This window comes from Periplaneta americana, chromosome 13 (genome assembly GCF_040183065.1).
Source record: "Periplaneta americana isolate PAMFEO1 chromosome 13, P.americana_PAMFEO1_priV1, whole genome shotgun sequence".
NCBI classification, from domain to species: domain Eukaryota; kingdom Metazoa; phylum Arthropoda; class Insecta; order Blattodea; family Blattidae; genus Periplaneta; species Periplaneta americana.
In genome coordinates this window covers 155393042-155527109 of record NC_091129.1, presented here as the reverse complement: position 1 = coordinate 155527109, position 134068 = coordinate 155393042, and the positions used below count along the sequence as shown (strand labels likewise).

General features: G+C 35.0%; 2 protein-coding genes and 3 non-coding genes across 20 annotated transcripts; 4 read left to right on the top strand and 1 right to left on the bottom strand.

The window, feature by feature from the left end:
* Nucleotides 1-19657: 19657 nt before the first annotated feature.
* Nucleotides 19658-19731, top strand: TRNAS-GCU (transfer RNA serine (anticodon GCU)). The gene has a single exon. It is a non-coding gene; the product is annotated as a tRNA-Ser (tRNA).
* A 217-nt stretch (nucleotides 19732-19948) lies between these two features.
* On the top strand, nucleotides 19949-20022 carry TRNAS-GCU (transfer RNA serine (anticodon GCU)). Its single transcript has one exon. It is a non-coding gene; the product is annotated as a tRNA-Ser (tRNA).
* Nucleotides 20023-20239: 217 nt separating this feature from the next.
* Nucleotides 20240-20313, top strand: TRNAS-GCU (transfer RNA serine (anticodon GCU)). The gene has a single exon. It is a non-coding gene; the product is annotated as a tRNA-Ser (tRNA).
* Nucleotides 20314-25674: 5361 nt separating this feature from the next.
* LOC138712569 (uncharacterized) lies at nucleotides 25675-70518 on the bottom strand. Its single transcript, XM_069844499.1, has 14 exons — nucleotides 69795-70518; nucleotides 68852-68989; nucleotides 65162-65280; nucleotides 63484-63628; nucleotides 60891-61020; nucleotides 58297-58462; nucleotides 53510-53690; nucleotides 49818-49935; nucleotides 46618-46858; nucleotides 43070-43226; nucleotides 40817-40948; nucleotides 38905-39022; nucleotides 36809-36963; nucleotides 25675-34759 (listed from the first exon to the last, which is right to left on the bottom strand). The coding sequence occupies exons 1-14, from the start codon at nucleotides 70295-70297 to the stop codon at nucleotides 34657-34659; spliced, it is 2406 nt and encodes an 801-aa protein (XP_069700600.1). The 5' UTR covers nucleotides 70298-70518; the 3' UTR covers nucleotides 25675-34656.
* A 958-nt stretch (nucleotides 70519-71476) lies between these two features.
* Nucleotides 71477-123979, top strand: Syp (synaptotagmin binding cytoplasmic RNA interacting protein). 16 transcript variants are annotated; one of them, XM_069844501.1, is made up of 14 exons: nucleotides 71576-71633; nucleotides 76298-77373; nucleotides 79634-79795; nucleotides 82417-82649; nucleotides 82760-82867; nucleotides 83407-83583; nucleotides 84531-84666; nucleotides 85869-86074; nucleotides 86368-86517; nucleotides 99170-99440; nucleotides 113038-113186; nucleotides 114878-114943; nucleotides 115395-115557; nucleotides 121931-123979. In XM_069844501.1, exons 3-14 carry the CDS (start codon nucleotides 79636-79638, stop codon nucleotides 122125-122127), a joined length of 2016 nt encoding a protein of 671 aa, XP_069700602.1. In that variant the 5' UTR covers nucleotides 71576-71633; nucleotides 76298-77373; nucleotides 79634-79635; the 3' UTR covers nucleotides 122128-123979. The 16 variants fall into 16 exon arrangements, with proteins under 16 accessions (XP_069700604.1, XP_069700608.1, XP_069700607.1 ...); XM_069844503.1 differs by lacking the exons at nucleotides 76298-77373; nucleotides 84531-84666 and adding an exon at nucleotides 85138-85273 and having other exon boundaries at nucleotides 71477-71633; XM_069844507.1 differs by lacking the exon at nucleotides 76298-77373 and having other exon boundaries at nucleotides 71477-71633; nucleotides 115395-115548; nucleotides 121934-123979.
* The last annotated feature ends 10089 nt before the right edge of the window (nucleotides 123980-134068 follow it).

Genomic DNA, 134068 nt, shown 5'->3' with positions numbered 1-134068 from the left:
TGCATATAGAGTGTTAGTTGGGAGACCGGAGCTAAAAAGACCTTTGGGGAGGCCGAGACATAGATGGGAAGATAATATTAAAATGGATTTGATGGGTTATGATGATAGAGACTGGATTAATCTTGCACAGGATAGGGACTGCTGGCGGGCTTATGTGAGGGCGGCAATGAACCTTCGGGTTCCTTAAAAGCCATTTGTAAGTAAGTAAGTAAGTAAGTAACGTATACTTGCACCGGGCATAAAGATGAATGGTTTAATGAGGAAATACACGGAATTGAAAATTTTATTGTAACACATAGCTGTGAGCAGAGGTCAACGTCCGCCCCAGGCTCGACACAAGGAAGGCCAGCTGTGCAGTAACCTACTCCCCAACGAATTTACCTGCGCTGTTGCCCCATCCTATTCAGCCATTTCCTCCTGCAACCCAATGTGCACTTACTCCACGTAATATTCACTGCCGGTCCAACACGTGCAGCGAGGTTAATTCTAAACAAAAGACTGTCTTGTCGTATCCAACGGTTAGCGACACTGTGTGTTCCAAGGTCGTGGGTTCGAGTTAATGACAATATTTGCGGATATCGGATTAATAGCGCAACAAAATAACATTAAACTGGATTTATTTTGTACAGTTACATATTATTTCTATTTAAATTATTTTTTGCACCATTCATACTTATTACTGAAAGTGGTTCACAAACAAAAATTTTTGTCTTCCACCATGTTAATAATGTCAAAACAAGTGCTTGTACAAATTATGGCCACTCGAGCGCAATAATAATAATAATAATAATAATAATAATAATAATAATAATAGTAATAATAATAATAATAATAATAATAATAATAATAATAATAATAATTTATTTTAGCTGGCAGAGTTAAGGCCGTAAGGCCTTCTCTTCCACTCAACCAGCAAAAAGTATACATACATATGTATGAACTTACAAAGAATTCAACAGTTTGATTTAGATAAGAGCTACATGTATACAAGAGTTATATACGAATTAAACAACAAAATACTATGAACTATTAATTAAAAACTGAAATACAAACTATGTAGCAGAATTAAGCTAAAATACATAGAATGTTAATATATTTCAAATAATGTTAGATAATAGAAAAAGATTATTATGAGACAATTTTGAAAATACAGCACTATCAGGATGATGTCTAAAGGAAGGAGTAACAATGTAGTCAGTGATAGTTTAAGTCAGTATGTTTGGAGTGAAATGCTAAGAAGGTTATCTTTTAAGCTGTTTTTAAAAGTGTTTATTGTCTTGTAGCCCCTAATACTTTGTGACAGGGAATTCCATTGTCGCGAGGTGGATACTGTAAAAGATGATGAATAACGAGATGTTCTATGAAGAGGTATACTTAACGCGCCACAGATGTGATCTGGTATTTACGTCGTGGTTAGAGTATAGGTAAGAGAAACGAGACGAAAGGTAATTTGGTGTTGAAGTGTGCAGAATTCGAAAGAGTAATGACAAAGAGTGTAAAGTTCTACGTTCTTTAAGTCGGAGCCACGAAAGACTTGCGAAGGACGATGATATGTGATCATATCGTCGGAGGGCCGAAAAATGTTTCCCTGTGGCCGTTTACAGAAAGAAAACACAATGTCATTGGAAAAATTGATTGGAACAGATACAACTGTTGAGCCATTTTTCAACGTATTCCCCACCGGAATTGAGACATTTGTCATACCATGGAATCGACAGAGAGGTGCAGACGGCTGTCACATACTGGTTCCGATTTCATGCGGAGACTTCTACGACACAGGGATACAAAAGTTGATCTCACGGTATGACAAATGTCTCAATTTCGGTGGGGAAAGATGTTGAAAAATAGCTCAACAATTGATGTATCTGCTCCAATAAATATTTCCATGAAATTGTGTTTTCTTTCCGCAAACGGTGCAATGAAAACTTGTTTTTACGGCCCTCGTAATTGCGTTCAAGTGGCCAAAATTTGTATAAGCACTTGTTTTGACATTAATAACATGATGGAAGAAAATAATATTTTTTTATCTGCCACCATGACAATGTTTGATTGTCAGTTACATTATTGTTTACCTGGATATAACGCCAGTATATAAAGGATGTTTTCAGTAATGAATAACGAATAGACTGATGAAAGAAAGACGTTTAAAGTGACCTCTGTAAAATCAATTTTAATGTTACAATATAATTTTAAAGACATGAAATATGTTGCATTTTATGATTACCTCATGAATAAAGATGTCCTGTTTAAAAAAAAATTGCTATCTGCTAAGCACAGAGTGAACATTGTACAAAGATGAATGACCAGGACTGTCTAGGAATAGGTTAGATCAAATCTAAGAACTACGTTTTTAAAGGACTGTAATGGTATTGAGGGAGGTTGGATATGATGATAGAGACTGGATTAATCTTGTTCAGGATAGGGACCGATGGCGGGCTTATGTGAGGGCGGCAATGAACCTCCGGGTTCCTTAAAAGTCATAAGTAAGTAAGTAAGTATGTAACGAAGCTAGTCGAAAAAGTTCCAGCTTGGAATGACATAGAAGTAGGAGTGAAGTATTTGCTGGAAAGGGGTGCAAAGTGGGTGGCTCTGTGACGTTCACGCGAATTTGTCTCTCAATAAATGGAGCGAAATGTCAGCTTCAGTTCTACTTATCCTCCGATAGGTGGGTTAAATTTTTAAAACTTATAAGAATTCTGAGCAATAGGGCCTATGGTATAAAATTCAGGAGGTAAATAAATATGACAGAAATGAGGGGTAGACTTACAAGAATTTACTTCTGCACATTAGTGGATGTTACCGACCAATTAATAATATAGATTTGCTTAATCAAAAGATATAGACAATTTACTCAGAAGGAAGACAAATTAATAATTCCACGTATTTTCTCACATTTCTTCTTACATAATTCAACGGAAATGCACTTCTAAATTAAAATTTTCATTAAAATAAATTAATTTCTTTGACTTCAGCTCTTCAATAAAACAAGAACCAGCCCTGGACAACAGCTGACCTTGGTTTGGTTTCCGCATGAACAACAAATTTCATTTATTTAACGATGTTTTCAAGTGTAGAAGTTATTCAGAGCCGAAATTTAATGCGTCAATTTATGTATTATACAATAAATGCCGCTTGCGTTGTTCCCACTCTTACCTATTATACAGAGTGTTAACTAATATATGGAAAACTTGAGAAATAGATGCAGGACCTAAAAAGAGCAAAAAAAAAGTTAACGTAAATACAGTAGAACATCGATTATCCGAATACCAATCAACCGAAACATCGGTTAACCGAAAGCGTTCCAGTCAGAAAATTCAAATTTGCGAGCGCGCCATGAAAAAGTTTCGCTAGCGCTGTTTGCGAGATTTAACGGCAAAAAATGAGTCTCAACTCTGAACCAAAAAAAAAAAAAAAATAAAAAAAAATAAAAAAAAAATGGACTTCTTTTCCTAAATTGTAGGCCTACTTTAATGACCATTTTGAACTTGTCAAAAGAGGCTAGTCAGTTCTCTGTGTTATTTGTAAGACGTGTGATACAAAATTGTATACCGTATGTACAGTTTTATGTTTAATATCAGTGTTTTTTTTTGTTTCATATTGCTCCTATGACACCAATACAATTTGTTTTCGTAAATGATCTGTTATCCGAAAAAACAGTTATCCGAATACTCTAATTGTTTCGGATAATCGATAGTCTATTGTATACGGTTTTTTTTAAATTACAGGTATTTTTAAATTCATGTGGTTTAGTTCCTACATTAATGGGTCATGTTTATTAAATCAGTAGACCTTGCAATAAAAGGATCAACTTATTATTTTCATCTGGAAATTGACAACAAGAGATAATAGGGACAATTAAAAGCAATTCTGTACTATTCAAAAACCTACTGATCTGTGAGTACATTGAAATTCTTTGCTAACGTGTTAAAGAAAAATGCCAGCGGATACAACAGACCTGGAATATGGGGAAAGAATAAAACAGTTCATGATGCGATGCTTAGAAGTCTGAACCATTTGTAAGTAAGGTTGTCTTTAATTTATTTAAACAAGATATTATAAAACAATACAACCTACGCTGAGTAAAAGAGAAGGATCGGGCATACTTAATGAATATCCTAATTTTCACGCCCAAGCAATAATTCTTACTGCCAATGGCGTAGCTCGGGTGTAATGAGTTGGACTCATGGAGTTAGGTGGTGGATTCGAATCCCAATAATTGGACTTATTGCTTGGTTTCTTTTTCTGAAAGTCTTCCCCAAATTTGTAAGGTGAATATCAGATAATTTAATGACGATTCCTCGGTTCCATTATAAAGCATCTCGCTTTTCGGGTGACCCAGTTATCACTTTATTTACACAACAATTTGCAATATATATTTGAATGTGGGATTGGTAGGCAATTTTGAATTTTGAAAAATATTCATTGCAAAATCTTTGTTAATGTATGTAATTTTTGCTTGCAATAATAAACTTAAGGGGAGAGGATGGTATTTTTTTTTTACTTTTTTCCTATTTGGTGTAAAATATTAATTTTTTGTATGTAGAGAGAGCTCATAGCTGTGGCAACTCAACCAAATAAAAATTTTGAAAAAAATATATATATATTTGGGGGCCCAAGTTTGAAAAAAAATATACCCAATGCAGGATTGTACTAAACCCGATATATCTAAACCGTTTTTAAAGATAGATTCTAAGAGTTTTTTGCAACGTATTTGCAAAAGCATGTTCTACAAACTGTCTGTAACAGAATTTTGATATTAGACCCTACGTTTGTAAAATTAACAATTAAAATTTATTAACAATTTTCTGATTTCCTTTCTTGCAAACAAACGAACGTATTTTTAAAATGAAATCAATTAACAAAATTTTGTTACAGAGAAAAGTTTCCTAATAGTCTAAAGAATGTGTGTTCTAAATTCCATGCATCTATCTTTAATAGTTCAGAAATTATATCCATTTTTGTCTGGCAATTTAGAAAAAAAAAATGAAGTTACTGGAAACCGATAAAAGCGGGCGTATGATTTAAAAATCCATAACGCAGGAAGTTTAAAAATGGCGTCTCAACATCCGATAAGGGCACAAATACCCACAAAATGTTATGCTATGCATTCCACACATACCAAAGAGTATTTTAAAGATTTTTTTTTTAATTTACTCATTTTTCACCAAAAAATACCATCCTCTCCCCTTACTTACTTACTTACAAATGGCTTTTAAGGAACCCGAAGGTTCATTGCCGCCCTCACATAAGCCCGCCAGCGGTCCCTATCCTGTGCAAGATTAATCCAGTCTCTATCATCATACCCCACCTCCCTCAAATCCATTTTAATATTATCTTCCCATCTACGTCTCGGCCTCCCTAAAGGTCTTTTTCCCTCCGGTCTCCCAACTAACACTCTATATGCATTTCTGGATTCGCCCATACGTGCTACATGCCCTGCCCATCTCAAACGTCTGGATTTAATGTTCCTAATTATGTCAGGTGAAGAATACAATGCGTGCAGTTCTGTGTTGTGTAACTTTCTCCATTCTCCTGTAACTTCATCCCGCTTAGCCCCAAATATTTTCCTAAGCACCTTATTCTCAAACACCCTTAACCTATGTTCCTCTCTCAGAGTGAGAGTCCAAGTTTCACAACCATACAGAAGAACCGGTAATATAACTGTTTTATAAATTCTAACTTTCAGATTTTTGGACAGCAGACTGGATGATAAGAGCTTCTCAACCGAATAATAACACGCATTTCCCATATTTATTCTGCGTTTAATTTCCTCCCGAGTGTCATTTATATTTGTTACTGTTGCTCCAAGATATTTGAATTTTTCCACCTCTTCGAAGGATAAATCTCCAATTTTTATATTTCCTCTCCCCTTAACCAACTAAAAAAAAAAAAAAAAAAAAACTAACTTAACAAATTACACCGAAACAAGCAAACCCAGCAGTTGGTGCAGCGTCGTTAAATAACAACAGAAGGTTAAAGTTTAACGGAGAACCATTGATAAAAATAATTTTGCATGTGATTCGACGCGGATCTCTGGTTTAGAAGATATGGACATGTGTCCAGTCTTTGCAACATTATGACGACAGTTGTCAAAACGCCGTTAAATAAACTGAGAATCTGAGCATCAATTTTATAATCGCACTGCAAACGGGTAGCGTCCGCGGGATGTAATCCCACGCCTTTATTATGGCAAACGGGTTCTCCCCTGCTACTGGAGCAGACCGGAAACTGCAACCCTTCATTCGCGTCCACACAACTCGGTGAAGAATGTCTATTGTGTTGCTTCGCGTTCATAACTTGTTTGCAACTGCATGCGAAAATGTATTACGAGGCGTTATGCATAGCCATCATGGCGCCGCTGCGCTCCGATCATTGGCTACAAAATTGCTTATGGGCTATTCCATATTTATTTATTTATTATTTTGCTAATAATTATAACATAATACAGTAGAACTCCGATTATCCGTCACCCTATTAACCGATTGTTGGATTATCCGTCTGTCATTCTCTCCTTTTTCTGTTGCAGAAAAAATATTGAGTACTGCACAATACATTAGCACTATTTTTGTATAGAGAATGATATTACAAGCCTTTGCCCTTACACATTATGATCTATGCCCGTGTGCACCATTCTCGATTAAAATTTGACCATGGTTAAGTCGGCACTCGACCATATTCAACTTCAATTTGCGGAGTATCAATCTCGATCAAAGTTAAACAAGCGAGTTGATGATGATCAAATTTGATCACGGGTGTGGGACCGATTATCTTGAATTGAACATGGTCAAGTCGAGAAAACCAAAATGGCGGCACGATTTGACGTGCTTGATGAAATTGAAGATGAAATGATGTATCTTGAACACGCAAATCACTGCGGAAATAACAGAATTGGTGTTATTGTAGAAAGAGTAAGTTTGTAGATGAATAATAAAAATGTTTTTTTCTCTCAAAATAGACTAATGTTTTATATATGTTTCTGCTTTGGAAGATCGGGACTTTACTTGAGGACAAAATATTATTTAGGCCTAATTGTCCAATTTTGTTAACATAGTAATAAAGCAGTTATTCTATGACGGTAATAATATAGTAAAACTAAATTACCATTTTGTAGAATGCGAGATTATCACTTACTAGCTATAGATTTGCCGTTTGAAACTATTATGACTTACATGACGTTTTGGACAATTAGGCTTTTTACGCTTGAATTAAGAGAAATTACACGGATATCTTCCTTTCCCTCTTGCTCCAAAATTCCAACCTTGTGAACACAAAATAAATGGATAAAATTCAGAACAAGGATACTTTCCTTTCCCTCTTACTCTAAAATTCCAACCTTGTGCACACAAAATAAATGGATAAAATTCAGAACAAGGATACTTTCCTTTCCCTCTTACTCTAAAATTCCAACCTTGTGCACACAAAATAAATGGATAAAATTCAGAACAAGGATACTTTCCTTTCCCTCTTACTCTAAAATTCCAACCTTGTGCACACAAAATAAATGGATAAAATTCAGAACAAGGATACTTTCCTTTCCCTCTTACTCTAAAATTCCAACCTTGTGCACACAAAATAAATTGGCACTAAAAACTTCCTTTTCGTATGCATGATGATGCGTATTCGACATACACAGACGAATTGCTTTTTTTTTTTTTTTTTTTTTTTTTTTTTAAATAATTGTTAGCGAGGTATCCGTATACTGAAATTTTCCCAAATAAATTATTGGCACTGAAATATGTCTTTTCGTAAGCAAGATGATGAGCATTCGACAAACACATATAAATCTGCTCTTTTTAGTAGCCTATTTCAAGATAATTGTCAGTGAGGTATCCGTATACTGAAATTTTCCCAAATAAATTGACACTGAAATGTGTCCTTTCGTAAGCAAGATGATGAATATTCGACAAACACATACAAATCTGCTCTTTATAGTAGCCTATTTCAAGATAATTGTCAGTGAGGTATCCGTATACTGAAATTTTCCAAATTATTATCAATAATATGAAATAACCACTGTATAAATTACGTTACAAATTATGTGGAATTATGTAAACACGTATAACTCATGTGAATTATGAGGTTAAATCCAACCAGGTAGCCTGCTTTTCTCTTAGAGAACTTCCGTCAGTACTTTTATTCTGTAATATGGATGCATAATTGCTGACGAGTTCTAAAGGAATTCCCACTTCGAACTGTGACAAGTTCGGTGCTCTTTTCTTTTTTTCTTCCATTATTATTGAAACGTTATTTGAAAACTGCGAGGATGTTTGAAAGCAGTCCGACAAACAAAAACGAAGCGATAATTGACAGAGTGCGTTCGTTCGCTGTTTTATACGCGGTTACCTAGCGCTCAGATGATTCTTCTCAAGCGAGCGTACCGTCAGCTGACGGTACTGAGTTGATCGAGGGAAAATGTCGGTGCACCGCATCTGTAACTTGATGGTTGTCAAGAATTGACCATGTTTCCGTGATTGCTGATAAACGGGCTAGATCAGTGACCGGCATGTTCCGTGCTCTGTGACGTCATACGACGTAGCCGCCTTTCTCTTTTTGCCCGGCAATCTCTGCATACTGAGCACAGCGTGGAGAGAAGACTTAACTGAACAGTGGTGGTGCGGCGCCTATGCACTGACAGAGCGCGATCCATTCTTCTGAGATAGTATGGAAACAGCACAATTACAATACATTTGTACGAAAACAAAACTGTACAACCTTGATAAATCAATGTAACAAAATATTTTGGTTTGTAATCAAATTCAATGTACTTACAATAATATGAAACTCATAATACAGCCACTTGCAGAAGCGTTTGCATATATAAATGAAATTCCGAAACTGCTATAAACATACAAACATATAAATAAATACTTTAAGCAGTACTGCAACACTTTATCTACTCGGAAACTTGAAAACAGTTCAAGTGTTTTTAACGCACGTTTTTCTACATAATATACAGATTAAACTATATTGGCCCTATCTTGGTGAGTAGTATGCAAAGTATATTTCAACTTTTGAAACACACCATCACTTCGTGTCACTACCGTGCCCAAGCTAAACGCTTTGTCGAGATTTTTTTCCTCTTTTCTCGCGTACTAATTTTGCAATATTTGGAGTCATAGCCTGGCTAACACACAAGCGAAGAATATGTTTCAAGTTCAGATCAGACAGGTGGTTTCTATGTTGTGGTTTGCAGATCTTCATACAGAAAAGAACTGTTCACATACATACGTAGATCCGAATATGCTCAACATCCTAGCAGCAAATCTATGCAATCGAGGGAATCTTGCCTGGGGAAATCTTCTATAAAATGTAGATAGATCCTTTTTGTTTTCAACAGTCTACTGCTGCACTGACGCCACTGCGCTGGTGTGTGCTAACATTAATACGACTCAACTGCTCGCTCTCCCAAGCTCTTGCGATCTGACTGGCTCTTACGTCACAACTGCAGCATCTGCCGGCCACTGGGCTAGATGATCGAGAATGGTGCACACGGCCACTACTGTTCGAGTGACCTGTTTAATTTCTCTGTAAAACGTCTTCCAGAAGTCTCAAAAGAATACATGTTGTGCTAAGTATCTAAGAGAAGTGCATATAATTGAGTAGTTTTGGAAAAGAGGAACTGTGGTTCATCTCACATCGGAATACGAGATTGGAGTTACAACTGTGCGGATTTAATAAAAAAACAAGGATAAAGTTTATAAATTACTTAAATCTATAACATGAGACCTATACTTTTCCTATCTTTCCACAGAAATCCATCATAGGAAGTTTCCTTGACCCTTGGAAACCCGTCGTTGGCATTAATTCATACATTCGTTTGTTCGTTCCTTCATTCATTCGTTCGTTCGGTCATTCATAATTTTCTATCACTGCAAACCCAGCATTTTCCAGTCTTTCCTATTTTCTGCCTTCCTCTTAGTCTCCGCATACGATCCATTTATCTTAATGTCATCTATTATTTGATATCTTCTTCTGCCCCGAAATCTTCTCCCGTTCACCATTCCTTCCAGTGCATCCTTCAGTAGGCAGTTTCTTCTCAGTCAGTGACCCAACCAATTCCTTTTTCTCTTCCTGATCAGTTTCAGCATCATTCTTTCTTCACCCACTCTTTCCAACAGAACTGTTATACTTAAAACTTCTGATCCACTACGTAATATGTTAAAACACATGACCACAGAGAAAATTACGAAACTGCATTATGTAACACTTAATTTATGAAAGTTTTCTATGATACGGATTATCCGATTTTTTCGATTAACCGTTCAGCCCACCCCCTTCATTACCACGGATAATAGAGGTTCTACTGTATATAAAATATACAGAGAAACTTTAGCTCGCCCCTGAAAGAGTAGAACTCGTGCTCAGGGGCGGATTCCTGAATTGAAATTAATAATCATACAATACAATTATAATTAATAAAATAAATAAAATAATATGAAATCGATCAGTAAAAAACTTCGCATTTTTTTAATACTCTTAATTTTTTCCCTATACAAGGTGCTGAGGAGAGTGCATTTTAAAAAATATACTATCGAAAGTCAAACGGTTTTCGTATTATTGAGCGATAAATTTAGCGTATTTTATAAAAACAAGCCTCTTTCAGCGCTCAGAACTCTGGAACCATTTACTGCAGAACATTGAACGGGAGCTCATTTTGAAGCTGACATTTGGTAGGTTATGTTAAGAAGTAATCCTTATTTTTATTGTATACAGAGAGACAGATAATCTGATTTTACTTACTTTTAGGCTTTTTGCCAATTTGTAAAAATGTAAAAAATATTGAGAAAAAAACCTCGCATTATTAAGAGGGATTCGGCATTGTTTGCTTAGTGGCTCGGCAATAAGTTTCGAGGGTATTAAATAAATTATTTTCACACGCCTAGACTTGAACGGCGCAGTACCGCACGCACTGGCCGAGAGCTGAAGATAAGCGGGCATTGGACGTCATTTTACTCCTGTGTTTATGAAAACTTGTGATAAAGCTAGCCCAGCTATGCGCTACTAGACGATACATCACGTGTTTATGTCTCCTGACCTTGCTTGTCTCGGCTAGCTCCCGCCTCACAGTCAGCTGGTTACTTCAAGCGCGTACTATTTATTTTCTTTATTTGATATTTTCAATACTTTCTTATCAACATACCATCAGTAAAAAATATGTGTTTATTTGTACTTTCAATGCGGAATCTAACCATATATTTTTAAAATATTTTTTTTCGTGGGCAAAGGCGTCTTAATGAAGAAAAATCTAAATTTCTCCATTTCCATAAGAAGTAAGAAAAACTGTTTACATGTCAATATAAACTTTAATTTCTCAGCATCAAAATAAACCATGATTTTGATCATTGGGTGGAAGGATTTCGGAGCCACAACAGTTTAAAGTTGCTAATTTTATGAAAATACGATAAATTTAAATATTTTTAATTTAAACACTTATGAAGTTTTGATGCCTCAAACTTTGCACAAAGCATTGTATCACAGTTGTCAACGGACAGAAAAAGTTTCAATGTATTAGAAATTGCAAGGTCAATTGTCTCTATATTTCGGTCGGTTTGAGGTGGAATAGCCCTTATCTATACTAATAATAAATCTGTAGCCGAAATTTTTCTGGTAATTTTCGATTTTCCAAAAATAATTGGTCCTAACAGATATAATTAATCACCCTGAAACCGAAAATCGCTTTTTTGAAATTTTTGTTTGTATGTCTGTCTGTCTCTCTGTCTGTATGTTTGTTACCTTTTCACGCGATAATGGGTGAACCGATTTCGATGAAAATTGGAATATAAATTAAGTTCGTTGTAACTTAGATTTTAGGCTATATGGCATTCAAAATACATTATTTAAAAGGGGGGTTACAAGAGGGCCTGAATTAAGTAAATCGAAATATCTCGCTTATTATTGATTTGTGTGAAAAATGTTACATAACAAAAGTTTCTTTAAACATAATTTTCGATAAGTTTTATTCTTTGAAAAATTTTGATAGGACTGATATTTAATGAGATAAATGAGTTTTAAAATTAAAATAACTGCCATCTAAGGCCGTATAATGAATTAAAAAACAAATGACTTCGTCTATAAGGGGCCTTGGACAGTAACAATCGAAAGCTATGAAAGATAGCCTACAGATAATGTTTCTGTGTTTGTATGAAGTAATATCGGAAGCTAAATTAACCGATTTGTATAATTAATTATTAATACACCATTGGAAAGTGTAGTTTCTCTAGATGGACATAATGCTATAATGTTATTACAGTAACTTCTGCGTGAATCGAGGACAGGTAAGATTAAAAATAGCTTCGTATGCACAGAAAACTTGATAGGCTATTCTGTACATTCATTTCCTGTATTTTCTAAAATAATTTTCATGACCAAATGAGTGTCTCTGGATCAAAATGATCGCATTTTAATTATGCAAATATAATTTAAATTAAGTAACATAATAAACGATTTATCCTTATATCAAACACGAATGTTCCCTGGATCAAATGTTCTATTTTAATTATGTAATTACTTTATATTTATTTCTAACGGGTGCAGCGGAGCGCACGGGTACGGCTAGTATATAAATGTACGCATCATTAAAAACACTCATGGAATTTCTGACTGTTTTACGGGGACTCGTAAGGAAACAAAATACAGACAGTAACAGAAGAAATTAATATGTGTTTATTTATTAAAATAAAAGAAAAGTCTTATGAATTTCGGTGTTTTTAAAAATACAGACTAATAATGGTCTAAACATTAATTATTTATTTTACTCGTAACTCTCGGAAATTATTCTCAATTCCAGTCCGCAACAATAGGAAATATTGATCACTGCCCCCTCGAATGTCAAAGAGATGACTAATTATAGGTATGTAGAGTCATAGAAAAATTTTTTGCCGCACAGACCTACTTTAGAATTCTGAGAAATGAGATACTGCGCATAATCCGAGCCATCTATATACAAAGCCGGAGCACTGAGTCGGCAACACTGTAATTAACTGTCAAGCGGATGCCTACGGTACAAAAGCACGTGTTTGTGTTAATGTCGATTTTCAAAATATTAATGTTATAAGAAGTGTGTGTCGATGAAATATGTTCACGATCGTACCAAACATTTATTATTTATATGTTATAAACTAAATGCTTATTGGCGATAAAAGCAAGACAACAAATGAAAATAAAATGGTTGCAGTCTCTGACAATTTTTACGGTTAATGATGACAAAGTTTTTTATTTTCATAATTTATATTCTAAATTTTAAATATTGTATAAACTACATTTTTATAGTCTTACTGTGGTTTGTGGTGTATCAGAATTCTAGCCAAATTGTTGGGTCTCGCCTGCTATATCAATAAAGTTACGCCGTTGGTTTTCAAAGTCATTGTAAACAGCTGTTTCGTGATCCCATAAATGTTGCAGTTTTGTTGAAGATTCGGAATGCCTGCTATACGTCAGAACTATCTATAATTTGTAGATGGATACACTCGCTTTGTTGGTTTTCAAGGTTTGTTTATTAATATAATTTTTGTGATAAATTAGTTATAAACAATGTTTCTTTTCACTTAGTATTTACAGGATTTAAAATTCACTGATTTTACGCTAATTGCCACATACGTAATAGATCATGTGTTTTGTTACGTATTATGTTAAAGATATGTTTCTGTAGTTTTTCATAGATCTTTATACTTGGCCTAACTGTATTTACATCCTCATACTTTATTATCCATAGTTTCCTCTGTTTATATTTTTATTTTATTTTCATAATTTACGTTCTTAGCTCGTTTTCTGTAGTTATATTTATTTAAAATTATATTTTAAAAAGTTTATAACAAATAATTCAGGATAACAATATTGTTATCGTGACTGGTCAGTTTCAAACTAAAACTGGCTTCATAGGCATCTGAAATAGAAAAGCACGACAGAAAATCGCATGAGATTAAAATGTATATGATATCCTAGATCTTTCACGTCAGAGGTGAAACAACATAAAGCGACAAAACATTGTCAATTTACTAGCCACGTAATGGTTAATTGATTGGAAAGTACGTCGTTATTTTATTTGTTTTTGGTACAAGTAACATTTCTTTAAATATTTATTTATTTTCCCTTGTATCATTAATAAAAAATACGTATGCTTTTATTTTTTTAAGTTACAAATGGCTGTATGCAAGTACTTATTCGGTATTCTGTAACTCAAATAAAATGCCATTTCGGATTCCGTAATAAATGAGGCGCTGACATGGGAAAGGTAGTAACTGCGAAAAACAAAATTTTTCAGTGGAAGCAAAAAACAAATTTATGAACATTTTCTCACTTACATTATTACAGAAACTGCTTTAAATGAAAGGCATACACTCACGTTTGTGTTACATATGAAATTTGAAAAGTTTGGCACAGATTTATCTGTGAAATCCTATTTTATGAAAGTGCAACATTGAAATCACTCCTTAGCAAAACTGAGAATTGACGTTATTTATACATTATGCACAAATGTTTCGGTAAAATGCATGATACTTTTCATCGAGGAAGTCTAACATAGATAACAAGTCTCTCTTTTTGGCATCAGGGACGACTGGTCTTCTTTCAAGGCGTTGCAAGCACTGCAAGTTAGTGATTGACGTTAATGACTGTCCTTTCTTAAAAATCCTGTGCTCTGTCCACATTTCAAGGTCATTAAATGACTGTCTTGTTTTTATTAGAGGAAAATCAGCTCTTGAGAGTCTAATCCAGTTGAGGGTGCTGATTTTGATAGGAGTTGTATTCAAAAACTTGTCACATTCTGCAGAAAAGTCGAAGAAATCCTCATCCTTCATCATTATTACATTATTAGGCCTTACCTCTTCTGGAACCATGGTCTTGCATCTTTTTTTTTCTTTTCTCTATGATGCCAAATTCCCTATCACATGGCATATAGGAATGTTCTGAAACCAGGAATTTCAAGTCCACTGAATCAAAATGTTTCTTCGCAATAATGTAAATCAGGACCATTAGAATCATTCGATTCTTATTCTGCCCTGCACAGTTATCAGCCCATATTTGTCTAGACACACTCTGATGTTGTGAAAGGAGTCACTACCTTCTCCGCGCCAACAGCTGTGCACATACAACTTACAACATCTAGTGACTACACAACACAGAACTGCACGCATTGTATTCTTCACCTGACATAATTAGGAACATTAAATCCAGACGTTTGAGATGGGCAGGGCATGTAGCACGTATGGGCGAATCCAGAAATGTATATAGAGTGTTAGTTGGGAGACCGGAGGGAAAAAGACCTTTAGGGAGGCCGAGACGTAGATGGGAGGATAATATTAAAATGGATTTGAGGGAGGTGGGGTATGATGATAGAGACTGGATTAAACTTGCACATGATAGGGACCGCTGGCGGGCTTATGTGAGGGCGGCAATGAACCTTCGGTTTCCTTAAAAGCCATTTGTAAGTAAGTAAGTGACTACGTTTCCAACTTCGTTTCATTACATACGGACATACTACCTTCTCTGTGCCATTGGCATGGCCATTTACTACCTTCTCAATGAAAAACCTAAAAATTCGAATTTTTGGCAGTTACGACCTTTCCCGTGTCAATGCCTCAAATTACTAACATCAATACACTGAATCTTGATCATATGCACTTACTTTTGTATAAATTAATGTCGAAAATGTACACGTAACAACGAAACCAAAGCTCTAAAAGTCATGCTTATTTTGCCTCCACCCGCTTCCATTCAGCGTTGCCAAACCTACCCATGCTCCGGCTTGTAACTGAAGATGGGTAACTTTCGGTGCTGGACCCCGGACTCATTTCACTGGCATTATCACTTTCATCTCATTCAGACGCTAAATAACCACTAAAATAAAATAAAACAATAAAAAAGATGGTTCTGGTATGAACAAAGGACATGCGACCTGGTTCACAAGAGGACTAGTTGAGGCAGGCCTAATAAAATTAGTTTTGTTTTGTTTTATGTCTGATCATGCGCACTGTCTCCTTTCTGGGACTTAAAAGTATCCGTGCAAGAAAGCTTTTTTCTAAGACTGTACATCTTTTATCAGGCAGTAGGAATACATCTCACTTGACGATGTGTCTGAAGAACAATTATATATACCTGAAGACAATCCTGAAGTCTGATTAGTGTAGGCCCTAATATGTTACTAGCCAGCGATATATGAAATGGAGAGGGAAAGGCACTATCCACCCTACCCAATTAATGGTGAAACAGCACATGAGGCAAAAAAATGTTTGAAATGCACCGAAACAAAATAACATTATTCACAAATAGAACTAACACACTTTTTGTAATTTTATTTGAAGTGTATGATAGAAATGTAAAATTTAATGACAAAAGAACTCCTACAGTACAATATTAGTGTAATGATATTATGCATGTTTTCTTAATTTATTTAGGAAATGAGAAAAAAATACAACATTATTACATGTTTTGCCGAGATATTTAATGTACGACATTTTTTTCATAAGGACAAGTAAAATACGATATTTTTAAGTTTGGTATGATATTCTAACTTTACTGATCTGGCAACTGCGCGATAGGCATTTTCTTCTCTGTCGCTCGCACCTGAATGTGCCGCATTTGCTGGAAGTTGACTCTTGTGGACTGACTTTCTTCACTACGCTTTTCACTTTTACTTGTCTAATTTTTTCTACGACAACCTTTACTACGTATTTTCATTTTCTCACGGCATAACGGTTGAAAATGGCTTGTATGTAAGTTACAGTTATCCTTGGACCTTGGAAAGGTGAAAACCTAGTACGAGGTGCGTATTATTATTATTATTATTATTATTATTATTATTATTATTATTATTATTATTATTATTATTATTATTATTGGAAGTGGTTGTATAATCGACTTATTTGCTCTGGTTGCTATTAAACTTTCAAACTGTTGTTGAAAAAGGCAATTTCAAATCGCATTAAGAACAAATCATCACGTACTTCACCTGCGAGATTCGGCAACGTTGACTTCTTCCATTAGTGTTCCCGCTCCAACCAAGCACATTACAACTGTCTGTGGTGAGTTTATTCAAATAATGAACGTTGGAAAGATTTTGTTTAATATAGATCCATAACGTTTTCAGAGCAAATTAAAAGCTACGGATGGTCAATAGCACATTCATCGGAATATAAAAATACTTCGTTGACTGTATACTGGAAAGGAAAGTAAAAAATAAAACTAATTACATAATGAAAAGAAAAGAAATTAGGATTGCTGACCTGTAGAAGTCGGTGTACGGTGACGAGTTTCTTCCCTCGATGGATGTGAAGAATTCAACGAAACTTCGAATTCACTCTCATCGCCTTAGTATTAATGTTCCTCTAAATGTTCTGTTATGTATATGAACCACTTACATACATTACAAACACAACTAATTTTGAACACTAATGTTATTTTCTTGAAATTATGTTCGTGACTGACACAATCGAAGGAATACTGTCCACTGTCGAGTTATTCGATAATTATCATTCGATTGTTGATTATAAATCCATTACGTCACATTGTTGACAAGTAACGCCATCTATGAGCTCAACCAGAAAGCACTAAGAGATGCTAGAGAGTTAACAATGAATTAAAAAAATAAAACAGAGCGTTTCCGGATCGGATTAAGTAATGGTTTTTTCACGCTAGAAACACACACTCAAATCCCACTGAGACCAACTGGAATGCGTGATGAAACAATACTTTTTTTTTAGAAACTCTTTATTTCCTCTATTTACAATTCTGCAGTGCTCGGGAAAAGTGACACAAGTCAGTTTCCACAAACCTTTTTTTGATAATTTATTGACAACTTACGGAACATCTGCTCGCTTGGAAAAAAAATACATAAGTATTTCCCCCATTACAGTAATTCATACAGAAAAAAATCAAATCGACATAAACCAGTGGAAGTTGTCAATAAATTATCAAAAAAGGTTTGTGGAAACTGACTTATGTCACTTTTCCCAAGCACTGCAGAATTGTCCTTTTAAATGCTGTAAACTGATGGATAGTAGACCTTAACCTCCTTTTTTTTTAGTAGGTTATTTTACGACGCTTTATCAACATCTTAGGTTCTTTAGCGTCTGAATGAGATGAAGTTGACAATGTCGGTGAAATGAGTTCGGGGCCCAACACCGAAAGTTACCCAGCATTTCCTCATATTGGGTTGAGGGAAAACCCCGGAAAAAACCTCAACCAGGCAACTTGCTCCGACCGGGAATCGAATCCGGGCCACCTGGTTTCGCAGCTAACCGTTACTCAATAGGTGTGCTTTACCTCTTAAAATGTATTTTAATCAAATGCATGTCATATATAATTTGAAATTTATAATTTCATGACAAGACTCTAAAACTTAAGAGAATGTAATTATACGATATGTAATAATATAACTTGTATTTTTTTAAATCCTTATTACTTTTCAACCGATATTCAATTCACGAAAAATAGCGTGTACCTAAAACCGTAACAGGTCAACAAGATTATTCAGTGACGTAATAAGGATGAACTTTACAAAATGAAATAAAGAATCGCAGACAGACACAACAATCAGTTTCGCCCTTGACCCTAAGAACATCTCACATAGGCTACACACTTAACCTTGATCTTTAGTCATGATATACTTCCAGGATTGAACCTTATCATCAGCTCCATATCCACATTTGTGAGTTTTGAACTTACGATATGTAGATATTCAAAATCGCAACTAGCTGGAGTCCCTGATCATATGTTAAAATAACACAAAACAATGGCTTGTGGCAACGCAAGACAAAGATCGAAATCCAAAGGGATAAATCTCTACTTACTCGCCGGGAATCGAACCAGGCTCTGCTGAATTTGAAGGCAGACATGCTATAAATTAAGCCGTACTGTAACTTTTAAGGTCCATTTAAGGAGAATAACTAACTAATCTTAAATTGTTCTCTATTTCATTTCCCCCCCTCAAAAAAAAAAAAAAAAAAAAAAAAAAGACAGAATTTTAGATTGAATAATTTCAAGGAAAAATTGTTCCGGAGCCGGATATCGATCCCGAGACCCTTCGCTTAGCGCGCGAACGCTCTACCGACTGAACTACCCCAGGACGGAGTCGTGTATAGTTCCTGGGGTAGCTCAGTCGGTAGAGCGTTCGGCACTAAGCGAAGGGTCCCGGGATCGATACCCGGCTCCGGAACAATTTTTCCTTGAAATTATTCAAACCTGCTTTACAGGGAGCTACTACCTGAAAGCCAGATTTGTATAATACATTCGTTACTGGAGGTACGTTAACAGAAAGCCACAATTTAAGTCACACAGTATTGTGTGCACTCATAGTTGAGTTCTGGCGTCTTATCAGCTCATTTGAGTTGTGTGGATATAAAAGGAAAAATTGTGACGGTGTCGTGTATAGTTCCTGGGGTAGCTCAGTCGATAGAGCGTTCGGCACTAAGCGAAGGGTCCCGGGATCGATACCCGGCTCCGGAACAATTGTTCCTTGAAATTATTCAAGCCTGCTTTACAGGGAGCTACTACCTGAAAGCCAGATTTGTATAATACATTCGTTACTGGAGGTACGTTAACAGAAAGCCACAATTTAAGTCACACAGTATTGTGTGCACTCATAGTTGAGTTCTGGCGTCTTATCAGCTCATTTGAGTTGTGTGGATATAAAAGGAAAAATTGTGACGGTGTCGTGTATAGTTCCTGGGGTAGCTCAGTCGGTAGAGCGTTCGCGCGCTAAGCGAAGGGTCCCGGGATCGATACCCGGCTCCGGAACAATTTTTCCTTGAAATTATTCAAACCTGCTTTACAGGGAGCTACTACCTGAAAGCCAGATTTGTATAATACATTCGTTACTGGAGGTACGTTAACAGAAAGCCACAATTTAAGTCACACAGTATTGTGTGCACTCATAGTTGAGTTCTGGCGTCCTATCAGCTCATTTGAGTTGTGTGGATATAAAAGGAAAAATTGTGACGGTGTCGTGTATAGTTCCTGGGGTAGCTCAGTCGGTAGAGCGTTCGCGCGCTAAGCGAAGGGTCCCGGGATCGATACCCGGCTCCGGAACAATTTTTCCTTGAAATTATTCAAACCTGCTCTACAGGGAGCTACTACCTGAAAGCCAGATTTGTATAATACATTCATTACTGGAGGTACGTTAACAGAAAGCCACAATTTAAGTCACACAGTATTGTGTGCACTCATAGTTGAGTTCTGGCGTCTTATCAGCTCATTTGAGTTGTGTGGATATAAAAGGAAAAATTGTGACTGGGTCGTGTATAGTTCCTGGGGTAGCTCAGTCGGTAGAGCGTTCGCGCGCTAAGCGAAGGGTCCCGGGATCGATACCCGGCTCCGGAACAATTTTTCCTTGAAATTATTCAAACCTGCTTTACAGGGAGCTACTACCTGAAAGCCAGATTTGTATAATACATTCGTTACTGGAGGTACGTTAACAGAAAGCCACAATTTAAGTCACACAGTTTTGTGTGCACTCATAGTTGAGTTCTGGCGTCCTATCAGCTCATTTGAGTTGTGTGGATATAAAAGGAAAAATTGTGACGGTGTCGTGTATAGTTCCTGGGGTAGCTCAGTCGGTAGAGCGTTCGCGCGCTAAGCGTAGAGTCCCGGGATCGATACCCGGCTCCGGAACAATTTTTCCTTGAAATTATTCAAACCTGCTTTACAGGGAGCTACTACCTGAAAGCCAGATTTGTAGAATTTTAAATTGTTTATAGTTGCTCTTGAAGTGATGAAAAGCTCGTAACAATTTTTTCTTGATTAAGTTCAACAATTGGCTCAATTTATCGTGAACTTTATTGTAATATCAAGTATATTTACATACATTAAGTTGAATATGAAAAACAGTACAAGAGGAGCAGAGAAAGGACAACGAATATAATGCAAATAATGATGTCATAAAATGCACTGCACCATTTTACCACGAAATAATAATGGTGTATTATATTCAAGAATGTTTTTCATATGCCCTCACATGGTGGCACATGTTCACAATACACAACAGATGAATGCGTACCTCTCCTGCGAGGCAAATACAAAGGAAGGGAAGCAGGTGGTTTAGAGGTCACCTAATTCAGCTGCGAACGTTTGGTCAAGCGGAATACCGGAAATGCATTTTAAAATATCGCCTGAGGAGGACCAACTTCGGTCTATGCTAAGACCTACAAAGGCAAAATTCTGGGAACAACGTGTTTCTAAATAAAATATAACATAATGGCATTGAAGAACCTATAGCACCTAACAAAAATTCCGATGTTCATTTTGTTTAATGTTGATATCAAACAGCACAAATGCGTCATTTTCACACGTCATGTTCCACAAAATTGTTACAATTTCTACAAGATTTTGTAACATCATTCATACAACATATAACTGACGTGTCGATTTAAGGGGAGAGGATGGTATTTTTTTTAACTTTTTTCCTATTTGGTGTAAAATATTAATTTTTTGTATGTAGAGAGCTCATAGCTGTAGCAACTCGACCAAATATAAATATTTTGGAAAAAAAAAAATTGGGGGCCCAGATTATAGCCAATGAAGGATTTTACTAAAACCGATACATCTGAACCATTTTTAAAGACAGATTCAAACAGTTTTTTGCAATGTACTTGCAAAAGCATGATCTACAAACTGCCTGTAACAGAATTTTGATATTAGTCCCTACATTTGTAAAATAAACAATTAAAATTTAGTAATACTTTTTTGATTTCCTTTTTCGCAAACAAACGGACATATCTTAAAAATGAAGTCAATTAACAAAATTCTGTTACAGAGGAAAGTTTCCTAATAGTCTAAAGAATGTGTGTTCTAAATTTCATGCATGTATCTTTAATAGTTCAGAAATTGTATCCATTTTTGTCTGGCAATGTAGAAAAAAAAAATGAAGTTACCGGAAACAACTATAAAAGGGGACTGTGATTTAAAAATCCATACCGCAGGAAGTTTAAAAATGGCGTCTCAAAATCCGCTAAGGACACAAATGCCCACAAAATGTTATGCAATGCATTCCACACATATCACAGAGTAAAGAAATTTTCGAAAATTTACTCATTTTTCACCAAAAAATATCGCCCTCTTCCCTTAAAGAATTTAATCGATGATAACTATGGTGTAAAAAACCTTCAGTTGCAGAGTAATTTCTTATATGGAAATTACTTTAACACATTCCATGTATTATTTTTTGTTTAGTTATTTATACAACCTTTAACATCTGTGGTCATATCGCGTGTCTAGGATATAGTAGGCCGTTTTCGCTATTGCCGAGTTTGTATTGTAGATGGCCTGTGTTCATAACTGATTTAGATTCCAATTAATGTATATGATACTGGTGATTTCGGCGGTGATGAATCGTGGCATGTAAATTTCCAATCCGGCATTTGTCTTTGTGACTGAGGAAAATCACGAAAAACTCAGATTGGTCGGCCACGGGGTTTGAACCTGGGACCTCCAGAAAGCGAGTTTCACGCGCTACCATCTGAGCCAACTCACTTGGTTATTCCATATATTATAATCTTGATATTATTAATATTTAAATGTATTATCTTTTTATATTATTCTGTGTTATGCAAACTCGTAACCGAGTTAAAAAAAACTACATTTGGTTTAAGAAACGAAACCATTCATTTCTTCTTCTCCCCTCTTCTCAAATACCGTATATCTTAAACTTTCGAATTACTAAATAAATAATTACAGTTTTATCTTTCTGAGAAATTATTATTCATTTACCGGTACTAAAATAAAAAAAAAAGTTACGAATTATTAAGACAATAGACTGCAAATATTGGTTGAGAAGGGCCATATTACAAGATAACTTTTCAATAAATATGATCCAATTACAGCTTTTAATTCAAGTATAATCCAGGAGGGATGGAAATTAGGAGTTATCTAAGAACAGAGAAGAAATATATCTAGACTATCCAAATATACATATATTTCATAAAAACGATAGGATACAAATTACTAGTGCAAGTACATAATTTTCTATATACGTACACGATTCAATAAAGCTTGACCAAAGTTCAAGTTGTACCAATATTCTTGCACTTTTCAATCATAGTTGCATAAATGGAAGAACTTAAAACTTTTTCATATTTCAGTGTCACCTGAAAGGCCAAGTAAGAGGCTATGAAGTATGTGATCTTTAAAAATGAACGAAATGTATAATTTTGTCTTGTCAATTATTTCGACAAAAAAAAAACTCCACTTAAAATGGTGCAATAATTTTTGTACCCTAAAACATAGGTTTCAAGAAAAGAAAAAACATACAAAAGTTTGTGAATGAAACCCACATCATTAAATCTAGTTACACAAAGATCCTTAATTAAGTTGTATTAAATGTTTATTTTGCTTGTTGTTTAGTCAACTGTCCGAAGACAGGTTTGAGCCTCATAAGTGACACCAATAAAGCATCACTCATAAGGCGGCTAAGCCAGGAGATAATGGGGTATTCCCAGTGATTTTTTCTGGCAGAATACGTCAGAACCTTTTTGTTGTATTTTTCATCATGGAACCGAAAATAATGTTAATAAATGTTTTTAACATAAATTTTCTTTGAATTGTCCTTACAACTTCCAAGTCTTAAAGTTGGACGAAAAGGAGATTAAAAACCACAAAATTTCATACACTGGACGGTAATCATCTTCCCATCTGTTATAATATACATACCACAGTTTTCTCCAAAAGAAAAGCACTGGGTATGCGGTACCTAGTAATTCTCCAGTATACAAAATTAAATCTGAATTTAAAATGTGCATCTTTTTTAACTGTATACAATTAGGGTGCTATTCATAGACATTTCGCTAGCCCGCGCTATGAGCGTGCTAAACTAGCCCCGGCTATCGACTGGTTACTTCTACAGGATTCATATCATATCATATATTGCTAACATTGGTTTATGAATACGAAAAACGTTAGTTCGCTGATCATCCACCGGAAACCTGAGCTAAGAATGTCTATGAATATGGCCCTTATTAAAGTTTACTACTAATTATTATAAAAATATCCCTATACATCCTGCAGCTCTGTAACGAAGCAAAATCAAATCTAAGTAATGTGTCAGCTGGAATCAGTGGCCAACAACACCCACAAATAAATTATAATAAACTACTGTCCAATACTAATTTTCATCATAGAACATTATATATTATTATTATTATTGTTATTATTATTATTATTATTATTACTACTACTACCAGTAGGCCTTATTTTCAAAAAGGTTGATACCACTGGTCTAAAGTAAAATGTCTGACTTGCATTATGAAATGGTTAGATTTTCTCACATTTTGGCCAATGTACAGGACTGATGCCCACACATCTTGATGAAGGGATCATTGTGCTAACCACATGTTACCTCCATACTGATTGGATGATTGTTCACATCTGCTGAGGCATGTGAACTTAGATCAGCAGCCAGCTGGTTGGTCTTTGCCTATCATGGGCTGAACACTCTATATTTGTATATATTATTTTAATATACCGAAGTATTATGGTGTTACCATGAAGATATTCTGCGTCACCGTGCGATGAAAGAGTAGTGGAACAGAGAAAAAATTCTCTTCTGCACCGTGATTTGAACCTGGATTTTCAGCTCTATGTGCTGATGCTTTATCCATTAAGCCGCACCAGATTCCCATCCTGGCCACTAGAGGGAACCAAAGAGGTAGAACTTAAACCGAGAGGATTTGATCTGATGGGAATCCGGTGTGACTTAGTGGATAAAGCATCAGCACGTAGAGCTGAAAACCTGGGTTCAAATCCCGGTGCCGGAGAGAATTTTTTTCTCCATTCCACTACTCTTTCATCGCACGCTGACGCAGAATATCTGCATGGAAACACCATATGTACTTCGGTACATTAAAATAATATATATGATATGCGTAAATCACTTTGCGATTTAAGACAGTGCTTATTCAGTGGATCCCGGCCAATGAGTGCACATCTGCACATATGTGGACATTAGTCCTATGTTCGTAGACATCTATGACGTAGTGCAGAGGGCGGCAGCAACTAGAGGGAACCCAAGAAGTGGAACTTAAACCTAGAGGATTCAATCAGACACCGGGATGGAGTCCGGTGTGGCTTAGTGGATAAAGCATCAGCATGTAGAGCTGAAAACCTGGGTTCAAATCCCGGTGCCGGAGAGAATTTTTTTCTCCATTCCACTACTCTTTCATCGCACGCTGACGCAGAATATCTGCATGGAAACACCATATGTACTTCGGTACATTAAAATAATATATATGATATGCGTAAATCACTTTGCGATTTAAGACAGTGCTTATTCAGTGGATCCCGGCCAATGAGTGCACATCTGCACATATGTGGACATTAGTCCTATGTTCGTAGACATCTATGACGTAGTGCAGAGGGCGGCAGCAACTAGAGGGAACCCAAGAAGTGGAACTTAAACCTAGAGGATTCAATCAGACACCGGGATGGAGTCCGGTGTGGCTTAGTGGATAAAGCATCAGCATGTAGAGCTGAAAACCTGGGTTCAAATCCCGGTGCCGGAGAGAATTTTTTTCTCCATTCCACTACTCTTTCATCACACTAGCCTATATTTGTATTAATGGCCCATGACATATGTAGTCTTGTATTTTGCATGCCTCACTGCAATTATGTGAATCTCCTCTTTAGAAACATTAGTTGTTTGATTAGGTAAGAATAGATTGTTGAGGAAAAGGTATAATATACTAATTACAATAAAAGTATATACTTCTATTTGATGACATTTCATTCAGATATACAAAATCATATTTTCATAAACTGTATAATACAATATTACGGAAATACATGGGATTACTTACTCATCCACAATGTGAAGTATCTAAATATTTTGTAAATTGCTACATTAATAACGTTACTACATAAACAAGTAACTAACACTAACTAAATCTTAAAGTAACTAAACTACAACAAAGTTAAATGTATCAAATTATTTAATATTCTAATGGAAACAAAGGACGGATAAAATGAGATTTCAACATTATTGCATTCTTAAAATCAAATCTTTAAAAAACGCCCATATTCATAAAGCAGAAATTGTATTTTTCAACTCTATACATGTCAATTAAAACGTAGAACTATTGTGTAATTCTTGAAATAGGATTTTCAGACAAAAAGACGAGGAAAAATACAAAATCTAAGGAAGCAATCAGTTGATGTATTCACTTACAGTGTTTAGAGAGGTATGTGTGTGTGTGTGTAAGAAAGTAATATATCACATACCAAATGAATCATTTTTCGACTTCAGCTCTTCAAGCATAAAATTGTGGCAAAGACAGAATGTTCTTATTGTGTACAGTTTTTATCTATGAACTAAAATAAGTTACAGAATAATATTCTCAAATATTATGAAAGCCTGCAGACATCCTAAGATTCGTGTTACATAAGAATGTTCCTGGTGCAAATATTTATTTATTTTATTGGGTTAATTTTACGACGCTGTATCAACATCTAGGTTATTTAGCGTCTGAATGATATGAAGGTGATAATGCCGGTGAAATGAGTCTGGGGTCCAGTACCGAAAGTTACCCACATTTGCTTGTATTGGGTTGAGGGAAAACCCCGGAGAAAACCTCAACCAGGTAACTTTCCCTGACCGGGATTCGAACCTGGGCCACCTGGTTTCGCGGCCAGACGCTCTAACCGCTACTCCACAGGTGTGGACTTTTTGGAAGTGTTTTATCAACCAATTGAGTGTGTGTTTAAATAGATTTTCATGAAAAGTAAGGTTGTAAGAATTAACTTAATGTCAAATATGTACTAATCTGCTGATTACTGCGAAACTGAAATGAGATTCTTATTTAATCGAATGATTACCAAGAGAACATTCTCACATCAATCAGTCTCTGAACTAGAGGACACTGCTATCCCTTCCATTTGTTTACAACAGGAACATTCACAAGTGACATGAATCTGGGCAGAATTCTCTTGATTAAGGTAAAAAAAAAAAAAACTTCACAATGGTTTCATCAATAAACATTTTAAAATGAATATTTGTACATGAATGAGATATAACAGACATAATACATTGTATACATGATTATAAAAAGTAAAGATTAAATATAAATATGATATAAAAAGGTAATCCTGCTGTAGACAAAATGTGTTGGACGGAAAATTAGTTTAATCACAATTGCATAAAAATTCAGTTCATAACATACCCATCGGTGAATTTAATATTACTGTTTACAGTATATTAAACTGTTATTTTGTGATGACTTATAAAAAATGTTCACAACACTGACAGCTGAATGTTCTATTACTGCTGCGTGACATCATTATATATCATCTTCAGTGAAAATGTGTGAAGCGAATGGTCAGTCATTGGGAATATTACATCATTAAATTTGAATAGAAATCAAAGTGAAAAAGAAACCTTGCTTTCATGAAAGAATGTCTCCTATGGTAAAAAAAAAAAAATGAAAAAGAAGAAGTCTATTTTCTTTACGATGTAGGGTATAAATTTCTGTATGTAAAATATACATTTCTAATGCCGTAACATAATACATTCCCCAAATGACATTCATTTTTAAGATTTTTAAGTACTCTCTAACTAATGCACACACTAGCTGGTATATATGGCAAAGTACAGGTGATGCAGCCATTTATTCTCACCCTAGTGGAGAATAATGTTTCATTTTCACATGTTCCTTTCTGATTTACAGAGTGTACATTTAAATACAAAAGTCAATGTACAGATCATTCTTTCCAAATGGTTATAACTACTTACTAAGCTTCTGAGATAGATGTATGGGGACAAAGCAATATACTTCCATTTCGCAATAGTACTTTCACTACACATTACAAAATATAAGCAAATAATGTAAATTCTGCGTGTGATTAATATTAGGCCCATGAGTTTTGTAGTATGCAGGCCATACTAATGACATTAAATAAAATTATGTTTGATTTTATTGCATTAAGAAAACACTGCTTTGTAACTATTTTGTTGTGTAAATAATACCATTCCATTAATTTTCCTTATCCTTGTCTCTTCTTCTGACTTCTGAAACTGACTACTGTTCTTTTTAATAACAAGAAAAAAAATTATCACAAAATCATTGCAATACCATATTTCCTCGTGTAATTCCCCCCCCCCCTTTTCTAAAAAATTCGGAGGGGGAAATTACAGGACTACGAAGTATCAAGAATAATCTGGTCATATATAACATCAAACAATTCATTTATAAAATCAATGTTTATAATAAATAGCTACAAATATCGTGGCCTTACTAAAAAAAAGTTGGTAACTACATAGGAAAGCAATGAGACCAACTTCTTCTTGCAAGCCCACGATATCTGTACTACAATATGAGTAATTATGAACAACTTCGCAGTTTTTCTTTGAATGGCCTTGACTAATCTCTAATCATGGTCTTAAACTTCGGACATAAAATACTCGACGTACATGTATCTTTCACTACTTTCAGCACACAACAAATTCAGATCATCTTCCGTAACAGAAGAAATATCACAAGACTTTTTCATTATAGAATGGATGACTAATGACAATGGGTTTCCTGTGCCTATTTTTTTAATACTTTGAATTTTCACGAAAGCGTTCTTAAAGGTGAAAAGAGTGCCCAGCTTTGTTTAATGTAAAGGTACGGTCACACGTCGCTACTTTTGCAGCACTGCAGTACAAAAACCCGCGCAACTCTAGTACTGCGACATGTAAACAACGGTGCAACCCGAAAAGTAGCGGCTGCCGAACCTGCTGCCCGCTACTTTTCTATGCTGCGGCAGCTTAAAAGTAGCGACGTGTGAACAGGGTTCTCAGGGTTGCAGCCGCAGCATTTTTGATATCGGTTTTGTTGAAACTTTTGCTGCGGTTGCGACCAGTGTTGCCACCCAAATGTGCCAATGATACTTTTATTGTTTGGATGTATTTTAATGTTAGATGTGATGAAAATAAATTATTTGTAACAATTATTAAATGCACGACACAGTCTGAGCATATTTGCTGACGATATAATTCACTTTTTTAATTTTCTGTAGCGTAGTTTCAAACAGGAGGGTTGCCAACATTGATTACGTGAATATGCTGTTGGTTATCATTTAAGTATATAGGGGTTTTTAAAAGCTTTATAATAAAAATAATGCCAATTTCTGAATACTAATTAAGGCAGAAAAGCAAATAATATATAAGTAAGCTTTTACACGAGTTTATTAATAATGCGAACATAATCACAAAATGTATACTGAGAAGTCAACACGGAGATGGAAACCTGCAGCATGACTGCGGCTGCAAAAGTAGCGCCTTGCGTGTGAATAGACTCGCAACCTCCAGTTTCAACTTTTGCAGCACTCGGGTTGTGCAGCACTCGGGTTGTGCAGCACGAAAAGTAGCATGCAGCACGCTACTTTTGGCTTACGTGTGAACACGACACGCAACTTTTGCAGCTGTAGTACAAAAGTTGCACAGCAAAAGTAGCGACGTGTGATCGTACCTTAAGAGTAGAGTGACCAGATGTCCTCTTTTATCCGGAAATGGCCTCCTTTTTAGGACTTTGTCCAGAGTCCGGGCGAATTTAAAAAAAAAAAAAAAATCAAGAAATGTCCTCCTTTTCGTAACTTGTATGCCTGATATTTTGAAACTTTCTGATTTGATGCTTTTTTTCAAGTAACCTAACTTGCCAGTAGGTGGCAGCAGAACCGACGAAATATACTCTTTGCCAATGTTCTTAACTCTCTTTCCTTCTCCTTTCGATAATATTGTAATTATAGTTCCCTTGGCTTTCACATGTAAAACCATTTTATATCATTAGGTTTTATCATAAGTATGCTATAATAAAATAGATAATGACATAATTTTGAATACAATATAGGCCTAAGCCTAAATATAAATAGATATTTTCTGTCCTCTTTAATAATTATAGTTCCCTTGACTTTCATATGTAGCTAACTGTAAAATCACTATTATTATTTTTATCATAATTATTTTGTAATAAAATAGATATTAACATACCGTACTTTTAAGTATGATATAGGCCTAAACCTGTACTGTATATTGACGTACTTTAAAGTATAATATAGGCATGAGCCTAAATCAAAGTACATATTTTCTGTTCTCTTTTTCGAAGCTTTGTGTCCTCTTTTCTATCGATGTGAATCTGGTCACCCTATGTAAGAGGAAAATAAAATTCTGAAAAACATGTCCTAAAAATCTGGTGGGGGAGGGGTAATTACACGAGTAAATACAATAATTTCAAGCTCAATGGAGCAAGGTCACAGATATATGAAATATCAGATGGTAAACATAACTAAAAGTAGTCAAATATTTAAACAAAATATAAGTTAAAAGAAGAAATTACGGTCAACCTAGGTAACATACCAAATCACTTTCTAAAAACAATCACTATGAAAGTCTGCAATCTTACATAACTTGAACTTTTGAGTGCATAATTATTATGTTTTTCTTCACATCATTAATCAGACAATTTTCATGAAGAAGACAATGTAAATCTTCACTCATCAACAATCTGAGTTACATGATATCAGCAGAAAATAAAATATCTGTATGAATGCAATTCATTAGATTACTCCAAATTGTAGATAAAAACGATATTTTTTTATAAAACTAATACAAATTTGTACTCATTAATTCAAAGCACGAACAACAAATTCAGAACTGATTAACACCGAGATGAACAATGTTTGTAATATATTTTCTTATAAAATCATTAAAAATTCATTATGAAGAAAGAGAAAAACAATGATAACAGCATTACGTAATTGGAATGTCTAAAGCACTACATTCCCCGAGCAGATCAATCCACCAAGTTGAATTCCAAGCGAGTGATGTGACATGATGTGGTATGACATCTGTGTGGCGGAAACAATAATACGGAAAGTAAAAGATCTAACAAGTGGATGCATTTTAGTTTTGAACTGTATTATTAATTTTACCCAATGGTTGGTTGTGCGGCTCTAAATTGTACAAATAGTCGGTAGCATAAGCATGGAGTCTACAAATTCTACTGTTTTCCTGCTGACAAAGAAAAAAGTGGCTCAAATTTGAGATGCAAGGATTGGAAGTTCAACAACAAATAATTACCTTTGTAATAGTTTTGGTGAAATATTCCAAAAAATGAAATATGATTCCAGTATTTGCATTCAGTAGTCAGTCATCAGGGAATTCTAAGTGCATTTGTTAACATTTAAGCAGACTGCACTATTTCATTACAGACAGTTTAATTCATTGTTGTCACTGATAGTCTAGGGTCAAAATGCTGGTTTTTGAATCGGAAGTTCGAGAGTTCGAGTCTCACCTGCACCTCGATCTTTTTTTTTTTTTCATTGGGGAAATTAATTGAAGTGAATTTGTTATGGCTGACAGAGTAACTATCTCATGCCCCCATGTTTTAAAATTGCCACCAGTGCACTTCATTAGAACCAGGTACCCAGCTTCGAAGCTGTTAGCCCTGTGAACTTACAGTATATTTATTTTCCCCTATTATCATATTATAGGATTATCTAAGAAATTAGCAAGTTCTTTGTGATAGTAGAAGAGAAAGAGTGGGGGAAGGGAAGTGGTCCGTGGCTAGTGGTTAGTTTTTAAATTAATTTATTAATTTCCATTGAAATATTAATTGACATAGTATTTACTTTACTTAAGGGGACACTCAACTATATTTTGGAACTTTTTTCCTATTTGACCAATCTTTTTCAAATTTGGAGAAAAAGTTTAATATACACATGGAAAGTAACATGCAATATCTCAGCTCATTAGATCCAATACTTTTCAAAATAAAAAATATTTCAATTTTTAATCAATCATTAATTGAAATATCACTTTTAATTATCATTTTTTGGCTTTGTGCATTTGACTGTGACTTCTCAATTAATAGGGGAAGAATTCTGCGTATTGATTTAGTTCTGTCACGCAAATTAGTGTAGAAATTTAATTTTTCATTTCTATGACACTTTTTCTCCAATTTTTAAGTTGAGTGTCCCCTTAATAATTTGTGATAAATTAATTTTCATCGAAACATTAATCCACATGGGGCTACTATACTTTATATTTTAAATTAGTTACCGAATTAATTAATTTTCATCTAAATATTAATGCAAATAGAGTCTACTTTACTTTACATTTTTAAATCAATTACCTCATTAATTTTCACTTAAATTAATACACATGTGATTTACTTTACTGCACCACTTCATTCATGGAGAGAAGCTTTAATCAGAATCTCCTAATCAAAGTAAATGAATCAAAAGTAAACTAATATCTGCTAATATGCAAGTTTACTGCCGTCCAACCTCGAACAAGCATTCATATTCTTGCCTTTGTACATGATCTCATGTTAAAATTGTTACGTCTCCTTGATGTGGAATTAAAAATGGTGGGTTGTTCTACTTGTAAAATAAAGTGCTGTAGGAATGTCTTTTTCTCTTTCAATGCAAAATTCCGACATACATTTTTTGTACGGAAATGTAAATCAGTGCCAAAAAATGTATCACAAAATGACATTCATAATCAAACAAGCACTCAACTGAAGCTATATTCACCTTACAATCATTGGAATGTACTTCATCTAGAACATTTATCATGTTATGCTCAAACTGTTCTGTTCTTACTTTAAGAGTTGGGAGCAAATTAAGAATGTGGGTGTGCATGGTCATAACGTATTACTATGTACCAGTGGTGTGGTGTGGTGTGCCCTTCACGGAATTGTAAGCTATCACCTAACTAACCCCAACAAATGCATCATCCAAAATTAAACTATCAGACTGCCCAGAAACAAATTACTGCAGGTAACAACAATCATTATATAATATAAAACTAACATGTAAATGGCATGTGACGTAAAATCAGTTGTGATCTCACATGGTTGTAATGTCACGTGCTGGTTACACAAAGTCATGTTATATATGTAGGCTACCATCAACATGCATGTCACAGTTCACTGATTCACGGTTTTATCATTACAGCTGGATTTTTTTTTTTTTTTAGAAATGTCTATATCATTAAATTAGTACTTATATGAGAGTTCTACTTTTCGAGACTTCAAGTTCATGTAGAAAACAAATCAAAGACTACTGTGAAAACTAGGTTTTTTTTTAACCATGAGAGCAGATTTTTTTTAACAGAGAGCAGTGACAAAGGAAATTTTCAGTCTGAAAATGAGCAAAATATGTATTTATTCTCTGTAAAATGGAAAACCCTCTTTAATTGAAGGCACTTGTAGCTGGAATTGTGACCATAAAACAAATAGTTAAATACACTTCTGGAAGAATGTCACAAAGATCTGCATATGTAGGACCTTCAGCAATTCGCACATACTGTCAGAGAACTGCGAGTTCGAATATAATACTGTAGTTCATTTCTCAGTATTGGGAATTCAAAATATTGACCGTAAGTTATCTTAAGAGATGCCAAATGTTCCGAAAATCTTGAAGAAAACTCTGTGATAGTCTTTTGCTGTGATGTTCTACGAACTTCCTCGTGTCATCACTTCTAACCAATACGAGGTATCAGAATCACTTGTCCTTTTATCTAAGTGTCTCTCAGAGTGTTGCAAAAAGTAATCTGTATGAGATATCTTTCGTTGCAAAATATAAAAAGTCGTAACATCTTTAGGGAGGACAAAACTAAACAATTTTAGAATGAAATTGAAGTCCAAGTCCTGAAGAGTAAATAAAAACATTCCACACTCAACTTCCAGCAAGTTTGATTCTGTATTTGAAAAATCTAACAAGTTTATCCTTCCATCACTGTGCAAACCAATCTGCTATTGTAATTCCAGCATGTTACTATTACTACTATGTGAGAATTTTTTTTTTCGTTCTGGACCAGAGCAACGCTGATGTTGAAGGCGATGTACAGAAGGCTTTGAATAATTTGAAATACATTTTTGATGAAAATTTCGTTCCCTCATTTTGTCAACAATTGAATGCAGTTGTGTATTAAAATCTATATGAATTGTAAAAACTGAAAATTGATGCTGAAAATACTGCATATATAACTGCTCTTACTGTGTTTGATATCTTAAACCAGGATTATAAAACTTGTGTGAATATAATTTTAAAATAACACTGCCAAATTGGCAATAACACTGAAGTCTTGAAATTCTAAAACAAATTTTTCATAAAAAAAATAAAACCCACTTTCACCGGACTCTAGCTGTGAATTTCACGAATTTGGATTTGGTCTACCTTGCAACTGTTGTTTTCCTACAAGCCCTTCAGAATTTATAAAGACAATTCATCTAGGCATTCAAGAAAAGACCAATAAAAAGTTATTTTTGTGATTACTTTCTACTGAGACGCTCCAAAAATAGTTGGAGTTCAAGAAGACTGTTACCAAACTGGTAACAGTTAGTGCATTTGGAACACACACATAGTATGTGGCACCATTGCGAATATAGAATTTTCCTTCTTTCTGCTCAGTCTGTTTCAAGTTACCCACATTTCAATCTGCTGCCGATTCTCTCAGCACATGGAATGCTTTTCCTTCTCATACAATACTGTTAAAACTCGGAGTATTATAAAAATGTTTATAAAAATAACTGTAAAATATCTTCACATACGAGTACAAACCTCCAAGAGTTCATTTCGACAAATAATCGAAAAAATGTCGAATACTTATAAACTTGACTAAATTACCTTGAGCAACGGTATAAAGTCTAAAATATTACTTTTGTTATAACGTGTAATACTTGCTCACATTCTGATTCACCGAATTAAAAACCTGACAAGAAAGAACATGCCCAGGAGTATGAGGATGCTGCCTTGGACACTTGCAGCACCTGCCAGCCTGCAACTGAACATATCGTATCTAAAACAGAAAGAGAAATTCAGTTATCCAAACACGAGTAATTTTGTGTTCATTCAAGCTGTAGGCAACATTTTGTGTCTATGGGCCGAATTCATAGCCAACACTTATCGTAAGGAAACACTTAAGCAGTTGCTTACAATAATTTCCAATTCATAAATCCCACTGAAGTGAACACTTATTCAAATAAGGTAGCTTGTCAGCTTACTCAAGTGTTTCCTCATATGCAGTGTGATCAGCTGATTCGATATACAATAGATGATGATTATGATTTAATTTAATTTATTGAGTTCTGTAATTAAAATGAAAATGAGCTTTCGGCAAGCAAAAGATATATCAGTGATATGGAAAATCCTTTAGAGATGTATAATGATCAACAATATAAGAGGAGATACCATTTCGACAAGAACACTGTTGTGAATATTCTGGTGTCTCTCGTTTCAATTCACAATACAACCATGAGGCTTGCAGATTTCGCCACTGCTGAAAGTACTGGTTGCTTTGAGATTTTATGATACAACAGCATTTCAGATAGGTTTGAGTGGTATTTTTTTTTCGAAAAGTACAGTATTCACGTCCCAACGAAGTGTCATTTGCATTTTTGTTTGTATTCTACCCAAGGAATAAGCTGTTAAAATTTGCGTAATTATATCATTTCCACTTTGTTTAGCATAAAAATAACTGAAAAATAAATTAAAATGATTAAACTTACAGGAATATTTCCGGAGTTTGCATTAAACTCAACTGCAATTTTATTCCATGTCAATTTCTTCTTTTGGAGAGAACAATTATCAATTAATTTTCCTTTCGACGATATCTCCATATTTCATAACTAGTTATCTTCACTCACTTCTTTCTTTTCTGTAAAATGCTTTCTTGTATAATTTTAGCTCTATAATATTTACTTCTGTATTTGTGTATGACAACAATACCGATTTAACAATTTGAAGGCGCTGGATAACAATTGAATGTAGGAAAGCGCTCACGTCTAGTCATGTTGCCATATTTCTTTCGATGTCAAGGGAATGCTCAGGGCATATGAATGAGTAGCGTCTCTGCAATACGATCTGAAATAAGTGCTAAGGGAACGCCCATTACTTAAGTGTTTCCTCATTTTATAAGTGACGACTATGAATTCGACCCTATGTCTGCATTTGTATGTTCAACATGCAACTTTAATATGTACACAAAGATGAAAATCAAAATTTCAATCTACCATTGGTCGTAATTTCAACAAGCATAATTAACAAACCATGTGCTTTATCTACAAGATTTGGCAACTCTGGTTGACACATCTCTAATCAATATTATTGCCTATCATCTATAACTGAGAATAATAAATTACACTCTACAGGTGCCTGTATCTCAGAAATTAAATTAAAACCTGAAAAACTAACAGAATTCTAGAAAGGTTTAAACTGAACATGGTTAGATATCTACAGGTATTTCGTGTTATGCCTACAACCATTGCCACTAGAAAAAATCCAATCTCTGCTACTAGTTCTTGTCAGAAGGCAAAAGAAAGAGCCAAAACATGGATTTTCAGGTTATGGTTGATTCATATATAGTAGGCCTATTTTATGCTTATTTTGATGTTGGTAGTCTCGAATTTCAGGAATAAATAGTTACTTATATATTTCAATATTCAAAGGAAGTAAGTCATAATGCTGTATGCAAAATGGAACATTCATCTCACCATATCTCAAAATGGATATTTTGGAGTATGAGATAACATAGTAAACTTTTTGGAACTAAGATGAGTTACAAGAGAGATAAATTGTTATGTTTTCACATGAAAGATTTAGGCTGGGACTAGGATCAATGTTCGTTTGTGTTATGTTTCAACGAAATTTGACAAATAAAAGCTCAATGTATTTGATTACAGTCAACGTTAAAATGAACAACTGTAAGATGGCGCTTTCAGTTTCTTATGTACTGATCTCTGGCAAATAAAGTATTATAAACGATAGAGTTTAAAAGTAATCTTTACAATGTAGAATGAAATGGATGCAAGAGCTTACAAAGGTAATTTAGTTGCAACAAAATTATTACCTTGTTGGTTTCTGATGAACAACATTACTGAATTCTGCTTCCACTAGCTGTCCATCAAAGTAGGTAATAAGATCTTCAAATGGATATTCATATCCTTGTAGACATTCGCATTTATAGCCTCCAGTTTCAAAACCGCGCCCCAGAATTGGAACACACTGCAACAAACAAATTGAATTTGTAATCGGCACTATCACGCGCGTGCACGCATGCACGCACACACACACAGTTATTTAACCCTGCAGGTTTAACGAAAGATTAAAGGTGGAACTTCCTAGTTTATACCTCTAGGGTCAGTCATATGAACCTTGAAGCCTGAAAATAGACAACTCTGTATTTTTTGGATGACTAAGGAATGTTAGCATCAATTGATATTAGACACTTTCTTCAAAATGTTAATGAAGAAAGCAACTATGATAGGTGGTTTGGTTGTGTTATACTGATAACTTATAATAATGTATTAGGTCTATATTCGTTTATTTATAGGAATGCAATTTTTTGGTATTAACAATATATATGCGAAATGCGTTAAAAACTTAATCTTATGCATGGAAAACGTAAATTCCTTAATGAAAGTGTAAAAGCAAGTGAAATATATCCATAATTTTAGAGAAATTTATATAAATCTACGAAAATTACTTAATTACCATGCTATTTTAAACAAAAAAAAAAATGAGGTTCTATGGAGAATTCGTATGAAAAATGACTCTTTCTTCCAAATAAAACGTGAACATTTTTTTATTTTAAAAAATATACATGAACATTTCTACATATCTGATCATTCAGCATTACATGCATCAAACATCTTGTATAGTTTCAGGGACTACTTCCAGGGAACAGTGCAAGCAGACAACAGTCATTTCTCTTTCCAGCAACAAATGCCTTCATGTGATCAAGAAGGCAGTGCCGTCATCTTTTTACAATCAAATGAAATTGAATTTATTTAATGATGAAAACAATTTTTAATAATGGTTAAAAAAAAGTTATTTATTATTATTTTTTTAAATTTCTTTAGTGCAAAATTGCTTGTTATCTTTTTTATGAATTATTCACCGAAATAAAATCTTTTTAAGCAACGAAATCAGGGTGAAATAATTACCATAAAATTACACCCCTATTTATTTGTAACAATTAGAAGAAGAATTAGATTGCAAAGAATTCCGAATTTTCTGAGAATTTTAATTTGCATTTTATACATAACTTAAAAAGTTGTGTATAAAGTGCAAATTAAAATTAAGGTGACATTTGGGATTTAATTTTTTAAGGTAACATGTATTTATTTAGCCTGACGAGTTACTTCCTTGGTTTGAATTGTAAATTATTTAAAAATAGCGTGTAAGAGGGCCTTAGACTAGAAACGTTTAGTTTAAATGTAGTTCTGTTTATAAGTATGCATAAGGATGTAATTATTTGACTTATTTGAACTGTTGTATCAGTGAAGCGAGGTGAGTCAGTGAAGTTATGGTTTTACAGTGCAGTGAATAGTTCCGATCAGTGATAATTTATAGCGTCAGTGAAATGTGTTCTATAGTGTCAGTGAAATGTGTTATAGAGTGTCAGTGAAATGTGTCCTAAAGTGTCAGTGAAATGCGTCATAGTGCCACTACGGTGAGTGAGATGAGAGTAAAGTGAAAGACTATTGAAATTTATGTAGGGCCTATATATAATTATGTAGGTTGTATTGTAAAATTAGGCATTTTATTTACGTTTTATTATTAATTATAATTATTGTGTTAAATTGTATTGTGTATTGTTTATATTGTGTATACCACTGCCATCGGGTGCTTGCCCACTTGCAGTGTAAATAAATACATACATCTAGTTTGATTATAAAGTATCACACAGCAAAGAATGAAGATTATCTACGCACCAAATTATTATGCGACAACACAAGACAGCCAGAAGTCAAAGAAGCCACATCCAGTCCCTAGATAATAGGATAAATTTCCACTATCTGGAACTAATCCTGAATGTATCATGTCTTCAACTACATCATCTCCTATGTGCTACAGCAAAGCATGGCAGTGATGAAGCATATGAGATGTTGAAATGTGAAGTAAATATTAAAATAAAACTGTGTATTACGGTATAGTACTTACATATGATGTTTTCTTATCACATTTGTGAGTATCTTTGAATGCATTAGGCACGTAGTATTTATCAGGACACTGGTTAATGTCCAACTGGAGTAAGCTCATTGTAACAGCTACAGCTCCCCTGGAAATAAGATTGTTTGTTTGCTTAGTCAACAGCCTAAAGACAGGTTGGAACGTCATAAATGACACCAATGAAGCATCACTCATGAGGAAACTAATCTAGGAGATAATGGGATAGTGTGGACAGTTCCCCTCCATTGCATACATCGCTGACTAGTAACATATTACATTAATCAGACTTCAGATGTATTTCTCTGACACATATCGACAAGTGAGATGTACTGCCTGATAAATGATAATAAAGAAACAAGACTAAATGAAAGAGAGAATATGTGTATCATGATTAAGAACATTAGATCTTATCTAAACTTATATGTGATAAATACAGTAAAAATTATTTTATGTAAGTATGTTTTGCAGTTAAGCATTTTTTCACTCTTTAGTTCTGTGGCCGGGAGGAAAAAGGTCTTAAGTAAAAATTTTATAATTTTCAGGAAAGCAGTAGAAAGATTGAAATTGGTGTCAATTATAGAGTTTTTTTAATTAAGAAGTTTTTCCTGGATATTATTTGTTTACATTTCTTCTAAAATAGGTAATGTTGCTCATTTAACAATTTTCTTGATTATTTCCAAAAATAGCCGCACTTAAGCCCTTTTAAGACTAGAAGCCAAACTGAGTAGAAGGGACTATTAAACATAAGACCTTTTTCATGTCAAAATGAATGAGAAATGTAAATTATTAGGAATGCAAAATGGGTCTTAAACAATTATAGGACTGTTTACCCTGGTGCTTAAAAGTTTTAAAAGGAAAGGGCATCAGTATATGATAAAATGGCTAAAATACAAGTTAGACCTTTTTGATAGGGGAGCATGGAAAGTAAACATGTGATGGTTTGTAAGGAAACATGTGATGGTTTGTAAGGAATAAAGTATTAAATATCCTAAAATGTGTGTGCTCGATTCAAAAAGTACTTAGGACATTTGGCAATGCTCTATAAATCCAGTCAGGAGTCTTATTTGACTTTAGCTGTTTTACCAGATTATAGAGAATTGTTTCCGCTTTCAGAATATATAAAAATCTCATTTTCACAAAAAATTGACTTAAGACCTTTTTCCTCCCGGCCATGGAGTTTTTCTCCGAAGTACCACCAAAATTCCTATAATTTCCATGTTAATTAATTTGGGTATACTTTTTTCGTTTTCTAAACCCTAGGCATATGAAATGTCGTTTATACATTCTAAATCTCTTTTGCTCGAAATTTGGTTTGCCATAAAAATGTCAGAACGCGAAAATACAGTATGTGTTCAGTGTTAAGATGTGACTCACTTTGAAATTTGTGGAAACTCGAAGCTCCCCATGCACATCCATTCAGAAATGGAAGAAAAGGAACACTTTAAATAATGAGAATCCAACACCAAAGCTGTAACCACACTGAACTACTGTAACCCTCTAAATTGACAATATTTTGATGTAACTGAACAAATTATGGAGAAGTTACACAGTTTGAGAGCAAGGTTTATTTCGTAGGAGCAAATAAAAACCAGCAATCCAAAATAACGGATTTTCTTGTAAAATAATCATGTTATTAAATGTTTTTTTTTTCAGATGTTACTAAATGCCATTTCAATTACGTATACATTTTTTTTTTTCAGACTCACATAAAATGTACAAATGCAGTTTTACTGTATTTCGTAGCATCCTTGTTAAGCCACATACTGAATCAAGCTTAAACAATTTTGTTGTGTGTACGCAAATAATATAAATTAAATTGAACATTCAAAAAACTGTTAGCATTTTTTAATGGCCCAAATTATTTTTAAACCATACATATGGACAGACTAACAAAGGTACTTACTTAAATTCCAGTTTCACTTTCAGGTTATCCCAACCAAAAAATGGAGCTGCGTAAGTAATAACCCACTGCTTTACTTTTCCATTACAGTCAAAATAAGGCGCCGTCCAATGACCATGGTCCATATTGCCGGCTCTGAAAATTTATTGAAGAATTATAAAAAGTTTTCCAAAAATCTTATATACAAATATCCATGTGTTAAAGGCTGATGCTATTGGATGATGAAAGTGGAAGTCTTTGAAAAATTTTTTACATTTCTGGAGACATTCCATTTTACTATAAACTTTTATAATAATTTTAGTAAAGAAACAAAGCTGATGTAACATCAAGTTGTTAGGAAAAACACCACTACTACACTGCATCAATTAATACCTTGTTAACCCTTTGCAGCATAGTGGTTATTCAGAAGAATCACAGTTTTCTTTCTTTCTAAATTTTATGGCACAGATATTCCACCAAGGAACCACCTCTTGAGTATACATAGAGGTGATATCTGTGTTTTGAAATTGTGTGCAGAGTTAAAATGTTGAAAAAAAATTAATCGAAGCTTTGTAATGATCCATGAAATGAAAAACATAAAAAATTAATTTGTGCTGCAAAGAGTTAAATAACATGTATGTACTTGGCATGTATCCGTCTGACGAATGTACGATATGCAGAGAAAAATAAATGCATGTTGGACAGATAGGCAACAAATGAACTCATCCTCCAACTGGCCATTAGAAGAATAAGAAGAGTAAGAAAACATGTTACACATTTTGAGTTCATAGTTAAGAGGCATGAAAATTCGTAATTGTGTAAGAGTGATAAAATTAAGCATGATTTTTGCTCCTCCTTTTCAGTGCTTTACATTTCATCACAACTGCAAATGTTTAAGGCCATTTTATTATTGAGAATTAATTATACTTACTTACTGGCTTTTAAGGAACCCGGAGGTTCATTGCCACCCTCACATAAGTCCGCCATTGGTCCCTATCCTGAGCAAGATTAATCCAGTCTCTACCATCATATCCCACCTCCCTCAAATCCATTTTAATATTATCTTCCCACCTACGTCTCGGCCTTCCTAAAGGTCTTTTTCCCTCAGGCCTCCCAACTAACGCTCTATATGCATTTCTGGATTTGCCCATACGTGCTACATGTCCTGCCCATCTCAAATGTCTGGATTTTATGTTCTTAATTATGTCAGGTGAAGTATACAATGTGTGCAGCTCTGCGTTGTGTAACTTTCTCCATTCTCCTGTAACTTCATCCCTCTTAGCCCCAAATATTTTCCTAAGAACCTTATTCTCAAACACCCTTAATCTCTGTTCCTCTCTCAAAGTGAGAGTCCAAGTTTCACAACCATACAGAACAACCAGTAATATAACTTACAAATTCTAACTTTCAGATTTTTTGACAGAAGACTAGATGACAAAAACTTCTCAACCGAATAATAACACGCATTTCCCATATTTATTAATTAATTATATAAATAGATATTACCATGATAAATTGTATTTTCAGCAAAATACGAACAGTTTCCAAGAATGTATAATCTTTTTTAATTTTGGTTTCAATACATTTTTCAGATTTTATTTCGTTCTTCAGAACACAGCCAGGAATTTCGTCTTTGTGGAGTTTGGCATAGGCCTACCACGAATGGTGCATGTAAAATACTCATTTTTACTTCTGTCTGCTACAGAGCACGTGGACCAGAATGTGTAACTGATATTCTCTAACATGGACATCGTTTCCAGGAAGATTGAAGGCAGGCACCAGCTGTTTGTAATATTGCACTTGTTGGTTTTTAAATTACAATAAATGTTGGTTGGCACTGAATTTAAACACAACCTTTTATTCAGTGCTATACTATTATAGCAAAATGTATTGTCAACACATAACTCTGCACTTTTTTTCTCCCACTTTCATGGTTTTTGTTTCTTTTTCTTTTTCACTGTAACACACTGATCACATGACCAATTATATCCATTACTATTTAGGCTATGTATCTTATTTTCATTTATCCCTGTCAAATATATGAAATATTAAAAAGGTTTTAGCGAACAAACACCATGTCTTGAAATAATTAATGCTATAAAGTGCTGTTTTTAAAAACATTTTTGCTATAAAAACAAAAAATTAATACTATAATTTCACACTTCTGTTCATAGTATTTACAGTAAAACAAGAAACCACACTGGAAATGATTGTTTATCATATTTCCATTTTGAACAAATGTCACATAATATAAAATTGTTAAACTGAATACACTACCTATAGAAATTAGGATAATGTTCGTATTTTTTTAAAGATTCTCCAGTTTCATTGAAGCGAATCTTTATTTTCATGTAGAATTTCTCAAGAGCATCAAAGTTTGTTGACCACCTCTGTTTCAAAAACTGAAACCATGGTTTATTGGTATATATTTGATCTGAAACACAAGAATAAATACTGCATTAAGTATTCTAACCCACAATGTGTCTTTGTAGATATGTAAATCCCATAGCTAATCAAATATTCTTACTATAATGCAGTACACTAAAGATATACAGGGAAGACAGAAGAGTTCGGCTTTCAGGCCCGTAACACGCTATGCTGATGACTATGAACTAAAATTAAAGACGAATTTTATTACGCAATATGGAAGGCAGTTTAATATGAACTGATAGAAATAAAGTTACAGCGGATCTTTTATTAATTGTTCAATTTTACTCACCTAATATAAATTTTACAGGCTACAATTCGGATAGGTTACCTGTGGAAGCAGGAAATACAGATGGTGGCGGTAGCTATGTTTTCAGAAAATCGCTAGCCGACCAATGTCAGCTATGCCATATTTTGAGCTAAAGGAGAGCATTTTCTGTAGCTCGACAAATGCATTACATATTTCTCGCTTTAGTGTGTTACGGACCTTATACTCAGCACTATATAAGGTTTGTTGGTACAGCAGTTTCCAACAGATTGCAAATGTCATGAGCATCCACACTTGGAATTTACGAGCAGAAAAATTGATGTGCGCATGCTCATAACATGAACTGCTGTACGAACAAACCTGTTATCATCCATTACAGCAGTTAACTTTTAAATCACATGCTGTTGAGCTGCATGAACAGAAGAGCATTTCCTCTTCCACCTCCACAATTGAATGATTGGTGCTTATGTGAGTGAAGCAAAGCAATTACACTACTGACAATTAAAATTTAATCACGTGGCTGATTATAGTTAAGAAATAACTGAATTCTTCCATCACAATGCCCTTTCTAAGGAAACTCTTCTTTAAATTCAATAATTATTCAAACATTGTTATGAAAGAAAATAAACCGAGTTACTTAATGTGGGTAGCAATCAACTCAGTAGGGTCTGTTTTATGAATGAAGACAATTTTGTTTCTATATCTGCCATGGTTCTGGAGAAAATTCTTTTGAGGTAAGGTAAAGCATAAAGCAATCTTTATATTAACTGGAACTGGAGCCATATTTATGTGAACTTTTTTTTTTACTGGAACTTTCATCAGATTTAGGGTCATTAAGAGCTGGTCGAACTTTGTACATCACCATGTGTGTGTATGGCTCAAGTGAAGATATATGGTGGTTCAACAGAACAATTTAATATTGATAATGGGGTGAAACAAGGGGATGCTCTAGCACCAATGCTCTTCAATCTTGCTTTACATTGGGTGATAACACAGACAGGTATAGATACTAACAGCACTTTATTTTACAAAAGTGTTCAAATAGTAGGATACGCAATGACTTGGATGTTATGGGATGGTCGTTGACAGCAATAGAAGAAGTGTATAAAGACCTGGAACAAGGAGCCGCTAAAATCGGGTTGCAGATTAATGCAAGTAAAACCAAACGGATGACACAAGTAAGAAATAAACAGAATATATACAACCCTCTTAATCTGACGATAAACATGTTTGAAGAAACTGAGAAGTTTAAATATCTTGGAACAGTAATGACAAGTAACAATAACGAATTAATTGAAGTACAGAGTCGAATCACTGCAGCCAATAAGGCCTATTTTGCATTAAGCGCAATACTGAAATCTAACTGTGTGCACAAGGAAACAAAACTTAAAATATACAAAACAATTATTAGAAGTATCCTCTGTTATGCAAGCGAAACTTGGACATTATCTAAGGAGACAGAAGCTAAACTAGGTATATTTGAACGCAAAATACTCAGAAGAATTTTTGGACCGGTGCAAGAAAATATGCAGTGGAGAATACGTTATAATAACGAGCTATATAAATTATATAAAAGTTTTGATATTGTTACTTTCATCAAATTAAGGAGGCTTGAATGGGCCGGACATGTCTATCGGATGGAAGGGAACAGAATACCAAAGAAGATCTTAGAAGGGAAAATACATGGTAAAAGACCAATTGGAAGACCCAAAAATAGATGGATAGATGCGGTAACGATCGATTGTCAGGACTATCTCGGAACAACTGCCTGGAGGAGATTAGCACAGGACAGGGACAGTTGGAGGAAGAAAATTGAGGAGGCTAAGGCTCGACTTTGGGCTGTGATGCCATCGTAGTAGTAGTATGTGTGTGTATGTACAGTAGTGGCAAAAAAAACCGGACTGACCCTTGTAGCTGATTTCAGAGCCTTGTTCACTCCAGAGCACGATAGACTGGTAACTAAGACTTTCGTGGTTCGAATCCTGCCTGGGAAGGAAGCTTTTTTTGATTCCTAATACTTTTCGATTGCTGGTAAAATTCATGTTCTGGAAATAATAATTTAATTAAGTAGTAAAATATCACTGCAATTGAAAAGTATTGGGAATAAATTTGAATAAGGAACAAAAAAAGTTTTCTTTCCAGGCAGGATTCGAACCACGAAAGTCTTAGTTACCAGTCTGTCGTGCTCTGGGTGAACAAGGCTCTGAAATCAGCTACAAGGGTAGGCCCGTTTTTTTTTGCCACTACTGTACGTGTATTTTGTCTCTCCATGAAAGATTAAAAGTCGGACAAATACACTCTAATATAATCTGGAAAACTAAAAGAAACAAAGGCTGAGAGCTCAAAAATGGAATTGCCAACTTTTTTTTAAAGAAAATATAGGAGATTAAGAAATCAACAAAATTTCAAATAGAAAATTGGCAAATTATTCAGTTCACTTACTAAAAAGAAACTTTATTACTAGACTTAAATTAAGAGTATTTTGAGACAGATTTTGTCTCTTGTAATAGTTGAAGTCAATTATAGTTTACAGCTCTGATTTGATCAGGTGTGTTGTATTCCTGTTTCGAATTATTGTTCATGAGATAAAACATCCTCTTTGTATGAGTAGTGCAACTTGGTAAACATAGGACAAAACTAGCCAGTTTTTACAAAATTATAATATTAATATTGCTTGACTTTAAACAAGTGAGCACTAAACCCATATCCGGCAGCATTACCTTCCGATAAGATGGCACATTTCAATGCATCTATTGAACAACAAAATTAATCATATAAACAGTCATCATTCACGGTAAAATCAAATGTTTAGAATAATGATTATTACATTGCAAAAATAAAGGAGAAAAATGCTCGAAAAGAAGAAAAATACAAGAGCCGGGAGATTGTCAAAAATTAGGAGCAAATATGGTAGGGTTGGCAACCCTACTCACAAATGAGTTGTCTCCTGTTTATTGAAATTAAATAATATGGAAAAACATACATTATGTGACAGAATCACAAGTCACCTAAAATTTCCATCCGTGCATGACAGGATTCTATTTGCAGGCACACAAGCAAGAATTTTTTTTTATCAGACACCTTAACATATATGTACACACACGTATTTTAAATAAATGTTGTAACTTACGTGTTTCATTTAATCTTGCAAGATCTTCTACTTTAAACTTTCTGGTATTAAGCTGCTTCTTGTAAGCAAACGGAGCAAAGAACGTTCTGTTGGTGAATTTGTTGCGTTCCCAATAAGTTCCCGCAGACCAAATTTTTGTGTCTCCCATTACAAGTGCAAGAGTTTCTCCTATCATCTGGTCTTCTGACAATGGCCTATCGGCCACACGTTTGCCAGAGTAAACTTCTTTTGGGTCTGAGATCTGAAACAGTAATCGAAATGTATTATTCAATGTTTCACTGCTCACGAAAAAAGAATGTTCCTTATTACAACTCTGTTCTAAAATTGTATGATGATTAACACAGAAATGTTACTTTACAAGTGTAATATTTAAAATTTGAAGTTAGGATTTCTTCATACTCAACAGATAATTATAAATCTGCATAAAATTGTCATTAGCAGCAGAATACCCCACAAACACAAGGAATGCAGATATATTACTTTTCTGCTGGAAACTGAACCTAGATATACTTGAGTATGGCAAGAATATCATGTCCCTTGAGTAATTTTAATTAATTATATTAAAAAACAAAAACTTCTATGAAACTATAGTACAGTGAAACCTGTTCAAGACGTAAGTGACATGGTCCTAATTTTTTTTCCATTGTGGACAGGTTTCCGTATTATTCAGGTGTGACATTAAAATGGAATATTTTGTCATTCATATACATGAAAAACAAAATGGCAAGTCCCAAACTGCAAGAAGTACAAAATATCCATTTAACACTCATCACATTAAATCAGCTTTCTGTCGCTCATTACGTTGGTGAATCATCTTGATTAAAATCTCATTTTCTGTATAAATATTATCGTAACTCACTCATTAGTCATTAAACATTACTAAAGTTTACTAATCTCATTCTATTTAATATCTAACACTATACTCTAATACTGTACTGCATATCACTGCACATTATTAATTAATTAGACTAGGAGCCATCTATTAGAAGCCTTGAATTCTGGTTTATTTAATTTCTTTCCCAGTTCAATAGTTTGCTTTGCAGAACAGATCCAGAAATTGGCTTGTTCTCTGAAAGGTCATGAAGATCCCACTCCCACAACAGTTCATTTATTTTCACATAAACAGTTGCTTTCTGGTTCCTTCTGTGTCACCAATATTGGCCACAAGCCACTCACTCATTATGATCTTTACTTTTTAAAGTGTCACACCTGAGTTTTCCACAACTGTACTTCAATATTATTTCACATAGACTTTGTTTCTAATTTTCCTTTATCTCGATAACTTTTACTTCATCACTTAATGTTAATATCACATTTTATGCAACTTTTTTTTTACCTGGAAATCACTACACTTGCGCTCTGTTTAGCTACGACAGTATACGGGTGAGAGGCATTGAAAATCTTTGAAGGGACTCGTCTGCCTAGTCAACAGGGTAATAAAATTTATGACCAACAGGCCAACACACCCTCGTACCCTCTAGAATTTTGCAAAGAAAACTTGTTTTTATCTCAGTGACCTACATATTTCGTATATTCCTTGAAATTACACGCTGTTTCAAAATATAGTGTGTCCAAAATATTGTTTCCATTTTGAACAGTAGCAGACAGTTTCCGTTTCCGCGTTGGACAGTTTCCGTTTTATTCAGGAAAAATTACACATAATACATACAAATTTCGCCGGGACCAATAAATTGTTCTGAAATAGACAGGATTCCGGATTATTCAGGTTCCGATTTGAACAGGTTTCACTGTACCTAAATATTATGTGCTTCTAATTTATAATAATAATAATAATAATAATAATAATAATAATAATAATAATAATAATAATAATAATAATAATAATAACAACAACAACAACAACAATGCCTGATCCACAATAAATTGGAAACTAAAACGAAAACAAGAACGAGAATGAAAAAAATGTGAGCATTATTAACGAGAAGCTTACTGGAGCCCAGGAACAGTAACGTGAATGTTGTTAAAGTTTTAACTTTGCCATTCTCATTTCAGATCACAGCCTTATACAGCTCGACCAAGTTAAGTCTGCGAGCCGAGAGGGGAAGTTGGAGGCGGTAACGAGAGGACACCAGTACAGTCTCATATGACAGCAAAGTTTTCCTACTGTGCTTCAGTTAATAGAGCGGTAACAATTTAAGACGCTTTGAAATAGACTGTACTTCTACTTCTGCTTGACAGTGAGGTTTGGCGTTCTGATTGGCAAGCGTGGGCGTAGGAGAGAAAGTTGCATGAGGGGGGAGGCAGCGTAACTGTTGCCTTTATCTGAAGACAAGGACAACAAATGCGTGCGCTCCGTAGTGTATTTTAAACGATGTGCACACGTTGAAATCTGAGCGTCAAGTGACCTATGTGGCAACTGTGTTTTGCCTCTACATTCCATCCCGATATCCCCACTCGCAGACTTGACTTGGACAAGCTATAGATTCTTTCCGTTATCATAAAGCTATTTTGTCGTCGTATATTTTGTAGTAAGGAGGCCATGACCTAATTTTTTCTTCATGCATCATGTCTAACTAGCTCATAAATTTAGTAGAATCACTATGTATATATGTGACCAGATTACCACGTGAACTGAATTCTCAACTATCCTGTGTGTCATAAATTTTGAAGTTGGTTAACCTGTGTTCATGTTGGCTGGCTTGTAGGGCTGCTCATGAAAGAATGCCATTGGTCAATTATACACAAATAACATCAGAATGCATAATATCGACTTTACATATTGTTATTGACATACATATTGATATGCATAGTCATTTCTGGTCTCAGTTTATTGCGAATAAAAAAATCTTCATGTTCACATCATCTGCGCAAATCCATATTATTTAATTCTATGTTATTTGTTTAAAAAAGTTTTTTTTTTTTTTTAAATCACTTTGTAAATAGTTTTCTGTAATTTCAGGATCCCTGTGGTCACTGATATTCTTCAAATGATGTAATTGTGATTACATATATTATAATATATGCAGAAAGAAACTGTTTTAAAGAGAGCAATCAATGTTGGGACTCCATTCAGGAGTCTTTCATGACAGTCAGTGCATTCCCATAAATACAATTCCTGATAAACATATTGCAACTGGACTAATCTTGCTTTTTCTGATAGATTTTCAACTAATAATACAAACCAGTCAACTCGCAACTCTCTCATGCAAAATGCTCTCAATTTTTGTAGTTCTACTCACCTGCAGAAATGCGCTAATAAAATTAGCAAGTCTGACTGCCATTTTGGCTTCATTAGCGAACTGTTCTTCAGCTCCATATGCAATATCACCATGCAAAACCAAATCCTCAGGATGATAACTGCAACATAAACATCACCAATGTATGTTTATAAATTCTTTTCTTTCCATAAATATCGCCACATTAATGCTGGATTGTAAGAATGTGCACTGATGTTGAAGGTTTGCTGAATAGTTTTCTAACTAGGTCTGAGATATCCGGGTTTGATCCCTGGCACCAGAGCAAATTTTTCTCCTCTGATATCAGTTGTTACCATGACAGATAAATTCTGTAAGACCAAAAAATTAATCTTTACGTTGATTCTTCGCCCAACAGTGTATATACTTTGAAATCCTGGCCACCAAGTCACTCAATTTTATTTATTTTTATTTATTTATTTATTTAATAATAACATATACATAAAAATGTTACATTAAAATACCCCGAAAGAGCAAAGCTCGTGTTCGGGGACAGTTCCGTTACATAGATACACATACTTTGTAGACAAAATACTTAAGAAAAAAGAGACGATGTTTAGATTGATGGATTAATATTAAATTATTATTAGTAGTATAATTAGTGCAGGTCATGTTGATATAGTAACCAAGATAAAATAGAAAAATACACTTAGGATAGAAATAAACTTGTTTTACAATACATGGTACATAATATATATACAAGGAAGTCTGTCATATAATTTTTTTAATTCTGGATCTGAAAATTTCATTGCTTAAAGTAGTCAATTCTGGATGAAATTTTATTATCGAATTATATAGACGTGGACCATAATTTGTACTGAGTAGTAAAGCAGCAGATGTGAAACATTTAGGTTCAACTAATTTAAGAATTTCATTTCGTCTTGTATTATGAGCATGTGGCTGAGCTACAAATTTCATTCTATTTTTATGATAGAATTTCATTAAAGAGTATTTATAAATTTGGACAATTCTAAAAACCAATTGAGTGCGCTCCTTGTATAATGGCAGTTGACTTAATATAACATGTCAACATACATGTCGAATATGGAGTAAGGCCACAAAGGAAAAACACTAGAGGAGGGGGATTCAATCCGGTGCTGTGGATTGAACTTCGGTGTAGCTCAGTGGTTAGAGCACTTGGTACATAGAACCAAGGACCCGGGTTCGATTCTGGCACTGGAGCAAATTGTTCTCCTCCAATATGAATTATAATATTTCAGTTTATACTAGATTTGCACTGTGAGTGGTAATAAGTTTCATAGACTGTGGTTAAGTTATGAAGATTTAAGGTTCATTCTTTTAATATTTATTGTCTATACTGTATTTAAAATTTGGAGCCTGTGATAAAGTGAATGCATGGGAAATGTTATACATTGCTATCGTAAACTTACAACAATACCTGCTAGTGACAGTGACAACGTGATTAATAACAAACCATTCATTGGAACACTGATTAAACAATCGCAGAGAATAATTTGCAGCGTTTTTCATTACAAACATCCAGTGTTAGGTAAGAAACCCATCATTGAAACTTCAAGTGCTGTAGGAATATAAAGTGAGTAAAAGTATGCACTATGGTCCTGAAACTTCTAAAAAAACATTGTAACAAAATGTTCCAATTCCAAAAAAATTGATAATTTCATATGCGACTTCGTTCAGAAAGTAGTGTATATCTATATATATATATATATATATATATATATATATATATATATATATATATATAATTTGAACTCATAATGGAAATTACGGGAAAACGGCTGAACATATTTTAATAAATTGTCCCTCATTTTGAAGCTTGGAACCCAAAGTTTTTCGGAAAAATAGTAGTTTTCAGTGAAATGTCAATTTTCCTACATAATTTTCCTATTTTCCAAAATCCATCTGTCGTCAGTTTCGAGAACTAGCTAATTGCATTCAGGAGAAGCGAAGCGAGCATCAAGTCGGCTGTGTTGCATTTCAGAATAAAACAAAAGACACACTACAGTAAACAATATTACACGAAGACCATGATCTACAAGAATGCTGACATATTTAGAGCTCAAATTAAATTGGTTATTAAAAACTTAACTTACTAAAAATAATTTATAGGTTCGATTCTGTGATGTGTAATTTTCTGGGTACAGCTGTGTATTGGATATTAAAAACTACAAACCTTGAGGTGGTTTGATGACATTATTACCATTAGAAATGAAATATTATTGTAGTTAACGCCGTGATGTGACTATTTTTCATTAATTATACATATTAATGCTATATTGATGATATGAAAGTGAAACGTTTTGGGGTTATATAAGTAGATGTAGAGAATAACTTAAATTAGATTTTGAGTTCTATATTTTACTGAGTGGCGGCTATATAGTATACCGTATTTGCTCGCGTAATTTGCGCACTTTTTAATTAACTTTGGCCACTGAAAAATTGGGGTGCGTAAAATATGCGGATTTTTCAAATAAGAGGTCCTGTTCTGAGTTTATCTCAATTAGTATATGTATAGGTAAGTATTTACGGTAGGGCTAATTTTCTATATCGGTAACTTGTCTCTACCAAGGACAAGCATTGTTAAAGTAGCGGGACTTTGGGGTTTCTTTCTGAAGCAGGTACTTCAGTTGCTGGTGAATGACCTACGATGGACTGTAGGGAAGGAAAATCCCTACTACACTGAAAAAAATATGTACGTAAAATGTGTGCGCAAAATACGCGGGGGAGCAAATTATGCGAGCAAATACGGTATATAGTATATGTTACTGAAAGCTATAAAACTTACGTAAGATAATATTATTAAAAATAAAATATTTTTAGTCATTAATCAAGTGGGGTTGGGTCTCTTTCATATATTTAATGGTGGTGTGGTGTAGATATTTATATGCGTGGTTCTCTTCAGTATTGGCTCGAGAGAGAGAATCTTTCATTATTACGGAAGCAAATAACTTTCAGAATGTCTGGTATTCTTCATTGAAAATAAATCTGAAAAATGTTTATTTGAACGTCTAATGAACTTAGTTTGCAGCATTTGCTGCACAAGCCACTAGTTTTTTATAAACAAGGAATTTCACCAACAGTGAACAAAATACTAAACTTCAAGGGATACGTGATTTTCACTATAAAAAAAAACATACTGTTGCTGAAATCTGGGCCTCGTTTTCATGCTCTGGATAAAAGCAATAAATTTTGGAGAATGTTAGAACAGTAGCATGAAGACACCAATATTCAGGGAGATTGAATGAACTCAGAATTTCAGCATACCAGATTGTTCACTTGGACAAAACATAGTATGATACATACGACATTGCCAGAAAGGTTTGGGATAGGAATTGAGGACCGTTTTTGCAAAACTTGCTAACTGAAAAAACTAAATTTTACAGGAGAGAAAAAAAAACCGAATGAAGACAAATAGGTTATAGATGCAACCATCACACTTTGACACACTATAATGAAGAGAAATAATTCAATTTTACTAAGATAACTTTAACATCGTGTAGAGGCCTGCTTCATGTTAACGAATCCACCAAAATCTCAATTTCGCAAATTTTGCAGTTAGCAAGTTTTGCAAAAACGATCCTCAATTGTTCATGTTGTCTTGGTGCAACTGCGTCATGTGGGAAGAGGGTAATAATATTATTGGATGCTGAGTAAAATGAAATTCCTGTTAAGTTGAGCTATTAAATGATACTTACTCTTTGCAAGTTTTGTAGTTTACACCAAGTATAAACTTGAGTGCCTGGTCAATATTCAGTTTGCTTGTCTGGAGAGAACGTGCGCCTATTGAGAAGTTACGGTATTCATAAAATTTCTCCAAATAATATTCCCTTAAATATTCAGTCGCATTCTCCCACTGCACAGGCATCTTATGAATCCCTGGAAATAAAACATTACAACCTTTTCATTTTATGGACTAATAGTTAAATCACAATTGTTTTGAGATCAATTTTTCTTATTAAATATAATTTACCACACTGAAATAATTTCTTAATGCAAGAAGGTGTAATGACAGAAATGAAACACTTAACGTGGAAGTAAAGTAGGCTGTCTCCACGTGGTGGAAACAAATTAAAATGAGAAAGTGGAAGAGGATAGGGCATACTTTGAGAAAAGAAGATGCATTTATCTAGAAGCAGGTAATGGATTGGAATCCACAAGGTGAACAGAAAGTAGGAAGATCTGAACAAACTTGGAGAAGGACAATAATAGGGGAAGCAAAGACATGCAACAGACATGGAATGAGGTTAAAATTTTGGCAAGGAACAGAGTCACATGCTCCTGATGAAGCAAGATGATACTACTACCATTATCACTACCATTACTATAGTCCGGATCAGCTTCCTTAATACCCTAAGGCCGAAATCTAACCATTTTTCCCGTATTACTATATATGCTAGTAGATTATAATGATTTTCTAGATTCAGGTTGAATTTTCTTTGACAAATACAACTGGTGAACAATACTTTGGCAAGTTCTGTTTTCTTATCCTGACTAAAACCTCTACAATTCCATTGTAGTAACTTCACGTTTTCATCGTTCTTCCCTCCCAAGGCAGTCCCCACCTGGAGATCCGACCAGGGGACTATTACTCCGGAATATTTTACTTTGGGATGCAACATTTTAATGAGCTGATTTGAACCATTTTCTTGATTTATTTTTTTATTTTATTAGGTTATTTTACGACGCTTTATCAACATCTTTGGTTATTTAGCCTCTGAATGAGATGAAGGTGATAATGCCGGTGAAGTTACCCAGCATTTGCTCATATTGGGTTGAGGGAAAACCCCGGAAAAAAACTCACCCAACATTTTCTTGAAGGACACCATGTTTTTAAGAGTTGGCGGTTGTAGTGTCCTTTCTCAACCCCCTATATGAAAGGAGGACCACACCTGTCTTTGGTCAGCGGGTCCTTCGGACCTAGCCAGGAGGGCTTACTTGAGTCCACCGACCGTTCCCACCTCTGCCTCCTGTGGGACGCAACTCTATGCCATGACAGGCTAGCATATAGATAATTACCTGTTGGTCCGCGGGAGATATTTCATTTCTCTCCTACCACTCATTTCTGAGAGGCATTCCCCGATCCGCCACCTAGGGATGCGCCCTCTAGGGGTTACAGGTTCCCCCGTATTGGAGTACTGAATTCACCTAAATGCTTACTGTGCACCAGAGAAGAGGACATGGAGATGGAGCACTTGGCTAATTGTGAAACTCTTACGACATTTGTGGACCTTCCATCAAAATATTGGGAAGCAAGAAGGATGATGACTTCATTGTTAAATCCAGAGCATTAGATACACACACACACAAATACAACTGGCAGTTATTTTCTGTTATGTTGGCAAAACAATAATTTTGGTTTGGAGTAAAAGAAATCCGATAACATGGAAGTACATAACTAAGCACTTGTGAAATTTCAATTTAATTAATAATACTAATACTTATGGCTTTTAGAGAACCCAGAGGTTCATTCCTGTCCTCACATAAGCCCGCCATCGGTCTCTATCCTGAGCAAGATTAATCCAGTCCCTACCATCATATCCCACCTCCTTCAAACTAATTACTAATACCGATATTAATATTAATATCAATACACAGTGTAATTCAGTTGTGTTGGGATTCCAATTCAACACTATATTCAGGTAAGTGTAATTAAATAACTTATAAACCTAAGCCTACTTCGAAAGAAATATGTACGTGGCTAATGGACAGGAATATATTTTTTAATGTTCAGATTTTTATTAAAATGTTCAAGAGAGGAAATAGCATGGTAGCAGCAATCGAGTATGTATTCTAAGTAAGATACACATTTCAAAGTGGTATTCTAGTTTCGGAATTTGTACTTATCATTTTACGTGATCAAACAAAATACATTTTTAGGTTAGGTCTCGTGAATCGTAAACTGTTTAGTCAAAGCAATGAATTTCATGTTGTCAGACAAAATACAGTTTAATATTAGAGCACATTAATCTATTAATTACCAATGTAACGTGTGAGAGGTCCAGGAGGAAAAATATACTCTTTCACAAATTATTGAACTATTTTGAAAACACTTCCCAACATGAAGATGAGATGTGGTAAATAAGCAAAACATTGTTATTGTTAATAGTATATTATTGTTATTATTATTTCAGTACATGGCATTATGATTTTACCCTCTTTGGTGATAATTGGTATTAGTTGGCAATACTGAAGAGATGGTCAAATTAGCCTTTTAGGAACTATTCTTACGTTATCCTCACTATACTATTAAATAAATTTAATTCAAAACATAAAGAAGGTCAAAATCAGATAGAAATGAAGGTTGCAAGCACTGTTTCGATCTTATATCTCACTAGGCTACTTACTTTGATGGTGAATTGCACTTAAAACAATTATTTCGTAAGACAACACTTCAACAAAGTTGTTATATTAAGGGATTCTGATGCTACTATCCAGTCAATAGCAAGTACAGACATCCCTTTTCAGTGAAAGAATTAAACAAATGCATTGGACACCTGATCATTGTGGATCTAGTGGAAATAAGCCTAAAGACATGATAGAAAAAAAATGTAAATTCACAAAATAATCATCAAGTACTTGCAATTGATTGGTTAGTTCATCTGGTATAACAAGAGATCAGTCTAAGTTGTGTGCTTATTTACATTATTCCTGTTTGCATTTATAACTTGAACACTTGTACACGATTTTAAGCAGCAGGCATATCCCATCCATCTTAATGTAGTGAAAAAAGTGAAATTTATATTAAAGTAATTTTTATCCATGACCATAACGAAAAACATGCCTTTACTAAATACTTTTGCGTTTGTGAAGTAGGCTTTTATTCTGAGAGGATAAAAAGAAAGGAGGGAGTACTTCAAGCCAAATATGCTTGAAATCGGTGCGACGGATATGACGTCAAACTATACCTTTTACGCCCCATAATCCACCGCGAAATACTGCCAATTGCTAAATATTAAATTGCTACTATCGGTTTTTGGTCATACGTAAATGGATTAGAATGGATCTGGAGGTAACAGGACTACTAGCAGATTATTATATCAATGTATGCTTCACTATATATTTATTAAAAGTCTTATGGTTGTGACATGGACTGAACACTTCATTTCCACATTCTTTCTCTTATCAAGAAGGATGTTGGCACTCTTCATATGTTAAAGCATAGGGGGACATATCAACGGACATATTCTACAGTTGAGCCGAGCAGAATATTAGCTTATTTATAAAAGATAACACCTGCTAACTTGACTACACTTTTGAAATATTCACAACATGAAATAATTTGTTATCGTAATAAAATGAACAAAACAGCTGATAAACACACTGGAAAAAGAGATGAACTATGGGTAATTTGACGGCCATATTAGTACACCTTTTTGGTTCCACCATTTCAAGCTTATGGCCCGGGGTTGCTTTTATTCAACATTACTTTATTTCACTAGTGAGATAAAGACTTTACCTCACAGTTTGAACTTTATCTCACAGTTCATTAGTATTTTCCTAGTACCCGGGTACACACGTATACTTTTCCATTCAACTATTACTTAAGAAGTTAATATATTAATTACTAGATGCCACTACCTCTACTTCTTTATTACCATTTCTTAAATATACATACACTCAATCTCCTTCTCGTTTTTCTATCTACTACGTCGTAATTTATGCATTACATCCATATCTAATATGTATTTTTTTTTAATTTGTAATAATTTACCTTTTGGGAAGCGAGGAGTCTTGAACCTGCGAAGTTGGGTTTATAGAATTTTATAATTTTATAACACCACGCGTTAGTCAACTGAGGTAAACAGACACAATGATTAATTATGTTTTAATATTCCTCTTAAGTTTACAGAAGTAAAATGTGAAATTATTTTAATCACATTAGTCCCGTGAACACTTCTAAATAATCCCTGAAACTTCAAAAAGATAAAAATACACGTTTAAAATGAAAAAAAAAAATAAATATTAAAATTATATAATTAATTATAATTTGTTATTTATCCAACCCCTTAGATATCATTCTTCACTAATCATGGCCTCCTACATCATGACCTACCTAGTACACGTATCAATTCTAAAATCCATGCCATGATATGTGATTATATGAGGAATTATTGTCAACATATTTTCTTTTATAAAACATAATTTTTCGTTATGGTCATGGATAAAATTACATATGGTACTTGTGAGCGTGATCTTTATTGCGCTCATGTAATTTAAGCACTCGGTTGACGCCTCGTGTTTAAATCTTTCCACTCGCGCAATAAAGATGCACTTACCTCACAAGTACCATAAATAACTATTATGAAATTTCTTAAATCAGAAATCAGATATATCAGAGTTCATTAAATCACGGGCTTACTATAGTTTGATTGCAATGGTGAGTTAAATCAGTCAAATATTTCATGTCATTTCGATTCCTAAATTATTTGCAATAGGCATGCAACATTTGTGTACAACACACATTAAAAGTGAAGTAACTTACAGCCTATCTTGTCACAGTCAAAGCCATTATAATACTGCTCTGCCGTTGCTCTTTCAATGATCTCTCCAAGATAAGGTCTTCGCACAATTGTTGGTAAACGGAACCCAGGCTGACAGCGACACTGGTATCCTCCTCTTCTAAATCCCCATCCGTGAATAGGTTCACACTGAACAGCATAGAAAACACTAACATTAATGGATGATTACAAAGTTAATATACGCAAAGGTTATAAAATCACAATACATATAATTTGCGTTACACACGGAAATGTTCAATATTCAATCTTTTAATAATCTTCTATTCAAGTTTTAATTTCTCAACTTTACCTTCTACTGTAGATATATAAATGTGCACAGTGTAAAGGGAGATTGCGAAATAAGTTCATTAACAGTTACTTTGTTAGTACTTCAAAAGACGGTTGTTGAAGATTTGCTGTCAGTACTTTAAAAGACCATGCTCCTGAGTTTGGTAATCTGGTAGTGTAAAGAATTTAATTTCTATATATGTTAAGGGAGGAGATGGGTGAAACTTCTTACTTCTGTAGTTTTTGAGCTAGTTGGTTCAATTTTGGCACACATATTCCACATATAATATATATACATGCTACAAATTTTCATGCATGTCACACAGATATTTTCTGAGTTATGCTCTTTTTCTAAAATAAATTGGGGCATATTTTCAAAATCTATCTCCTTGTACAAATTTTAAATATATGATCTAGAAAAAAAAATTACAGATCTTTGATGTACCTAGAAAAGCACTTAGTATCCAAATTTTAGAAATATATCCCTAGAACAGAGGAAAAAAAATTATTATTTTGTCAAAAGTTACTTTTTTTAATTTTCTAGTATCTATTGTTATACAAATTATTTTTTAATTTCAAAAGTAATTAACATATAAAAATATGATACTCTAATTTGTTAACCATACTGTATAGAACATGCAGTAAGAATTTCATGTTACTAGCATCAAAACAGTAAGAGCCTTTATACTTCGAATCTGACTAGATGTGCTGAAAAAAAAAAAGCGTGAGAAAAAAGTTTGTAAAATTTGCATGGAATTGAAGTTCAGCTATTTAAATTTAAATTATGGTTCATTTAACAACACTCGCAACTTCCAAGGGTATATCAGTGTCGTCGGTGTGCTGGAATTTTGTCCCGCAAGAGTTCTTTTACATGCCAGTAAATCTACTGACATAAGCATGCCGTCGACCTGGGCTGGGATTGAACCCGCAACCTCGAGCACAGAAAGCTAGCGCTACCCAGGCTAACTTCAGCTATTTATATTTTGTTTAATTTATATGCTTTCGAGCACTGTAGAGCATTGGAACTTGCTCAACATATAAATAAGAGTTTGTTGATTCATTTTTTATAAGAAAACGAAAATTTCACCCATCTTCCCCCTTCGGAAACAGGAATCTTTACATGCTATATCTTCCAACATCACTTCCTTCCAAATTTACAAATTTGTAAATGTTACTTGTAAAGCTAGAATGTTTTCTACAATTGAGCTGTTCAGAGCAGAAGTGGTGTAAGTCAGAAATGGGTAATGAGTAGAGATGAGCTTAAACGATATTTTCAAGTAACTGTGACAACTGTGACTGTGACAATTAAATATCTGTGACTTTTATCGGTGATTTTGTCACACCAATATTTTATATCGATATGTAGCATGAATTACACCGATAAAAATTAGCAGGAAATATTGAAGAGCAGTGAAATATGAATACGATTTCTCTATACACACCACTCATCAGTGATTTATGTGGTAAAATCCAACAAAGAAATTATGTACATGTACCATTAACAAATAAATACTTACCTAACTGAACAGTAATATGTCAAACGTTAACCTCATGTACCAAGAGGTTATATTATAGATATTGAACCAGTTGATCATTTTTAAATGTAGTTGGGTATGGAGAAATTGAGGTTATATGATTATCCTAATCGTTTTACAAATTGATCCTTTTTACTGTATATAATATAATGGATAAATTATTTTAAGTCGTGCATTAACATTATAATATTGAGTCATAGAATAAAAATTAATGAAACATAAGTATTCGGAAAAACACTGGAAAATAATTACAAAACAAAACAGTTGTTCAGACAGGATTTTACACAAGATTATAATAAGTACTGGTAACCAATGGTGTTATTATTTAAATCGTGTAATAACTACATCATTTATAATAAGACGGAGAAACTACCGCCCGATTGCTGTTATTGTATCATGCGCACGCGCAAACCTACGATGTAGAGGAGAAAATATCAGTCACAGAGTACTGAATACGGAGCAGATTTCGATAGCGATATTTTGTCACAGATATTTCGCGTCATCAGTCACAGGTTTATCTGTGACAAAATATCAGTTTGTGAAATATCGGCCATCTCTAGTAATGAAGGTTGAAGTAAACATTCTGTAAAATACAGCAAAAAGTAGCAATTAATATTCAATTTATTTAAACTATTAGTAGTCGGTGGGTAGCACGAAGGACATATTAACTGCTACTTTGCACTCAATTATTGTTCTTAGGTATGTGAAAATTAGAAAATGCATAAAAGTATGCATAAAGAAAAAGTAAATAATACCTCCGTTGTTTCCTTTTTACACCTGGCTGTGTCAGCGAAGTAATTTGGACCGCTATTTCCTTGTCCTTTAGGGCATTGGTTGATGTCTATTCGATCAAAATCCATTTCCAGAACAGCAATAGCAGTGTATCTGAAACAAAGAACAGAATCAATCAAGTCAGCTATTCCACTGAAATCAATGAAGTCAGACCATGTAAAAGAAAGGTACAATCTATCCTCTCACAATTATACTATCACAGAACCTCCTAAGCTCATATCGACCAACAGCACTGACATCAGTCTTGGGTAAAATCTAAGAGAGGATGATCCTATCAAAACTAAACTGGTATTTTCAGTTACCATCAAGTGGGGGTGAGATCGGATAGTTATGAGACACTTCTTTATATAGTTTGTAAATAAAAAATGCAATAATAAATATAAAAATTATATAAATTGTGGGGTATACATCTATATGGTTTCTTATTGATGTCTGAAGTCGTCCCACTGTGAGGTGAATTAGAACATAAAGTAGATCTCGAAAGTATATATTAAGTTGGACGTCCTTCTATGTTATTTGTCTGGGTTGTTATATACCATTTTGTCTCTCCCACATTTACTACTACTACGATGGCATCACAGCCCAAAGTCGAGCCTTAGCTCCTCAATTTTCTTCCTCCAACTGTCCCTGTCCTGTGCTAATCTCCTCCAGGCAGTTGTTCCGAGATAGTCCTGAGAATCGATTGTTACCGCAGCTATCCATCTATTTCTGGATCTTCCAATTGGTCTTTTACCACGTATTTTCTCTTCTAAGATCTTCTTTGGTATTCTGTTCCCTTCTATCCGATAGACATGTCCAGCCCATTCAAGCCTCCTTAATTTGATGAAAGTACATATATCGAAACTTCTATATAATTTATATTGCTCATTATTATAACGTATTCTCCACTGCATATTTTCTTGCACTGGTCCAAAAATTCTTCTGAGTATTTTGCGTTCAAATATACCTAGTGTAGCTTCTGTCTCCTTAGATAATGTCCAAGTTTCGCTTGCATAACAGAGAATACTTCTAATAATTGTTTTGTATATTTTAAGTTTTGTTTCCTTGTGCACACAGATTTCAATATTGCGCTTAATGCAAAATAGGCCTTATTGGCTGCAGTGATTCGACTCTGTACTTCAATTAATTCGTTATTGTTACTTGTCATTACTGTTCCAAGATATTTAAACTTCTCAGTTTCTTCAAACATGTTTATCGTCAGATTAGGAGGGCTGTATATATTCTGTTTATTTCTTATTTGTGTCATCCGTTTGGTTTTACTTGCATTAATCTGCAACCCGATTTTAGCGGCTCCTTGTTCCAGATTTTTATACACTTCTCTCCCACATTTAGCTTCTATAAATCCTTCTATTCTACTATACGTAAGGTTGCAATTCTGAGAGTTTGTTCACCAAATATATGCATTAGCATGGAAATAGTTCTTCTGTTGGCTATGCTTCTTTAATTGGAAAAATAAAAAAAAAAATATGGTCACTTGTCTTGCATGCATTAGACAGCCAATAAAATGAACGAAACAGTAGATCAAAAAGTTGGCTTCTATGTTAATTTAAACTACAGTAGAACCCTGATTATCCGTCACCCTATTAACCGATCGACGGATTATCCGACTGTCTTTCTATCACTTTTTTATTTCTTTCTTTTTTTACTGCCAAAAGAAACATGTAAGAAACTTAGTATTATACCTCATATTAGTACATATTTTCTCTGTTTTTTTATTACAAGCCTTTACCCTTATATAGTACTATTGCCAGCAATAGGAACAGTTACTTGAAGGTGTTTCCCAACTTGTAAAATAGTCACTGGCTGCTTTCAAAGAAATAGTCCCAAGAACTTCCTCACAATATATAGCAAACCTGTGCAGCTTTCAGTCCTTGTCCTACATTAGAATGCCAGTACTTTATAACTTCTATGCAAGATATTTTCCATGGGTGTTAAAAGTGTTTACTAAGTATCGAAATAAAAATGCAAATAATTGAGAGGTTTGGAAAAAGAGAAACCACGGCCGATTTCACATCAGAATACATGCTTAGCGTTACAACTGTGCGCGATTTAATGACAAATAAGGATAAAGTATAGAACGTAACTTATGTAGATCTACAACAGGAGACCTTTACCTATCCTTCCACAAAAAACCATCACAAGGAATTTCCTTGGTCCTTATAAACCCATCATTGACAACCAGAATTAAATTAGTGAACTTCTGGTCCACTATCTAGCATGTTAAACACAGCACCACGTAGGAAATTATGAGACTCTAGTATGCACTTATAAAAATATTTTATGGTACGGGTTATCCGATTTCTTCGATTAACTGTTCAGTCCACCCCCTTCATTACTACGGATAATAGAGGTTCTACTGTATGATGGTAGTTTACCTTAGTTTCAATTAACACAGGAAAGTTGTTTATACAGGATGAATAAAAAATAAGAATACAAACTTTGAGTGTGTAATAAATAGCATTGGAGGAGAAAATGTGAACTAAAACATGCTGGAATGAACTGTACAATACTCGAATCTTATAATATGAAGGTAAGTGAAATATATTAAATACTCACGTAGGATATTCAACGTGTCTGAAGCCCGTATGACGAGGATATATATCTGATATAGGTACAACAGCTGAAACTAACCACTTATTTGAGCGGCCACAATCAAAATATGGTCTTGTCCATTTGACTGGGCCAGGAAATTCATCGGCACCTGGTAAAATAAACAGTTCAATGTATAGTTATTGTATTTCACTGCTCATAATACAGTTTCACATTATTATAGTGGGAATGCCAGCAGAATGGCAGAGTTCATGTGCTTCTTGGCAAGCACTATGTGTAATAGTAAGAAATCTTATACCTAGAGCCAGGATTTATATGCACAAACCAAGTCTGAAATATACATAATAAAACAAGAAATATGCAAAAATATGTAAAATCCATTTTTTGCAGGGTTTACGATCTTTCTAAAAAACAAAATGTGAATAACAGGCCTATTATTAAGGCTCAATATGTGTGTGTGTGTATCTAATGCTCTGGATTTAACAATGAAGTCATCATCCTTCTTGCTTCCCAATATTTTGATGGAAGGTCCACAAATGTCCTAAGAGTTTCACAATTAGCCAAGTGCTCCATCTCCATGTCCTCATCTCTGGTGCACAGTAAGCATTTAGGTGAATTCAGTACTCCAATACGATGGAGGTGTTTACTGAGGCAATCATGACCAGTAATCAGTCTAAACATGGCCACGGCAGATTTTCGAGGTAGATCAGGAATTAGTTTTGGATCTTTGAATGATTCTTTCCATTTTGAATTTTGATGTTTTGCCTGTTCGCTGTAACTTATTCTTTTTATGACTCGTTTTATTGATTCATATGGGATCTTGAAATTTGTTTTTAAGTTGATATAAGTTCCTTTCTTTGCTAACATATCTGCTTTCTCGTTACCGTTCAGTCCGCAGTGGGTCGGGATCCATTGGAAGACCACTTTTTTATTTAGCATTTGAATTTGTTTTACCATGCAATGAATTTCTTTTACTTTTTCCATTTTAGGGGATGTAGTTGAGCTGATGGACTGGATTGCAGCTTTGGAGTCAGACAGGATGACTATGTTTTTGCACTGGTTTAGCCAAACAAATACATTTTGAAGCGATGTATAAATGGCTTCAACTTCGCCATCAACATTTTTATAAAGGGAAAAGTATTGGCAAGTAGCTCCTGCTCCAGCTCCTTCATTTTGATCCATGAGAGATCCATCAGTGTAAATGTACAACCAGTCCTTTTGTGGATATTTTCTATTAATTGTTTGTAGGGCAATGGCTTTTGCTATTTCTGGCTCAATATGAAGACTTCATTTATTTGCTTACCTTACTTTTTCTGCTTGCAAAACACAAGCAGCAACTTTCAAGTTCTCTGTTGTCATAGTTTATTATAAACAAGAATATTTTTGAAAGCTGAAAATGATCATTCAGCATCACATGATGTTAATGGACAAAATTTTAGTGTACAAATTGAGAGTTTGTAAGATCTAGTAAGTTCAAGTAAGCCACAATTTCTTCGCACAAAACTTTCATTACATCATGTGTTTAAAGGGTTTCCTTCAAGTTTACAAAAAATTTAAGTACATGCAAAATGCAACACACAAAGTACTTAACACTTCAATGTGGCCCAGCATGACAAGTAAGTCCGATTTAAGTAAAAGAAGTAAAACAAAGAAATTACAATACATTAAATGTGTATTTTCTTGCCTGGAGGTCCATGAAAAGTAAATGTTTCATTAGTATTGTTGGCATAACGAATCTCCACTTGATACGTTGTCTTTGTGTCATGCCTCCCCACCACATTGTCAGGCAGCCATTGCTTGTACCTGCAAAACATCAACATAATAACAATATTAAAGGAAATATTTGGTAAATTTGTTATATAAACAACTTGTCTATGTTATAATTTAAACAATGATGGTAATTTACCTTAGTTTCAATTAACACAGGAAAGTTGTTTATACAAGATGAATAAAAAATAAGGGTACAAACTTTGAATGCGAGTTCCTTACACCAAAACTAGTTATATAAACACATGTCCGGAAGTGCTTAGTTTACGAGTTATTCCAAAGATGACATTCAAAATGTTTCGAGGTGCAACCAAACAATTTAAATTTGTTAAAGTATAAATGATTAATTTCTGCAGACAAACAACTTATTGATATAAGTCTACCAACTGATGTACATTGTAACTGATTGGCCATGTGTTGCCAAGGAAACTTGTTTACAGTCCATTTGAGATGGATAGGAGGACCAATTCCATGACCTGCATGTTCGCCTGACCTCAATCATTTGGACTTTTATCTTTGGGGAAGCCTAAAAGCCCTAGTTTATGTAACAGACATTCAAAATACAGATATAGTTCATGCACGTATTATACCTCGAAATCGCCCTTGGCCAATGATCTGACGTGTCCATAAGTAGGTTATTATTAGGTTATTTTATGACGCTTTATCAACAGCTCATTTAGCATCTGAATGAGGTGAAGGTGATAATGCTGGTGAAATGAGTCCGAGGTCCAGCACCGAAAGTTACCCAACATTTGTTCATATTGGGTTGAGGGAAAATTCCGGAAAAAACCTTAACCAGGTAGGCCTAACTTGTCCCGACCGGGAATCGAACCCAGGCCATCTGGTTTCGCGGCCAGACGCGCTAACCGTTACTCCACAGGTGTGGACGTGTCTATGAGTGCACAGAAGTAAGTGGAGGATGTTTTGAACATTTTCTGTGAATAAAATTGTAAACTGAAAACAATTTGTACTGTGTCATTGTAAATGCAATCTGTTAGAATTGAAATATGGCTATGTGTCTTTATATTGAAATAATGTTTATGTGACTTTTTTTTCTTGTTTTGGTGTGATGTGCTCTCACTCAGTGTTCCCATATTTTTTGTTCACCCTGTATAACAACTTTATCAAATAATTAGTGACAAAAGTGTATAATGAAGATATATATTAAAGAAACATTTATGTAACATTCGAGTTCTGGATAACTTGAAAACTATTTGAAATTATATAAGTGACTGAAAAAATGAAGACACCTTCGAAACTATTTTTAAGAAACCATAAAAAAAATTCTCCAGAAGAACTCCAGATTATGCTGGAACTTATTACAGGCTGGATTATGTTTTCTGTTATAGCCCTTAAGCTTTTAATATCAATAAAAGATTCCATCACAAAATACTCGGAAGAATGGATAACTTGGAGAAGGCGTTATTTGTAAAGGGAAATGAAATAGACATCATGAAGCAATACTCGACCCTGAAATTAACGTGGACGATATGAGTGTGGAGCTCAATGTGTTCGAAACAAAATTCAACCTTTCAAGTGCTAATGAAGTCGTTAATGTCTTAGAAGGTTACAGGTCAGGTACATTTGCTTAAATAACAATCTGCGGCGCCATAGCCCTTGAAGGGCCCAGACTGACCAGCTGGCCTCATGTTCACATGTCGAAGCAGAGGTGAATGATCATCCAACTAGAATGAGGTATCGTGTGGTTAGCACGATGATGCGTCCAGCCAGTATAACTGGCTTTCGCAACCTACTGCAGCTCCTCAAGTGCATCGCGATACTGGGTGGGCACCAGTCCCAGACACTGGCCGAAATTTCACGAGAAAATTTCTTCCCCCATGAGGACTCGAACCAGCGTGCATTCTGCAACACGAGTCCTAGCAGGATGCCTTAGACCATGATGCCATGGCGTGGGACGTGTGTTTAAATACCTCAGTAAATAACTATATAATTTTCTAGTGTCTTAATATGGTTCGATTTCCATTTCAGTTAGTATACTACTTGAAGAATTTTCTCAATTCATGTGAGTTAACTCTGGAAACTTAACATATTCTTTATATTTCAGACTAATGTTCAGGAATGTGGAACGGTTGCATAGTTCATTCTGAATGTCCCAAGTTCCCCTTGAAAAATAGAAAGATATTTCAGTGCTCTTTAAAGATTGAAACCCTACCTGCAGAACAGCATGCCACAAGAAAAAGTAAATCATGTGGTAATATGTCGTGCACACAAAATCCTCATAAAAAGCATAACTACATTTAGCCTATGTGCAATTACCGGGAAATTTAAATTACAGTAGAACCTGTGGTAATGAAGGGGGTGGGCTGAACGGTTAATCGAAAAAATCGGATAATCCGTACCATAGAAAACTTTCATAAATTAAGTGTTGCATAATGCAGTTTCGTAATTTTCTCCGTGGTCATGTCTGTTAACACATTAGGTAGTGGATCAGAAGTTTTACGTATAATAGCTCTGTTGGAAAGCGTGGGTGAAGAAAGAAGAATGCTCAAGCTGATCAGGAAGAGAAAAAAGGAATTGGCTGGGCCATTGACTGGGAAGAAACTGCCTACTGAAGGATTCACTGGAAGAAATGGTGAATGGGAGAAGATTTCGGGGTAGAAGAAGATATCAAATAATAGACGGCATTAAGATAAATGGATCATATGCGGAGACTAAGAAGAAGGCAGAAAATAGGAAAGACTGGAGAATGCTGGGTTTGCACTGACAGAAAATTATCAATGATTGAATGAATGAATGAATGAATATCAATGACGAGGTTTCCAGGGGTCAAGGAAACTTCCTATGATGGATTTCTGTGGAAATATAGGAAAAGTATAGATCTCATGTTATAGATTTAAGTAATTTATACACTTTATCCTTGTTTTTTATTAAATCCCGCACAGTTGTAACTCCAATCTCGTATTCCGATGTCAGATGAACCACAGTTCCTCTTTTCCAAAACCACTCAATTATATGCACTTCTCTTCGATACTTAGCACAACATGTATTCTTTTGGCACTTCTGGAAGACGTTTTGCAGAGAAATTAAACAGGTCACTCGAACAGTAGATCATAATGTGTAAGGGCAAAGGCTTGTAATATCACTCTCTATAAAAAAAATACGTACTAATGTATTGTGCAGTACTCAATATTTTTTTGCAAGAAAAAAGAGAATGACAGACGGATAATCCAACAATCGGTTAATAGGGTGACGAATAATCGGGGTTCTACTGTAAATGAAAGATGAAAGTTTCTTATCCTAGTTGTCAAGACAATCCGATTGTATCAATTGATAATTTTATGAAGGAAAAAATAACGTAGGTAGGCTACAATAGGAACACAAAAAATAAAAATACTATAAAATAAAAGTAACATTAACAATTCAACAAATAACACGTTAGGCTATTTACACAAACTGTTGTTGAGCATTAGAATCTAAAATATTGTGTATTGGAGCCATTGTGCTACTGATGATTATTACACCAATGACTGGAAGGGTGGGGAGGTGATGGAGAATAACAAAAATCAAGATAACAAAAAAAAAGCGATTACGATTGTAATAGAAGTATAGGAGCTGTGTGAAAACATAAAATACTTTTATACTATACCATTCGTTGATTCTATAAAACTCTGATGTATAATCTGAACTGAGGCTGTCGTTACGAATTGCACCTAGATCTTGTACTGTGAATGTATTCAACGTTGAAATTCGTTCCAGATGAATCGGGTCATTGAAATCATCAGCTCTGAAAGAAAACGTCAAAAGGTAAAAAATATTTTAAATTCTATTAAATTAAAAATGCGGTACTTAAAAGTTTCTATCAAAACAAAGTTAAAAAAAATGTTGGCAGGAAATAATAAGTCTTTATTTTCTGAAGTGTTTGAAGAAATAGATCTTACTATCCTGTTTAAATTAAAGGTGGATTATGGGGGATAGTTAAGTACTGTAGTGGTGATCAATTCGTGCTCTTTGTGCAAGTGCACTCTTCGTTGCACACGAGCAGTATGTTTGCAATGCCAACGCTGCTTTCTCTCTCTCTCTCTCTCTCTCTCTCTCTCTCGTGAATGCACACACTGCTTCGTAAGAGCACCTGAGTTGGTCACCACTGAAGTTTTGGATGGGGAAAACCCACACATAACTTAGGCTAAACAAATAGACCGGATTCCGCCTGTAGTTCTCTCAGTTAGTAAAAGGATTCGTTTATGTGCCGTCAATCTGATTTTCATTTCAAAGTAAGCCATGCAAAGGATTTTAAAAAAAAATCCTCGCTCTCGGCCGGGTTTGAACCCGTGAACCTCTGATGCAATAATCACTAGAATACTAAGAGCGACTTTCGAGAATAAAAGAACTAAATATTGTGGGTAACCTCACTGGAAAGAAGAGTCATGATGTCGGCGAATAAGTTTTCATACTGTATGTATCTAGGCTGTTTGTAAGGTTAGGTGTACTTTAATGTCAAATGGATGCGTTATTACTGATCTCACATTTTATTACCAATGTCACTACAAATATATGCTGTGATTATAACATTCTTGCTATCCTCTACTTACCGAAAAGTTCTTGGTGCAAATCTCGGCATAGTCTTGTTAAAAAATCCCCGATAAGATGGTGTATACGAAGAGTTCGGGGCAAAGTAGATTGCGCTGGCATTTATATACGGATTTGCAGATACATCAGCTACCGTTGACAAGAAATAGTACATCATTCCTGGGTCGTACGTGTCATTTATTGCAGGTCTAATAAACCGTGCTTGTAATATATAGCTCCAAAAAAAGGATCGGCTCATAGCCATATTATGTAAATGTAAAAGAGCTGTTCTGTTCGGGAATACAGGGTTAATATTGATGTCTTTTATATCGGGCAAGTGCGACACTGCGTCCGAAGGCAAATAAAGATCGCCCAGATGTTGTATTGGACAATTATCTGCACTGACTTTATCCATCTTTAATCTAACTTCGTCAAAAGCGTCCCTGCTCTGCCACTCATATTGCCCGAACACGCCCATGCTCAACGCACACAAAGCACTCAATATACACAGCAATGATGAACCCATTGTTTACTCTATTTTTATTTCAAATTGGAAAGAAAGGCAAAATCGAAAAAACTGTCATACTTAGATGTCAAAGTTACTCGATTCATATGCTAGTTTATACCAAATACACAACAAACAAACACAAACATGGCCACCAACACCCACTAGCTATAATAACACACAAGTGTCGACAAGTGTCTAGTGGCAAGGAGTGGGAGTAGTGCTATGCTGCCGTGAGAGTTGAGATACCACGAGGTCAGGTACGAATAAAAATGTTAATGACCGATAAAGTCGCTATTTGTTATTTTGCGTTGCTCACCCTTTCATTCTCTAATAAAGTCGAAAGTTGTATTGTACGGCATCATTCCACTACAGTTATGTCTCGAAGTATGGTACTAGATTCATTATCATTATGCATTAAAAAAATTACATTAATAAAAGTGTTTCTTTAGCGACATTGTTAAGTGTGACTAATTACTGCAACATTGATTTTGTTACAGGTAACGAGAAGAATAAAGAACACTTGCAGTGCATTCAGTTTCATATTAACAATAGATTATGCAGTTTTAAGCAAGTGGTCATATAGGATACGTTTAACTACAAAGATCTTGTATGCAGCTGCACATCGAATTTCCCCTACTACATTCCCCGAACAGACGGTGCACAAACGAACTTGTTGCGGACGATTTAACCGCCTCCACAGGTTTTGAATAGAAATTTTTTCTCTCGTGCATAGGGCAAATCACTGAACTGCATCTCAGCCAGGGTGAGTAGCCTATAGAATTTTACCTTTGCGCGCCATTTTTCAATTTCATTTCCCGCGCCAAATATTTAATTTTATTGCCACGCCCAACTACTTACCGCCTAAATCGATGTTGGTTTAGAAATTCGTATTCTAAATTAAAATTAGAAACTTATAAATTTTCGTTGCTATGCAGTTAATTATTTAGTTTTATTATTCAATTTTGCATATATAATTTCATTTTATGTGTAATTTTTCTTACTGTATAGGTCGGATTGAAACATAGCTACAGTATATTGATGTTAATGAATAGTATTTTTGTACAAAATAAAGAAAATAAATAATTTATTTAGGAAATCATATGCGTATTCTTAATATTTTACTTTATATGTATATGTGCGGTAATGTTCGCTTTATATATCAAACGCCATTTTTTATGATCGTCCAATCAGTATTCGTTGAACTTCCAAGTGTGAAATACACGTCTGTTCATAGAGGCGCTGGGTTTGAGAATATCCGTGCGCGTCGTCGTGTAACCCCCTCACAAACGCGATCACGTTGACGTTGTCTGCCGCCATTTCACTCTTGGAGGTTCCTGTGTACTAAATTTTCAAGGTAAAGCTTTTGTCCATTTCTTTAGGAATTCTCCGGAATATAGTGAGAGTAGTATGTAATAAATAGTCTTGAATGATTTTGGAACATTGTGAGTTATAGTGATTTAAGTTTAAGTGTTTTAAAAGACTAAGAACGAGAATTATTCATCGAGTATCAAATTGTATGCTTGTTCGCTTTGCCGGCCGGTGAGTTACTAAGCTGAAGAGTTATTATCGCCTTATTTTGTTATGCGGGCCTGAAGATGTGTGTTTATAGTTGTAGTACAACGTCGTGTTACATACAACACAAAAGTGTTATAGCATTTATTGATTTGTGGGAATTTTAAGTATTATAGAATTGGCGTCATGATTTTCAACCAGTGTTGCTGTAGTAATGGAGGACTTGGCGCGTTTGCTATATTGTTTACATTGCGCCATCGAAGATAATAAATCTTACCGGCATTAGGTTTAATTAATATTTCCAGTGGTTTACAGTTGTTTGGAAATTTCGGAGAGTTCATTTATATTCGTTATAGCTTCTGGTTCACACAAAGGGTTTGTGGTGTGTATACATATATATACACATGAGCAGGCATGCAGGCTCTTGTAACTGAAATAAAATTTGCAGAAACCTTACCGGTACATGCACTGTTATAAGTCTGGTTCATAGTATTTCAGTTTAGCTTTAACATTATTTCACTTGTTCCTACGTTGGCCTACGTTATTTTTATGGCTAAATTAGGCCTAGTTTTATAGTTTTCCTCGTCAAAAAATTCGCTTTGTATCTGGCAGTGGTAACGTTGATTTCGTATCCCAAGTGTATTCTGTAATGTATTTAAAATACATGTGCATCAAAATATAATAGGCAAATTGGTGCAGAATTTTTGGGAACCCGAAATTTTTTCCATGCTTTACCGATATTCATAATTTGGCAAATAGGTAAGTGTTATTTTTTTTATTTTGTTTTATTTCATTTGTATGTAGGATAGGGCTATGTAGCTACGATATTTGTAGCCCTTATCTCATTAAAGTGGGAAGATTTTTTATTGTTGCAAGCTGGATTTTGAATTTCACCGTGTGAACTTAATCTGTAAACTGTCGGGCTTTTACTATCTTCCGTGTGTGTTGTTGCTAAACAGTTACCGTATGTACCGGTACTATGGAGTGTCTTGTTTATATTTCTGTATTTGTGAAGGTAGGCTATTTATTTGGATTATAGAGCAGTTTAGTTTGTCGGCAGTGGAAATAAGTTAGTGGTTTTGTTTCCGTTACAATTACCTTCATTTTAAATAAGGATAGTACATAACGTTGATTTTATGAAACCTCATATGTGACAGTACACTAAATAATTTTGAAGGAGAAATAAAAAAATTAAGCTACACTGATCCTCGATGTCATTTATGTTCATATTTACAAACTTTTTCTACCGAATTATTTCATATTCTTATGTAGGCTTATTGATTTTTACATATTTCTTTTTCTTCGTGAAAAATCATGTGTAGGCTACTGTCACATAGTTTCATAAATCAACGGCGATATATTGTTTTATTAAATACACAACCTCAGCTATTAAGCGTTATGAGATAGCGTCGCTAAACTATTAAAAATACTAGAGTTGATTTGCAGTAGCAACATTTTGAACAGTTGCAGTTTTGTTACAGTAAACTTCATACTAGTTTTCACACATTTCATGCAACTATTCTCTCTCATTGTAGTGACCTAGAACCTACAGCTGTCTTGTACGTGTATATTATTCTGAAGTAGGTTTTTGGATTTTGTGATCTAGGTTACAGAGAAGAAACAGTCTGTTGCATTGTTCATTATGAAACTAGAAAAAAAAACAAGTTTTGATGAACCGTATGGTTTTTTTGTTTTTGTTTTTTTTTTACCTAACCAACTTCCGATATTTCTCACTTAATATATCGGGAGGCAGATTTGCTGCTGGAAATGAAAGTTTCGCCGAAGTCGTTCAGTTTTCAGTTTATCTACTACATTTTTTCTTCTGTAGCGCTACATTAAAATAGTCCACACCTGTGGAGCAACGGTCAGCGCGTCTGGCTGCGAAACCAGGTGGTCCGGGTTCGAGTCCCGTTCGGGGCAAGTTACCTGGTCGAGGTTTTTTCCTGGGTTTTCCTTCAACCCAATACGAGCAAATGCTGGGTAACTTTCGGTGCTGGACCCCGAACTCATTTCACCGGCATTGTCACCTTCATATCATTCAGACGCTAAATAACCTAGATGTTGATACAGCGTCGTAAAATAACCCAATAATAATATTAAAATAAGTGTATAATTGAAAATTAATCTCTAAAATTCAAAGAACGTATAATGACTGTAAACACAACTGGAAAAGTGGCAAGAGAACATGAAATTTAGTGTAAAGAAATTTCAGGACCTTTTGCGCTTCTTAATTTTTCACTGTAGTGAATCAACGATGTCTTCCTGCCTGAATTCGCTTGTGTTAGAACTTGCAATATCTATTATTATTTTTCGGATTCCGGATAACTAAACTTCTGTCATTTATGAGGATTTTAGTGTTGAAAAACAAATTCTGAGGATTGTCTATGCAAGTTCCTACATTGTATGGAAACATTTTCATTTGGCAGGGACTTATACATACGAACAGCTTGAAAGTAATAGCATGGAAAGATTATTTTACGAAAATTATATTCTACGCAGAATTTTGTACATATGAAAGATTTCAGTGCCCGCAGACTAATCAACGTAAAACAGCATAAGGTTTGTGGTGGAAGAATTTAGAGGGAATGTTAGTGATTGCTAGAACATTGGTTAGTTTCCCTTGATATTTTAGTTAATGTAATTTGGTAAATATGCAGAAGTTTGGAAAGAAAAAAGTGTAACACTACTTCAATTCTTGTAACCTCTTCAGCAGGAAGAGAAAACACTTCTAAATTTCTTTCACTGCTTAGGTTTTATAACACTCCATCCCTCCCCCAATACTGAATCTCGATGTTTTTCCATTGGGAACCGTCTACAATTAAATTACCTCTTGACATGCAAGAATTTGTGTTGGAGCATGTGCTGTTATATAATATTTAACTCTAAAAATGTGAGATTTTGTTTACAAAGGTTATAGGTTAAGACTTTTACCCAAGGTCATGGATAATTTTAATCTCGAATGTAATCGTGTTAATTTGGCAGTGTTGACCAAAATTGAGCATATATTGTTAGAGATGAGAATTTTAGGAGAAATCCCACGTCTAACATTGTGATGCATTGTTAGAAACTATACAAAATTGCTATCAGGGGTCCTGTTTCATAAAAGTATAGTAACAAACTTCAGTGGTTACTATAAGTAGATTTAGATTTCTACCGAATTTCACTTTCATGTTTCAGAAGATTTTTGCTACTTTATTAAAAAAAGTTTTCTCTAGTAGACCATAGCCTACTTGACAATGCTCATAGACCATCTGACACGTAAATAGGAGGGCATTGTTATTGTTCATGTTGAACTTATGGACCAATGTCTTCTAGTACCGTAGGTACTAATTGCTGAAAACTTAATCTGCAACGTTTATTGAATTCGTGAGTACATTATTTTCAAGTATATCAAACTCTGTTCTTGGTCTAAATTTATCACTGTCATTTGATTCTGAAGACCTTTTTTGATTTAGTTTCTTTCATTTAAATATTGTGTACTAGTAATTAATTTTACCCAGCTATGCGGTTTAGTAAAAACTTTAACAATTAACTAAATTAAATTACTATAGGTGTAGTTAAAATATAAACACCTTGTTTACCATGGTAAAAAACTATAATAAATAAGAGTTTCTCTTAGTAACAGTAATAATTTTTACCCTGGTAGTTAAATGAAACAGATTAGTAAATACTCTAGTAGGATAAATTTTACTATAGTAATTATTTATTTGAATGTAATAGTTACGTTAAGTACAATCCAGAAAACTAGTCTAATAATCAGGATCTACTAGTACACACTATAGTAAACTTTTATGAAACAGGCTCCAGAAGGAAGTAAATTATACATTTTTGTGCAGAAACAACTTTATAGTGTTATTTTGACGTAGTTATCCAAAACTTATGTAAAATGAAGTGTTGAAAGTGCGTAATCAAAATATAAATTAAAGCAGCCATATTTACAGAGTAAAGCACAATGTGCATAGGGAGTATTTCTATGCGGAAAAAATTTCCTATTATATAAATTTCTATAGATATTCAGGAGAAGCGACCAAGAAAGATGAGAAATTTTATGGTTATGACCAATTTTTTTTTAAAGGCGAAATTTTGTTTAAGATGGGAGTGTTGGTTATTTGGCAAGTTTCAAAGTATTTCTTCTTTCCGGAGTGCTGCTAGACTATCAAAGTCTAATTTGATTAGATTGGTAGGGGTAGGTCACAGCTTTTAGCGCTAGTCCTTTCTGAACTATTACCTTGTCGCATAAACCACTCAATCAGCTCTGTGTTCTCATTGAAGAGCACCAGTTCTGATTGGTATTTCGTGAGTCTCTTGGTTTGACAAATGTCAGACCTCAACCAAGACTTCGGTCTCACAGTAGGTGCTGTTCTGTTACATATCGTAGTTGTTGCCATCTTCAGGATTTGTTTTCAGAAATGTCATTCCTATGGAGGAGTCCTTTTAGTGCGCAGTGTTCTGTTAAAAATTAACCTATCTTAGTTTCTCTCTCTAAATGTAGTTTTCTGCCTACAGGTTTTGGATGTCCTTGCTAAGAAGGACTTAGCATGCCTCATGCCTTTGGCAGACCTCCACCACTTAGGTGTTCTTTCTTCCTCCAGGTCCCTGTAACATGTTTGGGTGTTTCCATTGGGTTTCTAAAAAAATCAGTTGACAATCTGTACTTTTCTAACCTAATAGTTCATTATAATGGATGTTAACAAGCATTCTGAAATTCATGGATAATCTTTGTTGTACTAGCATTTGGCTTGATAAGTGAAAAATGTAAAATTAAGTGACGTAATAGACAAGTAAACATTTTCCAATTATATGTAATTCTTGAAATTCTGTGCTCTTCGATATTGAACCATTCTTAGGTGTAATAGTCCTATACACAGGCCTACTTTAATTAAAGAAGTCTGTTCATATAAGTTGAACCAGGTACAGTTTTCATTGAAAGAAGTATTTCTCTATGAATGAGCATGTTTTGCATAACACGTGAATTTGAAAACTGTTTCCTTGACACAAAGTTGTTAATTACTGCCGTGTGAAGTTCTTTGAGAAAAATGTGGATCAGATTTGAGTATCGAATTGCTACATAAAGGCAGTTAGATAAGAAAAAACTGGAAATCCTGTGACAAAATACTTTGCCTAAATTGCAGCTCTGCCATTTTTCGTTGTTGTTTTGCATGATATGTTTGTTCCGAACGATAAAAGTTGTGCAATAAATCAGCTAAATCGAGTAACATGCAGCATCTATCGAGACTGAAGAAATTCTGTTCATTGTTGGAACTATCAAATTCTATATTGGGGTGTTTCTAGAATCAGATATCACACTTACTTAACTGACTGACATTGTCCTTCTCCTGGTCCAAGCGAATATTGTGGGCATTTGGAAGGCTTCTGAATTCGGAAAAGCATACTTGACAAGTTCCCTATTTCCTCATTCCATTCGACCTACTAGGCGTCATCTAGAGGGGGCTATCTAGAATTGGTTCCTGACGGAAGAAGTCTACGTTGCAAAATCGTGGAGTTAAGAGCATGTGGTGGTCTGTTCAAGATGAGTTGAGACTTCAACGGCAGTTTGAAAGTTTGATTGGATCTACGAACAGGTTTGTGTAAATAGTAAACATAACGAATATGCAAACATACTGTAATAATGTAAATATTTTAATTGTATCTCGTACATAAAACAAAACGACTAGTGTTTGAAAATTAAGGTTGACAGCAGTTTTTAGGCCAAGTTTCCTAAAAGTTTTTCTGAATGTGTGTAGGATAACACACAATGAATAGTGCACAAATAATTGAAAGAAACAGCTTCTGTTATATCGTACAGCAAAACGTGAAAATAAAAGTTTCTTATGGAAATACCCTGAAACGAAGGTTGGCAAGAACATGTTTACAACCACGGCTTACTAAACGACAAAGATCAACTTTGATCCCACTTGTGTAAGTGAAAGCACTTTGTCTTCACTTTTTCCAAGTTCATTACCTTCATATGAACTCGGCTAAAGACGTCAGGATATTTACCGTAGTGTCTTCATTCGTTACAGGAATGTTTCTGTAAATGGTAGCTTGTATTAGGCTCTCATTTTTGCACTCGAGATTCTTCAGTGGATGGCTAACTTATTTTCTTCAGATATCAGTTGTGAGATACAACAATTTCTAAAACTCTAAGTGAAATGTTAGATGGGAAAATACTTAGTGGAATCACGTTATTTACTACATTCGGCACAGTTACTATTTTTCAGTTTTTAACGTCATTGTAATAAAACAGACTACTGGATTAAACTTGTTTATTTTGACCCCCCCCCCTCGGGCTTGATATACTGTGATGAGGCTTATCCTGACAATCCCATTTTTCTTGCGAATAAATTTATTAAACCAAATAGTATTTTGTATGGCAGGATCTAGTTCATTAACACGCCAAATTTCACAGTAAACAGGCTTAAATTTTCACACTTTTTTTACATTTTTTTTGTGAACTAAAAAACCAATAAAAGGTACTTCTCTTTGCAGTATGTTAGTGGAATTTTGCCTTTGACCAGTCTTCTTAAAACCTTATCCTAACACGTAAATGTTGCTGTACCATGTGTGTGAGATATGAAAGCCTTCTTCCTTGTTCTATATGTTTGTATTGTAGCCCTATTAGGTTTCTGCATGTAACTCTACAATGTTCACGTTGTGAATGTTTGACAGAACATATTCATAGTAGAATTGTCAAATTTATAGGAGTAGATACTCTGTCAACGAATACAGGAGCTTGCATTGTGATGTGTTTTATTGGAATAGTTTGATGGAGGTATTCATGAATGTAGTTGCGAATATTTGCGGATCAATTAAATTTTGTGTGCATATTAGATGCTTGGCTGTATTGTGTATGAGGTGTATAAACCTCCGCACTAAAAACCAGAGTTCAGTTCTTACCTGAAATGTTTGCAGGATTATGAGATTGACACTAGTTAATTACATGTGACTTTGGGTGGTGGATAACTATAAAAGATGTGATAGTAAGGCCACGTTTAAGACAAACGTGCCAGTTTGGTGGAAATAACAAAATTTGCTAATGTATGTTCGTGTAAAAAGTTGAGTTTAATTTAGTTTGCATGTGGCTTGGATATAAATGTGGAAGACCGCTTTGTCTTCAGTCGAGTTCATATGTACAACAAAACTTTGAAAAATTAAATTAAATTTGGTTCCCTTCCAACCAATAATACTGATAGCTGAAGCATGCATACCTTAGAATTTTGATTTTGTGTATTTCTAGACAACTGTGCCAGAACTGTTTAATGATTGTAAATAAAACAACTACTATGGACTATGTAAGTTTTTGAGTTTTGATAATTCAGTTTTACGTTATTTGACTTCTAGAAATTTCTTAGTTTTCTCTTGAAGCTATAGTAGTAAACGTTGTTCTGAATCCATCTTTTAACCCCAGCAATGTCTACGGAATAAGCAATATGTTCCTTTCGACGGGGATTTAAGTTGTAGGGTAACATGCATAAAGGCCTATGTTGAGCAATTAACCATGTTAACGAATTCCGCTAAATTTTCTTGTAATATTTCGCCACTCGGAAACAATCGGTTGCTTGGATGTGACATGAAATTGGCGTGTTATAATTTTGAAATTAAATGTTTCTCGGTGCTTGTACATGGAACAGAAAAGTGTTTCGGTTCGTTCTGATATTGATGTACCTTTCTTTATAGTCGCTGGACACTTCACTATAGTATCCAAGCCTGTATCCAAATTGAAACAGATGTTCCAGATCTTTGATTTGTGTGTAATTTTAAGGATACACCTGATTTGTAGTACTGTGTGGAGCCTGACAAGTTGTAGAACATTAGTTAACAGCCAAACATTTTGTTTCTTAGCTATGGCAGAAGGAAACGGAGAAGTTTCGATGGAAGAAAAGTCAAATGTGAAACAAGAATCGCAAGATGTCAAAGTAGAAAGAACTGAAGACTACGCAAAACTTGTGGAGTATGGTCTGGATGAGAAAGTAGCAGGAAAACTTGACGAAATCTACAAGACAGGTATATTTTCATTTCCTAAGGTTGCAGACTGTGCTACTTAACCAGGCTTTGTTATTAGTGTCTTGTAAAATTAAAAAAAAAAAAAATTCTCTCAAGGACACATACTTGGAAACTTTATAAAATTTATATCTTTTTATGTTACTGGCGCAGTGAAAGTTCTAAATTTGAAAATTCTTATGTTAACACGTGGCCATATTTAGTAAGAATGCCGAATTTAAGAAAGTATTAGAGTAACAGATATTTGAATTTTACAAAGAATTCTTACTGTTTCGTATACGGTAGGTCAATTTTTGGTTACCTTGTGTAGGTGACATACAGTATTTGAAATTAGGATGTTAATTGGATTGTCAGCAATGTAAAATTTTAACTCATTGTAAAGGAAAAAAAACATGGTTAACTATGGCAAAATAGGTTCTTTGTGAATTGATTTTTATTGTAATAGGTTAACTTGAAGGGGGGGGGGTTAATACATGAAAATTTGCTAGTTTTTATTTCATATGGGATGTTCAGATTAGCTAACCAGTTTATATTGCGTGTCCTGTGAAGATTGCTAAATAAAAGTCAAAATAGAGGATTTGGGCCATTTAGGTTCCTGTGGAAATTCGAAATCTTATGTACGATCTTTATATTTACAGAGAAATAAATTAATTATAGATAGTTGCGATTAAAATAATTGGTATATCTGAATCTGTTTTAAGGGTTTTGACTCCAAAACTATTGCATTCGCTTTCTCAGGAAAATTTTTAATTTACCTTTGATTTACATGAAGGATTTGAGAGCATACAAAAGAATGAGTGAAATACGGCTTCTGTCAGAAACTCAATGTTCTTTATCAATGAAAAAAATTCTCCCCTCTTTCGTTGCCATCGTACCCAGTTGGGGGGGGGGGGATTGAGGTCTCTGTCGAATATCTGGAAAATATTTGAGAAGAAATATACTTTAGGTGATATGTCTGATATAGTGTCCTTGTTCTCCTACCCTAAAGCCATGGCTCCATCAAACAAAGAGTACTGAAAATACAACTTTGTACACTGTTGTCTTACAAACACAGGCTTCTCTTATGGAAAAAAATAAAACCTTTGAAGTGTGTCGCATATCACGATTCATCCTTCTTAGCAGTATAGTCAGATCATAGTGCATGGAACACCACAGTTTCAAACCGGCCCTTTTTCCAGCATTTCTTGTCACATTCTGTTTCGTGAGGTACTGTGCGTAGTGTTTCAACCTTCTTCCTTAGATTTAATGTTGAGCTAAATGCAATTCTTAACGTAAAACTTGAAGTACACTGGTATTAAAGGAATTAATTTATGCACGTGTGTAATTTTCATTAAAAGTGTTTAATATATAATTTTCTGGTCATTTCAAAAGAATTGTATTCACGCAATTGGGTAAGGATAGACAAGTTTGTAATTTGAGAGAGAAGTACAGTAGGTATCAGTAATTTTGGTAGACTCAAGTTTTTTTCGTGTTGTGTAGTGTTTGAATGCTATACTCAATTTATATAAGATTAGTATTTTATGGTTAGTGAGTGTCTTGGCTTTGCAGTAAGTTCACAAGATGTGCAGGACACTTAGGATAATCGTTTAGTTTATAAATGAGTGCTTATTAGCATTAGTCACAGTGGTTAGGGATACTTCAAGCAACATATTACTTTCAACAGCTCAACAGTTAAAGGTAAAAAATTCTGTATACTGTATATATTTTTCACGAATGTGTCATACTCTGTTTATTCTCACAAAACCATGCTGATTAAGAATATTCCAAAAACATATTTTGGCATCAGATCAGTGTCTTCCTGGCCTCCCATTGCCTCTGCCATCTAATCATTTTATTGATGGTGGATTCCGCTTTTCGTTTCCACAGTTTTTTTATGAAATCTAAACTCAAATTTCGAGTTCCCAACTGAAAGTGTACATCTGTAAGAGTCAAATTGTTAATGATTCATTACCATAGAGCAATGTAGGCACAATAGTGGTTTTTATAATTTAAAGTGCGAAAGTTCATCAAATACTTAGCACAGTGGCAAGTTTTCCGAAATTAAATTGCATGTTAGTGTGAAGTTGTTTTCCTCCAAGGATTTATATTTTCGTCGCGAGTTTTCATTAATAAAATGATTAGGATTTTTTAATATAGTTGACTTAAATTATGAAATAACTGATAACAGGTTTTTTGTATCGCTGAAATTCTTCTAATTACTCTTGAGACAAATTTGATTTAGGTAGCCATATTTCAGATCCAGTAACAAAGCAGTAAAATTAGGTACACATTAGGCTGCGATGGAGGACGGAATTTTTCTTTGCATGTGAAGAAGATGAGAGAGTACACTTGTAAACTGCTCTTCATCTTGCATGGAAGACGTAACGTGTGAATTATGTGCGAGCAACCATTTATAAAGGGGGATGATTTTACCGTGAACAACTTTATCATGAAAGTAACGGACCGGACTTATTGTGAATTCAGTCATTATGTGAATAGTTTACAAAAAATCTTTGCAAAATTAGTTTATCTTTGGACGTCTAAATTACTGGCTGAATTTGTATCCATATTCGGTTCACTTTGATTACCTTCTGAAATCTCCGGGTTTGCTTACAAAAATGTTAATCTGGATGTGGTTATTGTAGGTAAACTTGCTCATGCTGATCTGGATGAACGTGCTTTGGATGCTCTAAAGGAATTTCCCGTTGAAGGAGCATTGAATGTCCTCACACAATTCTTGGACTCAAATTTGGAGCACGTGTCTAATAAGTCTGCATATCTCTGTGGTGTAATGAAGACATACCGCCAAAAAAGTAGGGCTGGCCAGGGTTCTGGTTCTGGCACTGTTGCAAAGGCTCCTGACGAGGACAAAATAAAGGTGATTTTTAGTCAGTACTGTCAGTTGTATTTACGTGGTGAACTCTGTAATATGGTGTTACATGTTTTGTAAGTTCTTTTTGCTGATGTGTGGTCCTCAATTTGTTTTAGTCTATATTGGAAAGAACTGGTTACACATTGGATGTAACCACAGGACAGAGGAAATATGGTGGTCCGCCACCAGGTTGGGAAGGTGCAACTCCGGGGAATGGGTGTGAGGTGAGATCTCTCTTTGTATGTAGTTGGCTAGGATCTTACTCGCTAATGTAATGTAGATGACTTCATGAAAATAGAGCATGATTGGATTTGGTCATTTTGAGTACTGTTGAGCTGAATAATTGGAAATTTCAGGATAATCCGGAACTGTTACCCAATATACTACGATTTTTTCAATGTAGTATCTGTTTAACTATATTGAAACTTACACTAAAACAAATTGAAATTGGATTCGACAGAAGTAAAATGAGCGCAACAGTGAGCTAATGTCTTTTAAGAGTAATTTTCTGTATATTCCATTCATTCTTTGAATTGATGCTTATCAGTTTTTCCTCACAGTCTAAAAATTAAGTAAAGAGTAGACTAGTTGGACTACTGCTGTTACTTTTCTTAAAAAAATGTCATAGCTAGGCCATCTTGTATCCCAAAAGTTAATGAATGTATGCACGAATCTGTTTGGATATTATTCAATTGTGTCATTTCGTGAAATTCGAATGGAATTTGTGGTTGACAGGTTTGCATGATGTGTTTTCTTTGTTTAGGTTTTTTGTGGGAAGATTCCAAAAGACATGTACGAGGATGAATTGATTCCTCTTTTTGAAAAATGTGGTAGTATCTGGGATCTGCGGCTAATGATGGATCCAATGACAGGCCTCAATAGGGGTTACGCATTTATCACTTTTACAACAAGAGATGCTGCTCAGTTGGCTGTTCGGGAGGTAAATATAAAAAATGTTGTTCAATATAATTATATAAAATGTACTTCACTGCAGTGAAGCCTCTTTCACTGAACTACTTAATCATGCATACATTGGTAGCAGTGACTTCAGTACTTTTGTGTTAGTTTCTGTGAAAGTGGTTTGCTGCCACCAGTAAATAGTAGCATTAAGAGAGACTCTGGTACCAAACTCACTTTTTTTTGGATTCCAAAAGATCTTAGCAAAAAGGATTTCTTAAATTGTGGTTGTGTATGTCAGTTTGGTTACCCATTGAAACATATACTTGATTTTGGTTTGAGTCTCGTCTCATGTCTAGATTTTGAAACGCTTTTAGCTGCAGAGCTGAGTGAGTTTGAAGTCTACTATTAACCAGAGCATTGTTTTCATAAGAATATTTTAATGTAATGACTTTAAATGCATAATAAATGTGACGTATACTTGTTGCTAAAGTTTAGGTTAATGTTACTTCCAGGTCTCCTCTTTGCTCTGTGGGCAAAATTGGGACTGGAGAGAGACAGCAGCAGTATTATAATTTAGTGTTAGTGTTCAAAATTCAAACTCATGTGATGGCTCTGTCGCAGAAGCTGGCGGGACATACTGGAATTTGGCATATTTTTTAATATACTGGAATGCGTGTTGTAGCAGTAGTGGACTATTTGGTGCAGCTTTTTTCTCTGGTAGCATTTGAAAACTATGTTCTAAAACTAAAAATTGTTAGGCTTAAGAAAATTTGTTCCAGGATGCACGATTTCGGCAGGACTGCAGGTTGCAAAATTGAGAAGCATCGAGCGAAGCAAGAACAGAGCATGCCTATTTCAGTAGTTTGTTGGTACAAAATTGTCCTCTTTTGATCTATTTTTTTCCTAAATTTGATTTTCATTTTTTCTTGTTGATGTGGCTCACTCACCCAAATTTGGCATGTGTGTGTTTTTCTCTTCATCCCACAGCTCGATAATCATGAAATCAAACCTGGCAAGAGTCTGAAAGTTAACATTAGCGTTCCCAATCTGCGACTTTTTGTGGGCAACATTCCAAAGTCTAAAGGCAAAGAGGAGATTCTGGACGAGTTTGGTAAATTAACAGGTAATGTGTACTGAAGGAGAAAGTTATTTCAGTAGTGTAGAGATCAACAGCTGGCCGGAGGGTTGGATGGGGCTCGCTCGCGGGCTCTGCCTCTCGGTTTGTTAGTTGGTTACCCCAATATTCAAGAGCAGCCTTTCCTAATTTGTTTAAGTCATGAGGTTCCTACTGCCTGTGTAAGTAAAGCCTATATATGTAAATGGGATGTACTGACTTCCACTGTTCTTTCCTTTGCCCAAGGTTTCCATCCTACCACAGCAATGTAACAGGTCAGTCCTACTCCAGTACTGTTCCTATTTTTCATGGCTCAAGCTAACCAGGTAAGGTATGGTTCTACAAGGGTAGCTTGCTAACGATCAGGTAGGCAGGGCTATACCAAATGTCCTCCCATTCCCACCCTGACTGGCACTGTGCAGGCACACCACCCTCCAGGCAAGCTTAATTGGCTATCTTCCTTCCGCATTGTTCTTACAGCTGAATGATTATGAAATTCGAAAAGGCAAAAAGATTGGCGTTACCGTTTCTTATAACAATCACCGCTTATTTGTGGGAAATATACCCAAGAATCGAGATCGAGATGAATTGTTTGAAGAATTTTCCAAACATGCACGTAAGTTGAGACTCTCCCTTACGTCCATACTTCACTTTCATTTCTGAGAAAAAATTCACAAAACTTAATTTTGGAAAAGAAAGCATTGACTGGAGAAAGTTTTTACAAAAAAAAATAGCTTATAAAATTAATGTTCTTTATTAACTAGTATAGTTTTTCAATCATTTAAAATTGCTCATCTCAGCATTTGTAAAATTTGAGCATGTGGGGTGGGAATGTTGGAATGGAGTAGGGAAAATCTATGAAAGTCCATTTTCAGTCCTCTGGTCTGAACTTTTTGGTCGAAACAATGAAAGGTGCTAAACATGTCAATCTTGCCTTGAAAGAATACAAGAGGAAGGTTATTAATAATTTTGCATGAGTACTTAATCATTTATGTTTCCGTTAGCCATAAGGTGTTAAGTTTTATATTAATTTCATATTTTGGGGAAATGGACTTTGATTGCTCTTTCCCCATACTCCTGATTTTCATTAAATCCCTTGATATAAATCTTAATTTTGTTGAATTCATATTATTTTTGTGAGGCTTGATAATGAATCCAATTACTGTATGGCGGTTTTTTTTATTAATGGTATCCTATATCTCCCCATCTAGCTGGTCTGACTGAAGTAATAATCTACAGTTCACCGGATGACAAAAAGAAGAATCGTGGTTTTTGTTTCCTCGAATACGAATCGCACAAAGCAGCATCTCTTGCAAAACGTCGGCTTGGAACAGGCCGTATTAAAGTTTGGGGGTGTGATATAATTGTGGATTGGGCAGATCCACAAGAAGAGCCAGACGAAGCAACAATGTCTAAGGTATATACATTAAATTGACATCGAAATGATGGTACAGTAATGAATACCCCTCTGGAATATGGGTCTAAGTTCTTAGGGAAATAATGTACCATTTGCCTTTATTCCGATGGGTATTCAGTTATTGTGGAGTAGTTTGGTGTTGTATAAATTATTTTGTCATATTTAAATAGTCCCGAATATTAGTTTGTCCTGATTTGAAGCTAATTAGTATGTTAAACTCGTAGTTACGTGATGTATCACAGTCAATTGTCCATTCTTACATATGGAGACAAATTTTTAACTTTCTTCAACAGGTCAAAGTGCTGTATGTAAGGAACTTAACACAAGACTGCTCAGAAGAAAAACTGAAGGAGTCATTCGAGGCTTTTGGGAAGGTGGAAAGGGTTAAAAAAATTAAGGATTATGCCTTCATCCACTTCGAAGACAGAGACAATGCAATGACGGTGTGTATCTCAATAATTGAATTTCTTTTAGTTAGTATAGTTGATGTAACTTTGTTTCTGAAGACAAATAAACTGATGTCCATTAAAGCCCTATACTTTATACCACGGAAATGAAATTCTCGTTTTAAACATCTTTTTCTGTAAGTTGTGTGCTTTTCTAGTAATCTTATATTCTCAGGCAGGGTAAAAGTAAATACTGTTCAAGTGGAGGTGGTGCTTTCATGTGTAAAAGTTTACGGATATTATGTGTCCAGAGATTCTGTCTCAAGTGTGTTACTGAACAGGACTCTTCTTACCCTTATCCTCTCCTGTTAGAAAAGATATAGGAGAGGGGAATCTGGTAGGTGGGGACTCGTGAGAGCTATCAGAGATGGTCTGCGGGAGTGATTGAAGCCATTCAGCATGTATGTCATGAATGAAAATGTTTAGATTTTAGACTTTGTAATATTTTAATACGTAACTTTCATGCAAACTTGCATGTAATGCAGTTGCTGAAAAATTGAACGTCTGCAGATTATATCTGAAACCGGTATTGCAATTAATGTTCGTATAATAGCATAAGTTGCTACTGTGTCTGAGGCTCGGTTTCATCAACAGAGGTTAAATACTTCCTTCTATTATGCAGTCTAAACTCTAGAGTTGACTAAAATTCTGTTAATTTTAACACAGTGTTAAATTGACACCTACTTTCGGGTTAAATGTTTAATTCAGAGTTAAAAACAAAATGGCTAATAAATCATGATTTTCACGCAGAAATGCTCTGTTTAGATAATAATATGTTACATGGAATTTCTAACATAGATCTCTGAGAAACTATTTTCGAAATCTACCTGAGGAACATTATTTCTAAGGAGATGCAAATTGTCAAATGCCGTGGTCAGTAAGAATAGAAACTCAAGAGGTTAGAATACACAACAGAGAGAAACATGCCTCTCTATCCTATGCTACAGGTACTATTAACATTAAGATACTATGCCACAGGATCTCTTCATATAATTGGAGATAAATGTTGGAGTTTCAAAAGCTGCTGTTCATAGAATTGTCTGTAAGGTGTCTGCAGCTATAGCATCAATGAGACAAAGATTTGGAGTTTTCTTCCTTTGAATAACATCCACATGTTATTCAGGACTTGTATGAAATAACCATTTTCCTGTCATTTTAGTCATTTGCTGGTAACGTGGGCAACACTATTTTAATTCTTCTGCAGTTATTTTCTACACCTCATCCTTTTCCTGATTTTTAATCCACCTGTCTTTTTTGCTCTGATATCTTTATATTTAGTTGCTAATTAAGTTAGCAAAGATTTTTCTATTGCCAAAAAGTTAAGCATCTGTTTCTCTTCCTAACCTCTTCCATTTTCTTGTTACCTGTTATGAATGGAATTGTGGAAGAAAAACTCGCAACAAGGCGTGTTCATGAAAACAAATTCTGTCACGGTCTTCTAGATTAGTATCTTCCCTCGAGGGTTGAAGTTTTAGCTAAATTTCTGCTGAAAAAGGCTTTGGTGAAATGCATTAGTTGCAAGAATGAGTTAAAATTTTAACTTGAAATTAATAAATTCAGGGTTAATATATATATATATATACACATACATATACACACGAGGGGGATCCAGGAAATAACGACCGTTTTGTTGTAATAATTAAAAAAAGTATATATTTATTTGAAAAAACAAAGTCTGTTACATAACTGAAGCTTCCTTTACTTCTCTACATAATCACCACCTACATTTAAACATTTGTCGTATCTGTTCACTAGCTTTAGAATTCCCGTGTTATACTCCTCTGCTGCCAGTTCATTAAGCCAGGTGTTCACTGTCTTCTTCAACTCTTCATCACTTCCAAAACGCGTACCACCCAGAAAGTCTTTCACCTTAGTGAAAAGGTGAAAATCGCTAGGAGCAAGGTCTGGACTATAGGGCGGATGATCAAAGATTTCCCAACCAAATTGATCCAGCAATTCTCGAGTTGAAGCAGCAGTGTGCGGGTGGGCGTTTCGTGAAGAAGCACAACTCCTCTCGAAAGCATTCCTCGCCTCTTGTTATGGATGGCTCACCGTAGTTTTCGTAAAGTCTCACAATAACGATTTGCATTGATCGTAGTGCCTTTTAGCAAGAAATCCAGCAAAAGAACACCTTTGCGATCCCAAAAGACAGTAGCCATGACTTTTTGTGTTGAGAGAGTCTGTTTGAATTTTCTCGGTTTCTTGGGTGATGAGGGATGATGCCACTGACGTGATTGGCGCTTTGTCTCTGGGGTGTTGTGAGACACTCATCACCAGTCACAATTTGATCAAGAAAGGTGTCTCCATCTGTGATATCGCATCAAGAATGTCAATGCTGAGGCCATTCTTTGAGGTTTTGTGTTGGTCACTCAGTTGCCGTGGAACCCATCGTGCACAGATTTTGTGGTAGCCAAGATGTTGCGACACAATTTCACCAAGCAAAGAACGAGAAATGTCAGGAAAGGCAATATGCAATTTGTCGAGTGATGTGCGCCTGTCTTGCGAAATTCTGTCGTTCACTTTAGTCTTCAGGTCTTCTGTGATGAGTGATGGGTATCCGGGTCGAGTTTCATCGTGGACATCTGTTCGCCCATTGTTGAACATTTCGCACCATTTTCTCACATTTCTCTCATTCATTACAGTATCACCATACACTTCTTTCAATTGCCGGTAAATTTCTGCAGGTTTCAAATGTCGGGCATTCAAAAATCGAATCACAATCCTCTCCTCACAGTCTGCGGGATTATCAATCACGTAGTTCATTTTGAAGTAACACAAAATGCACAATGGCGACTTGTTGCAACCAGTACTCACAACATTATGAGAACACATGTTAAGGATGCCAGTTGACCTTCAAACAAGGAAGGGGAGTCAGCTGCGTGGCAGGTATGCGCGAACAGTCGTTATTTCCTGGATCCCCCTCGTATATATAAACCCCTGTTGGCGAAACTGGGTATGAGTGGTCTAGAACTTCTGCTAGTAATGTAAACAATCCTGGTTTATATCATCGTGTGTAAGAGTTCGTAGTTGAAGTTTCCTTAGGGTTCTCTCATTTTCTCATGCTGTACATCATTCTGCCTCATCTCCATTCCATATCATTCCCAGATTGCTGGCTTGTTTATAGAGATTAGTGGGATTGCCTGCTCAAAACCTGAAAACTCTGCAAATCTTATTGCATTCAGCTGGCACGGGTTTGGAATGTGCCCAGCTGTAGGTCAGTATAAAAGTTCTTTCAGAGGGAAATTACACTGGGATTCGTCCTCTCCTTTGAGAAATACAGCATAGCTCACCGCTGAGTCTTTGCATATGCCATCACTACCCATCATGAAAGCACCAAAGAGTGAACTCACTAAAAGAGCAAACATTCATGCTATCTTGTTTTCACTAGCAAGTGACACTCCACTCTGTGGGTAAACAGATAGAGAGGTCACAGATGGTGCCAATGACAGATTTCAGTACGCTACATGGCCGAATAGGAAATATGATTATGAACTATTGCAGACTTGAATTATTGTGTTGACTAGCTGGCATTTTGAAGGCAAATAGGTGTACCCTAAGAAAAATTCTCTAAATCTGCTTTGTCCACAATAAATGACCTCCAGGGTGGGGATCGAACCAGTACATGTTATCATTGAGATACAGGCAAGTGCACAATGAAATTTTATCATACATCTATTGAATTTGATAGAGATTTGTCCCTTATTGTTTGAGTCCAATCTGTCAGTCATAATGCAAGTATAGTGATCAGCCAAGTCAATGTTTTTATGTATTGTGTACTCTGGACATTCATCAGTTTGGAAGTTGGTGAATAGGGTCGTGGTTTCAAATAGGTTTGAAGTAAGAATTTACGCATTGCCTCAGGGTCGGGCTTTATTCCATATAATAGCTTGCTCAGTATCCATTGTGATGACTGTACTTCGTGTCAGACTTATGTTACTGTCTTTGCTTACTTTAAGAGTTATTTAGGCCCACTCCCCCTGCAGATTTTTAGGACGTGTTCTTCAGAATTTTATTTTCTTCGTGTAACAAAATTGTATAATTTTTCCCTTTAAGAGCATCATTAGTGAAGATGCCACGTATAAAAAAAAGCCTAGGGAACTAAAGATCCTAAGGGCGCAAATAGCCATAGTAGCTGACGCGCCCTTTTTAAACCCCACTAACTAAAGATCCTTATTCATCCCTTCTATAATGGAAAATGTGCAAGATTCCCCTGACAATTCATCCCTTCTATAATGGAAAATGTGCAATATTACCCTGACAAGGAAGATGATTCGTATTTGTTTGTTGAAAGTAATGGATTGTAAAATGTACGTTTTTCTTTACATAATGGAAAAGTTAATTTTGATATCTTACGTGCGAAGTTTAAGATCAGGAGCTGATATTGGACAAGGTTAGGGTATAAAATTGTCTATTATTAACTGCAATTGTATGTATTATATTTGTAATTATTTAATATTAAACATTGATTTGAGGTTAGTGTATGAATTTTTATATTATTTGTGATCAGATTTTTCTGAATATTTTGTAATTCTCACGTTAATTCACCCTCAATTTTTCGTCTCCGAATTTTAGAAGAAGAAAAAAAGAGGGAAAATACTCCAGTAAATATATTCTGCAAAGCAAACTTACCATAATAATTAACATATCAATATCTTATAGTGTTACGAAAGAAAATATTTTAAGTTTATGTTCCAAACATTACTTACACTATTAATTTCCCAACTGAAGAAAATGGAGGATACCCACTATCTCCCTATCTGACAACATACACACTAGAAAACTCTCAATTGGTACTAGTTTCGAGAGATCAAATTACAGAGGACTTTAAAGAAAAGAGGGAGGAGAGAATAACTGACATGAGACGGGGATGAATGATAAATTGAGGCTCTACATGTATCAACTCAAAGAAAATTGAAATGAAGCTAGATTTTCTTCCAATTAACGAAATGTTACATTCAGAAAGTAATGCAAATATCTTGATAGCTTCATCAGATGTCAAGATCTGTCAGAGCATTATAGAAGATTCAGGTTCTGATCATAGAGCTGTAATTTCCATCACACAATTAAATAACTTAAGCAGTTACTCATCTCAACTCTGAAATTTCAAAAAGGGAAACTGGAAACACAGATGCGTTAGAAATTAAATTCAGTGAACCTTCTGAAGGAAGACCCAAAGCAAGATAAACGGTTTTGTAATTAATTAAAACCGTCAAAAAGGAGTTAAAAATTTCGAACATTTTTGGAACAGTGAATTAGAAAAATTGAAAAAGGAAAGAGTTGCACCTTGAAAGTTGCAGAACATAAGAAAAATGTATTTGTTACTCAAAACTGATGTAAAAAGTTTGCTGTGTTCAGAAAAAATACTACAAATAAAACTCGTTTTACTTACTCAAAACTGATGTAAAAAGTTTGCTGTGTTCAGACTACAAATAAAACTCGTTTTACTAAGTTTTTACAGAACATGGATTACATGAAGGATGGCAAAAAGACACAAATTCACACATACAAACATTAATAAGGGCAGTACTAAATCACCTTTTGTTCACAATAAAATACTTAACACAGGATTAGAGGGTAGCAGAATTATTCAATATACATTATGCTAATGCTCGTATGTTAACAAAAGCTAAGAAGAAATCTGATAAATTGCTAAAAACAAATGAACTGAAACAACTTACTAAATCTGCCTACTAGCAAACACTATTTTTACCGAAAATTTCGGTATATAGGAACTGCATATTGCAATATTATAGTAAAACAGTCACCACACCCAGATAGTATACATCTTGAATTTATTGAAGAGCTTGTAAAAACTGCTAAACAAGAACAGTTAAAACTTTACTTGGAAAACTACAGTGCCTGCTGAATCGATGAAAGCAATAATAATTTCAATTCTTAATGACAAATCTGCATATGAAGTTAGAAATATTTATGGACCCATTTCACTTACTAGTATCATTGCCAAAAATCATGGCAATGTGGTATCGAAGAGACTGACATGGTATTTGGAATCCCAAAATTTAATTTCACCATGTCAGGTTGGATTTAGAGAATTCCGTTCAACTGTAAAATATATTTTCAGTCGAGAAATCAAGAATTCTTTTAATGAGACAAAAGATACACGAGTGGTTTATATTTTCTGGTCTTTCCTCTCCCCCCCCCCCTGCAAAGTGCATATGGTCCCATCTGTAGAACAAAATTGTTAAAAAAAATACAAGGTTGTGTGTTTCCTGGATTTCCAATTTACTAACTCAACATATAATTGCAACTGTTACAACCAACCAAGTTGAAAAAACAAACAAGTTTCCTGTCCAAAGTCACGGAAATGAAAACAGAATTGAATCTCCCTAAATCTAAAGAAAACATTTTAAGCAGAGAAAACCCTCTAACCTTCGAACCAATTAACATTCAACTAGATTTAGAAGAACCAGTTACAAAATCTGAAACTTCCAAACCTGTACTAAAAGTGCTGGCATTAGAAGCTGTGAACAATAGATACCCACCAGAAGAATGGTTACATATCTACACAGATGGGTCTACTATCGATAACAACTCAGGATCAGGAATTACGTGTGAGTTATTCTCATTTTATCAACCAGCAGGACATCATACAACAAATTTTGATGCGGAAATAATGGCTATTCATATCTCACTCCAACACCTACTGTACAGAATAGATAAATTTCAAAATGCTATCATTCTCTCCGATTCTAAAGCAGCATTATATGCAATGAATTCATATAAAATGATGTCAATCCAAATTAAAGAATGTCACAAAATGATCCAACAACTTCAAAAACTACAGAAAAGAATTCAATTGCAATGGATACCTGCACATTTCGGAATTGCTGGAAATGAAACTGCTGACTTTCTTGCCAAAACAGGATCCAATTTAATTCAGAATACAAATACAAGCCTACCTTTTACATCCATCAAAAGACTAATTAAAAATAAATATAAAATCAAGCAAAACCAAGCACTATGTACCAAAGCCAAAGATAAAAAATGGAGCATTTTAATAAAAAAAAAAAACTGAAATTATTCCAGAAATCCCACGTAAATCTCCAGTAGCAAAATTCAGACTGCTTACAGAACACAATTATTTGGCCAAACACTCGAATAAAATAGGAATTTACACAAATCCAAATTGCCCTCTATGCAACAAAGAAGAAGAAATGGCTGAAGATCATCTCATAACCTGTGAAGTTCTACCTGATGGATCCACCACAGAGAAATATTGGAGAGCAAGAACGCTAATGGCTTCGTTGCACAAAGCCCGGCATTAGATAATAACAACATATAATTGCAAACATATGGTAGAAGTATCTTCAAATATGGACATTTGTTAACAAGGATTATGAGGTGCAGTTCTTAATACACTTTTTACTGTCTATATCAATGACCTGCTACAAACAAAACATCTTCAGTAAAGTGCTTTTTTCACGGATGATTTAGTAATGTAAGCCTTCAAACCAAGAAATAAAAGGGTTGAACTTAGAAGTGGAAAAGTCATTTAAAAAATTACTCGACTGATGTGTAGAAAACTAAATGACAGTTAACATTACCAAATCTAACGACCAATTTTCATTAAGAAAAATAACCATTGCAGATGGAGCTATGTTTTGATGGGAAATTATCACCTATGATTTCAGTAAAATAAGAGTGATTTTTGATACTAAGTTTATTTGAAATAAACTTGTAAAATATACAACACAAAAACCTGAAAGTTGTTGCTGCTTATAAAATGTTAGTCAGGCATGAAACCGAGAAGTTCAAGAAAACTATGTAGTAATTAGTCTGTATGAAACTAGTAATTACATACAGCTGTGAAGTTTTATAACAGCAAATCTCAAAACGATTAGAAAATCAGTCTTGGATTACAGGAATTGTCAAAATGTGCTCCAGTATCTGCAATGCAACTAGCAGTTGATCATTCTATTGATGAATTAGAAAAGGTTTAGTGGTGGAGTGTGATTTGAAGGTGTGATTTTGTTGGTTTGTCACTGGTACTGACTGTGACTATAATTCCAAAGTCACAGCTCTGAGAAATCGCCATCTCAGACTGAAACATTTGCAGCGATTGCGATTGACATACATGATGGTTCCAGAGTTCAGACAACTGCAAGTCAGAAGATGAATTTGGACAACGTATTTGAGATCTAATTAATTATCATCTGACACTAAGGTTAACGTCAGCATCCCTTTGATACTGAAACTACAATGCCCTCGCTATGTTTTTCCTCGAATGACTCACGTTTGCCACTGTACAGCTATTATCAGGTAGTACATCTCACACCTGACAATGTGTGTCAGAGGAAGAACAACTGTTTGTATGCATCTGAAGTCTGACTAGTGTAGTATGTAGCTAGTTGGTGATGAATGCAATTAAGGGGGAAAGGAACTGACCACCCTACCCTGGCCTAGTTCCTTATAAGCAGGGAACGGATTTATATGGACTAAAAATATATGAAATATGTAAATATATATGTAGTTATTTTTACCAAAATATGGAATTAAATATGGATTTTTACCAAAATATGGAATTAAATATGGACTTAAAATTATAAAAAAATGACTATGTACGTTAAATATTGGTACATTTTAATCAAACTAAACAAAAAATATAATGGACGTACCTTATCTTCCAATGTAGTTTCAACAAAACACAATTTTTATTGTCTGTTACCATAACAATAGGTTACAAACATTTCTTTCAAGTGCTGAAAAGTGAATCTTCTTCTATTGTCTCTGAGGATAGATTTATACTGACTAAAAGAGCGTTCGACGTCACAAGAAGTAACTGGTACATAATTCAATTTCACAATGTCTGCTGGGGATAAGTCCAAGTTAATCTTCACTGTTGATTCACCACTCATCACAGCAACAACCTTTTGTAGTTCTTCATATCCAGGGTTTTTTGAAAGTACAGTGTCCACCTTAGCTCTTACTGCATCTGCAACTTTACCTCTACCACGATTCAGTTGTTCCACAGTACTATTTATAATTTCAAAACTTTCAGATAGTGAAAGGTGCCTATTTTGGAGACTTTTGAGCGTTTTTATGATGCATGAAAATGTATGCTGAATGTGAGCTAAGTCATTCTTCACACTTATGTCACAGGTAACTGTTTTCGCAGTATCAATTGAGACTGCATCTTCAGAGTCCAATGCAAGGAGAACATTGTTAATAGAGTCTATATGTTCGGCATAATATTCAACTGCTTCTAGCCATGTACCCCATCTAGTTAAAATTGGCTTTGGTGGCAATGGAATTTCAGGGTACATTTCTTTCAACACGTTAACTCTACTGGGAGCTTTGAGAAATACTTTTTTCACTGATGAAATCAACAAATCTACTTCAGGGAAATTGTCTCTGACCACTTCTGCCACACGATGAAATGCATGCGCCACACAAGTAAAATGAGTCAATTTAGGATATACAACAGATAATGCTTGTCCAGCTTTGACCATATAAGGGGCAGCATCGCTAATAAAGAATAACACATTATCGTACATAATACCCTTTGGCCACAGGATACCCATAGCTTCGTTGAACAGTTTAACTATAGTTTTGTTATTGCACTTTTCTAGAACATCACAATGTAAAAGAATTCGTTCAGAATATTGTTCACTTAACAAACCGATAACTACATTACCAACAAGTCTACCTTCTTTGTCGGGAGTCTCATCAATGGAAACCCAAATTGAACTATCTTTAATTTCATCTCTTATCTTCTGTATTGTCTCATCGTAGATGGATGGAGCATACGTCTTCCTAAGTGTTGACTCATCCGGGATTGTATGTTGAGTATATTTTTCAAGGAATTCCCTGAAGACCTTATTCTTTAGTTTGTAGAGAGGAATATCAGCAGAGATGAGAGAACGGCACAGGTCGATGTTAAACTCAGATCTTACATTCGATGTTGTTGGTTGTGTTAAAAACAATTGTCTCTGCTTGGAATTTAGTTGTTTGTTGGCCTGATGTTTACTAGTTGTAATGTTTGTTGCACCAGGAACTTTTGTGTAGATGATACTGCACACTGACACAAATTACAAAATAATATTTTATTGTCAGTTGATAAACCATCTTCTTTAAATTCTGAAATGTAACTTGTTAGTTTTGATTTTAAATTGACTGAATGACGTACTTTTGGCATATTTACCGTCTTTATAGTATGATTTACAAAACTGAACCTATGTGTACTCTGACTGGCATTTAACTGTTGAGCTGCACAACTGAAGTCTGTTAAAAATTTTAAATTAAATTAATACAGTTTTGTAACTTACTTTCCCATTGTTGATAGGACTGCTAATTTTCAAATAACTCTGATGTTAAAGGGATTACTGAACATGTGTTTAAATCTCTATTGTTGAAATGTATTTTTAAAAGTTAATGGAATTTTGTTTTGTTTTATTGTTAAACCTAATATAATATGGACTGTTTTATATGAAATATGGAAAATATATGGAAATTAACGAAAATATGTACTAAACTCTAAAATATGGAAAAATATGGAAAATAAAAGTAGGATTTTTCAACCCTACACATTGTGAAACATAAAGATAATGCAAAATATAAATTATATTAGCTTTATAAGTAAATATGTATTTACATATAAATCCTTTCCCTGCTTATAAGTGATGCCTTCTTGGTATTGTAAGATTCAGACCTGACTTCGGACAGTTGACTAAATGTCACTATAATAATTGTCAGTGTGTGTTACTTTTTTAGTATACTTGCCACACTAATCACAAAGACATGGCAGGGGTATATCAATGCAATTTGCAGAGGAGCAATAAACATAAACATCTGTCAGCTCATGATGAGAAACATTGAAATGTTTTGATTATAGTGCTAAAGGCAGTTTTTAAACACTTAGATTCAGAATTGATTTTACCACTTGCGACACTTTCCTCCATTTCTGGCGTTTCTTTATGAATGTTGCACATGTTGACCTTCTAGTTGCTTTAGTGTACTTCAATCTCCTGTTTAAATAACTAAATGCAATTCATTTAGTCTCCAAACTTGTTAATTTTCCTGGCGTAACTGCCATTATCAAGCAACACTTGTAAGTGAAAGGTGCTGAGTGGCCATTGAGACAGTGGCAGGAACCATAAAGGTAAATCGCGGGTGCTCTTGTAAAGGGGGTTAAGTATGATTTGACTAAACTGGAATAAGTACAGATTTGAACTATCCAAAATTACTTTTCTCTTGTGTTAAAGGTGTTAAGTCATTCTTCCATCTATGATGCAGTTACAGTGCTCCGTATTTTGTGACAAAGGGGTTTTGTTCAGTACCAAAGGAGATAAGTTTACATACCTTACAATTTGACTTAACCCCCTTTACACAAGCACCCGCGAAATTCTGTCATGGGTTACTCGACTTAATGAGAGAGGATGGTGTTTTTTTTTTAACTTTTTTTCCTATTTGGTGTGAAATATTAATTTTTTGTATGTAGAGAGCTCATGGCTATAGCAACTCAACCAAGTATAAATATTTTGTAAAAAAATTATTTGGGGATCCAGATTTGGAAAAAAAAAATGTACCCAATGCAGGATTTTACAAAAACCAATGTACAGGATTTTACAAAAACCAATGTATCTAAGATATTATTAAAGATGAATTCAACCGGTTTTTTTTTTCTTGTAAAGCATGCTCAACAAACTGTAACAGAATTTTGATATAGTCCCTTCATTATTAAAAAAAACACTTTTGAGTGTTTTTTTTTTTTTTTTTTTTTTTTCCAAAACGTATTTTCAAAATGATCTCAATTAGCAAAATTGTTACAGAGAAAAGTTTCATAATAGTCTAGAGAAAATGTTTCTAAATTTCATGCATGTATCTTTAATGTTGCGAAATTATATCCATTTTTGTCTGGCAATGTAGCAAAAAAAAATAAATAATGAAGTTATCGGAAACTATAATCAAAGGGGCATGTGATATAAAAACCCAGAGTGCATGAACTTTAAAAATGTCATCTCAACATCCGATAAGGGAACAAATACCCACAAAATGTTACCGCAAGTATTCCACACATATCACAAGAGTATTATAAAGAAAACTTTTTTTTTTTAAATTTACTCCTTGTTTTTACCAAAAATGACCATCCTCTCCCTTTAAAGCAATTCAGTTCTATTGTAACACCTTGCACAGAATGCCAAGATCAGTGAACAAAAGTATGAAAGAGAGTAGGTAGCATAATGGGAAACCTCTTTAAAAGAGTGATACCTGTTGAAAAGTTAAATACTGAACATAAAAACAAAGTACATTAAAAATTGTTTTTGTTGTTAAAGCGAGTTCTCTCCAAAATTTGACCATTGTTGTAATGATGGGTAAAAGATAGAAAATAGGCTGAGTCTGATCAAATATATTGCGACAGTTTATCATGTTATTGGTTTTCATGGTATGAAAGTTCGACTGTATAACAATTTCCTACCGTAAACTAAAGGTTTATGAGCTGGTTTATTGTGCAAAGTGACAATAGTGGTTCTTCAATTCAGACTTTGTAATATGGCACATTTGTTTAAAATACACGTTTGGATGTAAACAGGAAATGGTTTCATAAATTAATAGACTCTTGCACTGAGCAATCTCTGTTGGATGTGCTTTTGCAAGTTGTCTGAGTTTTGTTCTGCAAATAATTTTTTAGGCAATGAGTGAGCTTAACGGTAAAGAAATGGGTGGTTCTGCAATAGAAGTCTCATTGGCAAAGCCACCATCCGACAAGAAAAAGAAAGAAGAAATTCTACGTGCAAGAGAAAGGAGGATGATGCAGATGATGCAAGTGAGAGGTGGCTGTTCGCCATCACATCCAAGCATGTTGCCAGGTTCGATGCCAATGAGGGTTCCTGGAGGACCAGGCCCCAGGGGTGCAAGTGGTGGTGGATCTATGAGAGGACCCATGGGACGCGGAGACTATGGTAAGTGCCTTCTAATGTACTGTTGTTGCTTTAGTCTACATATAAATATTTTAAATTTATGTTTAATATTATGTTCTTTCGTCATGATTTATGGAAATTAAAAAGGCAGCAACGAAATCATCCCAAAAAGTAAAAGAGAAAGCTACATCGATACAGTCATGATTGGTTGGCAATCAGTATCTTCAAGCTGTACTTGGTAGGGGTATGGTTAGTTAAAATTAGCCTCTCAGTAGTTTGTATCAGCTGAAAGTAATGGTGTTTGGATAATGTATTTTGGTTCACTTAATGAGGTAGGCACATCTGATTTTGACACTTGGAGATGTGAAGCATAAATGTGCATTGTACACAGTGTTAATATTGTGAAAAATACGCTGGCTTTTGGTAATTCATATTGTTGATTGTTGAAGTTCCACTGCTGTATGGGGGGATATGTTTTTACTTGAAAATTCGCCCTGTCACATGTACCATTGGCAAGTTTCAGTTTGGGGATACTGCTGAGAGGTTGATATTGTTTTGTTCCAAAGATAAGTTATGTCGTGCATTTAAAATGGAAGATAACTTTATGTCCTATGAAAATAAGAATAAACCTAATGTGAAGTTTGGCTAGAGTTTTCTTGCAAATTTTTCCTTTTGTATTATTAATTTTCATAACCTGGAGCTCAGAAGTTTACTTTGTAAACTTTTTCCTCTCATAGTAAGTTACTGAGGGTGATTCCAAATTTTCGTCTTTTGCTGCATAAATTTTTTTTTGTGTGTGTTTGTGTGTGTGTGTGTGTGTGTGTGTGTGTGTGTGTGTGTGTGTGTGTGTGTGTGTGTGTGTGTGTGTGTGTGTGTGTGTGTGTGTGTGTGTGTGTGTGTGTGTGTGTGTGTGTGTGTGTGTGTGTGTGTGTGTGTGTGTGTGTGTGTGTGTGTGTGTGTGTGTGTGTGTGTGTGTGTGTGTGTGTGTGTGTGTGTGTGTGTGTGTGTGTGTGTGTGTGTGTGTGTGTGTGTGTGTGTGTGTGTGTGTGTGTGTGTGTGTGTGTGTGTGTGTGTGTGTGTGTGTGTGTGTGTGTGTGTGTGTGTGTGTGTGTGTGTGTGTGTGTGTGTGTGTGTGTGTGTGTGTGTGTGTGTGTGTGTGTGTGTGTGTGTGTGTGTGTGTGTGTGTGTGTGTGTGTGTGTGTGTGTGTGTGTGTGTGTGTGTGTGTGTGTGTGTGTGTGTGTGTGTGTGTGTGTGTGTGTGTGTGTGTGTGTGTGTGTGTGTGTGTGTGTGTGTGTGTGTGTGTGTGTGTGTGTGTGTGTGTGTGTGTGTGTGTGTGTGTGTGTGTGTGTGTGTGTGTGTGTGTGTGTGTGTGTGTGTGTGTGTGTGTGTGTGTGTGTGTGTGTGTGTGTGTGTGTGTGTGTGTGTGTGTGTGTGTGTGTGTGTGTGTGTGTGTGTGTGTGTGTGTGTGTGTGTGTGTGTGTGTGTGTGTGTGTGTGTGTGTGTGTGTGTGTGTGTGTGTGTGTGTGTGTGTGTGTGTGTGTGTGTGTGTGTGTGTGTGTGTGTGTGTGTGTGTGTGTGTGTGTGTGATATATATATATTGGTAAATGTTAATTTTCGCAAATGAAAAATGAGCTGAAATAGCAACAGGTTATGAATTTTGATGCTGTTTTCTATGTGCATTGAGTCCAGTCCGTTATGCATTTGCTCGTGTTTGCAATGGGATAGGGGATTATGGTGTTCATTGTGGTTTCCAATCAGCGACTTGCCTGGCGAGATGTACTTCATTTAGGTCTCGCTATATTCAGCACATGCTTGCAGTTTGTAGATAATGCTGATAAGGAGAAAACAAGTTTTTGTTCTTTGTCGTGTGCATATATTTTTCTTTTCAAGTGCGTTCGTCAGTTGCTATGTTGTGGGCCTTTTCTTGATATCAGCTTGATATAAATGGTCTTCTGTGTTCTGGACATTTGTGCTAAATTTAACATTTGTCGTAATCAGAACATAGTAATTCTATTTTGTATGTAATACTTCCTTTGTAAATGGACATATTACAATGTCCTTCAATAATTTTATTACTGAAAATACTCAGTCCATTTCTGTCCACGTATATTACAAATACTATACATTGAATTGTACTTCTATTGTCACTGCACATGTTTTAATCACATTACCATTTCTGTGCAGTGTCTGTGGATGCATTGTATTGGTAAAATGGATTTTGTAGTCTTAGAAATTGTAGGCTGTTGAAAACTGCAAAAAAAAAAAAATGTATCTTTGATGAAGGCTTTGGGCTATAAACAATTTGTGTGTCATGAATAAATTCATGGTACAATTGTTTTCGAATCATTCTTGGAAACACTTTTGATGTTTATAATCAGTATTGATTGCAGCAAGTGACTTTATCATTCTTTCCCATGGATATAGTAGTCTACATCATTTTTCAAGCCCTTTTAACTAGTGTGTATGTATACGACAAACTGATATGTGCAAAGCACTAGGCTTGTATTACTGTGAGAGGTGAAATTAAAACATGTTGGAAATGTTTACTGCATTTGTTACTTTCCACACTCTTGGATTTAAACATGAATAAAAGTGCACAAATCCCATGTATCTCCATAGACTAGGCTGTTTCCAGAACCAATCTTGACGAGAACAAGCAAAATTTCTCCCTCTCACTTTTAACAGTTAATTGTTGAACTTATTTATACATTCAACACATAAAAGTGATTCAAAGTTATGACTATATATAAGTACCCTAATTCAGAAGACAAGATCAACACAGAATACAAACACTCAAATCGAACAGTCTTTACCACTTTAATGTACATATTGGAGTTAATATCACCCAATAAAAGAATTGTATTGCAATGGATACCATCCCATTGTGGAATCCTGGGAAACGAGAATGCGGATTCTTTAGCAAAGAAGGGCAGCACTGCTACTTACAGACCTGTTACTAAATCTACGTATTACTCTGTGAAGAGATTTATTAAATCTACATACTTAGACTTCAACAAACAAAATTTGATAACTCAATCCCAAGGGAAAAAATGGAATTCCCTGCATCAAAATCCACAGTTAATTCCCGATTTACCACGAAAATCGTCTGTAGCTGCATTTAGATTGGCAACAGGCCATGATTGTTTGGCCAAACACCTGCATAGAATTGGAATATATCAGTCCCCTAACTGCCCATTGTGCAACTCAAACCAAGAAATGGATTCGGAACACCTCAAAATCTGTGCTTCAGTGGCTGGTCATGATAATATCTTTGAAAAATATTGGAGTGCAAGAGGTCAAATGACTTTATTGTCAAACGCCTGGCATTAGAAAACAACAACTTTAATGTACATGCATTGACTAAAGAGAAGCTCCGTTGAATAATTAATATAAAGAAAAATGAAGCCAAGGTGAACTGAAAGCTGTAGCATTCGAAACTATTCATACTCTGTATGCAGAGAGACTGGCTACATATTTGTACTAATGATTAGGTTAGGTTAAGAAGGCAGTACAGGAGCAGAAATGCACTGAAGTTGGTTCAGTTTTTGTGTGTCAGCAGCACATTTGAATGGAGAAATCCTGGCTTTATCAGAACCACTGGGCAGAATAAACGTGTTCCAGGTCTTGGTGATTATTCTTCTGCTATTCAAACTGTAGCGTCATGCAAAGTATGAGTCATAAAATACTACTAGACACTACTAATATTATCACAGACAACCTGTACTATACAATGGATACCTGCACACTGGCCTACAAGGGAATGAACAGGTGAATACTTTGGCTAAAAAGGATACCAAAATTTTACAAAATAAATTTCCGAGAAGAAAGAAATAGCTGAAAATCTTGAAGCTGAAAATATAAATAAATCATGGTCAATTCTCTTAAATAAATTTGTAATACCAGAATCGCCTAGATATTTAGTACCTATGTTTCAGCTAATAGCTGGTCATGACTGTACGACAGCACATTTATATAAAATCTTCATTTTTAAATCACCAAAAGTGTTGTGTGTAATTAAGAAGACTCAATGATGGACATGGATCTTTGTCAGAAATGCTCAAATCTAAGGTCATTCCATCTGGACTCAACACCAAAATTATACTGGTGATATCCTGAAACTTCTTCTGTGGTTAAGGAATCTTTTAAAATAAAGACATTGAGAATATATTTCCTAATTTCTCGTAATATAGTATATTAAAAACATATTCAGGTATCACACCCTTGAGAAATCTATGAGCAGTGCATAAACGACCATAAATGATCAGCTGAATCATTAGTGCCCCATTGTCGCGTGTCCCGAAGTTTGTTCTTTACAGTTGTTTGTAACATTACAGCGACACTACAGGTTGTCAGTGTCTTGTGTTTATTATTAGGAACACTGGGGTGAAAATTGTTTATGGTATAGTGCTTCAAATCACTTTGAAATAGTGATCGACTCTTTTATATATTGCTGTATATTATATATTGTTATTCAGGAAGATTGCCTCATATGAAATTATTCACATGTAAATAATGTTTGATCATGTAAACCTTCATTCTTTCAATTATAATAACATAATATTACATTCCTTTCATATTCTTGATAATATCAGAGACGATAAAAATAAATGATGATAATATTACTTTCCTATATTTCTGAAATATAAAAGGAAAAAAAAAAAGAAGCTATTTGGTCATAAATTTATCATGGAATTATACTCTGCTAATCTTGTCCACTGATACTGAAAATTTAGTGCAGAAAGTGTCTATGGTATGTGATGAGAGATTTGTGGCATCTATAATACTGATCATTAGGAGGCAGATGTTGATGACCTATAAATCTACTTAAAATGATCATTAAAATGCCCTTAAACTAATGGAAAAATAACAAAAATAAAAGGAAATGACATTTAAATATTATTTACCGTACTCGCACCACAACTTCTTAAAAATTACCTTGTTTCAATGACTGTCCTGCAAATCTTGGAGAGAGGAGACACTTCCTGGAATTTGGCTGAGATAAAAGAACATGCAACAAAATGAAGGTTTTATAGGAGAACTATAGATCTTAATGAGGGTTTACATTATGTTTCAATCAGGGGTGGTCCATGTCAGTGGCTTCATTCTCAGTCTCCTCCTCCTGTGCTTCACATTTGCTACCAGATCTTCCAGATGAGGGAGTGTGAATGACAAAAATTGTGGGTGCAGACATTTCTTCTGAACCATGTTCAGGACACAATGTCCTGTACAGGACATGGTGAAAGTTTGCCCCCTTTCAAACATAAATTTGAAAGACACCCTCGTATAGACAAAATAACAGTAGCGGTCAAAGTCCTCACTTAAACTAAGATGCTGTCAAGCATTCTATATTACTTCCGTTGTGTGAATGGACTGGAATGAGGGATGGACTTTAGAGTCTGTTCTAAACTATAAAACTCAAACTTCACTGTTATTCACTTATTTGTATGTAGTAGGTAATTACTACCGACATATTTGGTTATAAAATGATTTAGCAGATAAGTTGGTAAATAAGAAAGTAAAATGCATTCCAAATGATGTAAAAGTTCTGCAAAGTATTAAAAATGACCAAAAATGCCGAAAAAAAAATAACCTATTAGTTCAAAAATGTCAAAAGCAAAAAATGCAGTGTAAGAAATTCCTTTTTTACATTGGTATTAACATAAAAAGGATTTCCACATTAATAGGCATCGTTCTAATGTGAAAAATATGAAGTTTACTTTCATCAACATCCACCCCCTGCTGATCTGAATAGTGTGGAGATGTATCATCTTACGACAAAAATTGACTGACTACCATATATCAAGTTCCCTTGAGAAGACTGGTTGAATTTGTGAGAGTAAAATGGCTGTGAAGTAAGAAAGATTAAGAGCTCAAGATTACACTATGTTCCCCCCACCCCCCTTCCTCCCATATGTTCGTAGAGCCTTATAAATAATTCATAACAGAAATATATAGGAGTAATTTAGTGAAACATAAATATTAGCCAGTCCACACCTGTGGAGTAACTGTTAGTGCGTCTAGCTGCGAAACCAGGTTCGATTCCCGGTCAGGACAAGTTACCTGGTTGAAGTTTTTTCCGGGGTTTTCCCTCAACCCAATATGAGCAAATGCTGGATAACTTTCTGTGTTGGACCCGGACTCATTTCACCAGCATTATCACCTTCCTCTCATTCAGACGCTAAATAACCTAAGCTGTTGATAAAGCATCGTAAAATAACCTACTAAAAAAACATTATCCAAATGTTTATAAAATATGATAGATGTGAACCAGGTGCTATCCAAAGCTGGATGTAAACAGATTCACGCTGCAGGAGATCGGTAATTTTTTTTGTCTAAGGCCGGGTGCACACATAATCAGATGTGGCATGCTCTTCGTGACGTGAATAAACTGCTGATGTGAGTTGCTGATCTGTTGAAGGCGAAATTTTTAGTTACACCACCATTTGTCAATGTTATTGAGATCTGCTAATGTCTGGGTTATTTGAATGTAACCCCTAGGTTAGAGGAAACGTAAATTTTTATAAAATGTATTTTTATATACGAGTAAATCAGGTATTTAATTGTAGAATATTATTTATACTGTAAATCCTACTTTGCTTCATTGAAAACACTCAAGTCCTATTATGGTTATTAAAAACAATTTTTTACAGTTCTGAAAATATTTTAAATTCCCTTTCTCTTTGGAGTAAACCATTCATTTCTTCTGAGCTAGTCAGTAGTATCCTGAAATTTTGACATTGAATCTTGTGATAGAAATTTTCAAATTAGAGAACTGGTCAGAACATTTTGAGTCTTCTTTGAGCACACTTTTCTTTCAGATACACTAAAGGTTGTTCAACATTACTCCAAGACAGTTCTGAAAGCCCCATCTATATGAAACTCTTCGAAAAGTGTTACCCAAATTTCCAAGTATACTCAGTGCAAGTAACTAGGATTCTGAAAACTCCCTTATTGAATAGATTTTGTATTCACCTCATTCTTAAATGCTGTGATTGAACTTCTAGAATAACAGATCCAGTATCTGCTTGTAATGTGACTGCTTCCTGTAGAATACAGTGTGCTGGACACCCAGTGTCAGTCCGCGGCAGTGAAAATACATTCTTGCCTTCTCTTCTAGACAAACCTCCAAACATTGTGTTGCAGTTTTTGCCACCAAACCGAAATTAAAAAAATTATGTAGAGTTTCTTCTATGGATTTTCCTATCGTTTTAGAAGTTTTATTTTCTTTACATTCAAATTTGATAAGTTTTGTCGCCAGATTCTCTTCCACATCAAAATTGAAAAAACCTTTGTTGCACCATGATTTGATGAATCATTGAAATAGCACAAATTGTAATGTCTGTAAGTGCAATTAAAACAGTATCTATGGAGTGTGCAGAAATTAAATTTTTTATTACAGCTTCTGTTTTAGTTTTTTCTGTGACTATTTCCTTACAGAAATTGCCTCCTTTAATAAAGATGTCCACTGTGGTAGTTTAAATTAAATATCTGCACATTATTACATATTTTAAATTGTAGAATATGTAAGTTTGTCGAAATGATTGGTATCTTTATTAGGAACCCTCATTTTTATTATTAATCTAGGTCTTAGAAAACTGTTCGAAAGTAATCTGAAGTATCTTGCACAAAATATGCAGTTACCATTAAAATAGCATTAACATGATCTAGAAATGGAATAGGACTTTGTTTAACTCTCCTTGTTTAGCTGCTAATCAGCAATTAAATTATATGGTAGTGATGGAGAGAGAACATTGTGATTGCCTGACAGTTGTGCTGTCATGTCACTCCTAAATCAATGGGGTGCCAACACTCCTTGTTTTCCCAAGTCCTCTTAGACATTTTCTGGCATTATAGAATTTGCTTGTCGAGATTTGAATCTAAGTAATTTCAACACCTTACTGAATTCACTATGTGCTCATTGGCTCTTGCTGACTCATACTGTTTACCATTTAAACTTGTCAATAAAATTGTCAAGCACATATTTTCCTGTGGAAGGTCCAGGGTTCGATCCTAGGTAGTGACAGGATTTTTTTCTCGTTGCCAGACTTTCAGAACGGCCCCGAGGTTCACTCAGCCTCCTATAAAATTGAGTACCGGGTCTTTCCCGGAGGTAAAAGGTGGTCAGAGTGTGGTGTCGACCACACCACTTCATTCTAGTGCCGAGGTCATGGAAAGCATGGGGCTCTACCTCCATGCCCCCCAAGTGCCTTCATGGCATGCTACGGGGATACCTTTACCTTTTTACAAAGATCATTTTAGTGGAAGTGTTAAGCTGATAATTGAATAAGACTTTACTTTCATTGTATCCCGTCTTTGTATTCCTTTGGGAGTGATCTTTGGTTTTCTGTGGTCTGTTTTCATATGTCTTCCTTTCTAGAGCTATCAGAAGTTCGCTAATATGTTTACGCGGGATATCAGCCGAGTTAAAATTTTGGAATGTTCCAAGCTTTCAAACTGCTATCTCTGCAGCCATCTTCAGGGAAGTTGTGTCTGGACAGAAAGTCGTGGGTTATATAGATGTTAGGCTGTCTCAGGTGATATGGGATTGGTTGGTTGATCGGCCAATTTCTGGGCCAGGAATTATCATTCCTCGTAAGCTCTGTCCCTCCTGGGATTCTTGTGTGAAGTTTCGCGGGTGACGAGTCCTGTTCCGCCGATTGGAATCGGTTGCTGTCCTCGGTCCGTGATCTTCGTGACCTTGATTGTAAGAGGGCCTAAGCTGGTCCAAGGCCGGTGTCCATGCCTGACTGAGCTGTAGTCCACCGTCCCTGTTAAAGTTGTTTTTCTCCAGCTTAATCTCTATGGCCTCCTTGATTGTACGATCCCAGTAGTGGCTTGATTTGTTAATGACCTTAATAATTTTAACTTGGCTGATATCCCGCAAAAACATATTAGCGAACCAATGCTGAGAAAGCCTCAAATCATACTATCAGAAGTTTATTCTTTCCTTTTGGAGTTTTGGGTGACTTGCCCATTCTGCTACTACACAAATTGGTCCTTCCATGTGCGGTATGGTCTTCCTAAGTCCCTCCATCCTTGTGGTTGTTTTAAGTTCAGATATTAGCACACGTTTTGTGACTATACAGACCTGTGCACATAGTTACAATGAGGATTGGCTTGGCTGTTGGTGAGGAGAGGAATTGATGTGGAAGTGGAATAAATGTTAGTCACAAACTTAAATCTGTCCCACTGTAGTTTGAAAAACAGAGCAGGTTGTTTCAGTTGTGTACATACTATAACTTCTACAGAAAAAAAAAGTTTTCGTTTCTTCAGTTTAGTTTCCATGTGCTAGATCTGTTCATGAGAGTTGAAATGCCTTCAGCTGTAGTTTGAATGTGATGTTGCAACTTCTTTCACCAATAATTCTGAGAACATTAGTTTTGTGAATTTTTTTTTTGTTATTTTCACAAATTGTCATATTGATATTGAACTTTTTCATATGTACCTACTTATGAGAACTATTTTCATTGTTCATTCAGGCTTGAAACTGGCACTTTGAATTTTTTTTTTTTTTAGATAAGAGCATGTACAACTTGCAGTAATGTTTGTGTTCTGGAGGTCTGGCTTGAGGCCTTGATTGTGGATTCATGATAACGAGGAGAAATGGGAGAACCCTATGAAATTCCTCAGTTGTGATTTGCCCACCACACATTCCCTACGAGTGATTGATTTGGTTTAAATAAGAATTTATAAATGAACAGTGCAGAGATAATTTGTTTCTGAAGTTTATGAAAATGTAAATAACTTCGTCATAGGTACAAGTGTGCCAGAGTACTTTCTCAGGAAATATTACATTGGGAATATTGGAAAGACTGACTAAATTTAATGACAGGGTTACTATGGAAAGTTATCTAAGGTTGACCATGTGCTAGATGTTGCATTCAATCCTGTCAGCTATTCATCATGGATGAATATATAATAGGATGCGAAACTTACTGAGTTTCCCGTAACACATACTAGAGGCACTGTTGTAAAAATTGACCTTGCTGCCACCTGTTGGGGGGAGGGGCATTATTACATCTAGCAGCGCACCAAGTAGCGAAAATAAAAACTAATTACTCCATGCATTTAGCAACACACCTGGTGACGAAAATGTTAAACTGTGCAGAAAGTATTCCCCCCCCCCTCAACACTATTCTCAAACTAACCCAATTTAAAATAAAACATTTACAGTTTTATTCCTCACAGCATATTCTACTGAAAATTCTTACCGGAGCCAACAGGAACATAAAAGAGACGATGTGTTTTACACTACCCAATTAAAATGTAACCAGAGACAAAAAATAAAGCAAAAGGTTAGATAATTGGGATTGTATTCTTTGGGTATTTATTGTACAGCACAATGGAAAAGTCCGAAAGAACTACTGAGATAGTTCAATTTATTATATTACTATTACTTTACAATACATTCAACAACACTATTTTTACAACGTCCATAAACATCACTGTTTAATATACACTGCTTATACACACGTAGTATCACTTTATGTTCACTTATTAGCAAGTTTCTGTCTGCTCGCCTCCTCGAGCAATATCTCGAACGGATAAATAGAGAACTCTGGGTAATGTACCCAACACGTAGTTCTAATGTTTACCACCTACGACGTTGAGCGCTGATCATCTTATTTCAGCCCCCCCGCAGCCAGATGGTGCTGACCACAGTTTCGCATCCTGTTATATATTTATCCATGTATTCTCATTCCAGACATAATACCTTGAAATATGTGATGCTAATATCTTCGTTCATGTATCAGTTTTTAAATTCTCCATGTCTCACATTACATTTTCTGTTTAAATTTCTGATCATTAATTGCAGCTAAATGACAGGAATAAAATTCTATCCACCTAGTTACGATGCAGGTTCAGCATCATCATTGTCCTGTAAAACTGTTTTATCGAATGTGAGAAATCAGATTTGTGTTACTTGCTGGAGATGGTTTGTGCTAGCTTGGCAAGTATATTTGCTTGTGACATCCCAGCAATTCATCATCATTCATTAAGAGCATAATGTGAACCAGCTGCCTGCAGTGCACTCTAGTAAGAGTCAGGACGAATAACAAGTTAGAGACCCTGTGATTGGGCAAAAATAATTCCAAGTAATGTACACTTTTTTAATCCATATTATCTTTTTAGTGACTAATATTCCTGACTAGGGTACACTATGCTTCAGTATAGGATGTACATATAAATATTTTGTAGAATACTAGAAATGTTAAACCTTTGTCCATATTCAAGAACATGCTCTATGTTGTCTTCATCTTTAAAACTCAAGTGGTTTAATATGCCGTTTCTCATAACAACACCCAAATTATGCAAATCGATCTGTTTAAGTCTGTACTCATTTTTGTTGGACACAATGTCATCCAAAATAAACTTTCGGAAAAAAATAATCTTGTTACATTAATTACGCATTTATAGTTTAACTGAAATCCAGTATTCGATTATTTCTTCAATTAATTTTTGCGTTAATCATTGGTTGGTTTGAAACTGAATGAACTGAATTTTTGTAATACAGTTTTCATGTTTTAAAAAGAGGTAGGCTGCCAGATGTAGTGTTAAGTGTTGTGAATAGAAGTTCAAATACAAAGGCATATTTATTTTTATGCACTTCACTAAATACGAAGTCTATGATTCCTTTTTAAAGGAGGTTATGTTTTAATTTTACCCAAATCTAAGATTGTGCTCTTAAAAATCTTAAAAGAAATATTTATTTTGTATACTTGACTCACTTCTAACAAGTTATTCAAAAATTTTATTGCTTTACTTCGAGGAGACGAAATATGTAGTTACTATTTTGTTGTCCCTTGAATTTTTTTTTTTTTTTTTTTTTTTTTTGACAGGCATATTGTGCCAACACAATCCCTTACAATTTCGTCATTGATTGCAATAAATTTCCAATTTGTCAAGCGGAATGGTAAGGAGATGTTATCTTACATTTGGGTAATTTTGTCAGTAAACTACTTTTGTATTAACCATAATGAGTCATAGACTTTTTTTACTGTGTCATCAGGAGAATGTTTCCTTTCAGAATAAAATATTCTATCCCAAAGGAGACTCCAGATATGCAAGAATAAGCCAATACATCAGTTTGTACCATTAATTAATTGATCAAGGTTTTTGTGCATGTTTTTAATATTAGATTGATTCCGTCTTCTATAATGTGATTTTATCAATTTAGACAGTTTGCCACATCAAATGGCATGGAATTTAAGTTTCTTGGTGTGATTGTCTTCTCGACAGTGCCTTGTCTTAATGGTAGCATGGACATTGTGATAAGTCTGTAGGTGTTACAAGCAAGACTACGCTCATTCTTTGATTTTATCAGTTTTGTAAATTTGATAGATATTGTCTTAATTGGACTTCTTAGCAAGTTATTTTTGTTCAACTCTTCTAACTTCTCGTCAGGAAATAGCCAATCCTGCTGCACATTTGACATTTCAGTTTTTTTGTCACTATGTGGAAGCTATTCGTTATTAGGTTACTTTTATTTTGTGTAGAATTACCATTCTGTGTTTACTTTTCTGATACATGGTCATGTTTGAAATCGGATCCTTTGTGGTGGTGAAACATTTTACACGTCAGATAATATGCATTAACTTTAAGAATTTTTCATGAGCATGTATCAGGAAACTTTGAGTACTTAGACATGTTGATAGTTGTCACATACGGGCCTGTTTTTGTTTCTAGCAACAGTGAAGCAGTTTTCTTCACTGTAGGTGAATTGTGAGAATATATATTTTACATTTGCATGTTCATCTGTGGTTATTTCCCACCAACTGCTTGAGGATTAAAATTATTAGGTTGCAATTGATTGCTGATGCTATGGTCAAAATTTACAACATGATGAACGAAGTCTCTAGCAGTTGCAAGAATTAACCATAAATTTGCATTCCACTCTGCAGGGTGTTTAAACATGTCCCTTAATATTCACTGCACGTTGCATTCAGTTCTTTACTATTAATGCTGCAGGACAAACTCTTTCAGTAAAGTTCTTAAGTTCTTTATTTTGCATGGTGTATTGGAAATAAGAAATCCTTGTAGGAGATTATTTTGTAGATTATGAAGAAGTTATTGCTGCTTTCAGTTTACGTATATTTTTTGAAATGTATTAATGAGATCTTGTTTCACATGACGCTGCAGTGAAACTTCCATTGTAACTGTAGAAATGTTTGTCTGTTTTTTGGACAGTGGAGTAGGGTTGTTTTCTAGTTGTGTAAAAGTGTAGTCACTTTAAATTGGAAGTTTCATTGCATTATTACCATGTCTGGAAAGGTAAGTAGTTATGAAAGTATTGTCGTTACTGTCAACTTCTTTTGTTCTGTGTTTGAGATGGTGTAGAGTGTACTGTGGTGGTAGAACACACTTCGTTGACTGTGTTATGGTATAGTTCTTTTATAGTTATGTTTTAAACTTAGTAATTGATGGAAATCTTTTTAGTCGTGACATTGGTGTACATTGAGAAAAAGCAAAATTTTATACACGTAGCTAGTGTTTTATTTCTGGCCTTAAAATTTTAATTTACTTTTCTCTTTTCCCGGCATGCCTTTTTGTTTTCCATTCAGACGATTTCCGAAAGAGATAGTTTTTGATTGGATTTCGTGGCTGCTAAAATTGGGTGTTTGTTGTGTGTTTTTATAGATTATGATTACGACTATTACGGGTATGGGGATTATCGAGGTGGCTACAGTGATCCATATTACGATGACTATTATCGTTACGAGGATTACTATTTCGATTATCCGCCGCCTCCACCACCTGCCAGAGGGAGGGGCAGGCAGCCTCAGCCGGTGGGTCGATCGACTTTATTAAACGTTCCAAGTCGTCTTTTTTTTTCGTTCACTCGTACGTTTGCTTGTTTGATTGTGGCACGGCGTTCAGAAGTCCACCTTGCTCATGAACTAGCAGTCCCCATCCAAATGAAGCTGAGTGGTGTCTATTAAATGAGTCATGGCCATGCAAAGAATCTATGGCAGTGCTTGGTTTTCTGGAATGAGAGGATCAGGCATCTGTGCATGTCGCATAGCTAATGCAGTGTAACACTTAAGATTTCATAATTCGCCTAGATTAATGTTATTTTAGAAATTAAATTTTGTTTTCTTCCATACAACTTCAGGATCTTATACCTTTGCATGGTCACTGAGACATGGCCAATTCAAATCTCTTCTTACTAACATGTTGCATTGGTTAACAGAATAGCCCTTGTCCAGAGCGCATTGCCACTTTCAAATAGCTTATCATATCTGAGCCATTGATACAGGCCTCTCAAAATTTGCTTTACAGATAATTAGCCGGGAAAAGGTAATTTGTAACTTCAAAGACATCTTCGAAATTACTAGGAGATATACTAGTGTCATGTGTGTGTGCCTGTATTGGCTCAGATATGATAATGTGTCTGTCTTTTTTTTTTTTGCTGTCTAGTTGCAGGGTTATCCAAAAAATACTGGGGGAGGGATCCGAGACATCAGCTGAGCACAACAGTCTTGTATCACAACAGCGACTAACTTTTCCTCACTGTTTGGAAATACTTTGTTTTTCTACACTGCGTTTAGATGTCCTTCCATCTACAAACAACAAATGGAAAACTTGTAAAGTGTTCGGAGTTGTGATAAATTGTGGGGGCAAGAAAGTTGAACACTTGCCGTGAAACGACGTAACTTGTATTTTTGTTCTTGGGAAGGATTTTTTTTTTTTTTTAATATTTCTTGTATGGTGACAGTTTTAGTTAGATCAGAAATTATTGCATTACTCATTCTGAAATTGTGGAACTTAATTTTTTGGGTTTATTTGGTGTTAGAACTTCTTTATTCACTCTTAGTTCGTTATGAGGAAAGGTTAGGTCAGTGAAAGTGAATCTTGATCAGTGAAACTTCATGTCTCAATAGCATTTGAAGGCTACTCTCCTACAAGACATTTCTCTCGCTTCAGGCTTTAGTTTCTGTGCTTTTCTGCTTTTTGTGGCCGCTTTTTAGAAGCTTATTGCTTTTAGCTGGGCGCAAGTAGATGCTTTGGCTTCCTCACCCAACAATCCCAACCATTTGCAAATTGCTCGTTTTGGATAACCCTGCTCTGTGCTCTTAAATAAGTTACATTGTAAGAGTTGTTATTAGCCAAATGCCAGCAACACGTACCATGATACATGTGCCATGATCTCATTAAGGTTGAGGTTTGGAAGTATGGGTTTAATTTTTGAAAGCATACATTAGTAGTATAAAGTATTACAATTTTTACATTGACTTGGTTATGTTTTGGTATGTGTTGGTAGTATTTGATGGGCAAGGAAATATTCATTGGTTTTTTTTTATTTACAATTTTTGAACATTGATGTAGTTTTGTTTTCAGTTTGTTAGCAGTTGTCAATCAACTGCTGTTGTCAAGCTATTATAAGTAGCTGTTACTTCCATATAGTATTTATATTGATGAAGATGTTAGGAGAAAACATGTTTTTATTCACAACATGTGTTAACTCTTGGGCACTTAGGATCCAGAAGAAGTTGGGTACATGGAAGCAAGCTCCCCAAACTTCAGCATGAGCGGTGGGATTCAGGTTTGTGCTTGTAATTCCCGCCTACTCGCTGCTTTCCACTTCTAAGATTGCAGATTCTAGACATTCAATTTGTGTCTTGTGGACTTGTTTCAGGAGTGATGGCTTACATGTTTCAAGGCTGATAGTTTTGAAATGTGAGATTTCATGTCAGACAAGAACATGAGATACAGATGATGGTGGGTTCTGGAAAATTGCGTTCTTGAACTGGAGAGTAATACTTTATATATTCAGTAATATCCATTTCAGTATGGAATCGAAATTATTATAGGCTGTACTTTTGGGAGTCTGGAATGGATTGAAACAATAATAAGATTTACCTGCATTTTTGAAATAGCAGGAATACATATTACAACTGTTATTATCTGTCAGCCCAATTGTGAGGAGCTGGCATTTATGTTTTTAATGGGTGGGGTATGTTTTTCTAATGGTTTGCGATATATTGTTTGGTCAGGCTGGTCGTGGGCGTGGAGTGGTGGCGCGTGGCCGGGCCGGTGGGCCCCCAGCCCGTGGGGGAGCCAGGGGGGCACGCACCGCAGCCTCCGCGGCCCGTGGGGGGGGTCGAGCACCCGCGCGTGGGGGGGCCCGCGCCAAGGGAAGTTTACCAGGTGAGGATGGTCTGTATCTTCACCTCCTTTCACTCACCTCTTAGCATGTAGCCAAAGCGATACAACCTTGCGACCAGGTTGGTGATATGCACTGTTTTGAATTTGGTTGATTGAGGTGGTGTGAGGTTTTTTCTGTACAGGAAGTTCATGAATTTCATATTAACTGCATTTGATGAAAAGTGCATGTTGCCCAAACTGATCATAGCAGAGGCAACAGAAAGGGTTTCATTTTGAATTTGCAGGTAAAGTGGGGTCAAACACTTGCCAATTATGGAGCTACAAAAAAATGTGGGAAGACGCAGGGGAATAAATGTAACAAGTATTATCTGATATTTTCTAAATCATGACCCTTAGAGCATGAGTGGAGATTGATTTCGTATTAAGGGTAATGAACATTTTCAGGGAATTTTGATAGTCCTGGTTAGTTCAGAAGGTTGGTTGGTTGAATTTTATTGATACAGCATTAGTTCTAAATAATTGAATCTTAAACATGCGTAGGGTTTGTTGTGTGGTAGTGTGAAGTGCAATTAACAGACGAGCTGAAAGCAGAGTAAAGATATATTACTAGAGGGCTGTGTTTATATTACTAGAGGGCGGATTAGCATAGGCTCTTGTGTTTTTAGTTCTCAAGCTCCTGAATAAAGCAGCAATTATGAATTCTCATATCAATCTCTACTAATGTTTTAACTGTCAATTTTGTCCTAATACTGTCTTTCATTGCTGTCATCTTTCTACAGTAAACTGAGAAAATGCTTGAATTTAGTGTGGTTTTGTGAAACCTAAATTTTCCCACGTGTTTTACTGGCCCTTACATTGGTAAGTAATTTGCGCTGTGGACTTAACCACTGATCAGTTTGGTATTTAAGCCTTCACTTGTTGAAATTGGATACTCTGTTGAGGTTGTGTCGCTTACCAAGGTTGTACAGATTGTGAAGGGGCCTTTTATAGGCATTATGCATGAGAAGCACCATATAATAGTTGGATGTCCCCTCACACTGTACATTTTCCTGTTTTGCTTTCGATGGTTTGACATTTTCTAGTGTTTTTCTTTTGTGCACGAGAAAATTGTAATATTGGATTGAAATTAATTTGTACAGTCAAAATTGTCTGATTATAATACGTCATTTTTTCTCTTTTATAACATTTTTGGTACACATTTTCAGGTAAGAATAGAAATGAAATACTGAAATTTTAAGTGGTAATTTCTGTATGAGAAATTAGATTGAATAAAAAAATTTAATGTTAGCTAAATTAACTTTGGTGTGAGCTTGGAAACAACTAGTATAGTGTGCTAATTAATTTTAGAAATGTTGAGTTACATGATTGGACATTACTCCCGCTTGCCTCTGCTGTGCCAGACATTACTATTTTAAGGGAAGACTCCACTGAAAATCATGAAAATTTTTCCAAATTTTTTTTTAGCTATTTCACTTATTGAGAATTTATATTTTCATACCCCAAATAGATTCAGCTCAATTCTGATTACAAATACTCGTATGTTTACACTTTTTAAATTAAGGCTGGAAGGGGGTGTGGAATTTAAAGAGCTGTCAAAATTGTTTTTGATCGAAGAATTCTTTTTTAAAATTTCTGCATAACGAATAGAAAGAAGTAGTGGTCACACTCTGTTAATTCAAAAGGCCGATACCACGCGGCGCTAGTGCAGAGTTCGCTCAGTCTGTTCCGTGTGTAAGTACGAAAATACATTTAACGTAAGTTGCACTGTTTACCATTCGCTCCATATATGTACGTAACTGGCATTGTACTTAAACTATTTGAAAGAAAAACACATTCATATACATCACACTGTAAAACAAATAATAGTTTAATATGTAAAACTTAACTTAGGCCTACTTGTAGGCGTGCAATATGTATTCACCAACAGTTACTTGCTTCAAATATAACACGAGAAAAACATAATAATCTCGTCCTTCAATAAATAAATCGTGAGAGCTACTCGTCACTCGTGTACGAATAATTGCAGATTAGTTTATTGGCACTTAAAGTATTTAACGCACTTGATTACACAAAAAAAGCAAACGAAATGAACGAACACTCTACTGCTTCTTTTATGGATATTCGCTTCCAACTGAGCAATACCGATCGCAGCGCCACTAATTCTCTTGGTCACCGTCGACAATGCTGAACAGATAGGAGTGCGCACACTTCTTCTTTCTATTCGTTATGATTTCTGATTACAAATCTAGTAACTTTTTGTTGCTCCCTGAAGTTACTAGATGAATGTAGCAGAGGAGAATATTAATTTACATAAATATTCATTTTATTTTCAAATCTATTTTTCTGTGTTCGTTTTTGTTGATTCAACACCAACTTTCTTATGCCAAATATTAATCAATCTGGATGAAATTTTTACTGCAAGTATTTATGAGGTAGCTGCATGTTTCTATGCATTTATTTTGTGAGAAATGCTGCTAGTTTATTTTATTAATATTTTTCTTAATGCTGCTAGTTTATTTTATTAATATTTCTCACAAAATAAATGCATAGAAACATGCAGCTACCTCATAAATACTTGCAGTAAAAATTTCATCCAGATTGATTAATATTTGGCATAAGAAAGTTGGTGTTGAATCAACAAAAATGAACACACAAAAATAGATTTGAAAATAAAACGAATATTTATGTAAATTAATATTCTCCTCCGCTACATTCATCTAGTAACTTCAGGGAGCCAACAAAAAGTTACTAGATTTGTAATCAGAAATTTTAAAAAAGAATTCTTCGATGAAAAACAATTTTGACAGCTCTTTTTAAATTTCACGCCCCCTTCCAGCCTTAATTAAAAAAGTGTAAACATACGAGTATTTGTAATCAGAATTGAGCTGAACCCATTTGGGGTATGAAGATATAAATTCTGAATAAGTGAAATAGCTAAAAAAAATTTGGAAAAATTTTCATGATTTTCAGTGGAATCTTCCCTTAAGTGATGTTGCTGTTACTTTACAAACGTCGATTATTAATTTTATTGTTTAGTTTTTTTGAACTTCCAACATTTTTGGGTTATAATATAATGTTACACGAAGTTGTTGAAATCTAAATAGCATTGGTTTTTTAATGACTGATTTTACAGAAGTGTAGTATACTTTCAACAGTTCTGTTCAGGGGAAAATGTTCATTCATGTACTCTTAGTGTATGTAATCTAGGAATTGTATTTTTTTTAATTCGTTAAAATTATTTATAAGACAAGTTCCCACTTTCTTAACTTACTAATTATAGAACATGGTATTACAATGAAAGAAACTCTTAATTATTTTGTGGATATGTTTCCAGTATAAGAAAGGGAACTTGTTTTCATATATTTGTTGATAGAGCCTGGATGTTAAGGTGTACTTAAAATTGGTAGACAAGCACTATTGAAATTTGAAGAAGGCCTGCATTTTTAAGAGGCTGAATCTATTTTTATTACTAATGCATATACTACTCATGCAACACGTTATTAACTGGAACATATTTGAAGCAAGCTAGTATAATGAGACTTCTGTCTACCGTAACTGTAGTATCACCTTCAATTTTTTTCAGCAGATTTGTTTTACTTCCTGTAAGCTGGTATTTAAAGACATTCCACGTTTGTACTTTAAACTAAAAGCACTACCCTGGGAGGAGTGCGGTGTTTGGGTTCATTCCTTTAATATTTTCCACAGAAGCAGCAAAATTTAATTAATGCATAAACACAATATTCAGGAACTAGAAGTGAAATTTAACATGTTTTATTGCTCTTGTACGTGATTCTTGAACTGCATTGGCTGAGAGCGTCTCCTAGCCTTTTATGAAGCCTTAGGCCCGATTGTATAAACCATTTAATCTTAGATCAGAGGTTAAATTGATCCTTGTTTCAGCTGAACTTGGAATTTTGTGTTGTATAAAGTCTAATCTGAGATTAATTTGTCTCAAACTAAAGTCAACTTTGACTGAAGAAATTTCTCCGATTAAGTTAGATGATCCAAGTTCAGTTATTTCTTTTCTGTTTGAAATATACGAGTGACAGATTGTGCAAATAAAATATCCATTATTATTGATATTAATAGATATGTTAGGTACATTTATATATATTTCTTTCAATTTCTTGCCTTAATACACAAACATTCTTATATTTTATAAGGCTCTATCGTGTTCAGCAGTATCAAATAACATAATCTATAATTATATTATGTTTATAACAACCATTAATTATTAATGGATATGATAGGTATATTCATAAATGTTCAATTAACTGTATTACTAAACGAAAATTGTCGTTTTATAAAGCTTTATTATGTTTAGCAGTATCAAACACCATAACATGACAACTTGGAGAACAGTAAACCTTCTTCTTGTTGTCCGCCATTACATTGCAAAAAAAAAACCAGTCTCCAACAGAGTGTAATACGGAAAGTAGTTGTAAAGTCGCTAGATTTCTCATTATCAACAAAGAAAGATTAAATTTTTCACTATGGGGTGCTAAAAAGGTCACTAAATCCCTATTTAAGCAATATAAAAATTAAAAGAAATTGTTGTTGAAAAAGAGTTAAAATCGCTAGATTGGCAACACTGAACAAACCTGTATAACATGGTCCGCACATCACGTATTTCACCTGTTTATGCGGTGTTGCCAAATCCTTTTCACGTGAACTTAGATTGCATTTGAACCAAGGTAATTTGATCACTGAAAAGTTTTATACAATAGAAGAAGTGTCTGAACTCGGTTTACTTTTCGATCTTCGATCAAAGTTGATATTTAGTCAGGGAGTTTTATACAATTGGGCCTTAGTGTTTCAGGAAAAGGTTCAGATGTCTAGCTTTGGGTGGGTGGGATGAGACTTGTCAAAATTTTTCATTCTAAAAAATAACTTAACCTAAAGTACAGCGCATATGTCATTTAAATGTTGCTGTAGTTCCTTTAAAAATGACCGTGCGAGAAAAATGAACATATTCCCATGTGACCCAAGGTTGGGGTATGATTTTATGCCCAGTTTTGGTTTGGGGTCCCTTTTAGGTTATATCGCCCCTTATGTGGTATAAAATGTTAAGACTCTGGAATAGTCAAGATTAAACTTACACTTGAGAAGGATAAATTGGAAGCAATTAAAATGTTGTTTTCTAATGCCAGGTGTTTGACAATAAAGTCATTGCAATGAAAATGTTTGTTGTGAAATTAACTTAAAAATAGCTAATTTCATTCAATTCGTTTTTGAAAGACAAAATTGGCAGCAAGAGCTGAAATATGTAAGAAGCAAAATAGAAATTGGCCCTATCACTCCTAAATGTCTCGAAACGCAACTTTGGCATGTGAACCTTGTAATAAAAGGCAATTTACCAAACATCTGGGTTCTATTAATTGGTATACTGGCTATAAGACATTGGTCAGATAATGGTATAATACATTGAAAATTTAAGAATGTGCATATAGTAGTAGTGGTACATATTAGGAACTTTTGAAGGGATCAGAAAGCCTGTAAATTTGTATCGAGGGGTAATGTTGATTGTGAAAAAAAGAAATTAGAAGGTCTTTCACAAAATTAAAAGGAATTAGAGTATGGATACTGTGGAGAAAAAAAAAAGATTTGAAACTGCCATTTTAAACGGTCACTTCTATTTTGGTGACCATGCAATATAAAATTCAGTAAGTGTACGAAGATGAAGCCTAAAATTCTGTAGCAGTACACATAGTTAGAGTTCCTGGGGTTTTTACATAATATTGAGGAAGTTAAATGAACTCTTTACACGTCTTATTAAGACTTCCCTTGCTTCCAGGTACAAATAAAATAAATGTAATTTTTTTTATTAAAGTGACCTGGGTGGAGAAATGTTGACTTTTTGATTGTGATTAAATTGTTTCAATGGATCTCATACTCTGATATCACGTTTTAGACCAGTACTGCTATAAGCCAGTTCTATTTGTTTGAAACTGACCTTTGTGCATGACGGATAGCTTGTGTGTTGTTGCATAAATTTATTAGCACAGTTTTTGTGCGTACTAAGAATGAATGAATAAATGATTAAAAGCATGTTTGTCCCGTTTCTGATGTTGACTTCATTTGGTACTCGTTTAATATTTTACTTGTTGCAAAATTGTCTCAAGTAGATTGAAGTTACTCTGGAAACGACTTGAAATTGTTTGGGAGTACTTGCATTCGGCATAAAATACTTCTGGAATCAATGTTTTGTTTAAAAATTTCGAGTATTTAAAGCAAACTATTATGATTTCGGGAACTTTTCAGTTGCATGGTTAAAATTCATGCAAGACGATACAGTCCATCAGTTGTATAAATGGAAACATAGTTGTTACTTGGTTTTGATTTGTTTGTAATAGGATTAAGACGAGAGAGAGGTGGTGGTTATGGTTTGACTAATGGTTCACGTGTGTGTGTCCTGTGTTAACAGCAGGTAAACGCAAGTTTGACGGGGGTCACCAGAACCAGGGGGAATCTAAACGTCGCTACCAGAGCAGCTGGGGGAATCAGCCCCTCGCCCAACAGCCGCTGGGCAATGCGTATGGGCTGGCAGGCATGAATGGCGGCGGCTACAATTCGGGCGGGGACCAGCAGTGGTACCAGGACACGTACCAGTCCTGGAGCTAAATACCAGTGGGTGGCTTGCTAGGCTTGTTGGAACACTTGGGCCCGGGCCCATTGTGAGGAGCCGTGTGGACTTATGAAGCCTGATGCTGAGTTAGAAGTGGATGGGAGGGGTGCAAATGACCATTTATTCAATGAGCCCTCTCACTTTAAAAAGGCTGATGGTCATTAACCACGTAACGTGGTAAAAGTTGTACAGAGACAGTTTCGTTTGTTTTTATGTGGTGTCCGGGTTTTCGAACGGGCCCAGGAAAGCGAGATGGATTTATTCCTTCTGGCTGTCTTGGTCTTGTTTGGTGACATTGAATGGAAGAAAAGAAGATAGTGATGTGAAATTGATTGTTGCTCAGAAATGATTACAAAAACCCACTTGTACATTACAGCTAAACATGGTCTCCCTTACTTTTTAAGTTTTGATGAATTGATTTGTTCCCTTTCTTTGTTGATTGCTTGTGTCCTATTGACTGTTTTTGCACGAGCATTGTTGTCCTTAGAAGTCTTTCTAGCACAACCTTCAAAATTCCATAACCAAACTCCTTGCAATTTGGTTACAGAAAGAAACAAATCTGTTTTACAATCGTATTTGGTCCAAAGATTATCCAAGTGGTTCCATCGGTTATATGTATTTGCCTGCATTGACTATATATGTATATTTTTTTGTTGTAGGATCAATATATTCCTTGGTTATTATTTTTTTTTATCAGTTCCCCCATCAAACCCCCCTAGTTCTGGAGACATTACATCATAAGGGGGAAAATTCTAAATCACCAGCTGCAGTATCTAAATCCCACTGTAAGTGTGGGCCCCTTGTTTTATTTCACCCCAATGTTTTGACTTTTTTTTTTTTGAAGCAAGCAAGGCATGGTTACTGGACTCTTGGGATATGTGTTAAAATTTGGTTCAAGGTTTAGACTTGTGTTTCTCCAAACAGGTAGAAATCTGTCAATTTTTAGTTTGTGTTTTACGTTTTTTTAAATGTCTTAAAATTAATTGATGTAGAATGTAATTGTCAGTAAATTACAGTTCATCTGAAAGTGTGCAAAGTAGGCTGAAGTTTTTTCCGTACCAGTTATAAAGTCCTTTTTAAATAAATGCTATGTATGATAAAAAATACTGGATTATGAAGAGTGGGTTTTTTTTGGCTAGTGAGCAAATTAAGCTCTGGTATTTGTACGTGGAATGATGCATTAGTATAAACTCATGTTCTTGATGGTATAGCAATAATTTTATAATGAATTATAAGATCTATTAGTAATTCGTATTCGTTGTGATGGTTCGTGTCTAAAGAGTAGAAAGAGGATAAGATAATTTCGACTTGCTATACCTCAAGAACATTTATTGTGACCATGGGAAGGGTTTGTTCATGTTCATATGGAGTGGTCATGTCCTATGCCACTTGAATCAAGGGTATGTTACTCTTGGTCCAGGTGAATTTTTTTAAATATATATAAATATATATTGTATTCCTGCTGCTATGTGAACATTGTGATGTGGATGTTTTAGCAGTAAATTCAGAGGAGTGTGCTCACTTGCCATTTTTTTGCAACTGTGAGAGTAGCTCCATAACTTCAGCATTTTTTTACGTCTTAAAATCTCGTACCTTTACAAATTATGTTGTCCATTTTTTATTACACATGTGCTTTGCTTGGTTTTCAATTTTCTGCATTTTTTTCACATTTGAATAACTGCTATCAATTATTTAGTGTGCTGTAGGTTGAAAATAAGACGAATTTAAACACTGTTGACAGATTCTTTTTCCGGGCCAGAAGTTTTCGATTTAATATGTCCAGATTTTTGTGAATGACCCGATGTAATGACTTACATGTCACAATAAACAGTTGTATGTGAATCATTATTGGTTTTGTTTATTTTTATTGAAACTACAAGAAATTTTCAAATAACCTATTGCACAGTGGCGGTTCCTCGGGGGAGGGAAGGGAGGAACGTCCTCCTCACATTTTTCTTCTAATCAATATCCCGAATTTAAAAGAAAACCTACAAATTAAACCAAACCCTTTAACTCTATTAAATATGTAATATAATATAAATTTAACAGAAGAAATACTGAAATCAGAAGTAAACACTGAAATACTAAAACAATTGTCTTTAGAGACAATTAATATTAGATACCCTCCACAAAACTGGCTTCATTTCATTTATACACTGACGGATCCTTGATCTCCAGAGAACAAGGTGCTGGTGCAGGTGTTACGTGCTGTCTCTTCTCACTTTATAGATCTCTTGGGTATGGAACAACAAGTTTTGATGGAGAAATCATTGCAATAAGTGAAAGTCTCAGGAATCTTCTATGCCACATCAGTAAATTTAAAAATGCAGTTATATTGTCAGACTCCAAAGCAGTGGAATCCTAGGAAACGAGAATGCGGATGCATTAGCAAAGGAGGGCAGCACTGCTACTTACAGACCTGTTACTAAATCTACATATTACTCTGTGAAAAGATTTATTAAATCTACATACTTAGACTTCAACAAACAAAATTTGATAACACAATCCCATGGGAAAAAATGGAACTCTCTGCATCCTAATCCACAGTTTATTCCCGATTTACCACGAAAATCGTCTGTAGCTGCATTTAGATTAGCAACAGGCCATGATTGTTTGGCCAAACACCTGCATAGAATTGGAATATATCAGTCCCCTAACTGCCCATTGTGCAACTCAAACCAAGAAATGGATTCGGAACACCTCAAAATCTGTGCTTCAGTGGCTGGTCATGATAATATCTTTGAAAAATATTGGAGTGCAAGAGGTCAAATGACTTTGTCAAACGCCTGGCATTAGAAAACAACATTTTTCTTCTTTTGAAAGTAAATACCAAATTTATGTGCTTTGAAATTCAAGGAAGATTCGATAATATTTAAGTTCACAGCTTTAAGAAAACCTCGGTTGATTGAGTTTTAAACGATGCGCGCTCATGTGCTGCAAGAAAACTGAGAAAGATGCGAGATTTTTTGTGTGGAGGAAAGTCAATCCATTCTCCTTTACTGCAGTTAACACACATAGACAACAGCACACTAGCGGCCAGAGAAAGAAGCACAATTTTAAAGCAAGTAAATGAACAGAGAGGGAGGAGATCCAACTCTGAATCATCGCATGGGCGGGAAATAGAAACCAACTGGTTGTGCAGCAAGCTCGCTACCGCTGCCATCTAACGATCTTGCATTCAACCAGACTATAACACATCTAGGAGGAGACACAATAAAAACAGTTTTAACGCAATGCTATGAAAGACACCATATAAACATTTTTTTGAATTATGAATCAAAAATATTATTCATTGCACTTTATATAGTATAGGCTGCTATTCCTGGTTTGAAACTTTCAAGGATATTTGAAAGTTAAGGTTGGGTTTATATAAAACAAAGAGGAAGTAGTTCTACTTTAGTATCGCAGATCTTTTTGGCCCCTGAAATTCACTTCCATTCATTGTGTACTAGACAGGGCAACAGCCAAGTTGTCAGTTTCGTACAAATATATTTGAAATTGAAAGTAGGCCAAACTATACATTATTTCTAACATAAAAAATTGGCCACCGGAAACTTGGAACAATAATGGTAGTATGACTTTACAAGAACTGATATTCTTCAAAAGCATGTGATACTGAACTTGTAAAATGTACATGTGGCAACACAGATCACGAAGGTGGATGCAGTGTTCTCGCTTTCCTCAGATTATTTCCATTTCCGTAAAACGGTTCTGGTTACATGTTAGTAGCTAGTCTCTTCCAACACGTGTGATGCTGTAGTGTGCTCGAAAAAATGCTGCGGGGTGAATTTCCTTGTAATTGTTAATTTGTGCAATTATTCAACAATGAATGGAAATGAAAACATGTTTTGGAAAATTTAGGAAACTCAGTTTACAATAACAGATTATTGCTATACAGAAGGGAAGGCCAACCCCAACACTACCTGGTCTTACATGTATGCATGCTGGCTAATTTTTAGCTTGGTAGCTTGTTTCTTTGAAGAAGGTGTCATTTCGTCCTGTTACCTTCTTTCCTCCTCTGATGAAATGCGCAGGAGCCGCCACTGCTATTACAATCCAAGTTGATAGCAGTGAGTGTATTTAGACTCTCGCTGGAGTGCTTCTAATCCTGTGCACTTGGGTTCAATCCATGGCGTACCCCGATTTATAACTTGTTATGCAAGCCTGTGGTGCAGGTAACACGGGTTTTCTCTTGGAGTTGCGGTTCCCAACAAATCTTCATCTCATTATGGGTGTATAGCAGCCGTAGCGAAAATGCGATCGTGCGCCGAGCCACTGTGTAACCTGCAACGTGCATAGTACCTATGGAGGGAGGCGGACACCCGAAGAGGAAGTGAAGCAACTGTCTGACTTATTAACGGATTTTAATTTTCCTTGTGTCAAGCACTTCAATAGAATTTTATACAGTACAAGGCTACAAACTAATGTTTAATACATGTAACGAAGAAAGAAATAAACAATAAAACATAGGAAAAATTAATACAACCTAATATTAACTGTCTTCAGAATGTGTCTGCGACAGTTTCAAAATCTGGGATTGTGTCACTTATTGCTAGTCATAGTTGATCACGAAGGTATTTGTCAGTCGTGATATAAATTTGGTTTTTACTGTTTTCATTGTTGAAAATAATTTTTCACAAACGTAAGTTGTAGCGAACATGGCTTCAAAAGAGCAAGCGAAAGAACAAAGCTTCGGATATTTATTTTTTGGCAAAGATTTGAAAAGTTCAACATTTGTCAAGTCCTTACATCTAGATTTCTTTTAACATCACATTGTAAATCTGTGACTTTAAATTGAAGATCTAACCGCATTATTCGTACAGCTGCTGAAAAAGAATCGACGTACAGATGATGATGATGATGATGAGAACACTTAACCTTTTAATGTTTCATCAGTAACCTGTTGTATAATGCCGTTTGATGTTATACAATCGTTTTCCTCGTAATACTTTGATCAAATCATACATTTAATATTCTCCTCATATTGGCAGCAAAAAAATGCGTCCTCCCATCCTACTTAAACTTTTATTTGTGTAGAGCAGACGTCTCAATAGGGCCTTCTCAGAGAAGTTCGTGTATCTCCGGATGACGTCATTGACCGCGACGTTTGAATAGACATCTGCAACTGCTACGATGTAACAGTCAGTCATTGTGTCCATCTCCGAGGAAAGAATGTTCTTATTACCGCAAATGTATGAAGAAATAAAAGCTTTCATAGGGAAAGCGAAATTGTGGGAGACGCAAGTTTCAGTGGGTAACTGTTACCACTTTATTAATCTAAAATTGTTACCTGATTTGAATCAAGACCAGTGTAACAAATATAATGAAATACTGAAGGACTTGAGAAAAGAATTTCAGATCAGATTTAAGATTTGAATAGTTCTAATTTAAAATAATTGCTTGTGAATTTCTAAGGTGTTTAGGTTATTTTTAATTATTGAAAACATTACGAAATATATTATTTAACTATTATTGTAATTAATATATTAATATTAGCGTAACGTAAGAATACTTACTTTAACAACCAACAACTTTTTATTGTAATTTTATTATTATTATTTAATTGAATTTTATTTTATTAAATATAGTATAAACTTAAAAAAAGAGCGATACCAAAAACCTTTATTAGAAATGAAATATTGTTATTGTTTGGTCAACTGTTCGAAGACAGGTCTGAACCTCACAAGTGATACCAACAAGGCACCACTTATGAGTCAACTAGGCCAGGAGATAATGGAGTTAGGTGGCCAGTTCCTGGTGCTTAAATAATTACGTAACATGTATGGTTCTTCATGCTTCAGATGTCTTCTTTTTACTCATAGATAGTATATAATTAGAAAATAAATGTATTATTGTTGTTGTTATTATTATTATTATTATTATTACTGCAAACTACTTAAGAAATTCCTTCCGAAAACAACCGTCTATAGTGACAGTACAATTCAAAAGTGCAGCTTTGTGGCATTTCTCCCACGACAGTTACAACTTAGCTCGCTCATGCTTGTAACATTAATCAGCGATCGGCTATCTTTGGGTACTGCGCTTATCTCTTCAGCTGACTATGTTATTTATACTTGCTCTCTGTACCAACTTTTATGCGTTGGCCTTGAGACGCCTGGTGTAGAGGTTCATGGTTTCGAGAGAGACATTGCGACAATACACCACTCGCAGGTCAGAGACAAATACAAATGGAACGGAGTTAGACTTCAGTGAGTGAGAGGGTGGGGGTTGTGGGAGGTAGGAAGCGCATAGCTGTCATTGCGAGCCACAATGTGCTCGTGAGTCACATTTTCGCCATGGCTGTATAGCATAGACCAGCCTGCTGTGGTGCACCCTGGGAAACGACTATGTCGATAAATTGGTCTACATAAACATAACTGGGTTCATATGGGTGAATGACGGGAAGTCAAGTATCCACCACTAGAACAAAAAGAAATGGATCATTCTTTGTGCCATCATGATTTATAGAATTCCTCCCATATCTCCCTCCACTTTTCTTTTCTATCCTGCATACTTCTCTGTAGCTCTGCGGATGGCAGCTGCATACTTATTCTCAGGTCATCAATAAAGCACATTTCCTGTTCTAGTACATAGGCAAGTCTTGATGGTGTGAATCCTGACAATCTGAGCGCTCTCTTTATGTATCAGTTGTTTCTTGCCAGGCTAAAGACATGTCTTTGAGATTGCTGATGTTGATGCTTCTCAGAGCAGCTGTTTCCAGGTTTTCAGAATGGAAATGAGTGATACAAATGGTTTTTAAGGAACCCGAAAGTTCATTGCCACCCTCACATAAGCCCGCCATCGGTCCCTATCCTGAGCAAGATTAATCCACTCTCTATCATCATCCCATTTTAATATTATCCTCCCATCTACGTCTCGGCCTACCCAAAGGTCTTTTTCCCCTCTGGTCTCCCAACTAACACTCCATACACATTTCTGGATTCGCCCATACGTGCTACATGCCCTGTCCATCTCAAACGTTTGTTCCTAATTATGTCAGGTGAAGAATACAATGTGTGAAGTTCTGCTTGTGTAACTTTCTCCATTCTCCTGTAACTTCATCCCTCTTAGCCCCAAATATTTTCCTAAGAACCTTATTCTCAAACACCCTTAATCTGTGTTCCTCTCTCAAAGTGAGAGTCCAAGCTTCACAACCATATAGAACAACCAGTAATATAACTGTTTTATAAATTCTAACTTTCAGATTTTTTGACAGCAGACTAGATGACAAAAGCTTCTCAACCGAATAATAACACGCATTTCCCATATTTATTCTGCGTTTAATTTCCTCCCGAGTGTCATTTATATTTGTTACTGTTGCTCCAAGATTTTCAATTTTTCCACCTCTTCAAAGGATGAATCTCCAATTTTTATATTTCCATTTCGTACAATATTCTGGTCACGAGACATAATCGTATACTTTGTCTTTTCGGGATTTACTTCCAAACCTATCACTTTACTTGCTTCAAGTAAAATTTCCGCGTTTTCCCTAATCGTTTGTGGATTTTCTCTTAACATATTCGTCATTCGCATAGACAAGAAGCTGATGTAACCCTTTCAATTCCAAACCCTGTCTTATCCTGAACTTTCCTAATGGCATATTCTAGATCGAAGTTAAAAAGAAAAGGTGATAGTGCAAACCAAAACCATAGAATCCCCATATAATGGTGTTATGGGGTACATCATGTACCGGTACCTCCTCCCTCCTTTACAGCTTGACCATGGTACAGTATAGTATATCAGAATATGATCATTTAATAAAGGTATTTGGGGGGGGGGCATTATCTTACAGTGTTACATCCATATCCGCGGTGTTTCGGACTGAATTGTATAGAGCTTGAACTATAGTTCTACTACAAATTATAATATGGCATAAAACAATCTCGTACAGGAACACATACAGGCTTACATCAATAAAACTACATAACGGTGCAAACAAAATTTTTTATATTAAGCTTTCCTGAAGGTATCATATGAAATGTAAACTCTAATTATTTTATTTTATCTCGTCTTTAAGTTTACACATTATACCGCAATAACTTTTTTTTTCTGCATCACTGAAGTATGTTATTCATATTCTGCAAGTGGTGGCCTGAACACCCGCAGACTTCTAACATGTGAATACAGGTTGTTACAAAAGAAACATTACAGTGCCTCCATTCCTCAAATGAGGTGTAGAAATTCTTGCACATTCAAAAATTTAAAATAAATATTATAGTCCAGACACATGATCTGAAGACATTAATTCGTCAATTTAGGCACAAACTTAATCATAAACAAAAGCAAAAAAGATCTTTAGAATTTTTTTTTTTACGTGCTATTTTACAACCTGTGTTTTGCCATAGGCATATCACAAGATATTTACATTAGTGGTGACTACAATTTGATTGTTTAGAGTCTATTCTTGAAGTGTGCGGAAGATGTTGCTGATGAAGTTTGTGACAGCGACAGTGTTGATGTGGAACTTCAGTATCTGGGGCAGCATTTGGGTTGTTAGAACACGATACCGGTCTCTTGAGTACAAGGAGCATTCTGTCAGAAGGTATCTTGCTGTCTGAGGTGACTTTTCTGGGCAGTTACATAGGGGAGATGGTGCCTTGTTGATCCTGTGAAGATATGTACGGAAAACAACCGTGGTTGGTCAGGAATTGGGTGATAATGTAATTAGGCCATAGGAATAGAGAGAGAATGTGGTGGATAGAGGGGATGAACTGTTTGTTGTGATGTGCTACCTCGGAGTTGATGTAAGTTGCATTCCAAATGTTTGTGTAGTAATTTTCCAGAAGTTGCTTGGCTCGAGACATAGGGATGGAGTTGTAGGCTATAGTTCTTTTATAACTGGCAGCAATCTTTGCTATGTAGTCGGCTTGTTCATACCTCTGATTGCTGTATGTCCTCTGACCCAGTTTAATGAGATATGAGTTGACTTCTCGAGAGTGATAACTTTCTTTCTAATGTAGACTGCTATTGGTTGTGTAGTTCTTTTGTTTGCGATGGCAAAGAGTGCTTTAGAATTCAATATTTTGTAACGTTGATAAAAGAGAAATGAGTTCAGACAAGTTTGGGGGCAGTGCTCTCCCATGCCCCCCCCCCCCCCATAACTCCGCGGACATTTGGAGGTGCAGTAACTATATAATGTCCCCTGCTTTCCTGTGATTGTGTCCTGCACATCCTTAAGCAGACTGTCAATAGCCATAAGTGTTGATCTTTTGAGTCCAAAGCCGAATTGCTCTTCTTGCAATCAGTCTGCTAGTTATGGTCCTTGGTTCATTGATAGTGCGATTTGCTTGTATGCATTTGAGTTGCTAGTGTCTTCTTTTCTTGTCTTGATTTCCTCCAGTGAGGACTGCCAATACAGTAAAACCTCTTTAAGCCAATCACCAGAAATTGTGTATAAAAAGTGGTCGTCTAGAGGGGCGGTCTTCTTAAGGAGGTATCAACAATTTAGATTTATACAATATTTAAATTTAGCATATAGCCTAATAAAGGATTTAAAACTCAACCTTTTCAGATTTCTTATTCATAAGAGACTAAAATTCAAAAGTAACTTATCATACACAATGAATTGTACATTTAATAGTGATATTCCCAATACTCTACAATGAAACAAAAAGTAGGCTGCAGTACTACAGTAAAATTAGAAATAAAAATTACTTTGCATAGCAAGTATCATTATTAACACCTTTAATTGCCCTTTTAAATCCAGTTTGTCATGTAGCCCAAGAACTTGTACTGTATTGTCCAAACTCATCCCCAAAACTGGGGATGCTCTAGGAATACTTTGAACACTACATACAAAATGTTTATACAGCCAGTGCTGACATACTGCGGAGAAATTTTAATTACTTCATTTTTCATAAACGAAATAGAATATGTTCAAAACCAAGCTCTCAGACTCATTACTGGTGGAATCAATAGATTCTATGAGATTCCTCACTAATATTAACAGCATCAAAATGACAATCGAAGAAAAAGCACTGATTCAGTATGAAAAACTTATTAGTTTACCAGGAAACAATTGGCATTCATACAGTCCTCTCTGTAGATTGAAAACTCAAAAAAGTTTCATATCCATTGTTCAAGAACTAAAACAGAAAATCAATATCCTGAATTTAAAAGAAAACTTACAAATTAAACCAAATCCTTTAACTCTATTAAATATAGAATATAATCTAAATTTAACAGAACAAATGCTGAAATCAGAAGTAAACACTGAAATAATGAAACAATTGTCTTTAGAGACAATTAATATTAGGTACCCTCCACAAAACTGGCTTCATTTATACACCGACGGATCCTTGATCTCCAGAGAACAAGGTGCCAGTGCAGGTGTTACGTGCTGTCTCTTCTCACTTTATAGTTCTCTTGGGTATGGAATAACAAGTTTTGTTGGAGAAATCATTGCAATAAGTGAAAGTCTCAGGAATCTTCTGTGCCACATCAATAAATTTAAAAATGCAGTTACATTGTCAGACTCCAAAGCAGCTATTCTATCAATAGTCTCTAAACACGCACCTTCATCTCAAACAGCAGAAATAACTAAAATGCTCTCTCAATTAATATCACTCAATAAAAGAATTGTATTCCAATGTATACCATCCTGGGAAACGAGAATGCAGATGCACTGCTACTTACAGACCTGTTACTAAATCTACATATTACTCTGTGAAAAGATTTATTAAATCTACATACTTAGACTTCAACAAACAAAATTTGATAACACAATCTCAAGGGAAAAAATGGAACTCTCTGCATCATAATCCACAGTTAATTCCTGATTTACCACGAAAATCGTCTGTAACTGCATTTAGATTGGCAACAGGCCATGACTGTTTGGCCAAACACCTGCATAGAATTGGAATATATCAGTCCCCTAACTGCCCATTGTGCAACTCAAACCAAGAAATGGATTCGGAACACCTCAAAATCTGTGCTTCAGTGGCTGGCCGTGATAATATCTTTGAAAAATATTGTCAAATGCCTGGCATTAGAAAACAACAACAACAATAAACTCATCTTTCCTAAACCCTTTGTGAGAAGTGATATTGTAAATGGTCAGACAGACTTAGGTCCAGTTTCTTCAACCTTTGTTAAATGCACTTAACATAGTGTTAATTAACTGTAAGTTAAAAGTATGAATTGCTGTTAAAAATATTGCGTTTCTTCGACTTTACATTTCACATTTTAACATTCTGTTTGTTAACTCTCTGTTAGGACCAGAGATTTTAGAGTTTAACCATAACCTATAACCAAGTATAGGCTCACTTCTGTTTTCTGAACTGTGACAATTGCGATTCTCGCTTGTTTCCGTTGTTTGATTCAGAGAGGATAGAAGTCTTTCTATTCCCTCAGGTTTGATTTCTGCTTCTTTCCTCGTCTGTATCACAATAGCGTGGAGCGGCGTATTGGTATTGCTATTATGAAATGGAAAACACTGGAACAAAAAGAAATCTTGGGACTAATTTCTCTTCCTTCGAAAGAAACCTTCTGCTGGAAATTATTTCGCAGTATAAACCAATTAATGAGAATAAACAAACAAACAGATCTAAGTTGAAAGCGAAAAGTGAGGCTTGGCAGAAAATAGCCTATATCTTTGTATGAACTTCTGGTCTGTCAAATCACAGAAATCATCCCCTCTGTTTATGTATTCATGGATATCATTTTATAAATAATCAAGATATATAAGTTCAGCATCTAACGCACCAGCCATATTGGATACTTAATATGCTAACAGAGCGTTAAATGATTTAACTGCATGAAATTGGGCAGTTAAATTAACATGGGTTTTAACAGCCTGTTAGTACTAACAGTAGTTGAAGAAATGCTTGAACTGTTAAGTTTACAGTTAAAATGGAATAACACACTGTTATAATTTAACAGAGGTTGAAGAAACTGGGCCTATCTGTATCTTTTGACATGCAATTAGGAAAATAACTT

What these genes read in the sequence shown, in the direction of transcription:
- Syp (XM_069844503.1), top strand. Translation starts at nt 79,636, where the DNA reads ATGGCAGAAGGAAACGGAGAAGTTTCGATGGAAGAAAAGTCAAATGTG. An exon ending in CTGACGAGGACAAAATAAAG is followed by an intron (nt 82,650 to 82,759) that starts GTGATTTTTAGT and finishes AATTTGTTTTAG; the next exon opens with TCTATATTGGAAAGAACTGG. An exon ending in CATGGGACGCGGAGACTATG is followed by an intron (nt 99,441 to 113,037) that starts GTAAGTGCCTTC and finishes GTGTTTTTATAG; the next exon opens with ATTATGATTACGACTATTAC.
- LOC138712569 (XM_069844499.1), bottom strand. Translation starts at nt 70,297, where the DNA reads ATGGGTTCATCATTGCTGTGTATATTGAGTGCTTTGTGTGCGTTGAGC. An exon ending in TACTTTTCATGGACCTCCAG is followed by an intron (nt 63,629 to 65,161) that starts GCAAGAAAATAC and finishes TTATTTTACCAG; the next exon opens with GTGCCGATGAATTTCCTGGC. An exon ending in TTATTAGCGCATTTCTGCAG is followed by an intron (nt 46,859 to 49,817) that starts GTGAGTAGAACT and finishes TTACTGTTTCAG; the next exon opens with ATCTCAGACCCAAAAGAAGT.